The sequence below is a fragment of the Streptopelia decaocto genome (assembly GCF_964273445.1).
Source record: "Streptopelia decaocto genome assembly, chromosome: 24".
Lineage (NCBI taxonomy): Eukaryota > Metazoa > Chordata > Aves > Columbiformes > Columbidae > Streptopelia > Streptopelia decaocto.
In genome coordinates, this window is record NC_138679.1 from 1,325,867 (window position 1) to 1,448,692 (window position 122,826).

Consider the following 122,826-nt stretch of genomic DNA (forward strand, 5'->3'; position numbering starts at 1 on the left):
TTATTTTTATATATATATATAATAAATATACATATATATATATTTTGCACAGAAGTGGCAGAAATGGCTGGCAAGGGCTCTAAGGAATAACAAGTCACAGTGAGCTGGGGTGGCCATCGTAAGGGGTTACCCTGGGATGGTCGGAACCTGGCTCGGCTGTTGGGGCATCTCCATCCCTCCTTCCCTAACACTATTTCTCAATTAAAAAATATAATAAACAAAAATGTTTGTCCCTTTACTGCTACCACAGGGACAGGGAGAAAATTGGGAACGGAGGGGAGGCCGAGGTGGGTAGAGCCAGAGAGCCGAGCGGTGGTGCAGACAAAAGAAAGCATCTTGGCTTGTTTTCCCTTGCCGGGGGGAATCCACGCGGCGGCCACGGGAGGGCGGGGAAAGCGGGAAGGGCAGGAAAATCCCGCTGGAAGAGCTTTCGGAGATTCATCGCCCGCACAGCGCAGCCGCCTGCCCGCCATGGGTGCTGCTCGCGGGACCCCTGGTTAATGAGCTCTGGCCTTCGGGGATGCTCAGGGGGTTGTAGAACTTTGGGTCTTCCCAGTTTGGTGCCACCAGTGTTGTCACCCCCTGTCCCAGCCCGGAGGGGCTGAGCTTTGGTGCCAACCGCAGCCCCGAGCATCCTCGGTGGGTACCGACCCCATGTCTGGGGTGCTCTCCATCCTACCTGCCCATCTCCTACCATATCACCCTGTCCTGACTTGTCTCTCAACCCCCAAAACCTCCTGCCAACACCGTATATCCATATACACCATATCACCATATATGTGTGTATATACAACATATATGTACAATCTCAGCCTTTTTCTTGTTTCCAGTGGAAGCAGCTGCTGGTACAATGAAAAGCTCCACCAGGAACGACCCTGTCGCAGATATTCTGGGGCCGATTTGGTTTTTTTGTTGCTTTTAAGAAGCCGATGCGAGTTCTCAGCGCCTTGCTGAGAAAGCGCCCGGGGGCTTTTCTGATGAGCTCCCGCAGGTATTCCCAATTTCCTCCCTTTGCTTTGCAAGGTGAGTGGGAAGAAAAATAAAAAAGATAAATATTTTCCTTATAAATATAAATATATGTATAAAATATATTCCAGGGGTTTTTTTTCCTCCGTGCAGATCCCTCTTTCCAAGAGTTTCCCAGTCTCTGCACCATCGCCTCACCCAGCGGTTACGGGCCAAGGTGATGAGATGGGTCCTATTAAGTAATGTGGAAATGGCAAAAGCTTTAATTCCTAGTTTAAAAAAACTTCCTTTTCTAGGCACAGATGTTGAAAGCACCTTCAGTTCTTTATTATTTCCTTCCTGTCACAAAATACCTTGGGAGAAATGCCCAAAAGCAGCTTCACCCATCCCTGCGCATCAGGCAAGGGCAGCACCTGGGTGACGCCAGGACGCGGATCCATCACCAAAAATAAGCCAATATCTGGAATGTGAAGGATCAGAGAGGCTTAAAATACAGCCCAGCCTTTGGGGAATTCATTTTAGACCAATTTCTTGCCAAAATCCCACTTCTTTTGGGTGTCGCCCTCATCCCTCTACAAGCATGTGGTTATTTTGGAGGAGGGATAACGGGGGTGAGGACACGGCCGTTGACCAGGACAGACGGGCGGCAGCCCCAGGACGGATGGAATCTGGCGCAGCGAACGGGGTCGCGGTGGCATCGCCCAGACACGGCGTTTCATTAGGATGCAGGAGCGGTGTTTTGGGTGCAAAAAGCGGAGGGGGAAGGGTTAAGGGGCGGCGGGAGAGAGGGGTGAGAAGAAAGCCCCGAAGAAAAGAAGGGAGCTCGTAGCGCCCAGCGGCGGGGTTTGATGGCTTAATTACCATATTCAAATCTAATTAATTCCCCTTTGCATAAAAAGGCCACGGCTGGGCGTGGGACCAGCCTTGCAGATGGCGTCTCATGCTCAGCACCATTTTGGGGCCGCCGGCCATCTTAGAGCAACGAGGAGGAGGAGGAGAGGAGGAGGAGGAGGAAGGCGGCTTTGCCCAGGGCACGGGCGTCTGCTCGGGGCACCCGTCGGGCACAGGGCTGTGCCGGGCACCAGCACCAACAAACCCCATCAACCCGTATTAATATCACTCTGAGGAAGAAGAGGCTGTTTAAAAGGAGGGAAGAAGAAGGAATGAAGCAAAAACGGATGGGAAGGGGGGACTCAAAGTGGTGGAGCATCATAATTTTGGGGGTGTTAATGTGTCCATTCTCCTTGGTTGGGGATCCCTGCTCCATCGCGGTATCTCGACGTCTCCAGGTGGGATGGCACCGGTTTCCATGCGGATGGATGATGCGGGGATCAGCATCCCAGAGCGGGTGGGTAATGGGGAGCAATGGGGGCTCAGGGAGACGTATGTCTCGCTCCCCAAAAAATCAGCATGAACATGGCCATGGGAGCATCCCAGCCCCATCTCTAGAGGATCCTGCATCACCCTTGGAGCGCCGGCCAGCAGGAAAACCAGCAAGAAAACATCCAACCTCAATAAGCAGATACCCAAAACCACTTCTGCACAGGCATTTTTTGGGGGAAAACAGGGGATAATACTCTTTATCTTTATTCCTTATCTCCCCACCGTGCATCTGGGGGTGAACCAGCCCCGAGCCCACGGGCACGGCGGCAGCGCCGGCTGCCAGGCTCACCCTGGGAAATGTGAATGTGATCTTTAAATTGGTGTTGCTAATGTTTCGGACAGCTTCGCTGTCACGTGAAAACTCGGAGCAGCGAGGACCGCGGGGGATGTCGGGTTCTCTTCTCCCTTGACTGACTCCCAAGGATGCGACGCCGCTGCTGCTGTGGGGCTGCGCTCCTCTCCACCCCCTTCCCAGCGCCGCTGGGGGTGGGATCCAACCGCTACCCCAAAACAGGGGGGGAACCGCTGGTGGGGCTAAATCCACCAGGAAAAATGGGATCTGGGGGGGTCTGGATGGGGCAGAGCAGGAGGATCTGGGGGCGGGGGGGGAGGCTGCGCACCCAGCCGGGGGCAAAGCGAGAGGTGGGGGAGGAAGATTCTCCCTTGTGCTGTTTAGTCACAGAGAAGGATGGTTTTGAGTCACGGAGGAAAGATTTTTAGATGGACGTTAAAAAGGAAATAGGGGGAAAATATCAATTATTTGGCAACCAGAAGCTGTTACCAATAGTCTTCCACTAGATTTGAGAGGGCAAACGGAATGTTTGCAAAGAGGAATATAAATAAAACGGGGACAAAAGCTGAGATTTTTTCCCCTGAAAACAACAAGAAAAACCCACCTATTGTGGGTGCCCCCTCCCTGGTGCTGCTCCCCCCAAGCCCCCGCTGGTGAGAGCCCGGGGGGGTTTACAGGGAAAACCCAGCGCTGGGTTTGCAAAAAGAGCGAGGAAAATGAAAAGAAGTCCAAACTTACCCCGTCCGGGAGAGACGAGGGGGTCTCGAGCATCCCTGGGGGAGAACGTCCCTCACCAGCCTCCGCAGGTGTGAAGGGATGTGACCAAATCAGCCCGTCCCCGATGGTCACGTATCACTTTGTCACTGCAAACCCATGCCAGGCAGGTGGGAAAGCCCGTTCCAAGGCACCCACAGGGCTCCTCCAGCCTTTGGTGTCCAGGGCGAGGGTGCTGCGGGGTCTGGGGTCTCCCCACGCTGGCCTGGCTGCTCCCCTGGGCTCTGGATGCTGCGCCCCATCCCCAGCCCGGTGAGAGATGCTGCTGGAGCACATTGATCAAAGCAAAGTGTGGGTTTCTCCTCTGCAAAAAATAAAATGAGTGATACTGTCATATCCAAAACCACAGGGATCTCCTGCAAACACACACGGATCACCTTCTTCAGCCGACATCCTGTATCCCGCATCCTGCATCCCGCACCCTGGATCCCACATCCAGCATCCTGCATCCTCTATCCCTCATCCTGCATCCTGCATCCTGCATCCCGCATCCTGCATCCTCTATCCCTCATCCTGCATCCTGCATCCTGCATCCTCTATCCCTCATCCTGCATCCTGTATCCCGCATCCTGCATCCTCTATCCCTCATCCTGCATCCTGTATCCCGCATCCTGCATCCTCTATCCCTCATCCTGCATCCCGCATCCTGTATCCTGCATCCCAGATCCCACATCCTGCATCCCACATCCCACATCCTTCATCCCGCATCCATTCTGCAGTCTCGCATCCCAAAAACTCTACCCCTCGGGTGTGCAATGGGAAGTGGGGACCCCAAAACCACCAGAGACATGGGGGGGAACTGTCGGTGCTGCCCCAGACGCGCGGTTGGAAATGGAGGCGGGGGGACACCAAGAGGACACCCAAGGGGACGGGGGGGTCAGACACAATGCTGCCATTGAGGGGGCCACGCCGGGGGTCCCGGCCCTTCCTGCCCAGACACAATAGGGGCGGCCCCGCGCGCCACTTGTGCGCATTGTGCGGTGACGAGCCCCCCCCCGGCCCCTCCTTTCTGTCCCCCATCGGATAATGGATCCGCTTTGTGTGCTTGGCTGGACAAGGACTTTGTGACGGAGAAAGAGCCGGTGTTTGTCTGTCAGAAGAGATCGGCCAAGAAAGGGCCGGGGAGGAGCGGTGGCGGGAGCCGGGCAGCGTCCCTCGCCGCAGCATTGGACTTGCACGGTCCCTGTGCCACCGGGAGGGAGGACAAGTCCTTGCTGGGAACTTGGGGACATGCAGCCTGGTGACCACGGTGCTGCCGGACCTGTCGCTCAAACCCCGGCCCCGGTCCTGGCGAGCATCCCGACGAGCATCCCCCCAGACGCCAGCTCCTCTCCCCAAACCCAACCCAAATCTGCGGTGGCAGAGGGTCTGTGTCCCCCTGCCCGGCTCCAGCCCCAACAACCCCCCCCAGCCACCGTTCCTGGGGATGGGATCAGCAAAACCTGTGGGGGATTAATCCTCCGTCCGCCTTGCTCTCACTGTACTAGCGTGCGGGAAGGCGGATGGGATAATCCCCAGCTCCAGCCTAGCCAGAGCTGCAAAGAGCGGGATTAATAAGAACCAGGCTTTAATTTCTGCAGGTCTCTTTTCCTGCAGTGTCCCCAATTCCAGCACATCAGGTAATTAAGGGACATGGGAGCGTTGCCATGTCCTGGCTGCTCTGGGAGGGGACAGCCAGCCCTGGCACCATCGGGCTGGGAAAACTGGCATTTCAGCTGTCGTTGCGTGCGCAGGGACACGTGTGTGCTCACGGGGACACGTGTGTGCTCACGGGGACACGTGTGTGCTCACGGGGACACGCTAACGCCACGCGGCCACGCACGCTCTGCAGGAGCGAGCACGGGGTCCCTCCAGCAGCAAAACCCACACAACGCGCGGCTGAAAACCAGGATTGTTTCCTGTTAAACCGATGGAGGAGACTCTTCACATTTCTCCTGTAGGGTGGGGAAGGTTTCTTAGTTGCTGAAATTCTGGTTTTCATTTTTAAATCAGCTCTGCGCAAGTGCTGGTATTTAATTAAAAATGTAGAGTTTTATTTCCCCAAATTCTAGCCTGGTAATTGGTTTCTTGGTTTGTTGACGGGTCTGTGCTCACTGCCGGGTGCTCGGGGGACATCTGCCAGCCCTGACCCTTCCCAGCGAGGCCACGACGGGGACATAACTTCAGGAGAAACCCAAAGCCCATTGCAGCAGGTGCAGGTTCATTCATCAGTGGCATTACCAGCCCAGGCTCCGCATCCCAGGACACCCCCCGCACGGGTGGCATTTTGAGGTGACAACAACCACGGGGCTGGAGGTGGCATCTCAGCAGCACGTCCCCCTCCCCCAGTATAATTTAGTGCTTGTTTTGGGGGTATCCACATAGGGTGAGCATCTCCGGCAGCGTCACCCCGGGGGACCCTGAACCCACATCCCGGGTGCTGCTTGACGCCCATCAGGGAAAGCGGCTGGAGGGAGGGGGATGATTAGGGTGGCCTGTGGAGTAATTATCTCATTGGGCAAGTAATACCCTTTCAGCAGGAGCGGGGTGGGGAAGTATTGTTCGGGTTTAGGGATTACATCAACCCGGCTGGAGCAGACAATGTGCTCCCCCTGGGAAGAGGCAGCTCAGCCCCGGGGGGAGAGGAGGGAGGCAGGGGCTGGAGCTGTCTCAATTAGCGAGTGTCCCAGCCTGGAAAAGGATGGTGGGGGCTCATGAGGGGTATATGGGGGGGAAAAAAGCATCCTTAACCCTTTGCGTTCCTCCCGGGAGGGAATTGGGTCCTTCACCCCTGCACTAAGCCCTGAAGGGACAAGGAGATGCTGAGAGAGCTGGATGCGTCCCCTCCTCCCCGTGATGCCGGGGAAAGCAAAGCACAGCCCATTTCCTCCTTTTTTTGCCTCTTTTTTAGCTTATGACAACCCAACGCCAGCCCCTTCCAACCTCCCTGCACATCAGTTGGCCACTGCATCCTCATACTGGGGACAGACGGCAATTTGGGACAGTGCTCGGGGTCACTGGAGGGTCCAGGCAGGTGGCGAGGAGAGCACATCCCCACCCCCAACCCCAAAAAGCCATCCCGGGGACCGAGGGGACAACAAACCCATGCACCTACACCCCGCAATCCGCAACAGGGGGCACGGCGGGTCCTTGGCATCCCCCCAAAACACCAGACTTGGGCACGGCCGCCCCGCTCTGCCCGGCGTGGGCTTGGGGTTAGTTTTGGGCCAGATTGGTGGTAAATCAGGCGTGATGCTGGCGAGGCGGCGGCAGCCACGGCGCCAGGTTAGCGGCGGAGCGAGGGGCCGGCTCCACCTGGCCCTCGCCATCCGCGGGGTGATTAAACACGGGGCTCCCAGCTGCCATACATTTTTAAATAAATGAATAATACATAGCGGGGTGATAAATAAATAACGGCCATACATTTGAACTTAGCCTCTGAGAAAATCCTTTTAGTTCAAAAGGACCGGGGCTCTTGGAAAGAGGGAGCCCATGCATTTTGAATGGGCTGCCATCAAGTGTCAGGGCTTGGCAAGGGAGACGAGGAGGGGGAGGGATAAAACCAGCTCTGCCACAAACCAGGGGGACAGGGACAAAGTCCTTGGGCATTGTCAAGGGTGGCTTTGGTGGGAACAGCAGTGATGGCACCAAGGGCTGCAGGAACCCCGATGCTGGGCGCCGAGAGCACCATGTGCCCTGAATCCCTGGGCAGGAGGAGGATGAGGATGGAGGGTGCTGTGCCAAGAGGCGAAGGGCAGGCCCGGAGAATGGCAAGCGGCACATGAAAGGTCCGGTCCTGCTAAGCCCGGCTCTGCTGAGGAGGAGTCCCCGTTTAACAGAGCAAAGGCAGCGCTTACTTAAGCAGTGGCCCCATAAGGAGGTGGGTGGCCCTGGAAGGCGGCCCAGACAAATACAAGGGGATTAGACAAGTGAAAGGTGTGAGCGGAGGGACGGAGGGGAGGAGGATGCTCAGGGAAAACCGTTAGTGGGGGCACAACGAAGCGCCCGAGAGGCAGAGGCGGGTGGGCACTGGATGGGGGAACCGTATTGTCAATTTTAGAGAGGAATCCCTCGTCAGAGGAGCTGGGGGGAGAATGGGATTAGCTTGTGGCTGCTCTGAGTCCCCGAGTGGGGCAGCTGACGATGCACACCTGCCGAAGACGCATCCCTGACACACACAGTCATGCACATGCGTGTTCCAGCCACGCATAAGCACGTTCCCACCATCCACAGCCGTGCACACTTGTGTTTTGGCCATGCACATGCATGTCCCAGTGAAGCACAGCCATGCACACACATGTCCCAGCCACGCACAGGTGTGTTCCAGCCACGCACAGGTGTGTTCCAGCCATGCACAACCATGCACGTACGTGTCTAGGCCATGCACAACCACGCACACATGTGTCCTGGCCATGCACATGCATGTTTCAGTAAAGCACAGCCATGCACATACATGTCCCAGCCATGCACATGTTCTGGCCACGCACACACGTGTTCCAGCCGTGCACACGTGTCCCAGGACACGCTCTGCTGGGACTCACTCCCTCGCCCTTCGTGAAGCCCAAGACCCACGGAGGCAACTTTAATTCTTTGTGCAAACTGCTCCCGCTCGCTTGCATCGCTAAGTGGGTATTGATTTATTAGGCTGTAATTTAAGGCAGAACGTTTTCAAATGAACTCACACACCAAGCCCAGGCACGAGAATAAACAAGACCTGATTTATTTGCTGCCGTCTCTCGGCAGGTGCCTGGCTGGGCCGGCGGCACCGTGCGCCAGGGGGACGGGACCAGCTGCGCTGAACCTGGCCTGGGACAGCCAGGAGGGGACGATCCCCTTCACGTCCCCCGTGTGCAGCCTCTCACGCTTCCTGCACCCCCCAGCAGCCCTGTGCAATGTCCCCCAGAGCCACCACCAGTGCTGGGGTGCAGGGGTTGGGGATGGTGGCAGTGGGGACAACCGGGACCCAGGTTCAGCACCCCAAGGGACAGCAGAGTCCGCCTGGCACCAGGACATCGCCCCTGTGCCCCTGGCTGCCGGGACATTGTGCCAGGACCACCAAGACCCCCCCAGCAGCACCGGATCATTCCCCATTTGGCCTCTGGAAACTGCAGCCTGGGGAGTTTGGACCAAACCCTTTAACTTGTCCCCAGCACAAACCCACAGCCTCATCCTCCCGACACACAGCCAGGCGGCCAAACCTCTGCCAGCATCACCGAATGCACAGAGCCGGGATTGGGGAGGGGGGACCATCACTTCACCCCCCCCCCAACATCTCAGCATCCCCCATCCGCCTCCACCAGCTGAGTCCCCGGTGTCAAACCCCCGCCAGGTCCCATCTGCGGGACCCGGTGGCCGCGGCGCATTCCTGCGAGCCGGCCCCGGCGCAGCAGCTGCCGGCCAGAGCCCATCGCCGCGGCGCGGGCGGCTCGTCTTGACCTTGCCGGTCAGGTGTTGGGAGAAAGAACCGGGGGGGGGAATAAAAAATACAACAAGGCCTCAGTGCCGCCAGCCGTCATCGGGGCACGGGGAGGGTTTAATGCAGCGGGGACCATAATGGGGCCGGCTGGGGGAGCGAGGGCGAGGAGAAATTAGTGTCAATGTGTGTGTGCCTTAAACAAACCTGCGCCGGGGTGACGTGAATGAGGGCACAGCCTTGTGTATATATTAGTGATGGGATCTGACCTCGCTGGGAGGGCTCCTTCCCTCGCTCCGCTCCTCTGGGCGTGGGAAAAAGGCCTGGGCTCTTTTCACAGCTGTTCTCGCTGCTGCACTGAGCTAATGGAGGGGCTGCCCGGCTCCCCCCCCCCCGCCGCCTTTTCAGTCCTTCAGCGAAAAAAAATCCCTTTCACAGTCCCTTAAAAACACACCTCATTGTTCGCCTGCGCTGCATTGAAATGCCACTCGCGCCCCCCGTCTCCCGGAGCAGCCGGCCCCCAACACCGGCTTCGGCTGCGTCGTGCACACGCGTGTGCAAGCCCGGGCGTGCGGGTGTGCCCGGCTAGAAGCTGATATATTGCAGATGGCAGGGGGTTTCATCTCTTTTTGCGTCTCCATTTTACCCAGATGCTTCAATTTTGATATAAGAAATTAGCCAAAAGCTACCAGTGCCCATCTCTTATTTGCAAACCCAGAGGCTCGGCGAGAGGAGGGGACGCGTGGCCGTTCCCCCATTTCCAACCCAGCCGTGCGGACCCCAAAGTCTCCAGCACCACCCTGAGCTCCTCTACCCCTGTTTCACAACCAGCATTTGATGCTCCCGGAGCAAATATTCCACATTAAATCCCCGTCTGCCACACGAAGCGATGGGATTCCCCACGGACGGGGCGGTTGAGGCGCATCACACCTTGACGTCCCCCAACATCCAGTATGTGGCTTTCCCCAAAAAAATCCTCTCCGAGCTCTGTAGAAATCCAAGGTTTCTAGAAAACAATAAACATCCGCGCAAGGATCAGCCCTCGCCTGGTTTCCCAGGGAATTAGGGCAGAGAAAGTCTGGGCTCAGCCTCCTGGGGAGCGCCGGGGCCCCGCTCGCCGCGCAGCCGCTCGACAAGGGGGGGCTGCTCCTTGAAGCCGGTGGCACAGGCACAGCCCCCCCGCCAGCCCCAGCATCTTCCCTTGTCTGCCAGGGCCCAGCCCCAGAATAGCACCGGGATCGTGCTTTTCATTAAAAATAAATAAATACATTTCTGGTGGCGGCGGAGTCAGGCACGAAAACACCATCCGCAAAGGCTGCGGAACCAGAAGACGAAGGCGGCGAAACCCAGAGTTGTTATTTTTTTTGAAGCATCTGGAATTTTTTAAGCTTATCTCCTGCTATCCTTGGGGGCGGGAGGGGGACATCGCTGCCTGGCGTTAGCAGCAGGACAGACGGACAGGACAGCATCCTCGGGGCCCGCTCGTGCCTCCCCGCGTGCTTTTCCCGCTGACCTTTCCCCGCTGCTCTGATAGATACTTTCTGACAAAAGCGGGGACATCACACACCTTCCATCCTCCCTCCGCGCCCGACGCAGGGACATCGCCACTAGCAAGTCCCTGTCACCGGCTATTAGGGGGACAAGGTCTCTGCTGCCACCCTGCTCTTTCCGCATGATCACCAGCCCCAGTGCCAGGCAGGGGGGCCCCCCGACCCTCCCGGTCCATAACGCATATGCCCCACGTTCGCCATTTCGAAACGCAGATCTGTTTAACCGCCACACGCGGGTTTGTTAGCGGCGAGGACGAGCTCCGGCTCTTTGAAGTCAACATATGGATGTGATGCTGCACGTATGTGCGTGACCTACATTCGGGGCTGGAGCAGTTTTTCCCCGGGGTGGGCGATGCCCACGTGTGCCCGTAGTGAGGGGACTCGACAAAACCTCGTCCCCCACCAAAGAACCATCAGTCCCTGGGGGATTTTCCCTGCGCCGGGAGGATTCCGGCTGTGGGGAGAGGAAAAGGCTTCGGCACACGCTGCTGGGTTGGAGCATCCTGAAAAATCGCTCGCCAAGGAGCCTGAGCAAAGGGTTTGGCTTTGGCAGGAGTGACGCGGTGACAAAGGCCACATCTTCAGCACCCTGAGCATCACCAACACGTGGCAGGTCCCCCTGTATCCCTCCCCGGGTCCCCAGTGAGCACCCGCCCCGCTCCTCTTGCTTTCAAATCTTGCCATTTTCCCGGCTGGTTTTGCTTTCTCCACCCAGCGCAGCCATGGAGTTTCCATAGAAACATGAAGATATTAAACCGTAAATTATAATTTCTCCATTAAAAAAAAAAAAAGAGAGAGAGAGAGCAAAGCTCCAGCGCATCGTGTGGGGCTGGAGCAGAGAACAGACCGATGTCTGGGGCAGCTGGGCCTGTGCAGCGTCTCCCTCCGCCACCAGCACCTGGTTTAGCCAGGTCGGAGCCTTTTCCTGACATCTGTACAAACGAGCAGCTAAAGAGCCGGCCGGGCCATCCCCCGCCAGCTTGGGGTGAATAGACGGGAGCTCCGCCGCCGCAGCGACACACACCTGATGGGAAGGAATGGTTATTTACCGTTGCCTGTTCAATGGTTATTCTTAAATGGCCTGAAGTTAAACACACCAGTGTTTTTCATTTTCTCCTGCTCGTGGATGTGTTTTTGTCTGGGGTTTTTACCCTTTCTGTCTGTTTACGTGATACTTTTTATCATAAATGACTTTTTTCTTTCCCTCTCTGGTAGCAAGTTAGAAAATCACCAGCTTGCGGTGGGAGGAAGGGGTCAGCAAAGGGACCCCCCTCACCCGGGGAATTTGGGTGTAACCCCAGCATCCCGCCAGCCACCAGCTCTCTATCCCATCTCCACGGCCGGGACAGGGTTTTGGGGAGCACCCCATTGCCCCCAACTTGCTTTGCCGTGCCAGCACCGGGATGCTCAGCCCAACTCCTCTCCCCATGTCGGGGACAAGGACCAGAGAGCCCCCGACTCGTGCCGGACCCCTCAAACCACCCCCTGTCCCAAAGTAGCTGGGCCGAGCACCCCGGTAGCGCCTGGGATTATCCTCAGCGTAACATCCCCTGGGGGAACAAGATTGCAGCTTAGGGCCTAATGGAAAAGAGGAAAGAGATGGGATTAAAAGGAAAATAATGACTATTTCTTTAGCGAGGCCGGGGAAATGAGATGGGGATTAGTGTCCTCTTTACCAGCAGCCTCCAATCCCGCTGGGCAGTCCCGGATCCAGAGATGCCCACGCTCGGCATCGCTCCCAAGGGTGACACAGGGGCTGGTGGCACCAATCCTGGAGGGACGAGCCCGGCTGTCCCGAGCACGGGGGTGAGTTGCCGCATCCAACCCAAGCACCCGCAGCGTCCCTCTGCCACCGCCCCTGCCCACGAGCCACACGGAACCAAGGCGATTTTGCAAATATTTGCCAACACAGTGGTTTTCCTCTCCCGACACATTTGCCGGGAGAATTTATAAAATATTCTGCAAGGAATAAAACACTGAAAATTAAAACTTCACTTGCAAAGGCACAAGCCCAAGAATAAACCTGAAAGGCTCCTTTCTCTCGCCTTCGGTTGCACACACCGCACGGTGCAATTGGCTGCTTCCCTGGAATAGATTCAGTTGCTATGATACCAAGTTTGCTTTTAACGAACCCCAGAAAATTAATGGTATTCAGCAGATATGTCCTTAAAGTGGAACCTATTTTAAGAAATTCTCACTGAATGGTTTACAAGTAGTCAGGAGGGAGGAGAAGGTTTCCCGAGTGCAGCAGAGGCTGCACCGGTTCCCCCTCCGCTCCCAGCTGGGATTTTGGGGTGCGTGCTGTTGTGTTTTGGGGTATGTGATGCTGACGTGCAGCATCAGCCCCGGGTGCTGTGTGCTCTGCATCCCTCCCACTGCTGCTCGGCCGCCGCTTTGCATCTTCCCGGCTGTCCCCACGCGGCCCCGATGCTGCTCAACCGCTTCTCCCGCCAGCCAGGGGCTCCCACTGATGCTTCAGAAATACAGGGAGGTTGGTGCAAGCAGCCGCTGCCCAAACCCGTACACGAAGCTACAGGATTCGAGGCTGGTCCAGATCTCGAGATGGCCAAAGGGATGGAAGTGGGTCCAGCAGGGAAATCCTGCTCCGACAGAAACCTGCTGGCCCTCGGAGGAGCTCGGGGCAAGTAACGGGGAGCCGGGGAAGGTTTTTCAACTGGCACAACGTCCCATCCGTCCGGCCCCGTGAGCAGAGCGCAGGGTGACATCGGCCATCGGATGGGGCACATTTTCCCCAGGGACCTGTGTCCCCACCAAGGAGACAAGCCCATGGTTCTGAACGCCTCAGCCCCACGTTGTGCTTCAGCAAAAGCTTTTGCCCATCTCAGCACCCGCACCCCTGTTCCCGTCCTCAAGCCAAAGGGCATACGAGGGATCACCTCCTCTTTTTCCCACGCTATATTTTGGGGTGTACAGGGGCTGTCACTGCTTTATCCCACACTATATACAAGGTGTGCATCCTCCCTGTCCAGAAAAAGGCCCAAAGTGGGCAAGTCCAGGGTGTTGGAACAGGCTGTGGGTGCAGAATCAGTGCCAGGGATCAAAGACAACTGGGATGAGAAATCTGCCCCTCTCTTTCCTGAACAAAGCAAGACCTGTTGAGACGGAGGAAAGTGCCCCCCTGCCTCCTGCACCCCAAATTCCTCCTCTGCTGCAGACTCCAGCAATATCAGCTGAAAGAGGAGCCACAACCGCAGGGAGCAGTGAAACCCCGGCCAAGATGAGCGGGGCACAGACAGGCTATTTGGAGCTGATGCTCCCTCCCTTGTCATTTCTCAGCACCAAGCCAGCCAGAGAACTGATGCACTGAAGAACTGAGCAGCAAGGTCGGGAACTGGATGTGCCCCGGTGCTACCGCCCTGCTTGGGCTGAGCCATGCGGGTCCCCACAGGAGACCGGCGGGTGGTCCAGTGTGACCAGGGCCTGATCCTGCAGTGGTGTAAGCACGAGTCCCTCTGTGGAACCTCCCCACTGACCGCTGTTGAATGCCTGAGGGCGGGGGGCTGGTCGCTGCACCCCAAAACACGCACCTGAAAATCCCTTCCCTGCTCTTCCCAGGAAAAAGTGGGGACCGCTCAGCCTTTGGGGTCAGCACTTCCAGCCTCTCCCCTCTTCCAGAATCAACCATCGGGGCTGGATGTGGCCCTCCCCGTCCTGCACGGCCCCCGCAGCCCCCGGGCAGCCCGGGCTCAGCCCCGCATCCCTCGCACCAAAAACGCTCGCCAGGCACCACGAGGACCAAGAGGAGCCGGAGGAAGCAGGAGGGAATTAGGGAGCTGTCTGCAACCAGCACCCCAACCCACGGGCAGCAAAGCGGGAGCACGGGGGGGTCCCGGAGGGACCGTGGGGAGGCCGAGACTGGAGCAGCACCGGCACCCTACGAGTGGTGCTCCCAAATCCTCCTCTCTGAAGAACAAAGCTGCAATCTCTCTGCAGATGCCGAACAACCAACGAGCGACGATGATTTATTTCTCTCCCCCAGAAGATAAACTGGCCTCGGAAACGGGTTTATGCTAAATTACAATTTGCATGTGGTAATATATTTAAGCATCTTTCCTTCTACTTCGTTATAAACAGGGTTTCTCTGGGGGTTATTTCTGAGCTGGCCCCGTTTCCTTTATCTCCGGCACACCCAGCGCAATCGAGCTTAATTGTCAGCGCGGAAATTAAAACCACAGAGGGAAAAAAAATAAAAAATCATAAAATAAAGATTCTGGGTTTGCAGATAGCCTGAGGAACCCCAGGTTGGAAGCAAAATAATCACCCAGGCATAGGCACTAGATCTGGGCCTCAACGATTACAGACAAAACCCCACTGAAATTTCCACCCCACGTTTGGCTTCCAGCCGCTCTCCCCTGAAGGCACCGGGGCCAGCGTTTGGGGGAGGCCGGTGGCCGCCGAGCCCCTCTCCTGCTTTTCTCCCGGAGAACAGCGAGCGGGTTTTTACATTCGGTTCTCTAGCTTTATGATATCACATACACTCATACAGCTAGATAACCAAAGAGAAAAACCAACCCAGGTCTTTATAAAATGGGCCTCGGCTGTGCCGCGCACCCGGGGGTGTTTTGCTCCCACGTTGGAGCCCCCAAGGCAGCCGTGATCTGTGTCCCCGTGTCACCAGTAATGAAGAAACCCCAACTGTTTGGGTGGGAGAGCAGGAACCTGCCTCGGCATATGACACGCGACCCCAGCGCTCCCCAAAGCCCACGCGAGCACCCCAACTTCTGCACCCCAAAGGGGACCCACACCCCAAAGCGGGTTCAGCCCCATGCAACCCCCCCATGGCCTGGGAGCCATCACAGGTCTGGATGCTCCCCCAGGATCAATCCTTGCTGCCTGCGGCCCAGGGAACTGCTGCCTTCCCAGCCCCAAATTCACCCCCAGACCCACTCCGGAGCCCACTCCCACTTTATAATTACTGTAAATTACTGGCACGGAACTGCTGAGTCATGAGAGTGGTCGGAGAAGGGAGAGAGCCAGCCGAAAGGGCCCCCCCGGGGGCTTCCACCGCGCCCCCGCTCTCCTCTGCCTCCTGCCTCCCCTTCCTCCCGCACCCACTCCCTGCAGCCGGGCCCTGCAAACCCGGGAGGGACCTCGCACATTCTGGGGAGTCTGGGCTGTGAATTTCCCGGGGAGAGACACCCTGCACCCCCGGGGGGCCGGTCCTTGCCCGTCGGAACCCCACACCCCGACCAGGAGGCTCCGGGCACCGGTCGGGTCGCGACGGGGGATGCTCCCGGCTGCTTGGAGGGAAACTCGGTGGAGCGGCTGTCCCTGGCAAAGCGGGGCAAAGCTCCCCGGGCAGGGAGGGGGAGGACAGGGGGGACCCCGTGGAGGGGACACGGGGAGAGGACCCGAAGAAGGGTCCTGGGAAAGGGGTACCTGCTCGCCCCGCTGGGGCCGGTGCTGCCCGAGGTGGCCGTCGGCTCCGAGTCACCACATCCTTCCCAGGCTGGCAGGGTGGGGAGGATGCTCAGCCCGGGACGGAGGCTGGATATCTCCACCCGCTGCCGGTGCGGGTCCCGCTCCCTCTCCCCGGAGCCTCCGGGACCTGCCTCTAAAGTTGAGGCAGAGCCGGCGGCGGAGGGATGGCGAGAGGGCGGGGGAGGGCGGGAGGAGGGACGGGGCGGCCGGCGGGGACAAAGCCCGAGCGGCGGGGCTGGGACAGACCGGGCGTGGGGCCGGGGCAGGGGTCACCCCCCCCGGGGGCAGCGCCATTCGCCACGGCCGCCGTTGTCCCCGGGGACTGGCCCGTCTGCTCAGCCCGGGGCCCCCCCGGACCCAGCCTCCCGCAGCAGCCGGCCCGCCCCGTCGGGGAGGCGACGGTGCCCCGGGGGTAACCCCGCTCGGGCAGGTCTGTGGCGGAGCCGTCCCCCCGGCCAAACCTAGGATTAAAGCCGACATGCCCGGGGAGGGGAAGTGACCGGGGCTGCGGGCGCAACCGGACCCTCCCGTCGAGGCTGCGCTCCCGGGCCCCACTTGCAAAAGGGAAAAGGCTGCTCTTGAGTAAAACCGAGCTGTGAAAGGGTCCCTCGACCGCCCCGACCTCGACTCTGCCACCTGGACGGAGAGGGACCACCCCGGGCCCGGGACAAAGCGGGGCCGCAGCTCGGAGGGGCGGCGGGACAGAGCCCGGGGCGCGGTGCCGAGGTCCGGCTCCACGTCCCCCCCGTGCGGCCGCCCGGGGCCGGTCCCGGCCGGCCGTGCCCCGGTGCGAGGGGCCCGCTCCGCTTTCCCGGTACGGCGGCGCAGCCTCGGCAAGGGGCGAGGGGAGCAGCGGCCTTTCCCCGGCACTCCCGCCGCCTCACACCGGGAGCGCATCGGCGGGCACAGCCGTGACCCCCGTGTGCACACACCCACCCAGGAGTGCCCGGGTACCAGTGCACGCACCCGGGAGCACACGCAGGTGCATCCTCCCGCTGCCCATTGCACACCCAGGAGCGCTCACACCGATGCGCGCACACGCCCTGGTGCGCGCTCACTGATGCTCACACTCGTCCCGGTGCACGCCTGGCCCCGCACACGCACCCGTGAACCCCCGTGCACCCCCGCAGGACACCCTGGCCCTCTTCAGCCTCTTCCGTGCCCCTGGCTCCCACAGCCTTGCTCCAGCCCGGCGGGCTCCGCAGCCATCCCGGGGTCGCCTCGTCGCACCTCCCTCCGGTAAAACGGCAGAAAACGAAACTAACCGGCGGCCAGGGCATAGCACCGGCCCCGACCCCGGGTACAGCGCCGTGACGGTGCCCCGGCTCCGGGGAGCCCCGGGAGGGCTCCGCTTCCAGCGGGAACCGGGAGCAGCGGGTCGGGGAGGATGGCGGGGCCCGGTTTCGTCTCACAGCGCTCCCGGTTTCGGAGAGAAGGCACGGATACGTCCTGGTCCCCGCTGTCCTCACCCGCCCTTTTATATATACACACTTATATATCTAAATATAGATTTAACATATATAATATAAAAGAACATCGGTGTTCGAAGGAGCTGGGGGCGATGCACGGCGGCGCTCGCAGAGATGCCAACCCGCAAGCACCGGGGGTTCCCCGGGAGCAGCGGGGCTTTGTGCCCCACACCGGGCACCCTCAGGATGGGGGAGAGCTTGGCAGGAGCCCCATACGCAAGCGGCGGCCGCAGCATCACGGGGAACGGGCGGAAAACGCTCCCGCCGGCACCGGGCACCGGCGACCGGGCACCGGCCCCGGCCCCGCCGCTCTCCGTGGTGCTGAACCGCCGCCGCCGCCGCTTCCCGGGGCCGTGCGGGGTCGTGCCTCCTCCGTCTCTCTCTTTCCAAGCCGCCACTAATTAATTATTGTTATTGCTATTAATTATTATCGTTATCATCCCTGCGGTTCCCGTCGCTCAGGTGCACCGCGGCACGGCCAACCGTTCCCAGCGGGAAGATGGTACCAGCGAGGCAGACGGTTGCCAAATTAACGGATCGTCGCCCCACACACCCCCGATAGCTGCCGCCCGCAGTCCCCTCCGTGGGTCCGCACTGCCCGTGGGCCGAACCCGTGCCGTTACCTCCGCAGCCAGGCTCCGAAATCCTTTTCCTGCCCGGCCCCGGGTGGCGGCGGCCCCGGCGGGCTCGGCCCCGCTGCCGTCCACACCGGCCGGGGCATGGCCGGTCCCGGCCCCGCTCCGCCGCCCTGGTGGGTTCCGCTACCGAACCGCTCGTTCCCCGGGCGGGCCCGGTCGCTGTCCTTCCCCAAAAGGTAAAACCTCAGCAACGACCTCGGCTCCAAACCCACGCCGAAGGAACCAACGAAGGAACGAATGAAGGAACGAACGGGACCGGTGGAGCTTCTCCGCCGCCCCGAGAGCACAATCGGGTCCATGGCCGGCTCAAGGAAGGGCCACTTCGGGCACCGGAGGGGCCGAGGAGCAGCATCCGCGCCGGTACCGTTCCTCCGCCGCCCGCGGGCCCGGTAGCCGCCGCGCAGGGCCCGGGCGGGCCGCAGCAGCCCAGTTCGTGCCCGCCGGTTGCCGATTCCCGCTCCCAACGGCCCCCCTGCCCCCGAGAGGCTTGATAATTCCCGACACAGGAAGGGAGAGCACCCCACGCGTGTCCACGGCGGGGGCTCCACGCGGCCAGCCCGGCCCCATTCCTTCCTAGCACTTACCGAGTCGTCGCCCGCCTGTACCCCTCGCCCCGGCGGCTGCGGGCGCTGGCTCCGGCCCCGGTGCCTCTCGTTCCCGCTTCTTCCCCTCCCCTACACCCTCGTGTGAATCAAATACCTTCACTACAGCAGCCATGTTGGGCTCCGGTGCGAGCACGGCGGTCGCCGCAGGAACCGCCGGCCGCCTCGGCGGGAGGCAGCGCGGCTCGGAACGGCGCAGGGGCCCCGGTTCTCACCGGAGAACCGGATCCCGAGCAGCCCGCCGGGCGCCAGCCCCTGTCTCCCATCGCACCGAGGGATGCCGCGGTGTGCCACTCCACGCCAGCCCGGTAACTTCCCACCGTCAGCGGTAACACCACTAACTGCGGGTCCCGTCATCTGCCCTGCAACCCTCCGGTCGAACCGGCCGCATCCCGGGGCTGCCTTTGGAAAAGAGGTGGGGGGGAAGCCGCGGTTACCTCCGCCTCGCCCGGTGTGCCAGTTTCCGGCGCCGCCGCTCGGCCGAGCCCACCTGGGGAGGGAAAGAGAGAGAAGAGGCGTCAGGAGGAGCCGCCGCCATCGCTCCAACTTGGAGCAACTTTCCCGGCGAGGCTGGCAGCGGGGGCGGGGGGTGGGCGGCGCTGGAGCCCCTGCCCGGCCAGCCGGCGCCGGTCCCACCGGCGGGCAGGGCGTGGGATGCCCTAAAACGGGTCTCTTGCACCCGTGGAGTGGGGACACCCACCCGGAGCCCCGGCCCTGCCCGAGGGGGCCACGTCGGGACACGGCCTCTGCTGCCAGGGAAATACAGGAGACCCCCGCGTAGGGGCAGCCCCACACCCAGCGTCTGTCTGTCTGTCTGTCTTTACCGGGCGGGGGCGGCCCAGTTTCTCCGCGCCGTGGGCAGCGGAGCGTTCCCGGGCACCGGAGCATCGCAACGGGCAGCCGCCGCCGCTCCCCGGGCAGCGGAGCCGCTCGCCCGCCCGGCCCGGTGCCCCTCGAAAGCAGATTTTTCAGCTGTTTTTTTGGAGGGGGTTGGTTTTTTTTTCCCTTTTTCCTCCCACTGAGGTTTTTTCCCCCTTTTTCCTTTCTCCTTTTCCCGCCCCATTTTTATTTTTGTCGTTTGATTCCAACGTTGTCGCTGGAGATTATTTGCATTTAAAATACAACGACTCGTTCCCCTGCACATCGCTTTGCAGCTCAATTCAACCAGCACCGGAGTGGGGGGGACCAACCCCGAGGAAAAGCGGTCCCCAAATCCCCGGCCAAATCCACCCGAATTCCTGCCTGGCTGGAAATATCGATGTGGGCGAAAACGAAAGATTTAACAGGTTTTAATGATATTCTTTCTGCAGCCGCTGTCACCCAAAGGTGGTGTGGCAACAAAGAGCGGGAGGCAATTTGACGCGCATATTTTTGGCCTGTTCCCGTACACAAATATTCCCCTAAAGCCACGAACTCTTTGCAAAGATTGATCTCTCTAAAAACAATCCTATTCTGCCCTGCAAAAGAAAATCTGATTTCATATTTTCCCCCTCCTCGCTGCTAAGCCCGTCGGAGGATCCACACACGCGGCACCCGCTGAAACTGATAGCGAAGAGGGTGACTGGAAATCAAACAGCTACCCCCCCAGTCCAAACTGGGAGCAAACGGTTTCCCCCCGTGCACGGCAAAGATTTCCCCGCTCGGGAAACAACGGCGTGGAAATCCCCGCCGTGCCCGCTCGGGCAGAGCCAGGCGCTTCAGCACAGGAAAAACACCCGCTACTTTTTTAGAGGGCAAAAATAAGAATAAAACAAGCTAATATATATATATTTACATTTCTCCAGAAATGCCGTGTTCAGCCCCAACCCTTTGCGTGGGGAATATTTTTCTGTCCTGATTTTTTCGGTTTTTCGTGGCTGGGATAGAGCCTCGTCCCAGCGCAAGGTGGGGGACGGGAGGGGATGCCCACACAACACACCACCCCGGCACAGCACCCCCAGACTCCCGCGTCCCTGCCCTCCCCCTTTCCCCCCCAAACCTCCCCCCAAAAATAGCTTCACACACCGAAACTTCGCTCCGGCAGCCCCTTACCTCGGGCACCGGGCAGGGCAGGGCTGTCGGTCCGACCGGCCCGGGGCTATAAACCCCGGGGGTGGCTTTTGTGAGTTTGCCGGAGTTTCCCCGGGCTGTCCCCTTTTGTGTCCCATTGCCATCTAGAGGCCCTGATTAATTAATTTCACACCGGAGCTCGAGAGAAAATTTTCCCACAAAACAAGTGGCCGAGGAGATGTGAAACCCCAAAGAAAAGGAGTCAACATCAAGTTCAACAGCATGCGGGGAAAGGGCCTTAATTTCCATCACAATCGCGTCTGAGCGGGGGCCGGGCGGGGGGCGGCGGGCGGCGGCCCCCGCGCCCCCTCCGCGCGTTCCCAGGCTCGGAACAATCGCGCTCTGTTTGCCTCGCACATGCCGGCGTTTGGGCACGGAGGCTGCCTTGGGATAACAGGAATAATGAGGGGAGGGAGGTTTAAGGGAAAGGGGGAGTGTGGGGGAGTGATGGAGGGTTGGGAAAAGCGGGGTGTTGGGGGGGTGTGAGGCGGAGGAGCGCGCACCTGGGGACCGGCCGGTACCGACCTGTTGAGCCCCCCCCGCCCCGGTCGGGAGCAGCCGGTGGAGTTTGCGGCAAGAGTCGAGATGGGCAAGAGGGAACCGTGGGCCTCCGTGGGGCAGGGGGGTCCCCAAAGCCGGGAGGGGACGGAGCCGGACCCCGGGGTTGGGGGGACGACGACTTTTCCCCAAGTTTGGTGCTTCACCTGCCGCTCCTCCCCGCTCCCACCCCTGGCCACTCGTTCTCCCACAGCCCCGGGGGAGCGGGGGGTGCCTGTCCCGGGGGAGCAGGGGGTGCCTGCCCCGGGGGGGCCGGGGGCCGGGGCCCGGGGTGGCCGAGGCGGTGGCGGACGTGTCCTGCAACCCAAGCAGCTCGGCTCCGCCGGGCATTGTCCCCACGGAGCCCGTGGCCATTGTTCCCAGCGCTGCGGGAGCCAGAGGGAGGGCAGCTTTCCACGCCTCGTCCCCCCCCACCTCGCCCCCACCCCAACACTCACACCGGGACCCGCAGCCCTTAATCCGGGGGGGGAGAGAAAAGGCAAAAAACACCCCAACCCACAAAAAATAAAAGGCCCGGGGTGGGAGGGAGGGGAGCACGGGGTCCCCCCTCGCAGACTTCCTCCAAGTTGGGAGAAGCGGGAGAGGGAGCGGGGGGGCTGCCGGTGCCCGCACAGCCCTGCCCCTCCGGCGGGCAGCACCGGCAGCTGCCCCGGCCCGGCCCGGGGAGCTCAGCGCTGGGCAGGGAGAGGGAAAACCAGAGACGAAAAACAGGGGAGTGGGGGGGGGATTATTTACCTCCCTCCGCACATCTGCATCCATTAATGACTTAGCGACAGCGTGAGCCGAGAACCACCGGGACACCGGCAGCCTCCGGGGCGGGGACTGGGGGGGACGCGGCACCGGCCCCGGGCAGGACGCGGAGCCCGGAGCCATCCAGGCGATGCGGAGCGCGGCGGAGCCGGTTGCGGCTCTCGGAGCGGACTGGCAGGAGCAGAAGGGCTGCGGGAAGCGGAGCCCCCCGCGATCACGTTGCCTTTACGTGGGGTTAAACAGATAACGTCTGCCCGGGGCTTTAACGCCGGGAACCTCCGACCGGGCCCGGGCAGCCCCGGCCCGCAGCCACCGGGCCTTCGGGAGGGGCGGGGGGAGCGGATTCCGCCCAAACATCCATTTTGTCCCTTTTGGAAATGGAGAGAGGAGGGAAAAATGCGCTGTCTTTTTTTTTTTTAATCTGCTTTCTCCATATTTTACTACGTAAGGCATGACGTCCTCACGTCGGGAGCGGGATAGGTTAGCCCTGCGCTGGGGGGGCGGGGGGGGTTGGCTCTGGCTGCAGAACCTAAAAATAACGGGGATTTTATTATTTAAAAAAAAATCATCATAATAATTCCGGTGACCCCGCGGATACGGTCCCGCACGGGCAGCGGGAGGAAGGACCGGATCGGATCCCATCCCCCCGGGTACCGCGGGACCGCCAGAGCTCGGGGTGCCCCACGGGGTGCGGAGGGGAAGGTGTGGGGGTGTCCTCCTGCCTCCCGGCCCGGCTGGGGCAGCGGCAGCAGGCGGCGGGCGGGCAGGGTCACCCGGCTCCCCGGCCGGTGCAGGATTATTCCGTGTAAAGAAAGCAGAAATCGACTATTTTTTAATTAAACCAAAAATCCCTCCGCCCCGGCTGTTAATACCTCTAAGCTCCGACGTATCCCGGAATGGACCCCCCCCGCCCCTCTCTCCCCCAGTACCCCGGGATTTTCAGAGCCCGTTACAAAAATCAGTGTCTGCAAAGGCGGCTCAGCGCAGAGCCCGCCGGGGTTTGCACCCCAAATTCGGCCCTGAAGATGGGGGGGCACAAACCCCTGCAGACACCGAGCTGCGGAGCGGGGCTGGCTCAGCCACCGGAGAGATCGGGGTGCACGTCCCCCGCCACGGAGCCGGGACCGGGTCGGTGCCGTGTTCCGCCCCGGGGCCCCCCCAGCCCCGCCCGGCCCCGGTACGGGCAGCCCCCCGGTTCGGCGCTGCCGGGGAGGCCGCCGGCTCCGTGCTCTTCCTTAGTGAGCTCCACTTATGTATTTTCACTTCAACGAATATTTCTACCGGCGGTGCTGGGGGGGAGCTGGGACGCGCTGCCCTGGCCGCCCACCGCCCGTTCCGTCGAACCGGGGCTTCGCGGGGACCCGGCCCGTTCCTCCCGGCTCCGTCCGGTCCAGGAGCAGCAGGAGGCCGGGCCTGCACTTCGGACACCCCAAATCTTGCCGCCGGCCCCGGAATAACCATTCCCGGCGGTGAGCTGCGACCCCCGGGCTGCTCGGCCCCACCGCCGGGGCCACCCCGGGCAAAAGGCCCTCGGGGCCCTGCCCAGCTCGTCCAGCTCCCGGTACCGGTGGGCTCGGTCCCACTCCCCCGAGGGCGGGGGTTTGGATGGGGGCGGCGGCGTATTTTGGCTTCCTGATAACGTTTTGATCAAAAATTCATTAAGAGGCGCTCGGCGCAGTGCCATGAATATTTCAGGGATTTTGCAAAACAACAAAGTGGGTGTTTGGGGGAGGATACACGGGGAGCGGGGGGAAGAAGCGGGGAGACAGCCCCGGGTGACCGGCTCGGCCCCGGTTTGCTGCGGCGGGGCGGTGAGGAGCGACCGAGCACCCCCGGCCCGGGGCTCGTTCCCGCCTCGTTATGAGGCATTGAACGGCCCCGGGTAACCCGGGAGCCGGCGGCCCGTCCCGGACCATCGGTTCGCTGCGGTGACAGGCAGCGCCCAGCCCTGGGGGCCACCGCGACAGCCCCGAGCCGCACCGACCCTGCCCGTCCTCCCGGGGCTGCTCCGCGGTCACGCGTGGCCGTGGCGCTCCGAGGGGCTGCACCTCTCCCGGTTCCCGCAGGCGGGACGGGCCCGGAGCTCTCCCGGCGAAGGAGCCGCCTGGGTGGGGGCAGCGGGGAGGCCCCATCCCCACCCGAGATGTCCCCCCAGTAGTATCACAACCCTGTGGGATACAGACAATCAGCCCACACCCACCCAGGCTGCGATCCGATGACAAGAGGCTGCTCCCCAACTCTGGGGAGGGGATGGTCCCCCAAAAACAACCTGCCTGTTTTTTTCCCAGCAAGGGAGCACCATGGCTGCAACATCCACAGCCCCCCCCAAATCGGGGAGCAGAGCCCCAATGGTAAATCTAAGCCCTGGCAAAGGGGAGGTACCAACACCGACCAGGAGACAAAGCCCCACCGGCTTCGCAGCCCCCCACCCTGCTGGAGCAGCACAGCCCCCTGCCCTCCCAGGCCTACAGGTAACTGGGCTTTACTGGGGCAGCTTCCCCAGCCAGCTGGGAAAGGGACACAAGGACACAGAGGGGGGGAGATGGTCCAGATACCCCCACCATGGACCAGGACCCCATAGGATGGACGGGTGGGGGGCACAGAGCAGGTGCAAATGCTCTGTCTCTTCTCAGTGTCATCCCAAGCACTGTCCCCCCACTGAAGCCGAGTGTCCCTGGGTGCAATGGGGTGTCCCACTGTCTCTGCCGCGCTGCAGGGATGCTCGCTGGGTGGACAGGGGCACGAGGCTGGGGGCAAAGGGCAGAGGGACTTCTCTGCAAGGCCAAAGTGGGACCAGGGACACCCCAGGGCACCCTCCACCCAGGTTTAGGACCTGTCGCAATGGGGTATTACTGGACCTGCAGGCAGCTGGGGGGATGCGCGGCTCCGGTCGGCTCGGGGGTCTCCTACCGCTGCCCTCCGTGTCCCAGCGGCCACTCCCGTGTCCCCGCGATGGGATGCAGCAAGTCACCCCCTGGCAGCCCCAGCCCCTCCCCAGGGCTCACCTCACCCTGACATTTCCTGGCGCTCCTTCCATGACAGCGGGTTGCCATAGCAAATCTAAATCTTACAAACAAAACCAGGAGAAAAGCCTTATTAGCATATATTCAAATGAGCCATGCAATAATGCAAACCATAAATCATGCAGTCATTGCTATTCAATCAGTGTCTCTTACCCCAGCCCCCACACTTTCCCTGGGTGTCTCGCCTCCTCCTTGCTTGCAGAAGCCCCTTCCCAGCCCCAAGGGTGGCCTGGGAGGGGACACACCAGCTGGGGGGACCTGGGCCAAGGCTGGGTCCAGCCCTGGGCTCTCAAGGCTCCATGCAGCCCCTAATCCCAGCTGGTATTTATGTCACTCGTCGGGCTCTGTTAAACAGGGCAAACTCTTCCCAGGATTAATCTGCCACCCATGTTTTAATCTCGAGGCTCGCCCACCGGTATTCCCACCTCCCCCCAATAAAGGGACAAGCTCAGCACTGGCGAGTAGCCGGTGTGGAGAGAATCCCCATCCCCACCAGATCCCAGCCTGTGAGTGCCCAGGTAGTACTGGAGGGAACCCACGGCCCCCCTAAAAACAGAGGATGGATGATGGGCGCTGCAAAACCCTGGTCCCGCCCGCGCCCTGCTCACCTCTCAGCAGCACGGCCGTGGTCACCGCCACACCCAGCACACTGCGGGCCCCACAGATGCTCCCTCGCCCCAGGGAGCAGCAGAACCCCCCCCACCCCAGCCCTGAGCTGTAAGAGACACAGTTAAGAGACACAATTAACCCCCCACTTGCTCCCACCGATTCCGATCTTAAGAGCATAGAAAGGGATTTTCCCCCTCCCGCCTGCTCCCAGTGCCAGGCTGCGGTGCTGAGACCTTCCCAGCAGCTTTTTGGGGTCTCCCAGGGAGCCAAAAAGCGGGGAGCAGCATGGCTGGACCCCAGGGACCCAGCCAAAGCCGGAGGTGACCCAGTTGTCACCCACATCACTGAGTCAGTGACCCTGGAGAGGCAACGCTGAGCCTGGGGGATGTGGGGGACAGCAGCACTGAGCCAAAGGGGGTCAGGGTATGGGCTACTTCTTCCCTTGGGGACACTAATGACCTGCTACCTTCTTAGCCACCCCGAGTCATGCTGCTGACCCCAACAAGCTCACGCCGGACACCCTGACGCTCCCAGCTCTTTATTGGTGAGAAGACAATAAATAGAAAAGAGCCGCTGGGCTGGGGGAGCAGCACCCACCGCCCCCCGCGCCTCCCTCCATCCCTCGCACCATGGGACCCCTGGCCGCCCCCGAGCTGGGGGCAGGATTGGGCCCGCGCTGTGCAGGGCTGGACCCGCCGCTGGTGCTCTCAGTCCTGCTGCCACCGCGTGGCACTTCTCAGGCATTCCCGCCGGCTGGGGACACGCAGGGACAGACGGACGGACTGGGCTGGACAGTGTCCGGCACCGGACATGGGGCCGGGGTTGCGCTCGTTGCTCCGGGGGGGTCCTGGCCTGGCAGGGGCTGCTGGGGTGCAGAGCTGCAGGGAGCGGGGCTGGCGGCGTGTGGGGGGCACCGGCATGGAGAGGGGATTTGCTGGGAGCTGCAGCCCCAGGATGAGGGACCAGAACCCCGCGGGAAGCCCCACGGCACTGCCGCCCCCCCGACAGCATCGCAAAGGGCACAGGGGGGCTCAGGATGGGGGCAAAGCGGGAGGTTCCCCCCACCCTGCACCCCATCGGCCTTGCTATCTCTGCCACGTGTCCATGGCCTGCGCCCGCCGTGCGGGGACGGGGACCCGCTGCTCCTCCGCCAGCGGCCGGGGGGTCCCCATGGGGTAGGGGTACCCCTTGGTGTAGTCATCGCGCTGCTGGAGGTCTCCGGGGCCTCGGGAGGCTTCGCTCAGGGAGACCAGGCTGGTCAGGGGGGGCTGGGGGGTGCCCAGCCCTGGGGACACCCGCTCTGACTTGATGCTGATGGTTTGGTGCTGCGGGGAGGTGCCGGGGGCCAGGGACGGCTCTTCGGTGGGGACGTTCCGGCTGCTGACCCTGGGGTGTGGGGGGGGCAGGAGTGAGGCCGGGTCTCCCTGCACCCCTCGCTGAGGTGCACAGGGTGGGGAGAGGCTGAGCTGACCCCCCTTCTTCTCCCAGGTGGGGCTGAGACCCCCAAACTCACCTCCCACCCCAGCTCTGACCCAGCCGGGCACTGGGCAGCTGCCCACCGGGCTGCTGTGTGACATGGGGGACAATGGGGACAGGTCCCCTGTGAAATGTCGTTTGAAATAGGCTCTGCCAACAGCAGAGGGTGGGAGGGGGCGACTGTGCACCCCGTTTTTGGGGTGAAGCTGGACAGACTCCAGCACAGCCAGTAGCAGGTGGGTGGCACTTTGGGTGACAGTTGTACCCAGGGCTGGGAGGTGGCACCCATGGGTGCTGCAGCTCCTCACGAACAGGCTCATTCCCAGCCCATGCCCCCACTCCTCACGGCTCCCCCCATCCTTACCCCAGCGCTGCCATGTCTCGCGGGTGCTGCCACGCCGTGGGGCCAGGCTGCAGGAATCCGGGGGGCGGCGGGGGCTCGCCAGCCCCAAACTCTGCCAAGCAGGAGGCCAAGAGTGAGCAGGAGCTGGGGGGGATTAATGGTGGGTGGGGGGCTCACGCTGTCCCAGTGCCAAGAGGCCAGAACTTACCTGCTTGTGCTGGGCTGAGGAAGGTGAAGCCGTGGACGCCAGAGCTGCCCGGGGCGAGCACGGGGCTCAGGGTCTGCAGAGTGGGATACAGTGGCCGCTGTGGGAAATTGGGGTGTCCCCCCATCAGGCTCCATGCTGCTGACCTCCCGGGGGGCTTGTTACATTCCCTCCATCCCTTCCCAAAGCCCCGGTGTGGGGCTGAGGAAGGGGAGGTGTGAGTGGACCAGGTGAGCTCCTTGTTGAATTTGGGGAGGGGACATCCGCGTGGCCCAAGGCCAATGAGCTTCCTGCTATCACCGACCCGCATGGGAACCCCGTGGCGAGGGGGTCCCGGGCACCTGGGGCACCTGGGGGACCCTGGGGCAGGGGGCTGCAGAACCGGGGCATTGCCAGCATGCTAGCCCAAGTGGTGGGTGCTACAAGCCCAGTGTCCCCCCCGTGGCACTCACCGCTGCGCTGCCGCTGCTCCGGCCATGGGCTTCGGCACGCCGGCCCTCCGCCCCCAGGTACAGCGGTGGGGGGGTTTTGGTGGCCAGGGCTCGGGTCAGGTTGCCAGCAGGGAAGAGGGGGTAGCCAATACCTGGGTGGGCAGAGGGACGGGAGGATGAACGGAGGGGCCCTGAGGGATGCAGGGGCCCGGGGGCTCTTGTCCTCAGGAGGATCCCCATAGCTGTGGCGGGTGGCCTCGGTGGCCTTGTCACCGCGGGCGGCCATGTGTGCGCGCACAGCGTCACGCTCCGGCAAACCCACATCCTGCACGGGGCCGTCAGCGCACCTGGGCTGCGGTGGCCGCCCCCGGCATTGATGCGGCCACATGCTGCAAGCGGAAACGATGTGCGAAGGCGGTGGCCGGATCTGGCCCCAGGGCCAACCGGCTGCAAACCTCCCCCGCCAGACCCCGCCGTGGGCAGCACCCTCGTCCCAGCTCCCCACGGAGCATCCAGGACCATCCAGGACCTCCTGCAGCAACGTCCAGTGTCCCTGGGGCCACCACACTCTCCCCATCCAAGGAGACAGGGATGCTGCATTGCACACTGGGAATATCGCCCAGCTGTCCCCATGCTACCGAGCACCCATCCACCCGGGGGGTTTGCACCGGGTCAAGCCCCAGCATCATCTTTTTCAGGCCCCTTTTCTGTTGCGTGGCCCTGGAGGCACCCACGTCCCCATTGCCCAGGCTGGTGCCACCCTGCTGGGCAGGATGAGCCCCTTATATCCATCTCCTGCGGGTGCGGGGTGCCAGGGCCAGTTGGGTGCTGGGAGGGTGCAGGATGCAGCTGGAAGGAACAGGGGATGGTGTTGCTACAGCTGCGGCAGCGCTACCTGCCCACGCACCCAGCCCAGCCCCGGTAAGTCCCCAGGAGATGCTGCGAGAGGAGCTTTGCACGTGGTACCCGGCCGGGAAAATCCCCATGGGGCCAGCAAGGATGGGTGCTCATGGCGGGGACAGAGTGCCCATCACGGGGACCTTCTCCGCGCAGCGTCCCCGAGTGACATGTCCAAGCCTACCTGGGGGCAGCGGTCCCGGCGAGCGTCCCGGTGGCTTCGCTGCTGCCGGTTTGAAGGCGGGTGGGCGGCCCTGGCCCTGCGGGGACCCGCTGGTGCTGCCCAGGGACGTGTCGGTGGCCAGCGGGGAGCTGCCGTAGGCGGCCTCGGGCAGCGGCACCGGGCTCTGCGGGCAAAGTGGGGATGAGGGATGGGGCCAGGACCCTTGGGGACCATTGGGGTGGCGGCGACTCACATAAAACCTGGGCCGTGCCACCGACAGGTCCATGCCCTCGCTCAGCCTTCGGCCCTTCTCCCCGGGCTCCGGCCCCTCGTCCAGCTCCAGCTCGTGGCTCTCCAGCCCCAGCCCCTTGCGCTTCAGCGTCTGCGGGAGCCAGGGGGTGAGGAGGGTCCCCCAACCACCCCGAAGCCCCCCTGGCCACCCCCGGCCGCTACCTCGAGGATGTCGGAGTTGGTGCGGCTCTCGTGGGGCTCGCTGTACTCCGTGTACTTGAGCAGCACCTTGTCCATGTCGGTGCTGGCGTACTGGAAGAGCCGGTTGGTGCTGTTGAAGATGATGAGGGCGATCTCGCAGTCGCACAGGACGCTCAGCTCGTACGCCTTCTTCATCAGCCCGAATTTCCGCTTGGTGAAAGTCACCTGCGGAGCAGGGAAACGGGACAGGATGCTGCACCCTGGACCCCTGCATTCAGCCCCAAATTCCCCCCCTGGGTCCCCAAGCCCCCTCCGATTCATCTGAAGGTGGGAGCAGAGTGGCTTTGCCTCCCTCCATGGCCTCATGGGTCCATATCCCCCTTGTCCCCCCCTTGTCCCCAAGCGGCTCCTACCTGTCGGTTCCGCTGATCCAGTATTCGGCTGATCTGTATTTTTTTCCGGCCCATTTTCACCTCTTACACGTGTCGGGGGGCTGGAAAAGAGCACAAAGCCGCTGAGCCCCCTTTGGCCGAGCGAGCAGCCCCCCCAGCGCCGCCCGCGCCTCCTTCAACCACCAAAAATAAGTTTTGCTGAAAAAAAAACGGTTTTTGGAGGAAGTTCCGGCATTTTTTTCTTTTTCTTTTTTTTTTTCAGCAAAGATGGTGGCAAACTGAAAAATTAAAACAAAATTGGGAAATTCTGCTGTGGCAAGAGGGAAAAATCCCCTTCAGCTCTGCGCAAGCTGGTTCCGCCGCCCCAGCTCCATCACCCCAACCCCGGGACCCCAGCACCTGCGTGTCCAGCCGGACAGTGGCGGCGCCACTCAGGGAGCTCAGGATCAGGGATCAGGGAGCTCAGGATCAGCATCGGCATCCCCAGCACCCCCTGAACGCGTGGGGGCTGCTCCCACCCTGCCCCGCGCATGGGTGCTGCTCCCACCCTGCCCCACACACGGGTGCTGCTCCGGGGACGGGAGGGCGGTTATAAGGGAGGCCGGGCTGGCCGCGGGGAGGGTCCAGCGAACCAAAGGGCTGGTTTTAGGTTCAAGTTGTGTTTTTTAGATTGTTTTTAATGCGAACAGACTAAATTTGCCCTCCGCCATTCGCAGGCCAGGAAGTGGCTGCACGAGGAGACAGCAAAGCGAAACCACCCACCTCCGTGGGCCGTGTGAGCCGGCGTGGGGTGCACAAGGGGTCAGGGGACCCCATGTCCCGTCCCGTCGCAGGGTGCCAGCACCCATGGCAGCCTGGCACCGCGCTGGGACACCCCCGTGGTCTCCCCTGTCATCTCAGGGACCCACATCTTGCTCCTCTTGTCATCCCCCAGCACCGCTCACCCCCAAACCCCTCCGGGACGCCCCGGTGCAGAGCCATGGGTGGCACCAAGACACTCCCAACAGGACCCTCACACCCAGGCCCTCCACCCCAATTTGGGTGCAGCGCTCGGTCCCCGCTGTCCCCAAGCCACGGCCATGGGGCAAAAGCCAAACAGGGAGGCTGGTGGGACCCGGAGGTCTGTGCTGGGACTCCCCAGGGATGACAGACACCCCAGGAGCCCCCGAACCCTTCCAGCAGCACCCCCATGGGGGGATGCACCCCAGGGGTGCAGGTTGGGGACTGGCCAACCCTTCGCTCCCCAATGCCCCGGCTTGTCCCGCTTCCCCCTCTCGAGCACGTTGCCATTTACCATCTTGCTCAGCTGCTATATTTAGCTGATCAAAACTAATTTTAATTTATGGAAGGAAATTGCACTGCCGTTCCCACGGCCCCTGCTGCCACCCTGTGTCCCAGAGCCCACGCACGACACCAAGGTACAGGGGGTGCCAAGACCACCCCCCCCCGGAAAAAGTGCACGGTTCCCTGGTGAAAACCAGAGCTTTTCCAACAATTTCTGCTGCTGGTGCAGGGCTGGGCTGCTCCTGATACGTGTGGCACAGCACCGGGCCAGGGCTGGCCGGGGGGGTCAGCTCCTACCTGCCCGCCCCAGCCCATCACCTTGAACCTGGAGTGCAGGAACCAGAACTGTTCCCTGGGGAGCTCTGACTTGCCACTGAGTTTGGGTCGGGGGGATGTTCATCCAGCTGTGAGTCCCCGTGTCCCTGCACAGCGTCACCCCAGCAGGGGGGTTTAAAGGCTCCAGGCTGCTGGGGACAGAAGGACATGTCCCCCTGTCTGCAGCAAGGACATAAAACGCTGCCAAGGGTCCCCTCAGCTGGGGCCACCACTCCCAGCTCCTCAGCACCCTGGTTCCCAGCTGCATGGGAAGCACAGAGGGAGACGGTCCCTGCACTGGGACTGACCCTGCGAAGCCCCGACCTTGCAGTGTCCCCTCTGTGCTGCTCCATGGGAGGGGACAGGGGACAACAGGGTACCAGCATCTGCCCATCTGCCCAGACAGGGTCCTCGAGGAGTGGGATCTGGGGGTATCAGTGCCCATGGCGTGATGCTGCAGGGGTGCCAGGGGGCACCAGCACCCATGGGGTGATGCGACAGGGCCCCCAACACAGAATAGCAGGTGGAGGTGGGAGGCAAGAGGAAGCAGCAGCTGCAGCACCGTGGGGCTGGGGGACGTGGGGACCCACCATGGCCGGACTCACGACATGTTCACCACGGCTGGGGCCGGGGCGGCTCGTCCCAACACCAGGGAAACCATTGGAGGCCTCGTGCAACATGTGGGGCGGTTTCATCAGCCGCCTCCCCGGGCAGCTCATTACGGTTCCGTGACTCCTGGGGCATCGCCTCGGCCGCTCGGCCACCGCCACCACGTGGGACACCCATGGGGACACGCACGGCCCCAGGCCACCGCCACACCAGCACCGCGGCCACGTGCCGGGTCTTGCAGGATGGTGTGGGGTTCAGCGTGGCCACAGGGCAGGGGAGAAATGAACTCCAGGAGCGGGTACAAAGCACCTGGGTCGGTCACCGCAGTGCGGCAGGGCACCGGCGCTCGGGTCCCCCCGGACAAGTATTAAGGGCTGGGAGGGGAAAGGGGGCACTCTTACTCTGGATTTTAATTGCTGCGCCGCTTAATAAGGCGATAAAGCAGCATTAAGGCTGCAGGCGATTATCGCAGCCGGCAGCGACGGGCACAACGGGGTGGCTCTGCCACCTCCATCCCACGGTCCAGCAAGGTGGCATCCTGCAGCCTTGTCCCCATGGCTGGGGACAGCAGCCTGCGTCCCATCAGGAGCCAAGGGCTCACAGCTGGGGACCCCCAAGCAGGAGGGAGCAGGGTTGGGGTGCCAGCCCCACAGGAAACCCCACTGCATGAATCTCCACCAGGACCCACCTGGCACAAACAGCTCCTCATTAGCGTGGCCGTGCCGGGGATTCACACCACGGTGCAGCCGCGGGGATGAAGCACCCGCCACCATCATCATCACAGACAAAACCAAAGCTCTGGAGCCCTCGAAACCTGGCGGAGAGGAGCCGCAGCGGCGGGCAGCGCTGCCTGGCGTCCCGCCGGCCTCCGCTCCCTCCCACGCCAGATTATCTTTAGTCCGGGCTCACTGCTCGCTCGCACGCACCGGGCTCGCTTCCACACCCTCGCCCCCCGTCCCTCTGCCAGCGCCCGCAGCGACGTGCCACCCGACCCCCCGGCCGCAACGACCTTTGTAATTAACTCCCTGGACCCTCTGCATCTTTAGGGGTCATTTGTGTGTAAACTTCCTATCCCAGGTCCTAATTAACGCACTGAGACGAAGCGAACCCCTTGAGAACGACGTGTTTTTCCATGTGCTGCGTTCCCGGCGTGGTGCGGGGCGCTCGTGGCGGTACCGGGGGGGTCCCAGCGCTGCCTTTTACACCTTTACATCCTTCTCCATCCCTGAATGATCCCAGAAATGTTAAATACAATGTCTATTCTAAAGTCAAAGTGGGGGGGTTATTAGAGGGGCACCTGGACCAAAACTCAGGGTCTCCGAGCTCCCCATCCTTCATCCTTCCATCCCCATGGGATGAAGCAGCAGCAATGTAGAAATTGGGGAAAAAAGACCATTTTCACCAAATTATGGGGATTTTGTTGCAAATCTGAAAGCTGGAAGTGGCTGGGTGGAAATGGAGGGGAAAGAGAGCAGCCAGCAAGTACGCGCTGTTGGCGTTTGGCAGCTTCCAAAAAGTGTTTTGTCAGAGAAAAATAAAATGATTAAAGTGGGAGAAAGAGTTTCCATCCCATCTTTTCCGTGGAGAAGAAGCGAGCTTGGCTGGGGAGGGAAAAACCTGAGCCAGTGGTGGTGAAATCCCTGGTGGGGGCAAGTCAGACGCTGTTTTACCAAGGCTGGGAGGGCAATGGGTTTGAAATGGGGCTTTAAGGACCACCCATCACCAACGGACACAAGGTACTGGGGCCACCAAGGGCCACATCCAGCCCTGGCGGGTGCTGCCCAGCTCCCCGCCGGGGACGCGGCCGCGGTTCTCACCGTCCCCGGGGAGCGGCAGCGCTGGGGCCTCGGGCGCGAGCAGCATCCCCGGCCCGGCGCAGGGAGACGTCAGAGCTCACCAGGGTTTCTGCCAGGGGTTCTGCTTTTTATAGGCTGTTTAGACAACTAACCAGTACAAACCAGAGCGGGGCCAGCGGCGCTGGGAGGAGGAAGGAGCCTGCTGGGAAGCAGGGGAAAGGAGAGTCCGGCGGTGCTGTGGGGGCTTGGGGACCACCAGGACACCAAGGGCATGTCAGGCTGCTGGGGATAAGGGGTTTGACTCCACTAAGCACCTTCCCCCATCTCCCAAGTGTCACCCCAGCAAAGTCCCTGGGGGTGATTTAATTGATCTATCCACCCCATGGCATTGCTGTGTGCCTCTCCAGAGCCAAATCCAGCTCTCGGTTGGGCTCGGGGGGACCCGGCCCCCATCCAGCCCCAGCTCCACGCGGGGTGACACAGACCGAAAGTCCCACCAGAACCCGGCACCGCCACAGCGCGGTGCCATCAGGTGACACGCAGTGATGGGTGGAGGCTTTTCGGTTCCAAAATGACTGTGTGGAAGAAGGAAGGATCGAAATGTCCCCAAAAAACGAGGCAGCTCTTTCCCTTGGAAAGACAGACGGACACACGGATCCCCTCTAGGGCCCAGATCACCTTTTTTGCTCAGTGTCAGCATCAGCCAAGGGAAGAAACATGCTGTTCTCGCAGGGCTGGGCCACCCCATGCTGCAGCTGGGCATTCATCTGGGAAATGATGCTGGTTTGCTGCTGGGGGGGTGCTGGGGGCAGCCAGAAGTCGCTGGCCTTAGGGCCACATGGTGTACAAACCTGGTTTACTCCTGACAGTCCTGCTGTAGTTATCACAAAGAGGAGGGAAATCCAATGGTCTTAAATGCACTCAAATTCCCCCTTTTGAGCACCCCCATGGCAGTGCAGCCCCCACCCCGAGCTACGCGGGTCTCCCGCACATGTCACCTGTGTGTGACATGTCCAGCTGGCAGTCAACGACATGGAAAAGGGCCAGGATCCGGCTCCCCAACGGGGTCACCCATGCTCCCGTCCCACTGGTACCCGATGTCCCAAGGGATGCTCAGGGACCAAGAGGACACAGCCCATCGTCCCCCTGGCACAGGTCCCTGACTTCCAGCTCAACCATCAGCTGCCATGTTAATTCATGACCTGTGAAATCCCATCTCCAGGGCCAGGAGCTCTGGGAAACTTTCTCTCATTAGAAGAGTAAAGCCCTGGGGATGAGAACTCGCTGGCAATCGGCTGCAGCGGGTGGAGGATCCGGCAGAGGATCCACCTCGTTGTCCCCATGGGGATTCATGTGCAGCGGGACACGCTGGAGATGCCACATGTTGGTGAGAGCCGTGAATGGGTCACATCCCCACCCAGGAGCGGTGAGGAACCGGGCTGCTTTAAACTGCCAGAGCGGTGTGACACCCCAGAGAAGCTACGGTGACATCAGGCCTTGGCCGTTCGTGGGGCTGTCCCGGTGCTGCGTCACTGGTGGCATTACAACTTACTCCACGCCGAGCCAACAGCCCGGCAGTGCTGTGCCTCAGTTTCCCCTCTGTGCAGCGGGTTCAGCCCCGGCGCCCAAAGGCTTTGGCGAGCCCGGGGTGGCGGGGAGGCGGCTGGCGGGCCCGGGGCAGGACCGCTGCCATCCAGGCTGCACTTTTGGGTTAAACCCGGGCGTTCCTCCCTGCACAGACACGAGTAAAAATAACCGCCCCGAGCGCAGCACAAACCACAGGCTTTTTATAGCCCGCCATCCCTAGACGGCGGGGCGGGGGCCGGGGCTCCGCCGTGCCCAGACCAGCCCGCGGGGCGCCGGACCGGCCGCACCGACACCTCCCCGGGGCTGGTACCGCTTCCCCAGCCCGTGCGCCCCGACGGGGCGGCCGGTGCGATGCGCGGGGCCTCCCGCCGCGGAGAGCAGCCCCGTCGGGGCAGATGGACGGGCCTGGGGTGCGCGGCCGCCACTTTCCTGCTCCCCGGTACCGGCAACACCGGAGCGCGGCCGCGTCCCGGTGCGCCCGGGATCCCGCTCCCCACCCCGGGATACGCACCTGGACAGCGGCTCTTCCTCCTCGGTAACTCCCGCCGGCTCGGCCGCAGGTGCCCGGCGCTGCAGCGGAGCCGGCTCGGCCCTGGTGCGGCTCCGCCGCCGTCCGGTGCGGCTCCCGGTCCCGGTCCTGGTCCTGGTCCCGGTGCTGCCCCCGGAGCAGCGCGCTGCCCGCCGCCTGCCCGAGCCGCGCCGGCAATATTTGCATAACCCCGCCCTCACAGCGCAAATATTTGCATAACCCCGCCCGTCCATCGTTTGATTTGCATAGCCCCACCCATTCCTCCATAAAAAATTGTATATCCCAGTCCCTTTCCACGTGAATATTTACATACCGCTGCCGGAGTAGCTCGCCATTGGTGGACGCTGCGGGGCTGATTTGCATATCTCCGCCTCTGACGGGAAACGGGGCGGGGCGGAGGTGGAGAGGCGGGGCGAGCTGGGGAGACCGGGGCATCCGGGGGTTGGGATGGGAGTGAGGCTGCTGGGGTCCGGGGGGGCTGGAATAGGGGATTTGACAGGGGAGATCGTGGGGGAGCTTGTGGGAACTTGGGGGCTGGGATCACCCCGGAAGTTTAGGGGTTCCCGGGTGTTACTGTGTCCCCGCTGAGGGGTTCAGGCTCGGGCTGAGATGGAGGGTCCTGGGCGCTCTGCCCCGGATCCCCCGAGCCCCCGATCTGCCGGGCAGCCCCGGGTGACCACGCCGGGGGTCTCGCTCCCTCTGGCTGCGGCGTGGATGCTCAGGGAGCTTCTGGGTGTGGGGGTCCCCCGGGAGCACCCGTGTTTACAGCAGCCAGGGGGAACTGATGCAATTCCCAAGCTCCCGTTACGTGAGTGAAGCCGCCCGGGAAGCGGTTGGGAAGGGCTGGAAAACAGCTCCCACACCAGCCCTGCGGTGGGGACACCTCCATCCCGGCCATGCCGGGGGTCCCTTCCCATCCCGGGGAGCTCCGCAATAGGGGCTGGAGAGATGGGGACTCCCTGGATGAGGATTTTGGTGCAGGCTGCGCTGGCAGAAAGGACACGACAGCTTGCTTAGATCTGCTTTTAAAGCTCATGATTTGTAGAGGGCTTCAGAGTGCGATTAGCAGACCGTTAATTAGCCCTGCTCATAATCTTAATTGATCCTGAAGAGGAGGTGGGAGTGAGAACAGAAGTGCGAGAGCACCGCAGAGCAGCACCTTGGCCGCCACTGAGTCGGAGACGACACACCCGGATGGCCTGTGCTGCCTGGGCCGGGCTTTGGGGACACACGGGGTGGCCCTTTGCCTGTCCCGTCCCCCCGCCTTCCCCTGGGGCTGGCGAAGAGCCGCGCAGCAGCCGAACCCCTGCTTTGGGTGCAGGGGCTGCCTGAACCCCCGGCTCTGCCAGGGTGCTCCCTTCAGCATCTTGAAAGCTTTGAGCTCCCTCTTGAGGCCCTCCCTGCCCCAAAATCCTGGGGTTTTGGGGAGCCCGAGCTGCTGGATGTCTCAGATGCACCCCTCTGGACACAGCTGAGCCTTGTCACTCTCTGCACCACGGGGAAAGGACAGAGACACCATCACCAGGGGCTGGTTTGGGGATTTTGAGCCAAGCGCCAGTGACACAGGACCAGGGGCTGACAACCTCCTCAACCAAAAATGCAAGCGAGGCTGGAAATGAGCCGGGAGCCAAACCTGTGCTGCCTGCCAAGGCCAACACACCAGCTTCCAAAATAGCCCGTGTCCCACGCGGCTCCGGCCGGAGCGGAGGGTGCCAGCGGGAACCACCCACGCGGGACGGGAAGGCCGGCAGCGCCGCGCCGGGCAGCGCTCCGCCGCCAGACGGAAAGGTCACCCCGTCCGGATCGCACCGCCAGGCCTGGGCACGCACCCAGGCGCTGATGACACCAGGCTGGAGGAGTCAGCGTCGCAGCCGGTCCCCTGGCCGTGGCCCTGGCAGCGTGCCCGGGACGTGCACGGAAAGGCCCGATCCCCATGTCCCCTTGTCCCATGTGCCAGGGAAGCTGCTGCGCCGGAGAGTCTGGGTTTGAGTAGGGAAACCCTGCCTCAGTTTCCTCACTGCTCCCGAGGCGCAGGGTCTTTCCCAAGGCAACCGATGACCTGTAGAGCGAACTTTCCTGAATTAACCCTCCTCAAATCCTCCCCGGCTCCCAGGGGGAGCCCACTGGCAGGGCAGATCCCGGGGGAAAAGGCGCTTCTGCTTCTCAGGATATTTATAAGACACGGGAAACTTGTGCCGGCCCCAAGGGTGGCTGCCGGCAGGGCCTTGCGGGACTGAGAACGTTCTGGGTGCTCATTCCTGACCCAGCAAGGATGCCCCCCGTCCACCTGTCCCTCTGTCCATCCACCCACCCATCCGTCCATCCCTCTGTCCATCCACCCGAGCCCACACGGGCTCCTCGGCCCCCACCGGTCCTGCGCCTTCCATCACACCCGAGCCCCCACCGGCCCCGAAGAGGCTCCCGGGGCCCCGTCAGGGGGAGGATCCCGGGCGGAGCCGCCTGTGCTGCCCGGGGAGGGGGGGCCCGGCCCGGGGGAGCCGCTCGGCTGCAGCCCCGGCGGCGAGGGGCCGGACCGGGAGGCAGGAGCGACCCGCCCCGGCCGGGCAGCGGCGCGGGGAGGGAGGCGAACTCCCGGCGGGGCCGCAGCTCCGAGCGGCGCTCCCGACCCGGTGCCGGTTCCCGCTTCCCCATCCCGGTCGCACCGGACGGAGACGGGAGCGCACGCAACTTTGTCGGGGCGGAGCAAACCTGCCAGTCCGGTGACCCCCTCGCCTACCGGTGCTCCCCCGGTTGCCGGTACCGGCCCCGCCATGCCCGCCACTTACCGGCAGCGAGCCCTGACGGTGCTGCTGCTGTTCGGCACGTTGGCCGCCGCCATGGCCCTGCTCGCCTCCAGCCTCATCTTCCAGCTGCCGTCGGGGCGGGTCGGTCCAGGTCCCGGTGCCGGTCGAGGGGCTTTACCGGAGCCGGCGGCCGCGGTGCTGCTGCCGGTGTCGGCCGTGCTGGCCGCGCTCTGCCTGGTGCTCAACGTGAGCTGCCTGCTGCTCTGCCTCCTCCACGGCTACTTCAGCACCGAGCTGTGCCGGGGACAGCCCGGGCCCGAGCGGTGAGAGCTGCGGGGCACCGGGATTGGGGGTGCAGGGGGATGTGGGGGGCACCGGGGATTGGGGGTGCAGGGGGATGTGGGGGGCACCGGGGATTGGGGGTGCAAGGGGATGCGTGGGTACCAGGATGCTCTGGAGGTGCAGGGGGCGGCTCAGAGGAGTTTGGGAGGAGGAGGTCTGCAGGTGGGGGGGGTGCAGAAGGGATTGAGGGGTGCAGGAGAGCACCGCTGTGCCTCTCCCTGCGCTGTGGGCTCACACACAGCCCTGCAGACCCCCCCTGCACCCCAAGATCTGGCCTTTGCCAGGGCCCCCCCAGTCCCTGCAAAAGGGGGTTGTGGGGAGCAAACGATGCTGCTGTGAGCACCTGGATATCACAAAATTCACCTCTGCTGTAAATGTGCTGCTTCATTTGGGGCGCTTTGCAGCAGCAGAGCTGAGCTCTCCAGGTCTCTACCGAGGTGGTTGCACAGGCAGCACCAAAATGACCACAGGCCTGGGATCATTAACCATAAACATGTGTTGACTTAATTATTACCAGCACATTTACACTCGCAAAACTGTTTCTGAAGCAATTCCCCTCTCCTCCCTTGGCAGAGACCTGGGCTGGGTCGGTGGCTCCTCTGCCCGCGCTGGCCCAGCAGCAGCTCCTGGGTTAAAACCAACAAACAACTTGTGAATAATGAGATTTAAAAGCATCTTGGTGGTGGAAGCTGGTCTGTATATGGAGGTCCCTCCATGTAGCTCATGCAATGGTCCCCAGGGGACCATTTTGGGACCACTCGGACTTCAGCAAGTCAAAATTCATTTAAAGGAAATCAGAATGTTCCTTTTGTCCCTAATTAGACAAACCCATCAATGCCTCATGCTCTGCACCCCAGCAAGCGGCAGCGTCTCCTCTCAGCGTCTTCCAAGCGAAGCTGATGCTTAGTGAGCTCGTTAGCAAAGGAGAGCAAAAGATTCCTGCAAAACACAGCTCCTGTAGCAAACTTTGCTTTCGGTAGGAGCTCAGTTTCTGCTGGAAAACTCTTACAGCAGAAAAACCCCCATCAGCTGCAAATTTGTCTGAGATCTGGGGTTGATTTGGGATCTAAAATGCTCAATTGCGAAGTTGGGAGGTTCAACTTTGAAAATCCCAAGTGTGACGCAGGAACAGCGCTAATCAGGCAGCCAGATGCAAAGTCACAGGGGCAGCCCGTGCTCAGACAGCAGCGACTTGCTCAAGGACTTACAGGGCAGAGCGACCATCGTCCCGCGGTGCGGTGATTTTAAATGGTATTTCTGTGCCCTGCTCCACGGCCCCAGCAAAGCCAGAGGCTGCGTTTGGCTTTGCTGCGGGCAACGTGAGGCATCGGGAGCCCTGGTCTGGAGTCCCTTTGCCTCGTATCTCAAGGACGTCACTTAGTCTGGTCGTGCCTCAGTTTCCCCAGCTGCCACCTGAAGGTTCCGCTCAGCTTTGGGAGGAAAAGGGCGGGTTCTTGGGATGCAGGGATGCTGTCCCTGGGCAGGAGGTCTCCCCCACGATGTGGGATGCCATTAGTTGCCGTCTCTTCGTGGCCGAGGCGCCGGTTTCATTAGGGGACCCGCTCACGTCCCAGGGACCTTTCCCACGTTGGGCTTGTCACACTGAATTACCGCTCGGCTTCTCAGCGCTGCGCTCAATAGTCTGAGCCAGCTCCAAACAAAGTGCTTCTCCTCCCCGCTAATCCTCCCCCTGGCTCAGGTAATTAATAAAACAAAGCGGCTGCTCTTCCCCAGAGCGAGTCCAGGGTCTATTAACAGCTCCCGGCTGCGGGTGGCAACGGCCAAGAGGCTACAAGAAGCCTGCGATGGGCCAGGCCATGCTGGGGGAGCCTGGGCCAGGGCACAGCATCCCCTGTGCCAAATTCACCCCACGGGTGCAAAGAACTGGGCTTGTCCTGCCCCTCTGGTGGGTCCTTCCCAGCCGGGGCACATTTCCAACCACCTCCCTGGGACTTTTGCAGGTTGTCAGCGGGACCTTGTGCACAGCCGGTTGTTGCAAAGGACCTTTTGCATCTTCTCAGCATCCCTCTGCCATTCCACTCCCCCCGAGTCGCCTGGCACCCGTCTGCCACGCTACGCCGCATCCCCTAATGACCTCTCCCAATTAGCGCAGGCATCCTCTGGTGACAGCAGCCTCCAAATCCCAGCAAGAACTGGGGTTTGCCAGGTCAACCTGGCTCTGGTGATGCCCAGACAGAGTGTGTTCTGGAAAACGGAGGCAGCAGACGCAGGGGTGGGTGCTGGGTGGGAAACAAAGGCTCTGCTGGAATCAAACTGGTCTTTTCATGTGTTTTTTAAGCACAATTCAAGTACCAAGCCCACTCCAGACAAAAGGTTTGCAATCGGAGCTGAGCACAGAAATCCAGCCCCAAGGGTGAAGAGACACCCCGGCCTTGATTCAATGCGCCAGCACTTTTCTTGTCATTCTTTAAGGGCTTGACACACCCCAGTTTTGTTCCTTTCTTGCTCTTCAGGGTTTGCTGAACAGGGGCAAATCACCTGAAACAAAAGCCTCCAGCCGTTTCTCTCTCCCGAGCCCCTGCCCCAGCCGCTTTCTGAACACACCAGGCAGGAGAAGTTGGAAATGTCACAAAAAACACTTTCAGTTTCTCAGCCAGGGCCAGAGCATCAGCTTTTTTTTCTCCTGTGCTGAGAGCGGGGCAAAGGGATGACACAGCCCCATGGGTTTTGTCACCTGTTTTGCAGGGCGGATTGGTTCCTTCTGGACAGCCGGAGGGTTCGCCACGCTGCCATCGGCTTGTTCTGCTGCGGGGTCTCCGTCTACCTCACAGGCAAGTGCCCATTTCTCACCAGTCCAGCCCAGCAGGGAGGAGCATTTCCAGCCCAGTGCACTGGTCGCTGGGTTCCCGTGAGCTTCCGAGTTTCTCCTGCAGCGTCAGGTGTGTTTTGCAGATGGCTTTGCCAGCTCATTCCTATAGTATGAACTTTCTACTCTTGGTGACAAACCTGAAGTTTGCAGGTCAGGCGCATCATTGCTTTAGTGCTTCTGGTTCCTCAAGCTGTTCTGCGCTCTCCTTGCAGCTCTCGCCATCTACATGCTGCTGCTGTTTGAACTGGAGGCCGGGATCGCCAGCGCCTGCATCCTCTCCTCCGGCATCATCGTCCTGCTGATCACGGTGACGCACGCCCTGGTCCGGGCTTCCCAAGTTTCACGCCGCAGCCGCTCCGAGGTCTCTCACACCCTGTACGAGAACGACTCCGCCCAGCACGGCGAATCCTCCACCAGCGATTTGAACAAGAACACAGCTTCACCCCGGCCCCGGCCCGAGATCCACCGGGAATTTTCCTTCCCTCCTTTCCTGGAGCACAAATCGCAGTTGGGATCTGCGGCCAGCAGCAACCTCACCTCCTCGGGCAGCCCCGGGCTTCGCTCCGAGAGCTACAACCCGCCCCGAACGCACCGGACGCTGTCGGCAGAGTCGGGGCTGCTGCAGGCGCAGGGAAAGCCCTGGAACGGCGTGGCGCGGGAGATGAGGGACGTGCTGGCGCGCAAACCCGCAGCCTCGGGCAAGGACTCCACTCTGGTGTGAGCCAAGTGGGAACTTTTCACCCCTGCAGGCACCAGGGCCAAGATTTGAGTTTCTGTTTGGAGCTTAGTTATAGGTCATGTCTCACCAGAGATGAGTAGCAGCTGCTTTTCCACCTTCTGCCTGGGGTCTGTGTGGCCACTGCCCGATGGGAATGAAGAAACTCATTTTTTTGGTTGTTACTGTTGTTTGAAGCACAAGACAGTTTCTTTTTTCACTTGGAAGGCTCCAACTCTGCGTGTCTTTGTTTTATCCGGTGCCCTTTGGAGCACGCAGAGCCGCCAGGCTGCAAGACCCCCGGCCCCAGTGAGCAACAGGGGAAGGGTTTAGACAAAACTTTTTATTATTGTTCTCATTTAAACCAAATTCAGCAACTCCCTGGCACACACATGAAAAACTCTCCTCGCAGAACGCCTCCCATCAAAGCTGAAGTGTGCCTACATTTGCACAGCCATCCACAAAATCCTGAAAGCAAGACCTGCTTTTTATGAGATATTTCTGTGGCCGAGAGGTAGAGAGAAAAATGCCCCATTGGAGTCTAGAAAGGACAAAAGCAGAACCAGCCCGTGTCCCTGTGGAAAGGGACACAAGTGCTCCCTGAAACACCCCCCAAAACGGCAGTCCTGACCCCATCGCAGGATCTGCAGCACCTTGTTCCTGGGAACAGAGGCAGAGGCCTCTGCGCAGGGTCAGAGATTCAGCGGGTGGTTTCTCGCTCCTCCCCGGGGCTGGAGAGGCGGCAGAGGATGGTCAGTCCTGGCCGAAATCACGAACTGGCTGGAGGATTCTTGCTTTGGGGGGCCACGGTGCTGTAGAAAGAAAAGAGAATCATATCCAGCAGACAGGCAGGACGGCAGCAGCCGTAAGAATGTGACGACCTAGGGGTTCCTTCAGATAAAAGCTCCCTGCTTGCAGCACACACCAGCCCCCCCGGGTGACTAGGGCCATCTTTGCAGCCACACCGCTGCAAAAACCACTCAAAATGCTCTGGGCTGCACAGAGCAGGACCCCGACATGCAGGAAACTGGGAACATGTGGAACCTGGAGCAGAACGGTCAAAGGCAGAGTCATTCTGCAGAGCTGGGGCTCTCTGTTCTACCAGGGATGGTATTTGGGAATTTTTCTCACTCCCGCCCAGTCAGACTCCAACACCAACACCGTTCTCAGGAGAGACGCGTACACCAGACTCGGACGATCTGCCAACTGATATTTTAGGAGCTGTGGTTCAACTGCAAACCTACAAAAATGCATCATCCTTCTGCTACCACTTATCTCCGTGGGATTCTGCCCCAAAAGAGCCACAAACACAAGAGAGAGCTGCCCCAAGCGCAGCTCTCACCTCCTCCACCCAGCAGCATCATCTCACTCCAGCCTCCTTTGACACAAAGATTTAATGTATTACACAACCAAACAACCCTTTATAAATAAGGAAATAAATTATTTTCCAGTTATTCTTTTGTTAAAAAAAGATTATTTGTTTGCCAGTAAACAAAGCCAGAAGATCACTGGAAGGCGAGCAGCGTGCTCCTTCAAATAATCATCTAGAACCGTGTGAGTGAGGTATTATAACCGCTGGGTGTATTTGTGTGAGCTGCGTCACATCAGCAAAGCCTCTGCCAGCCAGAACGGTCACTGCACACCCAGGCAGCGTCGCATCCCCACGCTACCTGCGGCCCTGTGCGGCGTTCAGCTGCTCCTTCATGGCGATGGCGTGTTTGAGCAGACTGTCGATGCTCTTGAAGTACACGCTGCTGTCAGTCATGTTCTTGATGGCACTGAAAGGAGAAAACCAGGGGATGGGTTAGTATTTCCAAAAGCATCGCGGTTTTAGAGCAAAGCCTGTAGCGAAAGGACAAGGGGTGATGGTTTTAAATTAAAATGGGAGTTTCAGGCTGGATATGAGGAAGGAATTATTTGCTCTGAGGGTGGTGAGAGCCTGTGCCAGGTTGGCCAGAGAGGTGGTGGATGAACCATCCCTGGAGACATCCCAGGCCAGGCTGGACGGGGTCTGAGCACCCTGAGCTGGTGAAGATGTCCCTGTCATGGCAGGGGGGGCACTGGGGAGCTGGAAGGTCCCTTCAACCCAAACTGTTCTGATTCTATGATTCACACACTGTGCTCACTGTTTACACCAGGGAGGTGTCAGGGAAGCACAAGTGGCTTCTGCTTGGTTTTTAGCACCTCTGCCTGCGAACACAGCCCTCCTGCTCGGGGGAGTCTCATACCTGCAGGCATACTCCACTGTGTAGATGGCTCCTTGGCTTTGCTCCTCCCAGCTCTGCATGTCACTCTGCAAGAGAAGAGAAAGCGGCATCGTTAGGCACAGGCTGCACAGACGCAGTGATCCGCTCTGCACCCTTGTCCTCCCGCCTGCTCTGAAATCCTGGTATCTGACCCTGAGCAGCAGCCAGCACTGAGCCCTTCGGTGCCGGGGAGGCCAAACCTCGAATCCTGGAGGCAGTTTTGGGCCCCTTGTGCCAAGAAAGAGCTTGAGGTGCTGGAGTGAGTTGAGAGAAGGGAATGGAGCTGGGGAAGGGGCTGGAGCACAAGGGTGATGGGAGCGGCTGAGGGACCTGGGGGGTTTAGTGAGGAAACAGCCTCAAGTTGCACCAGGGGAGGTTGAGGTTGGATCTGGGAACAATTTCTTCCCCAAAGGGCTGTGGGGCATTGGAACAGGCTGCCCAGGGCAGTGCTGGAGTCACCATCCCTGGAGGGCTGGACAGACGGACATGAGGTTCTCAGGACATGGGGCAGGGACAGGGGTGGGTTATGGTTGGACTCCATGATCTTGAGGGTCTTTTCCAACCAAAATGATTCTTCTACGATTCCTCTCAGGAGCTGGAAGGAGCCCTGGAAATGTCACCCGCCACATGCAGCCACTCCTGGCTTGGAACAGAATTATACACTGTAGCTCCAAGGAAAAGAAAAAACCAAACAAACACACAAATCACCATGAAAACGCAGCTGAATTCAGAGGTGTAGCTCAATAGATAACTGCTTCCAAAGTCCTTAAGTAGTTCGGGCACTCTTTAAAATGTATTCTCATGGGAGCTAATTTTCCATTCTATTCTGCTGGGTCTTGTTAGGAGCCAGAGGGGATCCAAGGGCCCCTTTCTGTGAGTGAAGGAGGTCGGGCAGGAGCTTGGACCATGTCCAGCGGCACTTCTGCTGCTCAAAGCCTGCCCTCCACCAGGGCGCTCGACCGTGCGGCTTTAAACGACAAAAGAAACAAGCCTCTGCATGCAAGTTCTCTGCAGGAGAGGGTCCTTCGACCCCGGACTCACAACCTCACAGTGATCACGCTCGTCCCGGAGTCCGGTCATGTTTTACACGCCTGTATCTGTTGCTGGGAACACACTTTGAGTGCAGACGCAGCTGCGAAAGACACAGAAACTTCCCCGCAGCTCCCCACCCCGATTTCTCTGAGAGGTGCTGGATGATCTTTAACAACCGTTTAGACCCCGACGTGGCACCGGCTCAGCCATACGCATCACAGCCACTTTTCTGTGGTGCTGATGCTTCCCAGCACCAGCAGATTTAATAATTTCCCCTTATCACAGCCAGGGATGGCTGTTCCCCGTATTCCCACCGCTTCCTGGGATTTTCACGTTGTTAAGTAGGAACAAGAGCCTTTCCCTAGAGCTCCTCCCTTCTTAATCTTTGACTGATGTCCTTTCTTAAAATTCCCAGGACGTACCCCTTGGATACAGTCTAAGAACTAAAGCCAGTGATTAATACAGAATATTATTAGTAAATTAACGAGGAGATGTAAGTTCTCAACGGCCCAGGCGAAATCCAGCACGGATCCTGCGCGGGGCTCAGCAGCACAGCGAGAGCTGGGCTCTTATCAGGGAGGCGCTAAATCTGCTTGGAGACTTGGAGATGGGGAGGAAGGTATTAAGATTATTGTATTATCCAAGTTGCTCGTTGTAAAGCCCTGGAGGTGACCTTCTCTTCGCAGAAACTTTTCTCCCAGCCCCTTCCTGCCCAGTTTTGCCCAGGTTTAATCCCTCTGGGAATTTTAAAGGCTGAATTCTGTTGCTGCACGCGTGAAGGAGAGCTGGAAACCACCAATAAATCCTGTTTCCTTACATTGGGAAATTTAGTCCCACATTGGGACTAAATTAGCTGAGAATGGATCCACACAGAACATTCGTTTTTCTTCTGTTTTGTTCCGAAGAATTCAAGCCACCTCACCTTAATGCTTTTACCTGATTTAGATAAAACCTGACAGCGTTTTGACAGTGTGCAGCCTGGCTGACACCCTCCTGTTCCCATCTCCACCCACAAAGCCGCAGAGCGACCCAAAATATCCAGCCCCGTCTAACTGAACACGCTGCTGAGTGAATCCGTCTCTCCCAGGGTTTAATCCTCCCAGTTCCTCGCAGGGACTGGTTACAGCAGGGAGGAGAAGATGCTCCCAAACACGATGCCGCAGCCTTGGGGAAAAAATGAACTCAAGAGCTGACAAGGCTAGAGGAAAAGTCACTAAGCAGCAGCTCTGGATCTGCAGTTGTTCCAGCAGCCACAAATCGTTCTTTCCACTCTTCTCCCTGCTCTGGCCACAGCAGCGCGGTGTTAAACACAGCCAGGAAGCAGGAAAGGAGTGAAGACGGTGGAAGTGCCCGTGCAGTGGGCAAAAAGGAATCAAAAGAACCTGCTGGGGCAGTTCCCCGGGGCAAAGGGCTTTGTCCTGACATGCAGCATTACCGCAGGGAGCACCGAGCTCTTCCTCATGTACATGAGTGGCCAGGGCAGGAGGGAGGCAGCAAAGTGAACAAAAAGACAGAAAGTATCTGGTGGTTGTGACACAAGGGGACGCAGGGTCCTTGTCTTCGCTGCTGGTGTCCACAGGACAGCAGGAGCTCCTTTTGCACGGGAAGAAAGTGGAAAACAGCAGCAATTTTGGCTATAAAAGAGAATTATCTGGGATGGCTGCAGCTGGGAAATGAACTTCGATGATCAGCGAGGTCACAGGATGCTGCGGATAACTGCGACGAGCACAGCGAGCCAGGAAAATGAGAGAACCAAAGGTTTTCAGAGATCTCACCCAGCACAACCCCCCCGCCGACACCACACTCCGTGTCGCTTCCATCAGCGCATCTGCGCTGTCCCTCGTCCCCATTCCGCACCATTCGGTGACAGGAACTGATCTCTTTCCTCTGCGTGACTTGTCAGACCATTTGCTCCATTTCCTTTTGTTCAGGACACATCCCCTGAAATCAGGACGATCTTCATTAAACGGAAGCGAGTGACAGCTCAGGAGTAATCTTACAGACCTGTCTCCCGCGTGCCAGCGACACAGCGACATCAGCATGTGCTATACACACATATACATCTCTATATCCCTGCATGCAGACACGTATATAAAACGCTAATAAATAATTGAATAATGAAGTGTCACAAGGCAGGTTAATTTGGAAAGCAGGGCTGTAAAGCAAAGGTGAAAAATGGGGCCTGACAGCGCATTAGCATGGCCACGAGGCAGCGAGCGATTCGCGAGACGTCGCTCCTAATGAATCACGACTGGCAGAAGAGGGAGAAGGACAACAAGGCGGCGTTAACGTGTCTGCGCTCCGTGCTCTGGAGGGAAGGAGGAACACAGCTGCCAGACGCAATTCATTATCCCGCTTTGCCTCATGTGGGCTTTTCACACTTGTTTCTTCACGCTCCCCTTTCCCTCCCCCTTATTTTATAGGGGAAATAAAAAAATCTCCCAGCGCAGGCAGAGGTAATAAGATTTAACATCTCCCTCCATTCTTTACGAGACAGACTCCTCATTTTTCTTTGTCTCCATGCACAAATCCAGCCACGTGAACATGAGGTTGGACTCTCAAGCTTTTTCTCCCCCGAGGTAAATTTGCAACACTCCTTCATCTGCAGCTCAGAGTGAGTTGGGGTCCCGCAGCCCCTCCGTGGCTGATTTCCTCTCTCCTTCCCAGGAGGTGACACAGGGACAACGCGCTGAGTCAGGAAAACAGCTTGTGCTGGATTTTGTCGCAGTTTGGGAGCCTGAAGCGAAGCGCCAACTCACCTTGTGCTGCGCGAGCTCCGGGAGGGACCTGCGCACGTGCTCCTGCAGCCGGTACAGAGCCACCGAGGGCTCGTTGGCCAGGACGTACATGCTCTCCGTGAATTTGTCCGTAACTGCAACAAAAAAAACCCACAGCGGTTATGGAAAGTGGGGAACAATGGGGAGAAGAGGGGGTTGGAAAAGGTCTCCTGGTCCTGTCTCCAACACAACTAAGAGATAAGAGAAAAATTTGACATTATTATGTTTATTATATTTGGGTTATGCCCGTCGCTGGGCCCTTTCTGAGCAGTTTGGAGGGGGCAGATGCGTCCCATGGGTCCCCTCCAGATGCCTCTCCCAGGTGACATCCTAAAAATGTCACAGAGAAGACCCTTCCCCTCTTCTATCCCCCCAGTCCCGGCCACAGAAACCCCTTTCCAGCCGGTGATTTTCCCAGCTCTGGTCGCTCCCTCCCTACACCTTTTCCAAGTGAACACCAAGAGCTCCCCAGAACGAAGAGGTACAAACATTAAGAGATCATTCCTTGTTCATGGCTGGGGGGGAGTGAATCAGGGAGGGTTTTCCCCAGGCTGAAGGAAACACCTCTGGGTTTCTGCACAATGTTTTAGGGAAAATGACCTTCTGCTCCTCCCTCCAGGGCTGTTGGTTCAGTGACAAGTGCTCAGGGGCTGTGACACCTGCCTTATGAATAAAAATAAATACTAAACTTTACAGGAATAATGATCCCCAGCCAGGACAGATGCAGGTGCTGTGGGTCTGTCCATCCATCTGTCTGTCCAGCCACCTCTCCTGACAGGTGTCACTCATCGGCCCCTTGCAAAGAGGGGACAAGGCTGGGGAGGGGGACACCGGGGTCCTGCCCTATCACTACATATCGCGACCAACCCCCGGGGCCTTCCCGGGCGCTGCTGTGGCCGCAAAGCGCCGTCTCCACCTGCGCCGCCCGCCACAACGCGGCCTGCCCGGGCGCATCTTCCTCCCTCACGACCCGCAAGGCCCTGCCGAGACTCCTCCCTGGCACTGCGGAACTCTGTCGCGACCCGCGGGGTCCTGTCGCGACCGGCCCAATCAGACCCGCAGAGCGTTGCAGCGACCGGCCCCGCGGCTCCCGGGGGCTCCCGGGGGGTCCCCAGGGTCCCGCTCTCTCCCACCTTTCTTCACCTTCAGCTGCATCTCCGGCTCCTCCATCCCGACGGCCGCCGCTTCCGCTTCCGCCGGCGCCCGCCTTAAATGGCCCCGGCCGGAAACCCCCGCGGCGCCGCCCCCGCTCCACAAACGGCCGCGACGGGAAACACCGACCCAGAACGATCGTTCCGCCTCGTCCCCCCCCCACCCCGAGCGGGTGCTCCCCCCGGACTGTCCTCCCGGCCGCACGGGACCCCCCCGGTGCCCCCCGCTCCCCTCGGGCACCTCCCAGCCCGGCGAGGCCGCCCCAGCCCGGCCGGAGGAAGGGGAAGTGCCGGGGCGGGACGCGGAACTCCCCCGTTCCCGGCTGTGGCGGGGGATGCCGGGGGTGAGCCCGGGCACCGCACCGGGGACCGGCGGCCTGGGACAGCCCGGGGTGACCGGGGACAAGGCGGGGTGTCCGGGGAGAAGGGGGTTCCCTCGGCCCGGGGGCGGCCCCGGTGGCAGCTCCGGTGACCGGAGGTTTTGTCCCCCGGTGACGTGGGGACAAGGGCAGGGGGACCCCAAACAGGCACCCAGGAGCTTGGGGACCGCAGGTTCTTGGTGCTGGGGGACCCAGCAGCCTCCCCCCCCCCCATCCCTGGAGATGTCCCCCCGACTGGTCCCCGTCCTAACGCGTCGTGTCGCGGCAGGTGTCCCATGGAAGGGGAAGAAGCCGCCGCTCGCCTTGCGGAGACCCCCCCGAACAACAGGGACAGCCGGGAGCTCCCCAAGGAGGCTGGAAATGGAGCCGAGGGGGCGGCAGCCGCAGAGGAGCTGGTTGGGGACACGGGGGACAGCGGCGTCCCCACGGGGTGTCCGCGGCTGGAGCGGGATGTGCCACGCGTGGAGCACACGGACGGTGAGTCCTGGGGGTGTTTGGGAGACCCGGGATCCTGCAGCGCCTGTCGCACTATAAACCAGGATCAACGAGCCCAGGGGTCACTTGGGTCTCATTGTGCCACGTCTGGAGCTCAGCCTGGTGCCCAAGGAGCAGAACTGAGGTCCCTAACGGCCACCCTTGTTTTGCAGGTGGAGCAGATGCTCTCCCGAAGCCCTCGGACAGGCAGAGGAGCCCCGAGCTCGCAGCCCTTGACAGTGAGTGTTCCCGGCGCTCGGAGCCGCTCCGGCGCAGCCCTGGTGGTGGGCGGGAATGGGAGAGGTCGTGTGGGTCTCTCAGCCCGCAAAAGCAGCTAGAAAAGAGTCTTTTATTGCTGCCAGTCCCTCCCACAACACGGCAAGACAAAGTTCAAATCCAGACCTTGCAGGGGGAGGCTGCTGCGGTTCCATGACGCGGAACCAGAGGTGGCAAACTCTTTCCATGGACTTCCCTAATTAAACTACAAATCTCTTGTTCGGAAACACATTGAGGTTTCCAAGTGGAGCTCTTCAAGGGTAGGAAATACGAGGATCCCCCTGTGCTGTATCTCGTGTACAATTATGTCATTAATGCTGGATCTCCGTGTCCCACACGGACTCGGCCCGTCCTCAGGAGCCTGTTCGGGCTGTTTCATCTTCTCTGCTCCACTGTTGGTCAAACCTCAGTCTCCAGGCTCTTTACTTGCAAGGGAATAATTCCAGTTTTTGCAGGACTTAAGTTTTTGCCGGGGACAGGAGGGAACAGCTGCAGATAAGGCGCATGAGACCTGAGATTCCACGATGCTCTCAGCCTCAGGTCAGGAGGGGGAGACGCGCCCTGAGTCTCTGCTCTCTCCGAACAGGCTTCCCCCTGAAGCACTCGAACACGCTGACCAACAGGCAACGAGGCAATGAGGTCTCGGCCCTCCCGGCCACGCTGGACAGTGAGTATCACCACGCAGAGCATCTCCGTGATGGACGTCGGGAGCAGAGGGACAGCCGGACAGGAGCTTTGCTCCATCTCCACGCCATCCTGTGGCCACCAGGACGGTCTCAGGCTGCTCCCAGCTCTGGCTGTGGTGGCTGTCCCCAGCGCTGTCCCTTACCCATCAGAATTGTTGGGGTTCAGAAAGGGCCTGTCCAGTCACCACCCCCCCAAATTTGCAGGGACGGTGGGTGCTGAGCTGGGGAAGGTTTGTCCTGACGGGTGAATTCTGTCTGTCCCCAGCGCTGTCCATCCATCAGCTTGCGGCCCAGGGAGAGCTCAGCCAGCTGAAAGAGCACCTGCGGAAAGGTTCGTGCCTCTTCCCTTGGCTTCTTACCCCAGATTGCAGCACACCTTTCCATAACCCCTTCAGTTTAGTTTTGTGGGTTTCCTGGGGGGACAGGGAGCAGACAGGGTTTTACCTTTCCCGTTTATGATGTCTCATCCACATTTGTGCAGGTGAGAACTTGGTCAATAAACCCGACGAGCGAGGTTTCACGCCGCTGATCTGGGCTGCAGCCTTCGGAGAGATCGAGACGGTCCGTCACCTGCTGGAATGGGTAAGGCCACGCTCCCGCAGCACCCCAGCGATAGAACTCCCACCCCCAGCCCCTCTGGCTGCCAAATTGTCCAGCACCGTCCTGGTACCATCCCACAGCACCAAACAGGACACGTTTGCAGTGTTAACGGCTCAGACGCCAGCAGATGCTGCTCCCTGTTGGGCTGTGAGCTAAGTCAGGAGCATGAAGAGCCTTATCTCACCGCCAGCAATAAGTGTTTGTAATTAAATATCTGCTTATTGGTAATTTGAGATCAGGTTTATCACTGGGGCCCCATAATCTGCCAGCGAATGTGCTCGCTGAGGTATCGCTGCAGTTAATGAACTCATTGCCGCGTCGTCCTTGAGCGCTGGGCTCGCGGTTGAGGGGTGAGCAGGACCAGACCCTCCTGCGCCCCGGATTGAGCTGCTCCCCAAAGCTCCGTCCCACATCCACACACATCCAGCGATTAATGAGCACTCATCCCTCATCAGCACTGCCCAAAATCTCTGTTACTGAATTAGCAGCAAAACTGAAATGCATTACCAGAGAGACAAGCAGAAAGCCAAATACACGCAGTGATACATGGATAAAGGGTGTAGTGAGGTCCAGGAGAGGTCTGTGGCTGGCAGGGCATGGAGGACAGGGAGGTTTTCTAGATAAATCGGTAAAAAAAGAGACGGTGGGTGCTGTACGCATCACTAGACGGGGCGGGCAACACTGCCACTAGTGATGGGAAACAGGGCTGAGTAACAGGAGCCATCAGGCTTGTTCCACTGACACTGGAGAAGGGCTTTTCAGTCCTCACCTGGGAGGTTTGATGATGATTAAAATAGGACTTTGGCAAGGAGAGGTCACTGTGACTGCGTGAGCTGTCTCTGCCCCCCTGCTGGGACCATGACCAGCCTCCCCCGGTCTCAGCAGGGTCCCCTTGTCCCCCGGGGACTCACAGCTCTGCCGTCCCCAGGGCGCTGACCCCCACGCGCTGGCCAAGGAGCGGGAGAGCGCCCTGTCCCTGGCCAGCATGGGTGGCTACACCGACATCGTCACCATGCTGCTGGAGCGGAACGTGGACATCAACATCTACGACTGGGTGAGTTGGGGGCTTCACAAAGCTCCTTTTAAAAAGCAGCAGCAAGTTCGTGGCGTTGGGGGCTGAGTTAACGGCAGCGCCATTCCCAGAGCTCACAGCGCTCGTTTGCCTGCTCAGGCGGGTATTTCCAGAAATTAAGCTGGATAATGATTTTAAATGGTTTCCTTGGGTGCTCACACTGGCGATGTTACCGGCCACAAGGAAGCAGCGCTCAGAACTTAAGGTCGTCTTTAAAATGACGCCATTTCAAAGTTATTGTGGTGTACCAAGAATAAAACCTGCACAGAACTGCGCTGAAAGGGAACACGCAGCGAGGAGCTGGGTGAGGGGATCCTGGTGGGTTGGGGACCTGCCCTGCACGAGGCTCACGGTGACACTTTCCGTTTCCCCGCAGAACGGCGGCACTCCCCTGCTCTACGCCGTGCGTGGAAACCACGCCAAGTGTGTCGAGGCCCTTTTAGGTAACGGGGAAAATCCACACTCAGTCCTTGGCCTCGAATCGGCTCGGGGGTAGAACCTGCGCAGCCTGGGGGTGTCACAGGGGGCTGCCCTGCCAGCATGGGCACTTTTTGGGGATCCCCTTGCCCCGGTCCAGACCTGGAGGGCGCCGTGCCCTGATCTCCGCTGCCCGCTTGCAGCTCGCGGCGCCGACCTGACGACGGAGGCGGATTCTGGCTACACCCCCATGGATCTGGCGGTGGCCCTGGGACACAAGAAAGGCAAGTGTCCCCCTGTGCCTGGCAGGAGCCCCCGCCTTCCCTCCTGGAAGAGCCTCCAGGCAATTCCCAGCTTCCAGCCTCACTCAGGGCTGGTTTTGGCCGTCCACTCCAGCTCCCCACTCTGCCAAGCAGAGAAAATGAGCCGGACAAATCAAGATGGGTCCTGTTCCCCTTCCCCCTGCTCCAAACCAGAGCTGTGCTGGGACAGGGGACACGGGGACAGGGGTTTTCCAACCTCCCACTGGAAAACAGCAGCAAAACTGCCCAGTTCCTGCCCGAATGGGCTTGGCTTCCCTGGGTTTCACTTCTTCCCTCCATTAGTCCAACAGGTGATTGAGAATCACATCCTCAAGCTGTTCCAGAACAAGGAGCTGCCGTGACGCAGCAGCACCGGCGCCTCTCCAGCCCCACGCAGGGTTTTCCTCCGGGACCACGCGGCTTCACCTCCCCGTCCCAAAACGGGCAGCGAGACGATGCTCCGAGCAAGGAGCACGTGGAGGATGCCGGGATCTGCCCGTCCCTGCGGATCCGTGTCTGTCCCGAGGGCGGCGCGGCCGCACTCGCACCCGGGGACACCTCATTCCTCAGAGCAGCTGCATTTTCACTCTGTCTGGGCTCGGCTGCTTCATGCGTGTCTGCATTCAGGTGTTTCATTATTAGAAATAAACACTAGGGCAGCTGTGTGGACCCCTGTCCGTTGTCTCATTTTCCAGTCCCCAATCCCAGCACCAGCTACTGGGGAACAGCGAGGGGAACTGGGCCACCCAGCCCTCCGGGTGCACTGGTATTTCTCTCTGGAGCCACCTCTTTGAATAGGGAAACTCCTTCTTAACGCCATAAACTCGCCAAGCCCTCCCTGCACGCAGCACGGCCCTGGGTGACACCGGCACCAAACCAGAGCCCTGCGAGGCCAAAAACAGCCACTCTGAGATATTTGGGGGTGATTAGAGGCAGGCAGAGCCCCCAGGACATGGCAGGAACGTTTCTCCTCTCCTGCTCCAGCCACGCACCTGCACGGCCACGGCAAACCCCGTGGGCTCGGTGCCGGGGTGCCACTTGCCCAAGGAGCAGCGAGGAAGGAGAGGGGATGTTGTTTATTTGGCTGGCGACACAAGCTGTGTCCCGCCAAAGTCCAGCAAATGGATCCGTGCACTAGTGTCCCTCTGTCACTGCCATCCCGAGGGGCTGGGGTCTCCTCTCCACACCTCGGGGTGCAGCTGGAGCTGCTGGCGGGTTCGCTGCCCCTCGTCGCTGCCCTAGAGCCGCTGGCCCAGCACGCCGAGGTGGTACACCACGATCCTCCCGAAGAAATCCGTGCTGTTCTCAAAGGTGATCTTCAGCTTGTCCAGCTCCGTCTCCTCCACCTGGAACCTGTGCAGGGCCCGTCAAGGACCAAAAACAGCCAGGGGGACACCACAACACATGGGTGACAGCTCCGAGGAGTCCCCGTGGGCCTCGCACCCCACTGTATCATACCCGGCCATGTCGCGATTTGCTCCAGCACTGCTGAGTTGTGGTAGCAAAGTGCCAAAAACAGGCACCCACATGTCTGGTGTTTAAATGGCAGCTCTGCTGTCACCCCCTGGCCCCCCCGCAGCCACGGGTGGCTCCGAACGCCCCCCAGCGCCGTCCCACCCGGCCCGCGGCACCACAAAGGATATCTGCATGGCGTTGGTGTCCTCGGGGTACAGGGCGGATATCTTCACCGGTTCTTCACCTGCTCTGCAGCCTGTGGAGGACGAAGGGAGCTGGTGGGAGGCTCAGGAGCTGGGGGAGCCCCCCCCGCTGCCCCCGGCCTCGGCTGCTCCATCCCCTCTGCACCCAAAGCGTCCCAGAGAACCCCAGCTCCTCGCAATTCACCCCCCTCTGCTCCAGCCCGTGGCCTCAGCCCCTCTTGGGTTTCAGGCTAAAGTACCTCTGGGACTCACAATAAACAGCTCTGGGATCCAGGTGTGGGTAAACTGAGGCAGAGGGAACCCCCCCCACATCCCCAAACCCGGCTCCTCACCTTCCAGCGTGCAGAGCCGGCTGGAGAATCCCCCCTGGAACTGGATGTGGAGCTGCGAGATCCTGACGGTGCCGGGGAAATCCAGGGTGACCCACTGGGACGAGCCCTGAGAGCAGGAACGACAGCGGGGTGGTCGCACGGCTCATGTCCCCGCGCGTGGCTCCTGTCCCACCCCTCCGGCTTCCCCTGTCCTTGTTCCCCACCTGGTCCGAGTTCCAGCAGGTCTCCTCGCTCGCATCGAACATGTGCTTCTTCCCGAACTGCTTCACGTCCCGGTTCAGCACAGAGCTCACCCTGTGGGGACACCGTGGGGACATCATCAGCGCTGGCACACGAGTCCCGCGCAGGGACCCGGGACGGACCTGCCCTGGGGGAGTGGTGGCCGCAGCACCCCGCTGTCCCCCCGCTGTCCCCCCGGGGACCGGGACTCACCGTGCGGCCGTGTCGGCGCAGATCAGGGACTCCACGGGCATCGCTGCCTGCGGAGAGAGGGGGGCAAAAATGGGGACAGCCAGCAGCACTGGGGACACCCCGAGCAGTACTGGGGACACCTGAGTGGCACTGGGGACTCCTGGACAGCCCTGGGGACGCCTGAGCGGCACTTGGTACCCCTGGACAGCATTGGGGGCATCCGGACAACGATGGAAACACCCTAGCAGCATTGGGGATCCCCGGACACCATTCGGGAGGGCCGGGCAGCACTGGGGCACCCCGGGGACCCCCCGCACACACCCCCGTCCCCTCCGGCCGCCGCACACTCACCTCCCGCCCAGCGCAGGAAGCGGCGGAGCTACTTCCCCGGGACCCAGGCGTCCGGGAACGCCCTTTCCCCCACCCCCCCGCCGCCGCGCTCCGCCCTCCCCGCCGCGGGGACCCAGGCGTGCGGGAGCGCCCTGCCCCACCTGCAGCCCCCCCTGCAGACCCCCAGCGGGGTTTCAGGCAGCACCCCGGGCCCTGCGCTGGGGGGAGCTGGGGGGTGGGTGCCGTCCTGCGCCAGCTCTGTAGGTGGCACTGGCGGAGCGCGGCTGGGAACGGCGGCGGGGGGGGCCCAGTGCGGGGGGTGCGGGAGCCCTTGTGCATCCCAGCATCCCGCACATCCCAGCATCCTGCACATCCCAGCATCTTGCCCATCCCAGTATCTTGCACATCCCAGCATCCTGCACATCCCAGCACATCCCAGCATCCTGCACATCCCAGGATCCCTTTACATCCCAGCATCCCTGCACATCCCAGTATCCTGCACATCCCAGCATCCCCGCATGCTCCAGCATCCCTGTACTGGATCATCCCCACAAGCTGGAGCACCTTTGTGCTGGAGCATCTCTGCACACCCACAATCCCTACACTGGAGCATCTCCGCATGCTCAGCATCCCTGCACATTCCAGCATCCCTGCACATTCCAGCATCCCTGCCTGTGCCAGCATGCCTACACCCTGGAGCATCTCTGCACGCCCCAGCATCCCCCTGATGCAAAGCACTGGGAAATCCAAGCCCCCTCCGCTTCCCCACCACTGCTGCCCCTCGGCCACCCTGGCCAGGCAGGGCTGAGCTGCCCCCCCAGCCTGTGAGGGAGGCGGGGGGACCCTGGAGCTGTGACAAATTTGCAGGGACAAATCACCCCCCACACACATACAACGTGGCAACTGCTTGAAATAATCCTTCTCAGGCATATGGTGCTGCTGAGCCTGCCCACAACCCGGGTCATTGCAGGTGTGCCCCGGTGCTTGGTGAGGGCACCAAACCTTGACCCCGCCATGGTCCCACATCCCCAGCCGGTCCCCTTGCTGGGGGAGGCAATGCGAAGAAACAGCCCAGCGGTGCAATGCAGCCCCCCCAAAGCTCCCCGGTGCTGCATGAGTCACGGCGGCCGCACTGAGGCTGCCTGTGCTCAACCACAGCAAAAATAAACCAGGCGAGTGCCGCAAAGCCATCACCTCCCCCTCGCAGAGCGGCTCTGGGGGGGCTCAGCCCCCAGCTGGGGCTGCGCACACACGTGTCAACGAGCTCACACGCGTGTGCACACGCGCGTGGTGACACACACCGGTACACGCGTGCTGGGCTCCGTCTTCCTCCTCCTCCCTCCCCGTCTGCCCCCTGCTGAGCTTCGCCTGAGAAATTGGGTCAAAAAACGCAGGAGCCTTAATTGCCCCTGGGCTCATCGCGTCGAGGACGGGTCTGTCATTGGTGCCACTGCTGCCCATGTCACCTCCCTTTGCCTGCCAGCACCATCCTCCATATCGCTCCAGTGACCTCCCCGGCACTGGAATGAACTGGGGGGGCAGCACTGCAGCCCCGAAGCTCTTCAGCCTCAGCATCTTCCTCGCTCTCGAGGAACGGGGCGGGTGGGAAGTGCAGCTGGTTCACACCGGGAGCATCTTGGCGGCGGCGGCTCCCGGCTGCCATCCAGCCCGGCGCTCCGCTGCCCGCCGGGGGGGCCCTTCGCAATTCTTCTCCAAAGGCTGGTGCCAAAGCAGGCGCTGGCACCAACCCAGACCCCCCCGGCTCCCACCAGGAACCGGGTGCTGGTGCCTTTTGTGCGGCGGGTGCCGGCGCGTTGAGTTTTGCTGAGCAACCCCGGTTGGCACCGGGAGCTGCTTCCGAAGAAGAAGAAGAAGAAGAAGAAGGGGGTGTTGTGCCCCTTCGCCATTAATTAATTACTTGTGGCGATTGATTTCCACTTCCGTGTAAAGGCTGGAGATTAGCGGTGAATGCGGCGCAGGCACAGGGCCCTGCCTGTTCTCCAGGATGTGTCTCTGCCTTTATTCCCCTGCCTGCACAGAGGGGCTGGGGGGTCCCGGCGGGGCCGGGAAGGGCAGGATTTGGCACATAATTAATGCTAAATAACAATGTGGTGGCATCTCTGCTGCTCTGCGCAGGGTAGCGACCGGTGCGTCCCTCTGGAAGGGGATGGATACAAGGACATAATTATAATTATCTTATTATAGCCCTGATTTTAAGCCACAAACTGACGTTTCCTCCCAAAGGGGTGAGGGCACCAGGCTTGTGGCCCACGGTGCCGGTGTCTTCCCCACCGGTGTCACTGCACGGGGGGCGCCGGAGCCGTGGGACATCGGCCGTGAGCAGGTGCACGGGTAGGATGTGCCATTAATGAACTTGGCTCTGCTAACCAGAGATGCTGTTCGGGCAGTGCCTGGGGGGTAATTATCGCCCTGGCTAATGAACCAGCTCAGCATCCTGCCGGCTAATTATTGCCGGTGTCAAAGAGGTGCTGAGTGGAGTGTCCCCCCTGCCCTCATCCATCCTGTGCCAGCTGCTCCCCCAAAATCACCCACCGGGGTGCGGGGTTGGGTCCTGCTGCCCGCGGATGCTGCGTTGGTGGCATTGCCACCCAGGAGAGTCCCCGGAGGAGGGGACAGCACCGGGTCACAGCCTGTGTCCCCACTGGAGGGTGGGTGCTGGCAGGGCTGGGTGCTGCGGGAGGGTGACAGAGCAGGTCCGGCTGCCAGAAGGGGGAAGGGAAGGAGGCAGTTGCCATGGAAACAGAAAATAAAATCAATGCATCCTGCTGGTGGGTTTGGAGGGAAGTTGGGCCTGGCCAGGGCAGGGTCCCTGTGTCCCCGGGGGAGATGCTGCAGCCCCCAGCCCAGACCCTCCAGCACAGACCCTGGGTCGGGGTGTCCTGCTCTGCTGCATCCCCAGCTTTGGACCTGCGGCTCGGCCAGGACAGGCACCAGCTGCCACCAAGCGTCCGTCCATCCGTCCGTCCATCCGTCCGCCCTCGCTGTCCCTGTGCCAGTGCCCCGAGCGCTGGCCCCAGCTGCGGTGGCAGAGGCCTCATTAATAAGCCGCTCTGCCGATGAATGTGGCAGCTCTCCTGGAACCAGCTTCATTAGCCACCGGCGGACCTGAGCGGAATAACAAGCGGCTCCACAGGGCGCAGGACGGGGTCCCCCCGCGCACCCCCAGTGATGCGGAGATGGGGACACACAGCCGTGCTCTGGCTGTGGGGACCTGTGGGCCCCCTCGTCATGCAGGGAGGGTCCCTGGCACCTTGGTCCCCCGGTGTTCAGCACCTCTGGGACAGCAGCAACGACACTGCTCAGCACCCCGGTCACGGCGCCTCGGCCCCGGCTGCCAAACTGGGCAGCACCAGCCTCACCACCCCCCAAACTGGCTTTGTCATTGGGGTGACGGGTGTGCTTCGCCACCTGCTCTCACAAAGGCAAGCCCTCCATCCCCTTCAGGACACTGCAGTGTCCCCACGCCTGTCCCCATGCTGCAAGTTGACTGTGTCACCTCTCTATTGTGGCTCTTGATGAGAGCGGGACTTGGCTGAGACCTATTAAACTCGTGTCACATGTGGGTCCTGGCCCCACTGTTGTCCCCTGGGTGGCTAGGGTCAAACCAGGGAGCCACAGGGACCCCCCAGCCGCACATGGGAGCCAGAGCCGGAGCCCCCGTGGGTCTCCCAGTGGGCAGCGGTGGGTCCCGGCCCTTCGCGGTGGGACCCCCTCGCTATCGCCGTCATGCACCCCAGTCTCTGGCAGCCGCTTCTCCTCGTCCCTGTCACAACAAAGGAAAACATCTCTGGATGGAAACTGCAGGAGGGTCGTCACGGCAACACTGCTGCAGGATTTCACCAGAAACCCAGCGTTCCGCCTCAAAAAGACACTCGAGTCCCTGCTCGCCCCAGCAGACACTGGTGCAAAACCCAACGGGGACAGGGCTGAGTTGAGTGGGACCGAGGGACCGAGTCACCCCAACTGGTGCCACCCTGGGGGCTTGGCCCATCCCTGCTGGGGTCAGGGACACGGGGTGCAGTGGGACCTGGTGATGGTGGGTGCTGCTTCATGGGAGCAGCTCAGGATGGAGCCATTGGTGGTTTTGGGGCGATGCTGTGAGGATGGGCTGGATGTGAGGCTAGCGGTGCAGAAGGGTCCCTGAGGCTGGGCAAGGATGGGGACATGGAGATATCCCTCCATGCCAGGCGGAGCTGGCTCTCCAACCCAATGGAGGGATGGGCAAAGTGGGATGTCGGGGCTCCAGGCTGGACTGGGGGCACAGGGATCCCATGAAGTCACCTCCCAGCTGAAGGGGCCAGCCACGGTGACACCGGGGCTCCGAACCACTGCTGGCAGCAGAGCTGGTCCCCACCGCCATCCTGCCACGGTCCCTGGGCGCGGAGCAGCTGCCGGCGCGGGGAGGCGGCGGGGGGAGAGGTGTCTATTAAATCCCCATCCATAAGCCGCGCTGCCTGGTGTCTGTTATGACATTTATCTCCACTCGAGAGAAGAGCTCCGATAACTCACTGCCGGCACCTTCCTCAGCAAGACAAATGGCCGGCTGCGGATCGGCCACGCTGCCCCTGCCGGGGCCCTGTGTCCCCCCCAGGGAGGGTGGATGGGTGCCTGGGCTCCCTCCACTCCCCCCTGCTCCGAACCTGTGGGGAGGTTGGAGTCCCCGAGTGGCATTGGCTCAGTTTGGCCCACAGACCCATCGTGGGTTTGGGTCAAGGCTGGTGAAGCTTCATCACTGTGGCCAGTGCTCGTTAGCCAAGGGTGGCCTGCGGGATGTGGGTACTTAGGGGACCCCCGTCCTGCTGCCGGGCGTGGGAAGGAGCCGGGGACCTGGATGAGCCATTGGATCCCTGACCCGTGTACGATACGTTGTGCAGATCAGGCACTGTAGATGGAGCTGAGGAAGATGAGGAGCGGGAGGAAGGGGTTGGGCTGCTGTGGGTAGCGTGGAGGCAGCAGGCGGGTGCAATGCGGGTCTTGCTGTGGGCGCAGGACCTGGCAGCAGTGAGCATCTTCACCCCAAAGGGTGCCCAAGCCCTTGCATGAGCGGGGTGAGTGTTTTGGAGCTGGTCCTGCCTCCGCCAGGAGCCGCGCTCACCCGCGCATGGAAACAGTGCAGCACCCTCCTTCCATCCACCCCCCCAGCACCCATGGGTGCGCTTTCCAAAGCAGGACAGTGGGATGGAGACCCATAGGGTGGCAGCACCAGTTGCCTGGATCTTCTCGGGGCAGGAAGTAGCCAGGACATTGGGGTGCTGGCAAATCCCCTGGGACCTTCTCCCCAGTCCTGCTTGGCAAACACCACGGGGACATTAACCCCTGTTGCTGTCCCCCCATGCTCAGGCACCTCCGTGGGGACGGGGACGGCAGCTGCAGCCACATAAAGCAGGGGAACAGAAGAGCTCTGTGCGCTGGCAACGCCGGGGTTGTGCCGGGGGGGTTCACAAAAGGCAGGAAACGCCACGAAAAAGTCAGGCACAATGGAGTCGGAAATGAGAACTTTGCTCTCGGGTTTCCACGGACTCATCGTATGGCGAAAATGAGGGAGGGGGGAATCTTTTATCACCGGTTGTTGCCAAGTCGTGGGAGGCAGGGTGACATCTCTCTCTGGGAAGGTGACCCCCCCGCCGCAATGGTTTTCCCCCCATATCGGGGTTCGTTTCTCATATTGCAGCTCCCTGGAGTGTCTCACCCATTTTGGGGCGTTGTTTGGGCTTTTTCAAGCCTTTATCCATCCTCAGCAACTTCCAGCCCCCACTTCCATGCGGGGCCGTATGGAGGTGCAGGGGGGCTGGAAGATGCTGCTGGATGCAGCCTGTATGGCTTGAAAGGGATTTTGGGGTGCAGAGGGGCTGAAAGATGCTTGGAGACACCCCAACATCTCACTGGGTGCCAGGGCAGCGACGCCGAGGGGTGCAGCGCATGGTGGGGGGGGACAACACGATAAGTCCCACTTTGGCTTGGGCGGGGGGCTGCAGAAGGGCTGAAAGATGCTCCCCGCTTTTGGACATCCCCTGCCAGAGCAGGGAAAGAGAGGGGACCCACAGTGACTTGGCGGGGGGGGCCTACAGAGGGGATGGAGGGTGCCCTCCCTTTTGGGAGACGCTGCTTGGATGCAGCCGGCTCTTAGTGCGGGGATGCGGGGGGGTGCGGTACATGCGGAGGGGCTGGAAAGGACCCGATGGGGATGCGGAGGGGCTGGAAAGGACCCCCCCCCCCCATCATAGGGACGCTCCCCCCAATTCTAGGTACCCAACCCCGGCTGTGGGGGGTGCGATGCCTGCGGCTCCTCCACTCAATGGGGAGGGGGCGGCCCCACCGGGGGGGGCGGCTCTGGTTTTGGGGGGGGGCGGCGCATGCGCGGCCGCCCCTCGCCCTGCGCCGGGCAGCGCGGCGGGGCGCGGAGCGGGCGCGGGTTCGCCGCCGCTGCGGGCAGGTGCGGGCGGCACCGGCGGCACCGGGCGGGGGGGCAGCGCCTGCCGCCAGCCGCGATTGGCCCGGCCCGGCCCGGCTCGGCCCCCTCCCGGGGAGGCCCGGCCCGCTGCCCCCCTCCCGCACCCCGCTTTTAAGCTCCCCGGTGCCGGCAGGGTGCTCGGCTCCACCGGCGGCGATGAGCCCCTGCGCGCCGTGAGAACGGCCCCAGGTACGTGCGGCACCGGCTCCGGTACCGGCATCGGCATCAGCACGGGCTCCGCTACCAGCACCGGTACCGGCATCAGCACCGGTACCGGCATCAGCACCGGTACCGGCATCGGCGCCGGTACCGGCTCCGCCCGCGCCGCGCCCCCGCTGCGGTGCCCGGTACCGGCGGGAGCGCACGGGGGTGGGACGGGGACATTGGCACCGCTACGGCAGGAGCGGGACGGATCCCGGCTGGGGGACACGGTGGTGACAACGGGGCTGTCAGCGCTGGGGACGCGGTGGTGACAACGGGGCTGGGGGATGCGGGAGCTGGGGGGGGACACAATAGAGTCGGGGTGGAGGGACACTGTGGGGACCGGGATGGGCAGGGATGAGGGGCGCTGGTCCTGGGGTTGGGGAGATGCTGTGACTGAGGACTGGGGACACGGAGGGGACTGGGGCTCTCAGGGGCAGGGATGCTGAGGTCAGGGCTGGGGACACTGGGGCAGGTGTACAATTGAGCTGGCCCACGGAGGTTATGGAGACACCAGGACATGAGGGACACTGGGAACAGAAGAACAGGGGGACACTGTGGGGATCAGGGCTGGGGACACTAGGACTGGGGCTGAGAGATGTTGGGGAGCTGGTACAGGGACAGTCTGGGGGACACTGTCACCAAGGCCAGTGGGACGGGCAGCGCTGAGGGACACTGGCAGGGCAGGGAGTGAGCCAGGAAGTTTTGCATCCCGGCTGTGGCATCCTGGGGTGCTATTGGGGTGCAGGCAGTGCAGGGGTTGCTCAGCACCACGGGCAGGATGAACCCCAGCCCGCGTGTCCCAGCGTGGGGACATTGGTGAGGCCGGACTGGATGGACGGACAGCTGCTGGGATGCACGGACGGGGGCATGGGTACCGGTGAGGGGTTTGTGGCTGCTTGGGGCCCCCCACACCCGCGTGGGGGCTCGGCAAACCTGGCGCTGTGCCAGGCCCGCTGGCCCGGTGTTGTGCCCGATTCCGGTGCTGGGCACCGGTGTTGCTTTTGGAGTCGCCGGCGTGCGGCTGAGCCATCCGCAGGGATGGGGCTGGGGGTTTGTCACGATGCTGCGCCAGCGTTGGGGCTCCCGTGGTGCTTTCGGCTTCCCGGGGAGAGACAAAAACCGGGGGAAAAGAATTATAATAATAATGAGAAAAAATTACAAAGCAGAGCAAATTCTAAAATAAAGGCTGCAGACTGTCTGCCTAATAAAAATCGCACCCAGCAAAGGGCCCATATTGGATGGTATCACAGTTTTCCGAGGTGCTAATTTATTCTTGCGGGCTGGGGGGGAGCGGGAAGCATCACGTTGCCTGTGAGATGTGACGGCAGCGAGGTTTGCAGAATTCCTTTGTTGTGGGCAGAGAGGAGGGGACGCGGAGCCGGCCCCGTCACCGGGCTCCCGCCACAGCCGTGCAGCGCCGGGGGGGCCCTCGGCGGACACCCCCTCCCCATTGGGGTGGCGGGGGCATCGTGGTGCTGGGAGGGAGGTGGATGCTGCGGGGGGGGGGCTCCGGTGGGGTTGCGTGCAGGGGGGCGCAGGATCAGGCCCGCGCTGGGGGGGACATGCTGGGTGGGTGGGCTGCGTGTGCTCTGGGGGAGCAGAGTGACCTGTGGGGACAGCAGAGGTCACAGGGTCTGTGCCATGGCTGGGGGGCAGCTGGGGGCACCCCCAGGGTGGGGGTACCCCTGTCCAGGCTGCCTGGGTGGGTGGGCAGTGCCCCCCCTCCTCTCCCACTCATCCCAAGCCTGTGTCCCCCACATTGTCCCACATGTCCCCTCTGCTCCATGGGGCCCCTGGGGTGCGCAGCCGCACCTGTCCCAGCCCATGGCTTGGGGAAGTTGGGGTGACAGGAGACCCCAAAACTGGCCGGGTCATCCCGGCGCCCAATGACCTGGGAGGAATTAAGCTCCGTTTCAGCTGGAGCTAATCACCAGCCCCGGCTTTGCATATTCATGAGGCAGATGAATTATTCATGAGGTGACAGCTAGTGACAGATGTGACAATGTTCGCCTGGTTCGGGCGGGGGGTGCAGCTTTGCACTGGTGTTATTTTGAATTTCTCTCGTCTGCCGTTCCCCCGGCTGGGGCTGGGCTGTTTGGGGGGACGGGGACATGCACCTTGTCCCCAAGGGCATCCAGCCGCATGGCACCAGGGACATCCCTGTGCCCTGAGCCTGTAGCATCGCCCTGACTGCAGAGAGAGACCCCCCCCGTGAAATTCAGCCGCTCAAGCTCATGGCAGCGTGGTTGGTGATGGCTCCTCGTGCCACCCTCCTCGCCCTGCTGTCACCGCTGGGGACAGCATGGTGATGTCCTGATGTCCCTGGCTGAGCCCACAGCCCCCTTCCATGGGGACCCTGGCTGGATCCTGCTCCAGAGGGATGGGGCTGGTGCTGCTCCCCTCTTGGCACAGGGGCTGGTGGTGCTGGTGGGAGCCAGGATGTGGCTGGGGCTGGTCCTGGTGATGCCACGGGGTTGGGGACATGGCCGTGCCAGCTCCAGGCTGCCAGAGCTGGAGTGTGGGTCAGTGGATCACAAGGAGGTGGGAGGGACCCGGTCTCAATAATTAACAAGGTGCCCAGGCTGAGGAGACACTGCCTGGGCTTCACCAGCCCCATGGCGTGGGTGTTCTCACGCTGGGGACACCGCGTGTGGTGGCACCGGCGTGGATGGAGGCAGCTGTGCCGCTCGCCCTGACCTTGGCAGAAAGTTTTGCTGGCTCGGCGTGGGGCCAGGCTTGGTGACAGGGACAGCTGGGGAACAGCCAGGGGTCTGCTGACGGGCTGGGGGGACCTTCTTTGTCCCCATAGCAGGAGCTGCGGTGCCACTGGGGACACGGTCTCCACGTGCTTTGAGGTCTGGGCTGCCAGCTGGGTGTCCCCAAGGGAGCCGCAGGCTGGGCTGTGTGTCCTGTCCCCGGGGTGGGGGGAGCCCAGAGCCCCCCGCCCATGGTCCTGTGTCCCCAAGGAGCAGCGGGTGCTGCTGGTGGGTCCGGCCCTTCCCGCCGCGGCACCGTCCCTGCTGCGAAAGCAAAACCTGCAGAAATGCTGATGTCGGGGAAGGTGACAACCGCAGCGAGAGCCACACAGCCCTGCAGCCCCCAGCAACCTGGGTGCCACCAACCTGGGGTGTCCCGGGTGCGGCTGGGGACCACGGTCCCATCCATCTGCTCATCCATCTGTCCATCCATCCGTCCCGGTACGGCGAGCACCCGGTTTTGGGGTAGTTGATGCAAATCCAAAGAGCAACTTTTTCCATTTAACATTTAAATAAACCCCGGGCTGTTTACCCAGCAGCGCTGCCCGGCGTTTGCTCGCCGAGGACCCGTCTCCAGAACCGCGGCGCTGGGTAAACAGCCCAGAGCTCCCAGGAGAGTTTATTTATCCGCTGGCATGTTAACGCAGCTCGTCGGGGTTTCTCAGGTCCCTTCGGCTCCTGCTCCATCCCACCCACTGCGGCTCTGGGCCAGGACCCTCCAGTTTGGGTGTTTGTGGCTGGGAATGGGGCTGCCCTGCTGGGAGCTGGGGCCACGGGCCAGCGAGGAGGAGGATGGAGAAGGGGAAGGTCTCAGGGATGCTGTGGAAAAATGTCGGGGAGCAAGACCTGGTCGCTGTTGTCCCACGTGGGAAATTGTCTTGTTTGCTCTTTGATGGGCAAAGCTGCCTGGGAGCTGCAGGAGAGAGCGTTGAGGGATGAGAGAGAGAAAATGGGTGAAAAGACCAAAAAAAAAGGGACTATGCGTGATTTGAAGCTCTGGCGCGAGTATGAGTGCAGCCCAGGGTACCTTCCTTCCCCAGTGCTGGGTGTCTTGGACGTCACCCCCATCCCACACCCACCATCCCCAACCCACACCCCAGTGCTGATGGTTTGTGCTGGGAGAGCTCCCGACACCCTAGAAAATCACAATTAACACTTTGACGGGGAGGAGCTGGAGCCTCCCCAGCCCACCCATGCTGAGCCGTTTATTTTTTCCCCCCATAGTGGAAAAACAGGGAAAATTTGTGAGATTTCCTTCCTGGAGCATCTCAGAGTGGGGAAGAAGATGCTGTTGGGCTGTGGGTGCTGTGGGGCAGCCCTGGGGGTGCTCGGGGGTTGTTACTCTCCCCGGGGACATTTCTGGGTGAAGGTGCCATGAGCTGCTGCCCCATCCCCACTCCGCACCCCAGGAATTTCCCTCTGGAGCCGGGATCAGGTCATCTCCTCACCCTTTATCTGCAGGGGGTTGGAGGCGGAAAGCCCTGTGGAGCTGCTGTGGGAGGGAAGGGGCTGCAAATGCTTTCTTCTTTAGAAAAGAGAAGATAAAACCCAGTTTTGCACCCCCGAAAAGGCCCATTTCCAGCACTGAGCACGGGGAGTCTCCTTTTTTTCTCATCATTTTGCTGTTTCTTTCTATTTTCGTCCCATAAAAGCAGAAGGGACAGAATGAGAAATCAAGGGCTGGAAAATGGAGCATCAGGGATGCGGGAACCTGTGGGCTGAGCTGAAGCCTCAGCTATGGGCAGCTGGGACGGGGGTGCTGGTGTCCCCCCAGAATCTGGGTGCTCCCCAGCTCCCCGTCCTGGCCAGGGGACTCAATGGGTGTGGTGGGTGCCGGTGATGGGTGTGGTGGGTGCAGCAGGTGCTGGTGATGGGTGCGGTGGGTGTGGTGGGTGCTGGTGATGGGTGCTGGTGATGGGTGCGGTGGGTGCTGGTGATGGGTGCGGTGGGTGCTGGTTATGTGTGTGGTGGGTGTGGTGGGTGCTGGTGATGGGTGCGGTGGGAGCTGGTGATGGGTGCGGTGGGTGCTGGTTATGTGTGTGGTGGGTGTGGTGGGTGCTGGTGATGGGTGCGGTGGGTGCTGGTTATGTGTGTGGTGGGTGTGGTGGGTGCTGGTGATGGGTGCGGTGGGTGCTGGTTATGTGTGTGGTGGGTGTGGTGGGAGCTGGTGATGGGTGTGGTGGGAGCTGGTGATGGGTGCGGTGGGTGTGGTGGGTGCTGGTGATGGTTGCGCCTGTGCTGGACAGTTGGACAGTTGGACAATCTATCTGACCCTGAGCCCAGAGATCAGGGCAGTGGTGGAGTCACCATCCCTGGGTTGAACAGACAGGGAGATGAGGTTCTTAGGGCCATGGGTTAATGCCAGGGGTGGGTAATGGTTGGACTCTATGAGCTCAAGGGGCTTTTCCAACCAAAACAATTCTATGATTTAAAAACCCCTTATTGTGGCTGGTGGCAGGTGACACATTGGGATGTGCTGGGGGATCAGTGGCTCAATGGGTGGCACAGTGTCCTCCATCCCAACCCCACACTGAGGGTGACACCAAAGTCCCTCCAGGCTGGTGGCATTTTGGGGCTAATCCTGCTCTCCCCGTGGTGATTTATGGCCCGAGGGTGTCACCAGGAGTGGAAAGCAGCAGCGTCCCACCCCCCTGCTCCCATTGCAGGTCAAGCATGGTCCATGTGATGGGGGATGCCGGCTTCTGGCTCCTGCTCGGGCTCTCCCTCCTCCCCATCGCCGTCCTGGGTAAGTGCCGCCGGAGCTAATTAGTCCATAACAGTAAACAGCAGCAAATAATGAACTATATCAGCCATAATAAATAGTCAGGGTGAATAATAAGCAGCCGCCCCGCCCCCCCATCCCTCCCTGCCCTGGGCTGTGGGGGATTAGTGAGGGAGAAGCCCCCTGGGCAACCATGGACATCCCCCCCGTGCTGGGATCCCCGCTGACCATAAATCCTTAATCCCACTGGGTCCCCTCCCCACCGCAGAGCTGAGCCTCCCGGGGATTTGCCGTGTCCCTGAGCGGGAGAGCCCTTGTCCCCCCCATCCCTCAGGGTGGGGACATTGTGCTGTCCCACTGCACGGGGGGGTTTGCGTGTCCAAAGGGCTTGGGGTGCGATGCTGGGGGGAGATGGTGCCAGGCGGGGATTAGTGGCCATCCCCAGAGTTCCCGAGAGCTGGGGGATTTGCGGAGCTGGGGGGCTGGGACTGGATTAGTGTGGGAGGAGGAGGAGAAGGTCACAATTGCTGTCCCAGTGTGGGGCTGGATTTCCCACTGGTGTCACTGCTGTTGGGTGGGACTGAGGCGCTAGCTGAGGGTCCAGCTCTGCGGGTGGGGAGGGGGGTTCTGGTGTCCCCATGGGTGCAGAGCAGTGACTGCAGCCCAGTAGCATCCTGGGGGGGTCGGGGACTCCAGGGATTCAGCCCTGGAGGCGCAGATTTCACCAGTCAAGTCGCTCTCCAGCCACTGGCTGGGGAAGCTGCACATTGTCCTGCTTCATAGTCTTCCTTGGGGGGGCTCAGGGGTGCTCTGTCCAGAGCCCCCAAACCCCTGTGATGCCCCCAGCCATCCCGCCGCCCATCCCCGTGGTATCTGGGCGCCTCTCCCTGCAGGCTCCCAGGACGATGGGAAGGTGATCCACATCAACCGGGTGCAGCACCGCGCTGTGCGCGTGGGGCTGGGGGAGCCCGTGGCCCTCCCCTGCCTCTTCCTGCTCCAGCCCTCCGCCTCGCTGGGGCCCAACGAGCCCCCCGACCCTCCCCGCGTCAAATGGAGCAAAGTGCGCTCGGCCACCGGCCAGAGGGAGGACATCCCCATCCTGGTGGCCAAGGACAACGTGGTGAAGGTGGTGAAAGCCTATGAGGGGCGGGTGTTGCTGCCCGGTTACCCCCGCGACCGCGCCAATGCCACGCTGCTGCTGCGCAGCGCCCGTGCCAGCGACGGCGGGCTGTACCGCTGCGAGGTGGTGGCCGGCATCGACGACGAGCAGGACCTGCTGCCGCTGGAGGTGACGGGTGAGCCGGGCGGGGGGCAAGGCTAGGATTGCTGCGGGGGTGTCGCGGGTATGGCAGTGGAGTGCCCTTGGGGGTGTGCGCCTTGTCCATGCTGGGCGCCCTGTGCAAGGTGTGCACCCTATGCATCTTGTACAGCCTATACAAGCTGTGCACCCCATGCAACTTGTGCAGCCTGTGCAAGGTGTGCACCCCATGCACCTTGTGCAGCCTGTACAAGCCACGTGAGCTGCATACCCTGTGCTCCTTGTGCACCCCGTGCAAGCCATACACCCCGTGTACTTCATGCACTCTGTGCACCTTATACACTCCATGCACCCCACATATCTTGTGCACCCTATAGAAGCTGTGCACACAGTGTGAGCCATGCACCCCATGCGGGCTGCACACCCCACGCACTTCATGCGCCCCATGCAAGCCCTGCACCCCCTAGACCCCGTGCAAGCCCCGCACCTTCTTCAAGCTGTGCAGCCCCTGTGCCAGCCGTGCCATCTGCTGCCCTTCCAGGCGTTGTCTTCCACTACCGCCCGGCCGGCGAGCGCTACGCGCTGACCTTCCCCGCTGCCCGCCGCGCCTGCCTGGACAACTCTGCCGTCATCGCTTCACCCCAGCACCTCCAGGCCGCCTTCGAGGACGGCTACGACAACTGCGACGCTGGCTGGCTGGCCGACCAGAGCGTGCGGTGGGTGTGCGGCACGGGCTGCCGGCCGGGCACGGCTCAGCGCGGTGCTGAGAGCCCCCCGTGCCCCTCTCCGCAGGTACCCCATCACGCTCTCCCGGCCCGGCTGCTACGGAGACCGCAACAGCCTCCCCGGCGTCCGCAGCTATGGCCGAAGGGAGCCCGGGGAACAGTACGATGTTTACTGCTACGCCCGGGAGCTGCGAGGCAAGCGGTGCCGCGATGGCTGGGTGCGCGCCGGGCCGGGCGGGTGGGCGCAGGGGACATCGGTGGGCGCAGGGGACATCGCTCCAAGGAGGTGGCTGTGGTTGGGAGCGTGGGCAGCTCCACTCACACCAAAGAAGAGCTTGAGGTGCTGGAGCGAGTTGAGAGGAGGGAACGGAGCTGGCGAGGGGCTGGAGCACAAGGGTGATGGGAGCGGCTGAGGGATCTGGGGGTTCAGCTGGAGAACAGGAGCTGAGGGGAGACCTTCTGATCTCTGAACTGCCTGAAAGGAGCTTGGAGCCGGGGGGGTCGGGCTCTGCTCCCCAGGAACAAGCACCAGGACTGTCTCAGCTTCCCATCCCCAACGGGCTCTGCTGTCTTGCAGGGACGGTGTTCTATGCCGCGGTGCCGGGACGGTTCACCTGGCAGGGGGCCCGGCGGCACTGCCGGAGCCAGGGGGCTTCGTTAGCCACCACGGGGCAGCTCTACCTGGCGTGGCGCGATGGCCTGGACCAGTGTGACCCGGGCTGGCTGGCCGACGGCAGCGTCCGCTACCCCATCAGGCTCCCGCGCAGGAAATGTGGCGGTGAAGCCTCTGGTGTCAGGACCCTCTACCAGTTCCCCAACCGCACCGGTTTCCCCTCCGCCGCCTCCAAATTCGACGCCTACTGCTACAAAGGTAAGGGACCGGCTGTGGTGCCGGTGCCGTGTCCCACCCCAGATCCCCCACCAGCCCCTGGCCCTTCTTCCCTTGGGAATCGGTGGGCACGGCCAGGAAAATTGCTGCAGATGAATATTTAATTGGGGAATTAATGAGATAAATGAGGAGAGGGTGCGTTGGGAGGGGGCCGAGCTCCATGCATCACCCCGGCACCGTGCGAGCCTGGGGAATGTGGTGCTGGGTACTGAGCTCCAAGAGGAAATGTGGGTCCCTATTTGTGCCCCAAGTCCCTGTCCTGTCCCTTGGTCCCACGGCCGCCAGCACGGCTGATGCTCGTGGTGTCGCCGCAGCACACGTGGCCACAGGGCAGCGGGAGCCAGAGGAGCCGGTGCCACCCGCACCCGACCCGCTGGGCAGTGACAACGTGCTGGTGGAGCACGGCGAGGACCCAGGCGCGTCGGGGGACACCCAGCGGGACCGCTCCGGCCTCCTGCCGCAACCCGGGCGCCCGGGGCTGGGCGAGGATGAGGATGAGCAGCTGCGGCCGGCGAGCAGCAGCCCCACGGCACAGCGCGGTGACCTCCCTGGCACTGCGCCGGCGCGCGTGCCGGTGGGTGGCGGCACGTCCCTGTCCCTCCCCACGGGCTCCTCACCAGCGTGGCCCCGCGAGGATGAAGCTCTCAATGCGGTGGACCAGGTGCCACTGAGCTCCTGGCAGGATCCATCCAGTGCCAGCCCAGCACCAACGGGGCGAGAAGACCCCGAGGAGCCCCCGGCAGTGCCGCAATCCCAAAGCCCAGCCCAAGAGCGTGTCACCGCCTCAGCGGGGCTGGGGACAGTCCCTGGCATGGCAGCAGGGACCCCCAGCACCCCGTCAGCCAGCACCCGCACCCCGAGGCGCAGCAGCTATGCCGGGCTGAATGGACGCTACTTCCAGCTGCAGAAGCAGAGCTGGGACCCCGCGGTGACAGCTGGGGACCCCACGGTGGCAACTGGGGACCCCATGGTGATGACTGGGGACCCCATGGTGGCTGAGGACCCCACAGTGGCAGCTGTGGACCCCATGGTGACTGCGGACCCCACGGTGGCAGCTGGGGACCCCACAGTGATGACTGGGGACCCCATGGTGGCTGAGGACCCGCTGGGGACAGTCACCCAGGCCCCCGTCCTGGCGCTGGAGGTGACAGGGGCTGCAGCCAACGTGGTGGAGACATGGAGCATCCCCAGCACCGAGAGCCCCTGGCCGGGGGGAGCCCACCTGCCCTCCAATGCGGTGGAGGAGGAGATCGGCCTTGGTAAGTGATGCCCAAAAGTGGTTTGGGGGATTCTAGGGGGGGGTGAGGTGGCTTGGGGACCCCTTGACTGTGCCCTCTCTTGCAGAGCTGATGGCACCGGCCACTGCCCTGGTGTTGCCGTCACCACAGAAGGATTCACCGCGGTGGAGCCCCCGCACAGCCCCCCGCCATCCTGGGGGGCCCCCACAGACACCCCCTCTGCTGTCCCCATCCCCCCCTGCCCCCGCGGCTCTCGGCCACCGGGATGTCACCACAGCTGGGGCTCAGCCCCATGTCCCCAGCGCCCGCGGGGACTCCCCCCGGCCACCCACCGATGCCATTGAGGACTTCTCCGGGGACACCCCCTCCCAGGAGGATGGTGGCTCCGTCCCTGCACGGCCCCCCCTGCCCCCGGCCCCGCTGGTGGCTGAGGGCCCCATGATGTCCCTGCAGCCCCGCGGTGACGGTGGTGGCAGCAGCGGGGCCCCGGGCAATGGCTCATTGGAGAGGCAGAGGAAAGCGGTGACATTTTTCCACCCGCCTGTCACCTCCGTGGGGCTCCCCACCTCCCCCAGCCCCACGGGGGCAGCTGCTCCCCAGCCCCAGACGGGGCTGAACCCCACAGCCCCCCATGAGCCCAGCCGCGAGCAGCTGCCCGGGGACCGGGGTGCCAGGAGGGGCTCAGCCATGTCCCCCCCAGCACGAGATGTCCCCTCGCCTTCGCCTCCCCACACAGCTGGTGAGGTGCCCCCCCAGGCTGTCACCGAGCAGCCAGTGGAGATGCTGGAGCCGGTGGCTGAGGAGGGGTCCACAGGCTTCACTCCCGTGGCCCCCCAGCCCCCCAGCCACTCTACACCGGAGCTGGGGGGAGCAGAACATCTCCTGGCCCCCCCCAGCCCACCGCATGTCCCCAGCCATACACCCACAGCCCCCGGGGACGAGGATGATGGTGTGTCTGGGGAGATGAAGGCAGAAGAGCCCCCCACTCCCGCCAGCTCGGCCACCCGCAGCCCCTGGCTGTCACCCACTGCCCCCCACCCATGGGTGCTGGAGACCCCTGAGTCCCCGAGTGCGGGGCCACTCTTTGAGCCCTCTATGGTGGTGGAGCTGGGGGGGCCAGGGGGGTCCCCGCTGCTGGATGTGGACAGCGGGAGCGGCGAGGAGCTGCTGGCGTGGGGGGGCCCCAAGAACGGCAGCCGGCACGGTGAGCACGGTGCGGGGGGTCGGGGTGCTGGGGGCACCCAGAGCTGGTGGGTGCGGGGGGACAGGGTTATGGGGCAGCGGGGACACTGGGGACGGGGCTGGGGGGCTGGAGGACTTGGAGGTTGACCCCCCGAGGGGGTCCTGGCCAGGGGAAAAGGCCTCGCGGTTAACGTGCGGCAGCACCGGGCAGGGCCAGGCGCTGGGTCCCGGTGGGGATGGGGGTGGGTGTCCCCTGTGCTCCCCCAACCCCATCTCAGGGCTCCTGTGGCCCCCATAGACCCCGCCGACCCCTGCCAGACCAACCCGTGCCTGCACGGCGGGACCTCCCGTGCCAACGGCACCGTCTGCGGCTGCAGCTGCGTCCCGGGCTTCACCGGGGAGAACTGCGAGATCGGTGAGTGCCCGGAGCCCCCCCATGCTGGGACACCCCCCGTGCCAGGGCAGGATCGGGCCCTGAGCATCCCCACCCCTGGCACAGAGGGAATGGGGCTGTGGGTCTAAATCTTGCTCCATCCCCCCACCCTTGCTCACTGTGGAGGGGATGGTGGGCTGGGGGGTGGAGGTGGTGGCGGAGGGGTCCCCGCACCCCCGCAGCTCCCGGCGTGTCCCCCGCAGACATCGACGACTGTCTGTCCAGCCCCTGCCAGAACGGCGGCACCTGCATCGACGAGGTCAACGCCTTCGTGTGCCTCTGCCTGCCCAGCTACGGCGGCAGCCGCTGCGAGAAAGGTGGGGAACACAGACCCCGATGTCCCCCCGTCCGCGGCTGAGACCCCCGTGGGGACACCGCCCAGCTGCTGTCCCTTTGGGGACAACCTGGGGAGGGGACACAGGAGCCGCGGGCGCTGGGGACCCCTCAGCGTCCCCACATCCCCGCAGACACCGAGGGCTGCGACCACAACTGGCACAAGTTCCAAGGTCACTGTTACCGCTACTTTGCCCGCCGGCGCTCCTGGGAGGACGCGGAGCGGGATTGCCGGCGCCGCGCCGGCCACCTCACCAGCATCCACTCGCCGGAGGAGCACGGCTTCATCAACGGTGCGGCCGCGACTCCCCGTCCCCCCGGCTCCCCAAGCATCAGCACCCTTGGGTGCTCCTCGCCTTCGCCGTGCGAGCCGTGGGTGCTTCTCTCCATAGGTTTTGGGCATGAAAACACCTGGATTGGGCTCAATGACCGGATCGTGGAGCAGGATTTCCAGTGGACCGACAACACTGGCTTGGTGAGAGCCTTGGGGGTACAGTGGGCTCGGGGTGTGGGGGGGGCGCACAGGGGGTCTCACCCCGTCATGTCCCACCAGCAATACGAGAACTGGCGGGAGAACCAGCCCGACAACTTCTTTGCGGGCGGCGAGGACTGTGTGGTGCTGGTGTCCCACGAGATCGGCAAGTGGAACGACGTGCCCTGCAACTACAACCTGCCCTACATCTGCAAGAAGGGCACAGGTACCACCTGCCCCCACGTCCCCATCCCGCAGCCCCCGCGACCCCCATCCTGCATCCCCCAGCATCCCCATCCCACAGCTCCCCGTGTCCCCATCCCCATCCCTCATCCTCAGGCGCCTCCTCATCCTCAGAACCCTCTCCCAGCCCCTCATCCCGCAAATCTCCACCAGTTGCCCTTAATCTCCATTTCTCCCTTTTTGTTTTCCTCCCACAATCAATTCTTCCCTCTCCACTTTAATTTGTTTAATTTGCCACCATTAAAACTATTAAGTTCTCATTCCTTATCTTGAAAGTTAGATTAACCTCCAGCTGCTCGTTGCGCGCAGCCCTCACCCGCCTCCTGCATCTTAACGATGCGCTCGCCCCGATAAGGCCATTAATTAACGAAGTAAATCCTGGGGAACACCTCACCGCTGGAGGAGCCCCTTGTCAAGTCAACCGCCACCGCTCTGCTGGCATTGGCAGGGTGTCCCCGTGCCCTTGTCCCCTCTCAGTGCCTGGCGGGGGGTGACAGGGGTTTGTCCCCCTCCCCAGTGCTGTGCGGGCCCCCCCCGGAGGTGACAAACGCTTTCGTGGTGGGGAAGAAGAAGGAGAAGTACAGCATCCACTCCAGCGTGCGCTACCAGTGCCACGAGGGCTTCACCCAGCGCCACATCCCCACCATCAAGTGCCACGTCACCGGCAAGTGGGACCGGCCCAAAATCCTCTGCACAAAACGTTAGTGGGAACGGGGGTTATTGTGGGAAGCGGGGGGGTCAAGGCTTCGTCTAAGGGGCCACAGTCGCTGACCCCGCTCTGGGTGCCCTCCCTTGCCCCCCCGTTAGCCAGGCGGTCGCACCGAGCGCGGCGTCACCATCGCCACCGTCACAGCCACCCCCACGGTCACCACCACCACCACAAACCCCGCAAGGAGCGGCGAAAACACCGCCCGCACCTGCGCCTGCACGGCATGGACGAGGGCCACTACTTCTAGAGCCGGGGGACGAGGAAGCACAAGGGTCCCCGACGGGATGCGGTGACATTTCCCACCCCTTTCCCACCCACCCACCCTTCTCTTTTATAACCCCCCTTTGGCTTTCGCCCCGTAGGGAATAGGATCCGGCGGGGGCGGCTGCGTGTGCGTCCCCAGCCCTCCCCGCATGCCCCACGCTCAGCCCCCCTGCCCTGGGGCCGAGCCCCCCAACCCCACACAGGGACCCCCCATCCCTGCGCGAGGGCTGTTCCTGGGCTGGGCTCTGGCCCCCTCCCCAAATTTGGGGGTGAATCTGCCAGCCCCCCTCATCTCCCACCTCGGCCGGCGTGTCTCGTTGGCTCGGGGTGCCTCTGGTTTTTTAGCAGCCTCCTCCATCCCCCTGCCCCAGTGTCCTTGCAGTCGGCACAGGGATCCTGCCCGGCGTGGGGGGGGACGATGCCACTGGGGCCGATGTCCCCCCTTGCCGCCCGGTTTTGGGTTGGTTTATTTCTTCCCCCTTCCCGTTCATTGTTGGGTCCCCGTCGGAGTTGGCGTGTGTGTGTGTGTGTGCGTACGGCGCTTTCTGATCTCTGCTGTTTGCGACGTGACCGCCGTGTCCCGACCCCCTCCCTGTCCCCCCCCTCCCTGTGCCATTTCTGACTCTGCCTTTCTGTACTGCTGGACATTTTAATAAATTTTTTTAACAGTTGAGCAGCCCCGACCCTGCGCTTTCCTGGGGACAGGGGACACGGGGAGCCTGGGGACCCCTGTGCTTTCCTGGGGACAGGGGACACGGGGAGCCTGGGGACCCCTGTGCTTGGGGGACACGGTGAGCCTGGGGACCCCTGTGCTTGGGGGACACGGGGAGCCTGGGGAGGGTCCCTTGGCTGGGGACCACTGTTCATCAGCCTGTGACAGCCACCGCCTGGGGCTCTGCTGGCAACCGTGGTCCCCACAGCCACCCCCCAAGTGCTGTCACATCCCAGCAGCTGGTTATTATCATCAGTAAAGGTGACGGATGGACTGTGCTCAGCTGCACCGGGCACGGAGGAAGCCCTGACCCCCCTTTGGAGTGGGGAACGCTGGGGTCCCCAACCGTGTCCTGCTGTCCCCGTGGTGGTTCGCGGTTACTGCCAGCACCGAGGTGGTTCTGCTGATGCTGCAGCCCTGGATCTGGTCCCGATAACCCCGCAGGGATGCTGGTGGATGCTGCAGCTGGGATGCTCCAAACGTGCCCAGCTCCAGGCACAGGGACCCCAGGGCTTGGAATGGGGGGGCACAGAAGAGCTGCAGGGGGGCAGCACACGGTGCAGGGCAGCCCGGGGTCCCCTTGCACCCAAAATGCCCCTCGAGGGTGGCACCAGTGAAGGAGACACGAGAGCCCGGCTCAGCTCTCAAAAAGCAGCCGAAGCTTTTATTTCATCTACGTCCAGCGAGCGCCAGGGCTGCACGAAGCCTCGAGCCGAGGGGGGAGCGCAGGGGACGGTGCCCCCCCAGCACCTCCCTGCTCCCAGCACCGGCTGCTTCTGCACCAAGCCAAGCGCCGAGGAGCTGCCGCAGCCCCGGGATCGCGGCAAGAGGCCACCCGGTTCACCCGGCAGCAAATGGGTACATGCGGGTGCTGGAGGAGCTGCGGGTGCCCCCCTGGCTGCCCATGTTGCACAAAGCCAAGCCTGATGCCCCCAGTCCTTGCCCAGCACCAAGGTGGGGTTTTGGGGACAAGGAGGGAGCCCATGGCAGGTCCCATGATGCCGGTTGCTTGTGGCATCTCCCGGGGGGGTTCAGTGCTGCGTGTGGCCCCAGGGACGGCGCGGAGCTGGGGACCCCGGGCAGGAGGGTGAGGACACAGGGGGCTCAAGCCAGCTTTGCTCTGGGGGGGCTGTTAGCACATGCAATATGCTGGTTGATAAGCGATAACAGCAACAAGCTGGGGAGCCAGCCCTGGACCCGGGCGCGGGCCCCCAGCCGGGCTACTGAGGTCCTTCCCTTCCCGCTGCCTCAGTTTCCCCAAGCGGCACCGGGCTCTGCCCGCAGCTGCCGGCGTGGGCACCTCTCCCAGTCCAACGCAGGGGCTGCCCGCAGCTCCCCACGCTGCCGCATCCCCAAAGGCAGCGACACTGGGGAACCCCACACCTAAAGCGGGAATCCCCAGCCAAATCTGGGGGCGCTCCCAGCGTGGAGGGAGCCTCACACCCGATTGGCGTTCCCCCCACCCAGCGCCTTCTCCGGAGTAGCCTCACCGGCTTTTTTAAAGCAATAAACCCCAAAAAGCTTATACTTCTTGTCGGGGAAGCCCAGGTTGCGCACGCCGGGCTCGCGGCCCCCGCAGCGGGCGCGGGGGTTGACGATGGGGTAGCGGATGCTGCCGTCCTCCAGCCAGCCGGCCTCGCAGCGGTCCAGCAGCTGGATCTTCCAGGCGGCGTAGAGCTGCCCCACCTTGGCCACGGCCGCCCCGTTGTTCTTGCAGGCCTGCACCGCCTCGGCGTAGCTCAGCTTGCGGTACGTCTTCAAGAAGTAGACTTTGCCTTGGGGGGCACAAAGCGAGGGTGATTGGAGAGCCGGGTGCAGCATCCTGGACCCCCTGTAGCATCCTGCATCCCGCATGGCACCGGTACCCGGCGGGTGGGATGGGGCAGAGATGGGGCTGAGCAGTGCAAACCCCACATATCTCCCCACCTTTACGTTTTTTGGGAGGTGCTGGAGGACACAACTGGGTGGGCTCTGAGGAGCCACCGCAGTGGCGCAGGCAGATTTATGGGGGCTGCACGGTGGTGATGGCTCCTCGTGGTGATTATACCCGCTATTTATCCTGCCTGCCACCATTAAATAAACATCGGCAGAGCCCCCCCGCGCCGCCCTGCCAGCCGGGAGGAATTTACAGAGCCCGGGAGCCCTCCCTGGCTCCCATCTGTCTTGTGTGGCCCCGGCCTCATCCATCACCTGGGCCCTTCGCTGCTGCAATTACCTCCTGCCCAAACCGGGTAAAACCGGGTCATGGGGCCAGATCCTGGTCCCCAGCACCAAATCCCCTCTTGATGTGTCCAGGGAAGGCACAAGAAACCACATCCTGCCCTTCCCAGACCACTGTTGGAAACCCCCCCACACCCCGCCCAGCCAAAACGGGGAGCTGCGTGCTCCGTGCCTCAGTTTCCCCCAAACCGTTACCGTTGAGGTTGGAGGTGAAGCAGAAGGCGTCGTAGTGCTCGCTCTCCTTGTGCCGGTAGCCGTAGTTGCGGACGCCCACCGGGGTGTCCTTGCGGCCGCACTCCTCGCGCGGGCGGGAGATGGGGTACTGCACCGAGCCGTCCTGCAGCCAGCCCGCGTTGCACCAGTCCATCCCCTCCAGCCAGGCCTGGTGCAGCTGGTCGTGCGAGGCCAGGATGCCGTCCTGCTCCAGGCACGCCTGCTGCGCCTCGTGGAAGTTCAGCGTGTAGCGACCCAGGCGGGGGTGGTAGGGGAAGATCACGCCTGGGAGGGGATGGAGAGGAAGGTTGGGGTGTGCGAAGGGGTCTCCCCCACCTTATTTTGCAGCTGCACCCAACAGATGTTGTGGGTGCATAGGGGAATGGGGGCAGCTGCAGAGCACAGTGGGGATGAGCCGCTGGCAGCTCAGCTCCAGGAGTTTGGGTGCTCCAGGCTTTGCTCAGGAATCTCAAAGTCCCCCCACCCTGTGGCTGTGGGGACCCCCGTGGTACCCCCAGGCTCCAGGAGCTGCTGCTCTGGGCCGTGGGGACATCAGTGGTGCCCACGTGGGGCTCTCAGTGAGCACCGGTGTTGCCAGAGCGATCCTGTCCCAGTGCTGCTGTGCCCCCTGAACCCCCCAAAAAAGGGTTTCCCCCTTTTCCCCCTTTCCCAGCATGGCCAGCCGCAGCAGCCCGGCCCGGCGGGTTTGGAGCTGCGTGTGGCACCAGCACCGCTGCCGCGTCCCGGTCCCCCTGGTGGTTTACGAGGCCGTCCTGCTATCTATCTCCAGCGTTTATTAGCTGCCAGCCCGTAAACCTGGAGCAACAATAAAAGCCAATAACAGCGGCAATAAACCACGGCACACGCCAGGAAAAACAACTGGCCGTAAAAATGGGACCGAGCCCAGCTCAGGGACGTGGCACCGGGAACCGCGTCCTGGCCGTCCCACGTGGGACACGGGGACACCCAGGGTTGTTCCCTGTCCCCATCCTTCTGCATCACTACCTTCGAGGTCCAGCTTGACCATGCCGGTGTCATCCTCCAGCTCGTTGGTGACCTCGCACTCGTAGCGGCCGTAGTCTTGCAGGGTGACGTTGCGGATGATGAGCGAGGCGTCGCCGACGCCGTCCTCCTGCAGCGCCGTGCGGCCGCGGTAGCTGCCGAACGCCCGCCGCGCCTTCCCCAGCGCCACGAACACGTCCACGAAGGCCATCGGCTCCGTCACCTTGGTCCACTTGAGGCGGATCTCAGCCGGGTCGTGGGCGGACACATCATAGTGGTAGCGGCAGGGCAGGATGATGGTGCCGCCGCGGTGCGTCACCACCTTCCCCGGGGCCGTTTGCACCACCACGGCCCCGCTGTCACCCTCTGCAAGGGACATGAAGCTCACGGGGGTCCCTGTCCTCTGCCTCCAGCCCAGGCAGAGCTGGCACGTGGGCAGGACACGCAGCAGGGACAAGGCGGGCTGGGGAGATGACTTTTGGGAGGAATTTCCTTCTTGTGGGGCTTTGCAAACCCCCAGGAGGGTTGGGCAGCTCCTTGCCGGGACAGGGGGGACACAATGGATACCCCAAAGACACTAACCATGCATTAGTGGATATTAAAGCCAACAGCCCAATGGCTGTGGGACATCCCGACCCAGGGATCCAGCTCAGCCCCCCATCACGGACCCCCGTCCCCACTCACCCATGACATGCACCACTTTCTTGTGTCCCCGGGAGCTGAGCAGCGCGTCAGCGGCGAGGACAGCGAGGAGCAGCAGAGCTGCCGAGCCGGCGGCCCAGGGGCCTTGGGGACGCATCTGAGGGGACAGCACAGACACTCATTGTCTCCCCACACTGAGCAGCCCCCGCCCGCTGGGACCCCCGGCCAGCGCTGAACTCGGCTTCACCCGCTCGGTTACAGCCGGGATGAATATTTCATGGCAGCCGCGCAGGATCTCGTGAGTTATTTATGGCAACGCTGGCACATCTGGAAACTGAACTGATGGCGCGGGAGGGGGCTGTGCCGGCTGGAGCCCCCTGGAGCCCCCCGGTCTTGTTCCCCCTTCCTGGGGACATCCAAGAGGAACGTGTCCCAGAGCCCCCCAGCTCCCTGGGGAGCTGTGATCCCCCCCACCGCGGGCTGGGGCTGAGCCCCGTGTTCTCGGGGATGCCCCGGAGCCCAGGCCGGGCAGACCGGGTGTGTGTGCCCCCCGCAGTGGGAATGAACCCCCCGTGGGGCTGGGGAAGGGGAGCCGGGGCTCAGCTGTGGGGCAGGGGGAGCGGAGCAGCCCCCGCGGGGATCCCAGTGCCCGGTTGGAGGGCGGGAAGCCCCCCCGGGGGTCCCGGTGCCCGGTTCGGGGGGAGGAGAGTAGGGCAGCCCCCCTGGGTGTCCCGGTAACCGGTGCTGGGAAAGAGAAGGGGGCAGCATCCCCGGGGGTCCCGATGCCCGGTCGGAGGACGGGAAGCCCCCCCTAGGGTCCCGGTTGCCGGTGGTGGGGCAGGGGGAGCAGAGCAGCCCCCCCGGGTGTCCCGGTGCCGGGTCGGAGGGCGGGAAGCCCCCCCAGGAGTCCCGGTACCCGCTCGGGGCAGGGGGAGCGGGGCCGGTGCGGTGTTGCAGTGCGGGACACTGCGGCGGCAGCCCCGGGGCTGCGGGACTCCGGTGCCCGGGAACGGGCGGCGCAGCGCGGGGAGGGGGGAACCGGCCCGGCCACCACCGTCCCCCTCCCGCCCCACCGGGAGCAGCCCCCGCCCGGGCTGCCAGTACCGGGGGTCCCGTCCGGGCTCCCCTTGGCCGCACCGCAGCGAGCGGAGCCGCCGCCGCATCGCTCCGCACTCACCGTGTCTCCGCGGGCGCCGGTACCTGCCGGCGGGTGGGGGTCCGGCCGCAGGAGCGCTCCCGGTGCCGCCGGTGCTGCCGGTGCGGCTCCGCGCAGGGGGCGGCACCGGGAGCTCGGCCCGGCCCTGCCCCGGCTCCCGGCGCTGCGCAGGGCCGCCGGTTTGCCAAGGTCACCGGCCCGCCCGGTACCGGCCCCCGGTACCCACGGTACCCTGCCCGGGCTGTGGGCGGGGAACCCGCGGCGTAAAAGGAGTTTTATCCGGTAAACCCCCCTGCCAGCCCCGAACCTCCACCAGCACCCCCACACCCATGTGCATCCCCACCCGTGTGCACCCCAATCTGTGGGCACCCCAGCCCACGCAGGGTCACCCCCGCCCGGGCCCCCTCCTCCCTGCCCGTCCCAGGCAGCAGGCGCCCCCGCATCCCCCACACCCCGGTGGGTGATGATGATGGGGCCGGCGTGGGGCTCCATCTCCTGGCATGGGGTGACATCCCCGGCCAGAGCGTGGACACGGGTTCAGAAGCCGTAACCTCTGTCCTTTATTTTGTAAACACTATTTCCCCGGCGCGGTCCCCGCTCCTGCTCCTTCCGGCGTGAGAGGGAGCACTGGGGTGGGACAGGTTCCCCACAGCCCCCAGGGACCAGCCGGGAGGGGGATCTGGGTTCCCACAGCCCCTGCCAGTGAGACCCCCCGAGCGTGGGCTGCGGCGATGCCCCCACAGAGCACCCCGTGGTCCCCCTAGTGCACCCCGTGGTGGGGACCAGAGCATCCCTGGGGACATCTCCAGGTCCCTCCTCCGGCTGTTGCTGCAGAGGGGGACAGGCAGCAGCCCCCGGGGACGGGCGGGACACGTCACTGGCGTTTCTTGCGCAGGCTGGCAGGAGTGGCGGGCAGGAAGAACGCCGGGCAGCGCAGGCAGCGCAGGGCCAGCAGCTGGGGACCCAGCGCGTAGAGGACGTTGGTGAGGAGGAAGCTCCACCAGACATCTTCAGGGGTCTGGTAGGGGAAGGGCGTGCGGGAATGCAGCGAGGAGCCCAGGTGGGAGAACTGCGCCTGGGGGGACACAGGGCAGGGGGTGACATGGTGGGATCGGGTGGTGATGGGCTGGCCCAATGCAGCCCACCCGGCACCAAAGGGTGTTTGGCAGGAGCACACCCGGCGCATCCATCCTATCTATAGACCTCGCTCCAGCCTATTTCTGTCAAATTCATCCCCGGCTCCATTAAGATCCACTGAGGCCAAAGTAATTATCGGGCAGCAGCGGTGGGAACTGCTCCACATGCAGCTGCGGGCGCGGATCCGTTCTCCCAGCCCTGGTCCCCCGCTTGGGACAGAAACCCAGCACCGGGGTCCCAGCGTGTCCCCCGCAGCCAGGGCAGGACGGTGGGGCAGCTCTCACCTGCGCCACGGCACCGGCAAACACCAGGCTCCAGTCGGGCAGCCAGGAGCAGCCGGGCAGCACCAGCCCGTAGATGCAGAAGAAGAAGAAGGGGAGGACGTAGAACATGTAGATCAGCATCTGTGGGGGACACGGAGAGGGTCACCCTCTCCCCAGCAGCACAGGGGGCATCAGCCCCCCTCGACCCCACTCACCTGCACTTTGGGGTAGGCGACAGGGTCACGCAGGTACGGCTCGTGCTGGTAGATGTAATTGAAGCAGGAATCGGCAGGACAGTCCAAAACCACCTGGGGATGCAGAGAGCGGAGGGGAGGGGGGCACGGGGCAGATGCACCCTCCCCAGGACCCCCGCAGCCCCTCTGGGACCATCCTGTGGGGACCCAGCACTCACCATCCCCCTGAAGAAGGTGAAGGCGGCGGTGAGGAGCAGGACCAGGACCAGCCCCACGTCCTGGGGCCGCTGGTACAGGCGCTTGCGTTGCTCCTCTGCAACCTGGGAGAGAGAAAACACCACCTTTTCGTCTCCGCACCATCTGGTCCAGCCCGGGGATGGAGATCAGAGCCCCTGGCCCAGCTCACCTTGTCGGGGCTGAGGCTCGGCAGGACCCGGGGCTGCTGGAACAGCCGCAGCCCAGCCCAGCCGGGGATGAGGATGTAGGGCAGGTTGAGCAGGAGGGACGGGCTGAGCTCGGAGCTGTATTTCCCTGGGGAAGGAGAAGATGGGGTTGGCACAGAGCAAACCCACCGGAGGGATCAGGATGTGCAGCCCTCCTCGGCACCCCCGTACCGATCAGGTTCCCAAGCAGGAAGACAACGATGCTCATCATCAGCGAGCCCAGCCAGAAGAGACCCAGGTTCCTGTAGCTCTTTCTGCAGAGACATCGGGATCAGACACTTCCGCCAGGCTCCGAGCTCCCCTCCACACAAAATTCGGGACCATTACACCCCCACAAAACCCTCTGAGCAGTCCCCACCGCCATCCCCACTCACCTCTGCCCGATGGCTGCGATCATGGCGAGGTAGAGCCCGTAGTGGACGATGCCGTCCCAGTAACAGATCATGATGCCGTGAGCCGTGCGCAGGTAGGGCTCGCCCTGCCCGCCCAGAGGACGGAGGATCATTTGGGGTGGGGGCAATTGCTTTCCCACACCCCCTCCCCAGAGGATGCCCCGGGAGCTGGGGCTGCCCCGTGCACGGTCCCTCTGCAGCAGGAGCAGCTTTGGTGCTTGACCCCGGTGTGCGGTGCTGCCGGTTGCATGGCCGGGGTGTGCGGGAGCCCGGGGGGGTGAGATGGTACCTCTCGGACGTAGATCTCCATGAAGCCAGAAATGAAGCCATCCTCCTCCAGCGAGATGATCAAGTCGGCGATGGAGGTGAAGGAGAACACCACGAACACTGCGGCAGAGCGAGCCGGCTCGGACAGGGTCCCATGGCTCCCCCCCAAATCCCAGCTCTCCACTCCCTGCCCCAGCCCGGGATCAATCCCACACCTCGGGGGGGACTCACCACAGAAAAGGGGGTCCTGGAAGTGGTTCCCTCCACTTAAGAAGATGATGATGGAGCAGAGACCGATGAGCAGCAGCACCCCTGTCAGCATCAGCGCCAGCGGGCTGCTGTGGGACAGCAGGACAGGCTCAAACACCCCAGGTACAGCTGGAGGGTGAACCCCCATTTCCCCTGATCCAGGTAAAACAGCCTTTGCCCCCAATGACTTTGACAGGTCTCCACCAAAGGAAAGGGAATGGCCAAGAGCTGTGGCCCAGAGTTACATCCCAACCCCAGAGCCGTGTCCCAATGTCAGAGCCGTGTCCCAGCCCCATGTTCCAACCTCAGAGCTGTGTCCCAGAGCCGTGTCCCAAACCAAGCCCCATGTCCCAACCCAAGCCCCATGTCCCAACGTCAGAGCCGTGTCCCAGCCCCATGTCCCAACCCCAGAGCTGTGTCCCAGAGCCATGTCCCAACCCAAGCCCCATGTCCCAACCCCAGAGCTGTGTCCCAGAGCCGTGTCCCAACACCAGAGCCGTGTTCCAACCCCAGAGCCGTGTCCCAGCCCCAGATCCCGTCCCCAAACTCACTCTGCCAGGGCGGTCGCACCATTGATGCCGAAGGCCACAGGGATGGCGAGGAGGGAAGGGGCGAGGGCGCCCGGCACGGCCGGGAGCTGCATCCCCGGCCCCGCACCGGAGCCCGTGGACTTTGGCCCCACTGCCGGTGAACGGGCAGCGCCCTTAAAGCGCCAGAACCGCCCAGCAGGGAGCTGGGGGGTCCAGGGAGCAGCCGAACATTGTCTGCATACAAGGGGCTGCGCTGGTCTCTGCACTCAAGGGCTGCGATGAGCAACAGCACTAAGAGCCACAGGGAAGGATAAAACCACTCCAGAAGAGGTTTGGAAAGCTCAGGGACTGGGTTATTTTTATATTTTCTCTTTAAATTCGTTCTGGAAACCTTAAGTAGTTAGAAGAGCCGAGAGGATACACCTCTTCAGATCTGCGAGGGGAAGAGAGAAGGAGCAAAGCACATGAAAGCCAGCGCTTCATCCCTGCCTTTAATAACGAATCGAACAGCGTGGAGAACAGGAGCTCTGAGGTCTCCGCACCCAGCTGGGAGCCCAGCTTACCCGGATCTCCTCCTCTCACCCGCTTTGCTCAAACACGAACGTTTTCCTCCCCACCAGCCCACACAGAGACCAGCCTCGGTGATCCAGGTCTTAAAGGTCTTTTCCAACCTAAACGATTCGATGATTCGACTGCGCAGCCCCCCAACCTTTCCCTTCCTCGCGAGCCGTCACAAACATGCCACTGTGTCACTCTTTTGCCCTCTTGCTTCAGAGTCCGGGGGCTGAATTGGCCGCCCTGCACTTTGCCCCGGATGACGGAGCCTGTCTGCATGGGAACAGCGCACATCAGCGGCACCATAAAACCAGAGCACAGCACCGGGTGACCGAGAGTCGGCAAGAGAACGGGCTCAGGAAGACCAAGGCCTGTGTTGAAATAAAGGAATAAACCAACTCTTGGGCCAGATGAGCTTGAAAAACCCAACCAGCAACAGCACAAACCGCAGTTGTCACAGTGACCTCAACCACTCGGTCCTGCTGAACACCTGCCAGGTTTTATTATCTTTCTTTCCCAATTTTCCACCATTCCACCCCAAGCGCAAGAGCCCCCGGTACACGCTGCACTGGGTGTACACCCAGCGGGGCGAGACCGCGCGCTCCCCGGCTCATCCTCTGAATGAATCCCTACCGACTCCACCGGTTTAAATGTTTTTATTGAAAGCCAAGTGCTTGACTCCGCGTTAAGAAAAGTTAACAAAAGAGAATCACACGTCAAGTATTCAGACCGAGGGGAAACCAATGCAAAAGGAACCAAATCAACCCACCTCGCTTTGTTTTTGTTAAGATGCTTGGAAGGGAAGAGATGTAGAGCAATCTCACAGAATACAAAAACACACATAAGACTCTTCCCCCCAAAAAATCAGTGATTAAACGTAAGGAACAAATGAGTTTTATTTACAGACTGAATGAATTTGTATTTGTAGCGGAGTTTCTTACGACAACAGAATCCCAATCCCTTTGCTCAGCTGTGGTTAAGGCTCAGTTCTTCATTGCCCGACTCCACAGAAACATCCGCAAGTCTCTGTTTTTTCTGGGAAGCTCGGGGGGATCTTAGTGTTCAAGAAACCACAAGGTTGTCGCCTCTGAAGTGAACTTGCCCAGCGCCCCCAGCGCCGATCTGCGCGTCCTCCTAAACTCACCAGGCACCGGGTTTGCAATGTCAGCTGAAGGTCGGACTAAACTTCTGGCTTTGTGACGGCATCAGGACCCAGTTCTTCAGGGAACAAGAGCCTGACTCAACAATGGCCCCGGGTGAGAGATAGTCCTTTGTTGTGGTTGAAATTACAAAGAAAAAGAACAAAACCCCTCCCCAAAGCAGCGCAAGCTGCGTATCTGTACACCAGAGGATCTGGTAAAAACGCATTCCTGGTGACGTGGCACTGAGCTAAACACGAACAGAGCCCCTGAACTACTCCTAGTGGTATCTTTGGTGTTATCCTTCCGCTGGCCGCAGGGCAGGCTGTGAAATCTCGTCCTCACCTGCTCTGCTCTCCCCAAACGCCACCCAGACCTTGGTACGACACGGGTGTCACGACACGGGTGTCACGACAGCCAAGTGGGCTCGCGGGCCCGGCCGCTGGGTGAGCGACGGCACCGCGACCTCCGCAAGCTCGACAACATCAGCAAATAAGAGAATGATAATGCAGTTTCATAACATTTCACAGTAAAATTACAATTGTTTTGAAAATACGTTGTCCCAAAAGCATCCTCAGTAGTAAGGTCGTCGTGGATTGTTCTGTGGGGAATAATGAGAGAAAATTAATCACAATTGCTATCTTCACAGAACAATGAGCATCTGAGCTTAATTATCTGAGGAAGCCACTGAAATGTGACATTTCTGACAGTGAAACCTGAGGTTTCCCATCAAAAATTACAACTGTAGCTTTTTCTAGGTGTGCTGGCATGCTGAATGTAACAGGCAAATGCAACCAGGAAAGCAATTATTCAAAATACACCACGGATTCACAGACAATCCTTTGTGTGCAGAGTTTATACTTCATATGTACCAGATAAAATGAAAACCAGGGGCTTTTGTATTAAATAAAGATCACAGCAAGGAAAACTGTGCATCCATGGGTGTTTTGGTAGTGATAATTTGATTTGGCACGAGAAGAGAAGCAAAGGGGAACTCGGACAGCGTTTGCTGTCTCGGCTCAGCGCTGGAAACGCTCCTGGCCTGACGAGATACGTGCGGCAGCCGCCACGGATTTGGCAGCGTGTCCGCGCTGGTGTCGGTCCCAGCCTTACCAGGGGGTTTGGCCGGAAGCGGTAGGCGAGCATCATCCGCTTGCGGAACGCCTCGTACTCATCATCCTCCTTGGTGAGCTCGGCGGGACGGTCGATGCCGAATCCGGCTCCGTCCACCGCGGTCGTGCCCCTGTTTGGAAAGAGGGAACAAAGTCTCCGAAATCCGCAGATGTCACCAGACGCTCACAAGTGTTGTTATAGACAAAGCGTGATCAAATCAGAAAATTTCCGTACAAATGAGTGACAACACGGCAGTCACACGGTCACACACAATGTGTGATCTGGACTGAAACAGTTTCAAAACACAGGTCTGGCAGCAGCAAATATTGGTAATTGCCTTTCATCCCCAGGGCACCAGGGACTCGCCAGCAGGCACCAACCACTTCCAAGGCAAAATGCATGTTCTTTAATACTTATATAAATTTATGGCTTTAAAGCCATGACTTAATCCTCACATGCCCTGGGAGAGCCGAGGTGCAGGCAAGTGTTGTCTTTATTTTATAGGAGAAGCTGTGGAGAAGGCACCTCCCAGAAGAAGGCACCGAGGAGACTCTGATTCGAAACAAAATACTCTTGGCTGGGATCAGACCTCCTGTGTGAGATAAAGCAACAAGCGCAGACCTTGGGGGGAGGGAACCCCAAAGAAATCAGAAAGAATTTCTCTCCTTTGCTGTGAGAATTCCATGTTCTGTTCAAGTGATGAATTACTGCTACATTCACTGCAGCTGCTTCCAGTCGGCCAGGGCAGGAGCATCAATTACCAGCCCAAGAGGAAAGGAGTAAATCAATAGTAGAACTCTCCTTACTTGCTCACAGGGTTTTTAATCCCCTGTCCATCTGAGCCAAGTCCCTCGCCTTCCTTCCAGCCCATCTTCATTAGCATTTGATAACCGATATTTTCCACAGTCAGTTTGAACTCTTTGTATTCAGAATAATCTGGCTCACGTCCTTCCTGCAGAGACACGAAAGGCAGCGTTGGTTATTCTTCATACACACCTATCTTTGTGGGTAAAAGGAGTGGAAAACCAGCTTCGGCTACTCCAAGTTAGGGTGGTTCTGGGAAACAATAACTAACTAGCACCATTTCTTGGGATTCCATTTCGGCAACACCACTGAGAAGCAAATGGGTAAATGATAAAGCATTGCACGGACCTATAACATAATCTGCAAGAAGCAGGGAATGCTACTGCAAGATTACACTGAGAAACATTCAGCTCCTGAATGTAAAGTTGCTCATTGGGTCAAGGTTCAGATGCAGCTTTAAGCCAGGAACTCCAGGGAACATCAGACCCCAGGTTCCTTCCACGAAAACGTTATGAGGGATGCGCCGGCACCAAGAAGTCCGACAGTTTGGGAAGAATTGGCAGGTACTGAAGTGCTTTGCATAAGCTTTTTGTAGGCTTTATATTTTCACTTTACTGCAATTGTCTGGATAAATATTCAAATTTTCCTTGCTTGGCATCAGCAATCACTTCCATCAAACAGGAACAACCAGTGGGTTGTCTGAGAAGCTTGTCTGTAATTCCAGCTAACCCCCAAACGCAGCCCCAACAGTCTCTTTTCTAATTTGCTACAGTTGTTTCTCTGCAAAAAGCAAAAAAGCGAACCCCTTGTTTCCTCCAGAAGTCCCAGAGCACCCCCAGGCTGCAAGGCAGCCGAACGCTGGGACAAGGGCCGAGTGTGCCCGAGATCTCTCCCTCGCTGCTACGGGAGCAGGCGGAGGCATCGCCACCACCCCACCAAGTCTCTGCTATTTTCACCTTCAATGCCTTGAACGTCTCCATGAATTTCTCCAGCTCGTCAGGTGGAAGAAAGTCTCCGATGAAATGTTTTCCTCTGCCCATCTGGGTCAGCTGCTCAGCCCACTCTGCCCAAGACACACAGGAGAGAAAACAGCAATAACGCGGCGTTCTTTGACTTTGAATTTCAGCGGGTTTGTGAAGCATAAAGCTCACAGCAACAGAGGGTTATTATCTCTGCCCAACAGGCAGGGAAGCCGCAGCACGGCCCAGTGACAAGTGCCCCAAACCAACACCGTGATCTCAACATCTCCCTCCAGAGACCTTTATGCGAGCGCAGAGCGAGACGTCTGCGCGGCAGCTCCCCACGCACCTCGCGTCTTGTCCATCTCCATGCGGCGAAGCTGGTGCTCCCACGTTCCCAGCTCGCTGTCCACCTCCTCGTCGCTGTCGTAGCCGTGTTGGTGCTGCTGGATCGCCTTTTCCCACATCATCTGCATCTCCTGCATGGCTTGCTTGTGCTTCATGATCATATCGTACATCTGCTGCATCTAAGGGAAGAAATGCGACGGCACGGTCAATAAGACAACGCGTTCACAGGCAGCAGCGTGACACAGACACAGAATTCTGCAGCAGAGCCCGCACAGAACACGGGTTCTGATGACAAATCCCAAAGGGCTGCGGCTTGATCTGATCCGCTCGCTCCTCAGATCAAACAGGAGCATTATGTGCTGGTTCCTCTGACAGAGGCACCTGGGTATTAGTGCTGAGGGCTGCTGCCACCTGATCGTCCCCACAGAGTTCAAACATCGCCCTCGCGTTCCAGCAAAAGCCAATTCTGCTCTTATTCCCCCAAAGCTTGCGAGGAGCCGCTCAGCTCCCCACTGCTGAAGCAAAACGCAACCAGCTGCAGATGTGACGCAACAGACCTTATAGATTTGGGGTTTTACTTTGGTAGGACAGCAACTGGCTGGTTGAATTCGTATTCCCCAAAGGCCTCTGCTATTTCTGCTGACTGCAGCATCACACAGTTCTTTAGGCATTCAGCACAAATCCTACAGATTTATCTGTGGGTCGCTCGGGAAGCTTCTTTGCTACCCCCACCTCCATTTTCCCGCCTCGCCAGCCACACTGCAACGCAACACACCGGTAGACAAATGAACTTGGAAATCATTTCAGGGCATTACCTCCTGCTGCTCCTTCAGCTGTTTCTTCTGGGCTTCGGAGAGCTCCGTCACACCCACCAAACCAACTGGTTTCCCTTTGTCATAACCAAGACCCTTGAGGTCCTGAACTGTAACAAGCACACGTTAAAAGACTTTCAGAAATCTGAGGCAGCTGTTGAGACCAGTGAAACCATCACTCAGGATCCCCACGCGAAGTTTTACACTCATTTCACGGTTGCAGCATTGACACACTTCACTGAAGAACAACCACCCGGTTGGATTTAGGACCGAGGGGTGGGAAGGCAGGGGATGGCACATCCCTCACCAGCTCTGCGCGGTCCCTCACCCGCTCCAAGGCTCTGCCCACGTTTGCAGATATTCCCCATCCTCGGGGGTCACGCTGCGTGGCAATGCTTTAAAAATCATTCCTTCTTAAGATTAATTCTCCTCATAATGCTTTCTCATGTAGCCCAGCCATTGCAAAGAGCGACGCTTAATTATTCAGAGTTGAGTCACAGGCAGATCAGAGCCTGTCAGCATATTGTCCAATCTGCGCACGTAAGTGGCTGCTGATGACTATGTAAACAGCAACTTCATTCCAAATGAAAAGCAAATGACCACATTAGAATAAAGACACGAGCATTATGCTGCTTTTGGAAGTCGCTGCTCCCCAGGGAGACTTTAGTTTCTAATCTCCAGGCTCAAGAGCAGCATTGCCAGCGATAGTGCCCCTGCTTTCGAAGAGGGGGCATTTGAACTCCCCGCTTGACAATCCCATCGATGAATCCTCCTGTTCCCGCAGCATCCCCTTTTGGAAGCTCCTCCTTTGGAATGATTTTGGCTGTTGCATCAGATAAGCCCTAAAATTAGATATTAACATTATCTGGGCAGGGTACCTACTGATGTAAAATGACCATACAGCACCCTGAGTCCAAAGGGCAAGGGAACGGAAAGAGAGAAGGGGGGGGAAAAGGAAGCCTATTTGTAATTGCTGCACCATGGAAGAGTAATAGAAACACTGCTGGGGCTGCGAAAAAGAGATTTACAATGGAAATAGCCTTGCAAACTTGGTTCTTATACATCTAAGAGGGCTGGCAGCTCCCCTCTAAAGCACCTCAGAGCCAAGCGCCCAACAGTTAAATATTTAAGGGATTAAAAGAAGACACAAAACCGCACTTGAAAGCGCGTTGCATTTTTCAATACGAGGAAAAGGATTTCTTCCTAATGACTGCAAAAACCTCCATTGGAACGTAAGCCCGGAGTACAGTTAAATGATGCTTCATTAATTATTCATTATCTATTAATTATGAAGCCCGATAATAATGGGATCATTGTTCATGACACCAAATGTCTACACAGGATGCTAATTAGGCCCCAGGGGTTGTCATCTCCCTTTCCTGATCCGCACTCGGGGCAATTGATCTGCGCGCTCTGCTCTCCCCTCCTTTCCACGTGTTCTGGCCGAGCTGGCGGGATTGGGAAGCAGCTTCCACAGCTCCAGCCCCCCGAGGAGAAGAGAAAGCAGCACATCCACCCCCCCATGCAGCTCCAGGAGTCAACTCCGCAGGCATTATGTAAAACACTGCAAGGGGCTTGCAACGAGGAGGGAGGTGAGAAGCGAAGCCTGGTGCTGGGATATGTAAAAGATAAGAGCAAATAGAAAAACAAACCTATTTATTGCTGATAAACAGCCTAATTTCTGTCTTGGAGAGCACAGAGATTTGGAAACAAGTTTAATGAACATACTACACCTATTGCATGTAAAGAAGAATCTGGCCCCAAATGTTACATGAGACGGGGGCGCTTGAGCATCAGCCCTGGTCGAGGATTCACCTCCTGTCTCGGGGCATGGGAAACCTTCCTCTGAAAGCACCAAGGAAGACTCTGCCCTTCACGGAGGTCGGCGGCTCTTTGGCTTAGTTGGGAATTGCATAAAGACTCAGGCTAAGAGCCAGGAGCGGCTCCAGAGGCCCCGCGAGCTGGTGACTTGCCAGCGTATATAACCCCCGTAAAGGAGAAAGGTGAGACCGCAGCATCTTCTTTTACTCCCCAGAAAGCATCTGCCGCCGCTCCTCCTTGCGCTAAAACTGCATCTGTTTTTGTCGGACTGCACCGGTCCCTCGCTGGCTTTCTGCTGAGAGCTGCTGAAAATCGCTGCGGAAACTCAGCTTTGGGAGATATTTCTGTGGGATTGGCCCAAAGTATCAAAATACGGGTGAAGTTGACAGGAAAAGCAAAGCTCCACCCCAAGTCTGCTTCGGAAGAGAGAAGATTCTATTCTTAAATAAGATCAGTCAACAAATTTGCATAAAAATAGATAAGATTTCTAAGTTCCTTACACCGGTCTAGCACGAGACGAACGCTGTGCAGAAGATGAGTTGCTTTTCAGTCTCACGTTCAGTAAGCTTGGGAAAAAGTACATGTTTTCCCTTGAATGACATCAGCGTTGCCTCCAGGGTGAGTGGTGCAGTCTGTCTGCAGCATTGGCAGAGGAACACCTGCCGGCTCAGCCCTTCCCCACATCCCGAAGAGCAGCTCGTTACCAGAGAAGCCAACGGCCTTTAAGAAATCCCGATACAGACCTGCTTGGGTTCTTTTGGTTCATAGTCTGAAGATCTCACTCAATTAAAACTAATTAGCTCCAAACCAATCCAACTCGAGGTTTCAGAAAATTCTAATGACAGCCTGTAATTTCCCATTAGTCCACAGAGTTCACTAATCACAATATCTCTGTTCTGTTCAGCTTTTCAGATGTGTGAGTCCCTGCAGTACACACACAGTTAAATGCTTCGATATCAATACGTTTAAGAGGAGCTTTGTTTCTGTCCAAAAGGGCGACACTTTCTCCTCTCCACGACACTGATTTATTTCTAAGAGTAGACAGGAAAAGAACCAGAACACTCCTCCACTAATTCCAAACCAATTGCTAAGGATAAAGGACTAAGACGTTGATATTTAGGTAGCAAATCATACTGTGCAACTCGAACATTCCCCAGGACCAGGGGTATAATTCAGAAATCTCTTCACCTGTCAGGTTGAAGATGTTAATTCTACAAAGGGATTAGTCCATCTGAACCGATTAAAAAGAGAAAAAAGGAATCCTTCCCCCTGCAGAGCATTAACAGCGCATTAACGGTTGATTTGTTATGCCTGGCAAATTGTTTGCTGTCCTTTTCTTCTGCTTGACACACAGCCCTGCAGAAAGTGAGTGTGAACGCAGGGAGCGCGTCCCCGTCTCATTAAGGGGAGGCTAAACGAGCCAGGGGAGGTTTCAGCAGGAAACATGCTGGAATGAGCACACGAGCCCCTCGCAGCCGCCCCACCGCAGCGGGAGGCGCTCAGACGGAATCTGCCGCTCGTTTTGATGGCGCCTGCCCAGCTTCATCATCGAAGCTTCATTACTGGCTGCAAGAAGAAAAATATGACTCTAGAGGTACCAAATCTGGACTTTAGCATCTGATTTCTGCCTTACTCTGAGCAGCAATTCAAGGTCAAAGGAATAAGCCATCCAGGTTGGTATCTTGTCCTGGATAGCCAAGGCTCCTGTGATCCAAAGACAGAATTACACAGGAACTTCTCTACATCTACATTTGAAGTGCTGGATTAGGAGATAAGAGTCTTTCCTTCCTTTCTTCCCAGCCTCTGCAGAACCAACAGACACATACAGCCAACCTACATCTTAGCCAAACCTAACAATCAAAGCTATTAATTAATGGCTGAGCAATTATCTCCTCTAAAACCCAGCCAAAGCAGAAGACTCACGGATTTGCTGGAGCCATGAACTGTACGAGCTGTGTTGAGAATTAGCTGTGGCCCCACCCTGCAGCTCAGAAAACGACGGCTTGTTTTCTATGACTCGTGCCACTCCATCTCTTCTGCCACTGGCTTTTGAAAAAGGTCCTTATTGAGACAGGTATTTATCACTTTTCCCGTGACTCCAGCCTCATACTATTAATTCTCTTAGTTTGCCAACACCGACTGCCTTATCTTGTGTCTTCTCTTCCTCCTTTCCACATCCTTTCCCACTTGAACTGCACCCCAGGGTGAACATGGCAGGTGAAGTAATAGGAACATGAGGACAAGGACTGTGAACCCTGACTGTAATCAAATGAACCGAAATGGGTATAAATTGGAACTGGAAGTTTTAATTCCAGCGCTTGGGGAACAGCTATTCCCATTTAGCCTTCTGATCGGTTAGTGAGATGGAAGTGCTGCCCAGGGATTTATCCCACCATGAGGAATAAGCACAGTTCAGCCTTTGATATTTGTTTTCTGACAGACTCTCTTCCTGAAGTGAAATAGCCCTAAAGAGTGTAGAGGCTGAGGCTGTAATGAGCTATAGCACAGCAGGGTTTTACAGAGAGCTGCAGAACGATAAGATCCAATCCCTGGTGTCAGGGAGATAAAGTGGTTTATCTGGGTTTCCACACAGGGGAGAGTTCGCTGCGGGATCCAACTGGAAGATGGGGGCTGGCAACCAAGGTGATTACAACCAGAGATAAGACCTACTGGGTTTTCTGTTTACAAGGCTGGCTGTGCAAAGGCAGAACGCACCCCCCAGGAAAAAAACCCAAGTTATTCAACATAATATACAGACCCACTAACCTGAAAGAGGGGAGGGAGAATCCAGCTGTTGGATGAGCTGTGGGAGAGGTAATTCAACCTTGTCCTCCTCCGGTCCCCACCTGCTCTTCCGCTTCTTTTTAGTAGTGCCCGGAGCAGCCGCCGTGGTGGTTGTGGAAGCTGTGGTTGTAGCTGCCTGGTCGGGTGGAGTCGTAGAGGACGATGGGGACGGGGAGGGCAGGGGCGAGGGGACAGGCAAGGGGACAGGCAGGGGCAAGGGCGAGGGAATGGGCAAGGGCAGGGGCGAGGGGACGGGCAGGGGCAGAGCGGAGGGAATGGGCAGGGGCAGGGGCAGAGGCAGAGGTGAGGGCAGGGGCAGAGGCAGAGGCGGTAAACGCAGAGGTGTCGGTGCCGCCTCGGGACTGGTCTTCCTCTTCAGACTGGGCTCTACAGGCACCGGGGCACACACGGTGCTGCTTTTGGCCTTGCGGAACTCCTCCAGTTTGTGCCGGTAATACTTGTAGCCTTTGCTGCTTGGCTCATACAAAAACCTATAAGGAAAACAATAAAGAAAGAAAAGGTTTAGCTGTAGCGGTGACACACAGGGGTTGGATACAGCACAGGTTGGTCAGGGCTGTTCCGTCCCGCCATGCTTTTGCGCAAAACCCCTTCCCAGGCACTGCCCTGCTCTCCAGCACCATCCCGTGTGTACGAGCACACAACGCAAGGCTCTGCGTGCTCCTGCAAGGGAGTTTGGCATCAGCAAGCGTATTTTGCCCATTCATGAGCAAACCACAGCTATTTTTGGTGCCAAATAAACACACGGTACTAAGGAGGATCATGTTACTTTTGTAGAAACGCAAGGTCCTCCCCCAGAATTCACCTGCCTTCCAAAACCACAAGGGCTGCACAACATGTCAGGGTTCAGCTCGCAGAAGAAAACAAAGACTCAGGTCTCACCACGGGGAAGGCCAAACCGCCGCCTAAAGAAACTGCTCCCAAGCTCTCTATTCAAACTAGAAGCACTGACATTACCAGTTTGCTTAATTACGCCATGACTCCCTCCTTCTGTTCCCCCATACACAAAAAAACATCACTGTATTTGCTACCACTTCCACAAAAAGGCATCTCTAAATAAAACAAAACTCTCTATGGCAAACCCGATGAAATCCTAACAGAGGAGACAGTGTTTAACTCGACCATGCCCAGGTGGGAGCACAGCGGGGTTTTAAAGTAAATAACAAAGCAGCTCAGGTATTAGCACATGTTTAATGTACTTCAAAACACAAGGGGAGCACCCCAGAAGGCAGCAAATAAAATAGCAAAATACCAGCAGCAAAATAAGGCTTGTGGAGCCACCACTTCACTTCCAGAGAACACACCGAATTGTTTGTAAGAGCAGAAAAACGTAACACGGATGAGACCAAAGGGAGGCATTAAACAGCTGTCAGTGAGCAGCGAAAAGAACAATTCACATCTAAAAGGCTGAAAAAGGTATTCGAAAGGGAGACCTAATGGTGCGGGAGTGCTACCTGCACGTTACTGAGGATGCTGCGTAAAGAGCAACCCGGGAAATTAATTAGACAGCAGTGGTGTGAGTGGAGGATGGGGACCCACAGCAGAACGCAGCTCTAGGGAGAAGTCTAAAGGCTGGAATTCTACCAGTGCCTTGTGACGGAGAGCAGGTGAGGGCTGGAAATCACCAATTGATTTTGGGCGAAGGAAATCGATCCCTCTCTCTCTCTGTGCCTTGCTTTGAACCATGAAGCTCAAGAATATAAAAGTCTCGGTGCTATATAAACACACCATCCTTGTAACTTCAGACTTGGCACAAGCTTGGCTATTATTTCCCCTTTAAAAAAAACCCCCAAAAGACCCATCAGAGCCCCCCTACATCCCAGCCCGCAGCAGGTTTGTGCCTTACCTGAAAGCGGGGTTCTCGCGGTTGTTGTGCATGGCAATCGCTTCCACCTCGGGACCCCCGTCCGCTATGAACCTGGCCAGCGCCTCAGCTGAGCTCTTTGTCTCTTCGTCGTCTGGGGGTGAAACTTTAAGCAGGCTGTCAGTACTGGGCCCAACTCACCCAAGCAACAGTCAAAGCCTATCTGTTCTAAGAACCCCAAGAGCAGAATAAGGGCAAAAGGTCGAGTTTAATTTTTAGAAATATCACACAGAAACAGTCATAAGAGTTTATATCACAAAAAAAAAAAATCACTATATCATGTAAGGTTGTACAACAGTTTTGTAAGCAGAGGAGCGGCCGTTCGCACATCAGCTTCCTCTGGGCCAGGAGTGAGATGAGAGCAGATTAACAGACAAACCAGCTTTTGTATGCAAAGAGGGACGCTCGTTTCTCTCTACTGTTTCTTCTCCATGTCAGGTGCTTTTTCATTGGGTTATACCTCAGCACTCGCAATTATCTGTGGTTAAAGACTTTGCCACTGAAGCCCCCGGGAGTGACGGGAAAGCCTCAGAAAAAGTGGCAAATTAATAACGCACCAAAATCCCATTTGTAGCTACTGCCACTACACATCTCCCGGGCGTTTTGGGGGAGGGATGGACAGAGGAAATTCTCTGGGGAACAGTCCCAATCCTCACCTGGAAGAGGTGGCTTTAGATCAAAGGCACAGACAAGGCTCTGATCATTAATATTTCAACACTTGATGTTTATAAGGAGCCAGGCAAATACATTATTTAGCCACGACAGCCTTATATGCCATTTGCTACCTGCACAGTACCAGTGCCAGTACTCCAGCGTGCTGGCACAGGACCAGGAGGCAGAAGACATGATTTTTTTAAGCCACGGACAAGTCATAACCTTTCCTTGCTTCAGTATTCCACACCTGTAAAGTATGGATAACGCTGCTTAGCTTCCACACTGTTGTATCAGTCGGTTGACATTGGTGATGAGCTCTTTCAGCCTACAATCTATTAAACCACGATTTGTTTGAGCTCTTAACTCCATCAGCATGATGGGTAAATTGCATTAAGACTTTTCCACAGCAAAGGAAGGTGACACAGGGAGGCTGATGGATGTGCCAGGGCCATAGGGCTCTGAGATAGAGCCTGGTCCACACATTGCGCTTCACCCACGCGCTAATTTCTGTCTCTTAACGCAGTTAACGAGATTCCACAGCCCACAACACCCGTCTGGGGGCAGATGACCCACTTCTGCTGTCTTCCCACCTGAAAACACAGTCCCTGATTTGCGAGGATTTACGTCCCAAGTGGAAAAGAAAACCTTCAGGTAGGGAAACGGCAGCAGAAACAGGCATCGTGTTCAATGAAAAACCCAACCGTTTGAATTGACAACAAAAACTTTCAGTGCGTTTTCAGGGCTGAAACACTTTGCAGAACATACACAATGGAAAATCATTCGAGTTCGCTTTAAGGATTTTGGAGAAACACAAGGAAAATCTCTTTTAAGAGCCTTTCAGGGTACAGCTCGCTGTGGGCTTGGGAAGCAAGCATTTTGGCACAAGAGTTTGATGCCATCATGGTGATGTTTGATCACCATCTCCTTCCATTTTGAAATGTTATTTACGGCCACCAGATTAACAGCCAAATATCCATTCCAGCTGCATCCAGAACAGGCCTAACAAGCTGTTATAGACAGTGAAGAAACCAAATCTAATTTAGGCAATTCATATTCTCCAGATCTCAGTCTTAATTACCTTTCTGAGTAGAGGATGCCTGAGAATTCTGATTCTCTTTCCTTATCTCTGCCACTTTCTTTCTGTAGTAAAGGAATTCTCTGCTGTTCTTATCATGCAAAAACCTAGGGTGGAGATGGAGGGAAAAAGGGCAGAAGATATGCATCAGCAACAACCATACACAAACATTGATACTTCGGGATAGAAACAGCACAAACAAAAAAATATAAACCAGACAGGTTACTCAGAATACACTTAAAATGTGGATTACAAAGCCCTCAGCGTGTATAAACACACAGAGCTTTAATCTAAGGACGTGCATGCAGGTTTTTTGTGTCAGTTGAAGGGAAATAAATGAGTTCCTTGTGATATGGGAGGGAATCCTCTGTCCACGGCAGAGGAGACGGAACCAGTCCCAAAATCCAGACCAGAAGCTGGACAGGCAGCCAGACCTCCCAGGCTGCATTTCCCACCTCAGAATCCCCAACTATAGACCAACAACTCACAACAAAGCTCAAACGATAACGAAACCAAAACCGATATACACAAATCTGACGGTTTTCTCCTACAAAGAGACACCGTTCGGCTTTGGAGGACAAGAATTATCGCCGCACTTACGAAAAAGCAGGGTTATCCTTGTAGTCTTCCATAGCGACCTTCTCTAACTCGGGTCCCCCTTCCGCCACGAACCTAGCCAGCTTTTCCACCACCTGCCGGGTCTCCGCATCCTCTGGGGGTAAAACTTTAAGCAGGCTGTCAGTACTGGGGTTCAACTCACACACCAAACAGGCAACAGGCACATTACTTCTAAGAATCACGGTGGCAGACAAAAGTAGAAGGGGAATGGGAAGAGAAAGGATGAAATGGGGGATCTGGTTGGACACAGCTGTACAAATCACAACCCCTAGTTCAGCCTCTGTGCTCCCCTAGCAGGAAATTAATGTTTTATCTCGATTTTTCCCCCAAGGACAAGCCAAAGGTTTGGATCACTACAGTTTAGGGTGCACCTTCCATTTGCTTCTGAGAATTCTACTCCATACAAAACCCATGATGGGGAAGAACAGGAATTTGGGTTTCACAACCACATTGCTCACTAAACGTTACAGACTGCAGCACCCAGAGCATTTCGTCCTCCCCACCAGCATGTGCCCATGTCCCAGCCCTCGCTTGCATTTGTCTAGACAAGAATATTTTGGGTCTGCACCCAGGAGCAGAGCTGCCCACACTGATCCAGACCAGGTTTGAACTCACCATCTGCAAACAGAGGGGCCATATTTTATTTAAACTAAAGGTCTTTGCTCTCTGGAGCTATCTCTCACATTCCCGCGGCGCATTTCCCCCTTAAGTTCAGACGGGCTAAGATTATGCTTGTCTAAATCCCACCAGAAATAGCTAGACATGGTTTAATAAACATATAATGAAAAAAATTATGACACAAAGCTTAGTGTGACTTATTTAGCAACTCAAATCTAATTTTGTACTTGATTAAAATGCACGCATGAAATTCAGATTACGAGGCATATCTGCCTTCTGGCTTCCTCGCCCAGGTCATCCCCAGAAACTTGGTTCTCTAAGTGCTGCAATATTCTTTGTTGGTTTTCTATCCCACTTGAAGCAGTCAAGGCCTAGAGCTGAGACTCTCTAATGAAAATTTAATTTTACCTGATCATAGTTCCATACCTGACATATCATCTTATTTATTAACGCATACAATTTTTCCCCCTACACAGCCACTCCCAAACTAGGGATTTTTCATTTTCTATCATTTAAACACAGGCATTATATCTATTTTCTAAAGAACTCAGCACTGAGCATAAGACATTTCAATAGTACAAAAGCAGAATTCTTATGACTGACAAACAGTCGAGCTCCATGAAGAGCAGAACATGCTGCATCTCTACAGATTATCTTCCAGAGAGATTTATCAAGCGCTCGCCTTGATAACTCATAGAAAACAAATCGCCCCAGGCACAAACCAGACCTGGTTTAACTATGGTGAGCAACTCATCCCATATCTAACAGGATTCGGGTCTCGGCTTTTCTGCTGAAGCCGGACTTGGATCCACCAGCATTGACCGGTGTCATTTATATTTCATAACGCACAAGTTCGCACACAGGAGCTGTGCTCAGAATAGCAATTTGCAGCGTAGGAATAAAAAAACCAACCCTCCACTGGGGAAAAGCATTAAAAGAATCCTGATCCTACACTCATCTCTTATCAACAGGGCGGGTGAATTTGCACCCCAAACCAAACCATGCAGCACAAGGCGTCACTTACCTTTAATTTCCAACCACTGCTCATAATCTTCCTCCTCATCTTCGTCTGGCGACTGAAACACGCTGAGGCGGTTAACGACTGGGCTCTGTTTGGAATGGGAGTAGTTCTTCGCTTGGTGCAACATGCTGCTCAGGACCTGCCCGGGCCGCTTCCCAAACAGCAGCGGTTTCTTCCCAACGTGCGGCGTAGAAGCGTTTGCCGAGTTATTAGTAGAAGTTGGGGGAGTTTCTTAGGAAAGAACGAGGGGAAAATAATTCCTGTGCATCCATACTGTTTTTAATTTCAGCAGGTTAATAGCAACTCAGGCAGAAATGCAGCTGCAACGGGCTGTTATTTTCAGCGTAAGTTTAAGATGCTGACTGGTAAAAGCTACATAATAAAGTGGAAGTTGTGATGGTTTTTTTACAATGTAAGATTCAAGCTAGAAGAGAGATGCTTGTCTTTACAGCACCTATAGAGGGAAAGAAGGCAAACATCCCTACCGCACCTCAAGGAAAGACTTTAAACCAAATTTAAATGGGTCATTGCTGCTTTAGAACTTACTGGCACCGGTCACAGCTCATAGCAGGGTTTCTACAGCGAACACACGCGGAGGCAGCTCACACAAAGCTGGTACCGCCAGGAGAAGGAAGGGCCTCCTGTGGCTCACAAGTTGACCTACCAGCACTCGACTTTTCCTTCTGCAGCTTGAGAAACTGCTGCAGGAAACTGCCATCGTTAACAAACTTGTTGGAAACACAGGCTTCGCCATCAGTACCGTCATCTCTGGACAGAAAAAGAAAAGCAGGTGATGGCACTCCTCATCCCCCCCCAGCACCCCCCACATGCTTTTATTTTGAACAGAAAACCAGACAAATGCTAACGGCTACTCATTTCGCTCACCTCGTGTTGAGAACACACATTTCCAAAGCACAAGAATCATTCAGTTTGCTGCTAACAGCCTTTACCCACACTCTGCACCCGGCTCCTTTACTCCCTGCTTCCAAGAACCCCAGGTAAGCATTTAACTGGAGAATTCTGTTAACTCTTAGGAGTCACGATTATAAAAAAAGATAACAAACAGGAATCAGAAAGTGTAATAATACCCTGTTAAAAACACGATTGCGTTACCACGCATCTGTTCTAGCGTCTGACAAAACTGCCTAGACCGATTAAAGCACAAGTATCCTATTCTAACCTTACAAAATTATCAATTTGAACTTTCTCAGCATTTGCCTCTAAGCACAAGAGCTTTGCAGAACTCTTCAGCTTTATTCAACAAACATTCCCGCTTTCTGTCAGTGAAGCTCCCACCTAAAAGCCCCACAATTCACACGTACTCTCCAAACAGAGGCAGCTGCTGTATGCCCAGGTAATTCTGCTTCGCTTGCTGCTCCAGACGGGCCTCGATTTCTCTTTTTTTCTGCGCTATCAGCTCCTCCTGGTGCAGAATATTCACATTGGTCTTGGCCGACTTCGACTGTGCCACCCCGAACCACCGGCTCACCTTCCCTGAGGGGGGAAACGGGGGATGGAAATCAACGCTGGGGGCTCCCCGGGGACCAGCGCCACAAGCCCTGCCCGGTGCACGCACAGCCCCGGCCCGCCGGGCCCGCCGTCACCCCCGCAGGGCAGCCGGTCGCCGGGCCGCAGGACCCGGGGCGGGCCGGGGAGGGGCGGCGGGGCCGGGGGAAGCGGGAGGGACCCGGGGAGCGGCGGGACCGGCCGTACCTGGCGCATCCCTGGGGTTGTCCATTTTGGAGCTCCCGTCCCACAATGCACCGCGGCGGGCGGGGCGGGCGGGGCGAGGCCGTGCTGCCGCAAAGGCCTCTGGGAGATGTAGTCCCGTGAAGGATTCCGCCTCCCTTTCCGCTCCTCCCGCCGCAGCGAGGCGGGACGGAGGGGCCAACCGGCTCTCTGCGGGGACCGCTGGAGCCGCCGCGCTCCTTCCCCGCCGCACCCGGGCACATCCCGGCGGTAGCGACCGGTCGGACTACAACTCCCATGAGGCCGCGCGCGTCCCGCCATTTCCCATCAGCGCCTCCGCCGCCTCCCAGCGGCCCGCGCCGGGGCGGACTCCATATCCCGTCGGCCCCCGCGCGCCGCCTCTCTCTCCCCCCTCCGCCCCGCCCGCCCGTGTTGTCGCGGCGGCCCTGAGATGGCGGCGGTGGCGGCGGGCGCGTCGGGCGCGGCGGCCGGCGCGGCCCCTCAGCAGCAACCGCCGCCTCAGCAGCAGCCGCAGCCGGCGGCGGGCGGCGCAGCGGGTTCCGGGGAGGCGGCTGGCGGAGGCGGCGGGGGAGCCGGCGGCGGAGGAGGCGGCGGCGGCGGTGGCGCTGGGCCCGCGCCGGGGTCGGGGTCGGGTGGAGGCGGCGCGGCCGGGGGGGAGTCGTGGTACCTGGCGCTGCTGGGGCTGGCCGAGCACTTCCGCACGTCCAGCCCGCCCAAGGTGCGGCTGTGCGTGCACTGCCTGCAGGCCGTGCTGCCCCGCAAGCCCCCGGCCCGCATGGAGGCCCGGACGCACCTCCAGCTCGGCTCCGTCCTCTACCACCACACCCGCAACGGCGACCAGGCCCGCGGGCACCTGGAGAAGGCGGTGAGCGCGGGGGCCGGGTGTGGGGGGAGCTGGGGGGGCCCTGCCAGCGGGGCCGGGTGTGGGTGGGAATTGGGGGCCCCCACCAGCGGGGCCGGTTGTGGGTGGGAATTGGGGGCCCCCATCAGCGGGGCTGGTCGTGGGGTGGGAATTGGGGGCCCTGTCAGTGAGGCTGTTTCCTGTGGGGGTTGCAGACTAACCTGCTGTTTTCTCTTGCAGTGGTTGATATCGCAGCAAGTATCCTTTTCCCGCAGCAAAACCCCTCTGTGGAGAGAGACTGGCTGTGGGGCTGGGGGATTAGCCGGTGTTTTTAATCTAATTCTGTGGTTGTGGGCTGCTTTTCTTTTTTTTTTTTTTTGTTTTGAGGGTGGTGAGAGCCTGGCCCAGGTTGCCCAGAGAGCTGGTGGATGAACCATCCCTGGAGACATCCCAGGCCAGGCTGGACGGGGTCTGAGCACCCTGAGCTGGTGACGATGTCCCTGTCATGGCAGGGGGGGCACTGGATGAGCTTTGAAGATCCTTTCCAACCCAAACCATTCTATGACTCTCTTTGTTAACATATACGTTCTGTTAAGGGTTTTTGGACGCTGGGTTGTTGCCGTTTCCCAGGCACTGTTTAATATTTCCTTAAGTGGTGCCGCTAGATCCCCCAGTTCGAAGATGTGAAGTTCGAGGCCGCCAGCCTGCTGTCCGAGCTCTACTGTCAGGAGGTGAGTGCGCTGAGGCTGCTTTGGAACCCGGCACCTCTCCTAGGCCTGCGTTTCATTGGAGCGTCTTTGCTCTCCGAGTGGCGTATTGCTATTAACAACAAGATTTATGCATTTTTTAGAGGCCAGCTGCGATGTAAATATAGAGCACTGAAGCACAAACCTGAAAGACTTTTGGTCTTACTGTGAAAGTCGCTGCTGGGATTGCGATGCAGGTCTTCCCGGGCACAGGAAGTTTACTTGGCCAAAGTATTTCTTTAGCCCTCATTTAAACAAAGACAAACTAATTTAGGGGGGAAGTAAATGGTTTTCCTTAAGCCTTTGTTGTGTTCCTGGGCTATTTTTATTCTTTTTCTCTAGAAAAGCCATAATTAGTCTTTCTCTAAAGCACGTGTTTTCTTTTTCTCCTACGTGCAGGAGAAAAGTGTGTATTGGAATAGTGACCAAAAGAGTTACAGAGCTGATACTTCTGAACAGACTTTCAGTGTCATGTAGATATATGGGCCTGCTCTTAAGTCCTTGGGTTTGTTGCTTTTTATGTGTCTAGAAAGTTTGTTTTAAGGTTTCTGCCCCTTGAGACTTTAAAGGGGGATCAGCATAGAATACAACCAGCTTAGAAGTTATTTGTGTTAACGACGAAGTTCCCGGTATCGCGTTTTTTTTGCTGACCGTGGTGCGCGTTTCTGTTTCAGAATTCGGTGGATACAGCAAAACCTCTGTTACGCAAAGCCATCCAGATCTCGCAGCAGACTCCATACTGGCACTGTAGATTGCTTTTTCAACTTGCAGTAAGTGATTTCTGTTGATAACCATGTTGTACTGTAGCACTGTGATTGGGGAAAAATAGCTAGAAAGTATCTGTGTTCTTAAAAAGAGTACACAACTTCAGAAACAGAGCACAATCAAAGGCATTATGGTCAGCAGTGAGGGCAGACGTTCTCCTAAAGCCCCCTGCAGTTGGAGCTTCCCCACCTGAAGTGTGCGTTTGATTATTTTCAACCTAATTAGTACACAGAGCAGAACTGGGATGGGAAAAGCAGCTGGTGCAAAGGCCTCCGAGTGACGTTGCTCCTGGTCTGTGTGATGCTCAGTGTGGCTTCAGCCGCACGGGTCGGTCCTTTGCCTCTAGGAATAAACTGGCGCAGTTGGGGTTTGAAAAGTTGAATGTGTTTTACAGTCTTTAGCCGCGTAACTGCTCTTCAAGTGCTGATTTTCCTGAGTGTGGCCAGAAAGTTGACTGATAGTGGGAAGAGCAGATTATTGAAGAAGAAGTCCCGCGTTTTTTCCAGGTTACACTTGTTCTCTGCTCCTGAAGAGCCTCGAGGTGTTTTAACGCGAGAGTTGAGGGAGTTAATTGCTCTTTAGCAGCAGAGAGCTGGTTAGGGAGCAATTTTATCCTTGAAGACTGTCTTTAATAGTCACCTGTACGTGTCTTTTCCCCCTTCCTGACGAGCTTAAACAAGCAGAGCGGCTTTCAAAGGAACTGCCGAGCTCCTTTGTGTAGTTTAGGAGCGGTGAGTTGTGGAGAGCTTGACTTTCCCATCGATTAAAGGGCAAATGTTTACTTTAATGCCTCAGTACTCACAAGCAGCTTAAGCGTTTTCCTCAGTTCCTTCCTCCAAGCTCGACATTCTTTCCTGATTTCTCTTCCATGTGGTGTTTCCTTTCTGGCTTTTGCTTGACCACAGAGGCCTGTGTGTCTCATGGCCTCGCTGCCTGTTCTTCTACAACCATGTGGCTTTTTACCTGAGTTTGGAGAAGGTACAAAAGTTGGTATGTGGGAGAGATGCCCTGGAAGCTGCATCGGCCGCTCCCCATCACCTCGGCTGCTCTTCTTGCTGGAAAACACACTCTCTTGTTCCAGTTACTCCAGTGTAACAGTCCGAGGTTACTCTGGGATCTGATCTGCACGTGGTCGTAATGAATTTTCACAGCTTTGCGTGGTACAAAACTGGGCTGAGAAACTGTCGTTGAAATGTTCCGGACTTTATTTTGGAGAAGGCCAGGAAAACGAGCCTGAAATCAGATGGTGCATTGAACAAGTACCAGTTTAGCACTTGTCATGTGTAAAGCACAGGAGGAATGACGTTTTAAAAAATGGCTAGTTCAGTTCACAAAGAAAATTCCCATCTCTTATGGCCTTTTATTTTTGAAATTTCAGCAACTACATACACTTGAAAAAGATTTAGTATCTGCGTGCGACCTGCTGGGAGTTGGAGCAGAGTATGCGCGGGTGGTGGGGTCAGAGTACACCAGGTGAGTTCCCTGTGGGTTTCTCCCTTGCCACAGAAAATGTTTTTGCTTTCTCTGCTTTTTATTTAGATATATTCTGGTTTTATTTAGAAATGCGTTTGCTGCCCGGCTTTTAAAGGCAACCCCATACTCCTGAGTGTTCTCTTAGACCTGAGTGTTTGCCAGCTCTTCACTTTTTCTGTTAAAACCAATCATGTCCCCATAGACACTGGAGACTCTTCTTTTTCAAATTGAACTTTATTTATTGAGTTTATCACAGAAGTTTTCCCACTAGCCAGGTTTGGCCTTAGAAACCACTGCACCTGGAACTGTCCGGAGCTCGGATGTGAACTGGAGAGACTGTTCCATCCAGCTTTGCCATGTGCTCTCTCGCAGGGTCCTTCCTCCTGTTCCGACTGTTGCCTTGGAGGGGGAGAATGGCAGATGTTTTATTTTTATGGGGTTTTTCTATACAGTTGTGGTTGGAGTAACTTCTTTATATGAAGTCTAACATAATTCTGTTTCATTTCAGAGCACTGTTTCTGCTAAGCAAGGGGATGGTAAGTTGGATGTACTTTTAAAATGAACTAGTTCCTTGTTTAACGTGTATAACGCAAGGTACAGAGCAATAGAATGTAACTTGCCTGAACATAAATTACTTGTTTTAAGGTATTTCCATGCTTATCTGTGCTTTATATCTTCTGTTATATTCACATGAGGAAACACAGTGGTAAAATATATCTGGGATAAGCCTTAAGCCTGCAGGATTCTTGTGAATAGGTTGGACTTTATTTCTCCTTTATTAATGATAAATAACTTTCTGGAAGGAAAAGGGATAACTACAGATTGTCACCGGAACCTTTGTAATTAGGGATGAAAAATCTGGCCATGAGCAATAAGATGTCTTGGAGTTTTAGTTTCAAATAGATGGATGTACCCAGGGCTCTCTGCGGTTCTCTGAGTATTTAAACTGGTTTAGGACCAAATATAACAGATTTTTATTGAAAATTCTAGCTCCTTCTGATGGAACGGAAGCTGCAGGAGGTGCACCCGCTCCTCACGCTCTGCGGGCAGATAGTGGAGAACTGGCAAGGAAACCCCATCCAGAAAGAGTCGTTACGCGTCTTCTTCCTGGTCCTGCAGGTCACGCATTACCTGGACGCGGGGCAGGTACGCGCGAGCCGCGCCGCTTCTCGTTTTGGGGCAAAAACGGGAAAGAGCTGCCGCAAAAATCAATCGTTATTACGCTGGGGTCATTTTGGGGGATTTTTTAAGCTACGCCACGTTTTTGTTAATGAAACTTAATCTCTATGGGTTTTAATCACAAGTGAAATGAGGAATGAAGAAGTTAGATTCATTTCTTCTTCCCCAAGGCAAAGTTGACTGTGATGTGCTTACAACCACGGCAGCCACTCTTGCTTCCACATAACGCTGGGGAAGAGAACAGGTTTTGTGTATAATTTTGACAAGCGTTTTGAGCGTTTTTGTTTTTATACCCAAATATGAAGGGCTGATTGTTGTTAATACCGGAACGGGCTGCTGTTCCATCACACTGATGTTGCGATTTATGCATGAACCAATTTTCTGAATGTGGGATTATCTATCGCCTGGCAAGTTTTCCCCACCAAGCACAAGTTGAGGCGGCTGTGGGGGCTGATGCGAGCGCTTTTCCGCAGGTGAAGAGCGTGAAGCCGTGTCTGAAGCAGCTCCAGCAGTGCATCCAGACCATCTCCACCCTGCACGACGACGAAATCCTGCCCAGCAACCCCGCCGACCTCTTCCACTGGCTGCCCAAGGAGCACATGTGTGTGCTCGTCTACTTGGTGAGAAGCTCTTTTTTATTTTATACTTGGTGGCTAATTCCCGAGGAATTGGTTCGAAGCTGCTCGGTACATTCTGCAGCCCATGCGCTGCTTTAGGTGACGCTGACAGTTGAATTCTGCCACAGCATCTGTTGCTTTTGGTGTTGTCAGTGTTTTAAGAGTCTGGAAATTGGGACGTAACTTTGTTAATATCCAAACCAAATAAAATTGGATTAACTTGTACAAAGTAGAGCTACGTTGGCTTATTTTTACCAACACAGTGACAACCTTGACTTCAAATTCTTGAATCCAGTTGCCGCACTTTTTGAATATGATTGTACTCCTGAATTATGCTAAAATTTAGTTTAAAAAGCTGGTAGCTGAGGAATTGTGTGAACTCCCAGGCTTCTCTTTTTTTGCAAAGACAATTATTTAATGATCTTTCCTGTATTTTCCGGCAGGTGACAGTGATGCATTCCATGCAAGCAGGGTACCTGGAGAAGGCTCAGAAGTACACAGACAAAGCACTCATGCAGCTAGAAAAGCTCAAAAGTAAGCATGAGGGTTATAATTCAGCTGATGCTACAAGATTCCAGTACTTGTTGCTAATTTAAATTAAACCAAAACCAAAGCAGAGCAGCCTTGTTGAGCTGACTGGGCCAGGCTGTGCTCAGGCTGTTTCTGTGGCATCTGAGGACTTGGCTCTGGTTTAAAACCTCACGGTTACTTTGAAAACCAATCAAGTTTTGGGGATTTGTGTTGTAACTCAGTCAGTTGGGTTGCGAATACACGTTTTCATGCTGCTTTTATGATCGTCCTTGGTTTTGGTTCTCCCAAGCTTTTGATTCTCTGCAATGTGTTCCCAAGGAGTTTTTCCTGAACCGGTGCTCAGACTCCCACTCCTGGCGGTTCAGGTGTCACTGTTTTGGTGGGGTTTGGGGGTTCTTATTTGGTTTGAACCTGTACCATCCTCCCCATGCCTATGGTTGAGGAGCTGGGCAGCATGTGCTGGCTCTTGTAGCACCAAGCGCTCCAGCCAAAAACATCCCACTCCAGATTTCCACCAAGGAGTCTTTGTGTTGAAGTTTTGCTGAACCACCTGCAGTGGAGGAAGCTGGCGAGGTGTGGGGGAGGCCACGTGGTTAAGATGTTAATATATTGTCTCAAATTCACTTACAGAATTACTTGTGTTCCCTTTTCAGTGTTGGACTGCAGTCCTATCTTGTCATCGTTCCAAGTTATTTTGTTGGAACACATTATCATGTGCCGGCTGGTCACGGGACACAAAGCCACAGCGTTGCAGGAGGTAAAAAGGGGATTTCATCGTTTCCCTGGTTGGGGTGTGTGCAGCGACAGCTTTAAAGCACGGGAATTTCAGGTTTAAGGAAGATACTTAGTGTTCCCATGTTGGCCAAGTATGTATTAGTTTTTGGGGTTCCCTGCCTTTCTGACCTTTCCTCCTCTCTCATAGTTTGGGGGGAAGGAAGAGAGGGACAGTGTTATTTAATGCAAGGAAGAACTGTGCTTATTTTTTTCCATTCTTGGTCATTTTGAAGTCTTGTTCATCCCTTATTTATAGGACCTAAGTGCTGTATCACGTCAGCCTTCTCATTAGTGTTCTCGGGAGTTGGGGGGAAATTGAGCCTGCTGAAAAAGCAGTTCTTGGTTCTGGCTCATAGAGCTCGTCACAAGCACAGATCCCGTGGAAGATTTTGATTCCAGTTACTCCGGTTTGCGCCAACTCAAAATTCTGAGCGTGTCCGATCCCTGACTTGCTTTGCAAGTGGTGCCACCGTATGGCGGAGCTGCTGCAAAGCAAATAACTGCAAAGCAGTTTGATGGGAGCAGAGTGTGGAGCGTGTCCCTCCGCTCCACGCGCCTCCAGCCTCTGGTTCGCCCAGGAGCGCAGCTTCAGCTTCTCCAACCGACCCCTGAAACGGACGGAGCGGCCCGTGGGATGCGAGGAGATGGATTCAGAGCCTGAAAACGACACAGAAAATGCATCTTAAAATATTCTTTGTTTTTCCTCGCAGATTTCGCAGGTGTGCCAGCTGTGCCAGCAGTCCCCCCGGCTCTTCTCCAACCACGCAGCCCAGCTGCACACGCTCTTAGTAAGTGTCTGGGGCGAGCAGGGAACTTTCTGGAAGCCTGTGCCCAAACTCAGGCTCATCGGTAACTAATGAGGACGTAACGAGGCAGACGTTGAGATTTCCTGCTGCGTTGCCCATTGCCAGCCCCGCTGTGGGGACTCACACCCTGTGTTCTTAAGTCTGTCCAAAAGCTTAAACCCCTTTTTGAAGTAAGTGATAGTGTGCAAAGGAAATACACGCGAGTTACTCTGGGCTTGCTCAGGACAGTGTGTTGTGGAACCTGTTTAAGGAGAAGAATTTAAGTAGCATTGCTGTTTGAGTATTAGAATAAATTTAAAACCCCTTTTTAAGATAAAAGGGACATTTTTTACTGGTGCACACTATTCTGAAGTATGGACATTGCTTTTTCCCAGAACCAAGCAAACCGAAGACTTGATGATTGACCTTTTTTGCTGCTGATATCTTGAGGTTTCTGGGGTTCTGTCTCTGCCTTTCTTTGCATCCTGGCCTTGCTAGAATTGCATTATGTCTTACCTTAAAATATCATCTTTCCTACAGGGCCTCTACTGCATTTCTGTGAACTGCATGGACAATGCAGAAGCACAATTTACTACAGCACTGAGGGTAAGATTATTTTTCCCCCCTAACTCTATTTCCTGTGGCTGTTCCATGTGGAAACGCACTTGGTTGTGATTGTCGTGTGGGTCTTTGGAAGGGAAATCTGGCGATTCAGGTCAGGAGGATTTATTACCAGCAAAATACCAGGCGCCAAAGCTGTGATTTACATACAGGGGGAGCAAACTCCGGTTTAGTGTTTGACTGCACTGCTGGTGTTTTGTTTCTTTCAGCTCACTACGCATCAAGAGCTGTGGGCGTTCATCGTGACCAACTTGGCCAGCGTGTACATCAGGGAGGGCAACCGGCACCAAGAGGTGAGCGGGTTTCCCACTCCTTCTAAAATCACAACTTCCTTGCAGAGAAAACCGCTGCTGTACTTGGGTTATGCTGGTTTTCTGAGCGTTTTTGCAAAGCGGTGCCTTGTCTGGCAGATACAACAGCAAGAAGTTTTCCGAGGAAATATTAACATTGTACGCAAAGTTCTATAAAGTCTGAGAAGGGACATTTTTGTATAAAACTTGATGTTTAGGATCAAAATGGACATGAAAACTCCTGTTGTTAGAACGTTTGTGCTATGATTGAACCTGGACAAGTAAATTTGAGTGTGTCTGTGGTGATTTGCACCGTTTTGATTTGATGTGCGTTTCCTATAAACCCACTTGCTGTCAGTACTACTGTGTATGTCAGAAATGCTGATGATCTGTGTATGTCAGAAATGCTGATCATCTGTCTTTTCCCTTCCCGCTCATAGCTTTACAGCTTATTGGAAAGGATAAATCCAGACCATAATTTCCCCGTGAGGTGAGAATTCTAGAAGCTGTCTCCGCGTCGATGTTGCGTTGGTGCTGGTAACACTGATTTTGTACAGGCTTTTTTTTTAAGAAAAGAAAACAAAATACCAAACTTTATTTCAAGGCGGCAGTTCTGACCGCGCATAGAACACAATGTTTTGTTTGGAGAGCTGATTATTAGAAATCTGTCTGTAATAAGTGAAGTTGCTGCCCAGTTCCTGGCTCTCACTGCGTTGTTTTGTCCGTAGCTCCCACTGTCTTCGAGCAGCAGCTTTTTACATCCGAGGTCTCTTCTCCTTCTTTCAAGGAAGATACAACGAGGCCAAGTGAGTACAAACCGGTGCGCTTGGAAGGTGGGGGGAGCAAAGGAGAAAGGAAACGGAGCTTTTTAAGATAAAACTGAAAACCCTGAGGCTTTGCTTTGAAACCTGCTGCATCTGCTCCCTCTGGGTTTAGTCAACCTTCTGCTTTTACCTTGGGGGGAAAAACCAAGCGGCTGTTTGGTTTAGATCTCTTTAGTTCTGAATTCTAATAACAATACTTGTGCGGTGTTCTGGAACAAAAGCTTTTCGTATCACCGTCATTTTTGCTAAATTGAAACGTGAAGCTTGGGAATTAAGTGCTTTGTTTAAGGTCACCTGCAGCGCACGGTTATTTCGAAGTGCTCATATAAACCACTTCATTTTTGCTCTCTTTCCGTAGACGATTTCTGCGAGAGACGCTGAAAATGTCAAACGCTGAAGACTTGAATCGATTAACAGCGTGTTCTCTCGTACTCCTGGGTCACATATTCTACGTGTTAGGGAATCACAGGGTAGGCGCTCACCATCGCCAGTATGGCCGTGTAAATGTTTGACTTGTCATTTGCCAAAGAAAATTGGGACATTTGTGAAATTAATCTTATTTTAAGAACGCTTGTTTATTGGTATCCCACTAAAAGCTGTAATTTGAAATAACACTTCGACAAAGTATCACAGGATCCCAGAATGTGAGGGGTTGAAGGGCCCTGGAAAGCTCATCCAGTGCAATCCCCCCATGGAGCAGGAACACCCAGATGAGGTTACACAGGAAGGTGTCCAGGCGGGTTGGAATGTCTGCACAGAAGGAGACTCCACAACCCCCCTGGGCAGCCTGGGCCAGGCTCTGCCACCCTCACCAGGAAGAAGTTTCTTCTCATATTGAAGTGGAACCTCCTGTGTTCCAGTTTGCACCCATTGCCCCTTGTCCTGTCACTGGTTGTCACCAGAAGAGCCTGGCTCCATCCTCCTGACACTCCCCCTTTCCATATTGATCCCCATGAATGAGTCCCCCCTCAGTCTCCTCTTGTCCAGCTCCAGAGCCCCAGCTCCCTCAGCCTTTCCTCACACGGGAGATGCTCCACTCCCTCCAGCATCTTGGTGGCTGCGCTGGACTCTCTCCAGCAGTTCCCTGTCCTGCTGGAACTGAGGGGCCACAACTGGACACAAGATTCCAGGTGTGGTCTCCCCAGGGCAGAGCAGAGGGGCAGGAGAACCTCTCTGACCTACTGACCACCCCCTTCTAACCCACCCCAGGTCCCATTGGCTTCCTGGCCACAAGGGCCCAGTGCTGGCTCATGGTACAAGCTCCTTAATTCTCACCATATACCAGAATGCATGACATGTTTCTATTATCTCACACAACACAGACACCGTAATTCCTAGGACAGCAAAATTCCAGGCAGCTTTAGATGATGTGTTGGGGTTACTGTCCCATTAAGCGCTGCCACTTGTTAGTAGGTAACTTTTTTGTCACTAATTTCCCATCTCCATGTAATGTGTTATTTGCAAGCGGGGGGGAAAAACCCCTCTCTTTTATTTTTCTATCTGCTTTTCACCAGGAAAGTAATAATATGGTAGTACCGGCCATGCAGCTTGCGAGCAAGATACCAGACATGTCGGTGCAGCTGTGGTCGTCAGCGCTGCTGAGAGGTGAGTTTGGAATGACTTCAACAGGGTCCTGTGGGCTGCAGCATCCCTGTGGCACTAACTGGGGACCCTGCTGGTAACTGGTGACTGTTTAGAAAGGGCTCCAGTTCTCCCCCGTGTAGCATCTCTTCTGCCATGGCTCTGCTTTTCCTTGCAGTTCCAATTGTAGTAAACATTTGATTAAGTTTCACTTAGGCTTTGCTTCTGTGTACGGGCTTTACTAAATATAAGAGACTATTATATCACTTCATACATAAATATTGTTTAATCTGACTTACACAAGCCCTGGGATGCTTTGTTCAAATATTGACTGGCTTCTTGGCAGACTGTCAGCATGAATGCTGCAATTGATTTGCTCTCCCTAGAAAATAAAGCAGTAACTCCCCTTTTTCCGAGAACTTACCCCGCAGCTTCCATTATATTAAATGGTGGTGTTCGCTCTGAGCGCGGTGCTCTCGTGGAGCGCTGCGGGCCAGGCTCGTGTTCCGTGGCGCTGTCGCCTTTGCTACAAAACCACTTCCAGGCAATCAAAATACTTTTCTTACTCGTTTCCAAGTGGTAGTTGTGTTATAAAACATGCCAACGGTACAACAAACCCGCTGGAGATGAACCCGTGTTCCCTCGCTGTACCCACTGCCTGGGAACATCGTTTCCCTTCTGCTTTTAAGTTTTTTTTCTTAAGTATTTCCTCTACAGAACTAACCAGCTGCTCTTGAGGAAAAGCGCTTGATGAGGAATAACGAAACACAAGCACGCGGTGGGAGCTGTGGTGGCTCAGCCCCCAACACATAGCGCTGCTTGGAGTTTTAGCTGAAATTGTGTGTTTCTTAGTAGGTTACCAGCCTTAAATCCCATGGAGCTGTTGCCTGTGAGTAAAACTGACAGAAACCAGGCACTGGGATCAGCTCACAGCGCTGGTGAAGCAACAGGCTTCTGTAGCCCCCAAACATGAGGACAAGTGTCGCTTGACCTTGGGAATCCGTGGAGCTGCAGCGAGGAACCGCTTTGCTCTTCCCACTAGATGGTGCTGGGAACTAAAAACGCGAACACAAACTGCACAGGAGCTTTTATTGCAGCGAGGAGTTTGCTTCCTCCTTTTAGCGCTACTGTAATGTTATTTTTAGTAGGTGGAAGCTAAAATAACACTAAATCCTGCAATGTGCGCAGTCAATACTCTTGGAAAAGAGGCTTCAGGTTCCTGCTGCTCTTCTAAAGTTTTCACGCAGCGATAAGACTTTGGTGTATTGGCTGTTCAGATGATCCAGTCATGGAATACAGGGGTTCACCAAACACCAGGAGTAGTCTTTGCAGATAAGAGAGCTGCTCAGGTGAAAATACAGACAGACGGTGTTTCTGGGTGATGAGCGCGTGATGCTCTTGTCTTGCAGACCTGAACAAAGCCTGCGGCAACGCCATGGACGCGCACGAGGCGGCACAGATGCACCAGAACTTCTCGCAGCAGCTCCTCCAGGACCACATCGAAGCCTGCAGTCTTCCGGAACACAACCTCATCACGGTGAGCGCGCGGCCGCACGTGGGCAGCAGCACTTCGGAGGCAAAGCAACGCGCTTTGCTCTCCTCTCCCATTCCTTTCTTCTCAGTAGGCTGCCAAAACTCAGTCTGCTTCCTAGTATTTAAACTGGACTGATAACAGGAAGCATGACAATTAATTCCCTTCATAAAGGTTATTGGGTGGGTAAGGTCTGTCTTAGAAGTGTTTTCTTGGTACACCAGAACCTACATGTTTTAATGGCTTTTGTAGGAGGCAGCCACTTTATTTTGATGACAAGTGATGCTTTTGAATGCAACTACGTTCTTGGCTTTAATTTTAATGTGCAGGTCATCCCGTCTGTTCTGGGGAATGCTTTGCTCTACGCTGCTGGAAGTAGTTTCTATTGATACTTCAGCATTCCTAAGATATTTTTTCCCCGTTTGCCTATAAATCTGAATTTCCAATTAACAGACCATTTGATGTCTGAGCAGCCATTGCCTTAAGGGGCAACTTTCTTTGGACTTCAAACATTGATGTTGCTCCTGCCAGAAACATTTTTAACAGTGTTTTAAAAATACAGAATAGTTTCTTAAGCCACAATTCAACGACGGCACAAGGTAATTTCATGTTCTGACTCAATGTCCAAATGGGAATGTGAGGTGCAAGGAACTTGACATCTTTTTTTGCTCAACATTCCCTTTTGGGGAGAAGGGGGAAAAGGCCAAAAGGAGGATGCTGTTTGCTGGTTTTGCTTGCAAAGGGATTCTGAGTATTTGGAGGGTCAGAAGTTTACCTGGGAGAGCAGGAAATGCTTTCGCTGCATTGCCACTGAGCCTGAATTGGGCACGGGAGTCAGGCAGGTTTGGAATGACGGGCATGTGGAGTGACTCAAAAAACCCACCGGTCGAGGGACGGGAGCTCCACGTGTGTAAAACAAAGTCAAACCTGCTACGCAACTTCTGGTGATGAAATCTTTAATTATCTCCAAATAGTGAATGTGTGTGTGGTGGCAGCTCCTTCCTCTGGCGGCTCCTCCCTCCCCAGGCAGCGGCTGGAGGGTTTTCACGCTGTTTGTTGTCTTTCAGTGGACAGACGGACCACCTCCCGTACAGTTCCAGGCACAGAACGGACCCACCACCAGCCTGGCCAGTCTCCTGTGAAACAGAATCACTATCAGGACAGTGTGTTTAACAAGAAAACAACAACAAAACAAAAAAAAGCCAAAAAAAAAAGGAGAAAAAATTCATGCTAAATCTTTTCTTCAAAGAAAAGGCAGCGAATTCCTCTTCTAGCGAGGGCCTTGTAGGAAAACAGGTTGCAGAAAGAGAACGTACATTTCATAGACTTGCAAAGTGAGAAGGGCATTTTAAGCTGCTTTTACATATGTGTGTGAATATACAGCTAGTGTGTATATACCTACTGGTTTTAATCTGCTTTCTTCTTACTGAGAATTAAGGTTTAGTCCAAAGGACACTTGTTCTTTAAATTGTTAGATACCTACTTTTTAAAAATTGTCACAGGAAATGAAGAGGACTCGGAGTTTTCAATTTTCTCACCCTCTGCATGCCGGTTTAATGTTTTCTGCGCCCTTCCGCTCCTGGGAATAATTGGATTTAAATCATGATTGATTGTAGGGTGCCCTAAAGTTCTGAATGGAGTTTCAGAGGTAATTATTCTTCCCTTCTCCTCGTCCGCAAGCCGCTGCCCGCGCTGTTTGGGGCCTTGCGGTGAAGGGGAGGACGAGGCCGGCGGGATGCGAGTTCCGAGGGCGCGTTGGCGGCTCCAGGCCGAGCCCAGACTTGTGCTGTTGTCAGAGGTAGCAGGTTCTGTGTCCCAGAGCGTGTGACAACGTCACCCTGTGTTGCTCTCTGGTCCCGCACGGGGTGAGGCAGAACCGCAGCTCAGAGGAGGAAAGTTCTTGTCCTCCCGGCTCGTCCCTGTGCAGCCCAAGCAGCCGGGAACCAGCGTTTTGCACCTTCCCTGCAGCCTCACCAAGGGAAGGCAACGCCTGTGCCTTAATTTTTACAAACAATTGAAGACAGAGTTTAAACTAGGTGGTTAAAACCCAGATCTGATACAAGCCGGAGAGTTGTGGTCATAACTAGAGCCTTCCCCTTGGCAAAAAACCTGAGTTTTCCAACTTTTCTGTGTTAGCTTTCCTGGTTTATCGCAGGTTTTTGAGCCGTTCGGCTGTGAGTTCTCACTGCGTTCGCCTGCGCGTTGCAGCTGCCTCGAAACAGGAGACACGGCCCGAGTTTGTTCTGCAGAAAAGCGTGAGAGTTGTTAATTCCATGGAGCATCAGCAGCTTTAGAGCGAGGATCCGTGCTGTGTAAAGCTTGCGAGGTTCATGGGGTGAATAAAGGTGTTTTTCTCTCCCGGTAGCTCTGCATATTTATCTCCCAGCTTAAAAAGGGGAGGGAAGAAGAATGTGCCAGATCAATGACTTGTGTAGGGATTGCTGTGCTTGCTGCTGCTTCTGAGGGAGGAGAATATTTTAGAGGAAATATTTGACCTCCTCATAGCTCTAGAATGTTCCTGTGAAATGTGTCTGGAATCGTAGAATAGTTTGGGTTGGAAAGGACCTTAAAGATCATGTTGTCCAACCCCCGAAAGTCTTGTCCCCTGTCCCAACAGCTCACAGTGACACTTGCGCCCTCAGTTCTTACCACTGCATGGTATTAGGGGGACAAGTGGTTGTCCCATTACAAAATGAGGATTTTTGTTTCCTCCACTGGATATCGGGCACTGATTTAGATCCTGTTGCGATATTTGCAGGAGCCCTGTGTATTTTAGGCCTCGCTGAACCTCCATCAGGGAAAAATCGGCCTCAATATTGCTATAGGGAGAGAGTCTTACTGCTGGGTGTGCAAGAAATCGATCAGTGCTGTTTAAAAGTCACCCTTAGAACTCAAAAAATAGGAAAGCAAGCTGTGAGTTAGTATTCACAACTGCTGTGCATCGCTGGCTTGTTGAGATAGCGTTCGTGTCCGAAATCCTGCTCGTTTTGAAGTCTTCTCCTTTTCGTGTGTGTGGATGGGAAGCAGTTTCTCTCTGGCTGTTCTCTCTGTGAGTCGCTGGGTTGCAGGAGCCTGGTCTCTGTTTTTACACACCCAGGCGCAATGTTGTTTTCTTGGCAGCGCTTTCCGCACCGAGGAATGACCAGTACCTGCAAACACCGGACTTTTAAACCTGCTGGAGTCCCTGCAGGTGATCCCCGCACTCCCTTTTTTGTCATCTAACGTGAGGCTGTTACTTAACCGATTACACACCCACGGCAACTATAATAAATTGCTTTAAATGTTGGCCAAGCCCCTGCAGCTTCTATACGGCAACACTTAAAAACATCCCAACTCTAGAGAGCCGTAGTTGGGGCTGAGTCGAAGGCCGAAGCGTTTTGCAGCGGGCGGGATGTCCAGCATCTCCTGACCTTCCCGGGCCGCTCGGGGCCCACGGAGCTGCGGGTTCTGTTTGGAGAGCGATTCGCTGCGGCAGTTTTCTGGTTGTTGGTATTTGCGTGTGAACTCGGCCGCTCTGTAGGTGAAATCCGCGTTGTGGGGAGGGAAGGAAGCGCTCGAGGGCCAGGCGGCCGATGGGCGCGTGATGGGGTCGGAGCCGTTTGCTAAACGAGCTGAACTTGCCCTGGCAGGAGGGACAATGCGGGGTGGCCCCGGTTGACAAGGCGCCATCCCCTGGGCTTTGCTTGGTGGGCTTTTCCCCCCATGGTGTGCAGAACTCCGCTCCACTTGAGTCCTCTTCCCATCACAGAATTTAAAGAAATCATGTAAATTTGAAAATAACTCGGTGATTTTTCTATCTCTAAAATCCAATGTACATCTGTTACAATGTACAGTGCTTTTTAACTACACTTGTATATTAAATTATTTAATAGTTTTTGCTTTTCAGTATCTTTTGTATGTAGCAGAGATTAAAACAAGGACCTCATAACTGAAGTTCTTCCTAATTTTTGAACGCGTATGTAAAGTCGAACAGAAAACTAGAAGTTTACAGTTTACAGATAACGTTCTGTTAAGTGCTTGGTCTGTTTAACTTGATTTGAACAACGTATTTCTAACCTTTCTTGTCCAATCATTTAATTCTCTATAGAAACAAACACGAAGTCTTTTATGAACTTCTAAAAAAAATTATTCTTCTAAAGATGTAATTTAGAGAACTGTACAGTTTTTTTCTCTAGTATTTTTAAATGAGTAGCGAGAACTTACACAGAAGCATCTAATCACTGTTTTGTAGATAGTGTAAAAACTTATGTATGTATAGAGAATGCAGTCCGGAGAAGCGTTTGCCTGTTGTATTTCATTTCCTACAGAAGCAACATCAGAAAGGCCAACGTACACAGGAAAACTAGACTGGGCAGCTGGGGAATTTTAGAAAAATAAAGTGAAAATAGTGAATTTATCACTGTAACTTGTGTGCGCTCGCGGTGACACCGCGAGCAAAAATCGGCATTGATCCAATGCTGGGGCCTTAAGTTGCTGCGCTGCCCGTGGAGCTCAGCACAACGTATTCCCTGTTCCTTCACCGCGTTAATTTTGTTCAGTCTAAATTCTCCAGGAAGTAAAATAATGATAGAAAAGGGGTTCAGTAATGTCCCGTTTTACTCTAGAGATGACTGACCTCTCCAAATCACGCTGAATAAACCCGTTTGCGTAACGCGTGGCTGTTGGTGCCGCGGTGGTGAGGGGCGAGAAGGAAAAGGTGTTGGTAATTCAGGCTGTACAGAACCCGGGATGAATTAACACCTGTCTGTGCTCTTCTACTGTCTGTCCTAGCAAGTGTATTTAATTGTGTCCTGCAGTGAACCTTTCAACATTACGTCAGGTTGTACAATGTGTTGTTAAGTGTTTGTAGTCCCACAAGTCGCGTGTACCGTCCGTTCCTTCCCAAAGCTGTAAAAACCGGGGGATGTTACTTTGCCTTTCTTTCCTCTCGTTTTCTATATTAGAAGAATTTTTAAATAAAGTTTAATTTTACTTCTTCTAGCACTTTGTAGAACACTAATTCCTTTAGTTATCCGCAGGTGCTTTGCGTGGCAGCGGTGACTTACCCCATGGCCCAGCCTGGCGGTAGAAGGTGTTTCGGTCCCCCCGGCCATGGGATGTGGGACAGGAGAGGACAGACCGTGGGACGGGAGGGACAGACCTGCGGCTCCTGCCTGCAACAAGAACCAGAATTTCCTGCTTAAAAATGTCTCCCTGAGGGGGCTGTGAACCTGGCTGGGGTGAACCAAGACTCCAGGGCTTGGTCAGACACCGGGGATTTTGCTTAGTTGGCCTGGCACAGGAACTATTTTTCACTGCAGTTGTGCAGTCAAGGATGCCCACTAGATTTCATCTTCACAAATGGGATCTGGCCTCATGGAAGTGGCTTTTTTGTCTTTTATCCCCAAATTTGAACAGTTCTGGCAGGTCTCTTTGCATTTTGAGCTTCAAATTGAAGAAGAAAACTGCTGAATGAATTTGCCTGCACGTGAAACTTTGGAGAAACTAAAAATGCTCAAACTTACTGCAGACACACGATTTTTCGTTTTTGCTTCTCAGAAGCAGCTCACTTGCAGGTGTCTAAAAGGGCTGAATAAGAACTCCTGAGGCTAATGTCAGAGACGGGAAGGTAGTTGCAAACCGGCAGCCCAGAAGACGTTTTTGCGCGAATACGGCTGTTCCGAGAATCTCACCGGGGAGGTCCATTAATTAATTCCTTTGTTCCCGTTTCTAAGCGTTGCTTTGCCCAGGTGGGTTCAGCTAATCGCACCGCGGGGGCACCGAGCCCCGTGTAAACCCCGCAGCCCACGGGTTAACAGCGGGGAGCGATCGCATCGGCGCCCGGAGAGGCGCGGCCGCTGCCCGCGCACCCCTGACCCACATCGGCGGGGGAAGCGGCGATGAGTCACCCCCGCCCGGCCTGCCGGGACCTGCCGGCCGCCCCCTCCCGCCCCACCGGGCTCGGGGACCGCGAGGGACCTTCCTCAGGCTGCGGAGCCGCCGCCTTCACCTTCCCCTTCCCTTTCCCCTTCCGCCCCTCCGCCTCAGGGAGCGAGCGACCCCGCCGGCCCCTATCGGAGGCCCCAGGCCGGCCTGCGCGGGCGGATAAGGGCCGGCGGGGCCTCTGAGCGCGGCTCCGGCCCCTCCCTGCGGGCAGCGCGTCACCTCAGTCGGCCTCGGCGCGGTGCCGGGCGGAGGAGACCCCCCCCGGCCCGGCCCGCCGCGGTGCCCCGGGTCGCGAAGGGGCGACCGAGCCCTGCGCCTCACAGCCCCGGCCCGGCCGCGGGACACGCCCCCTCTCCTCATTGGCTTCCGTTCCCCCACC

General features: G+C 58.2%; 10 protein-coding genes and 1 long non-coding RNA gene across 15 annotated transcripts; 4 read left to right on the plus strand and 7 right to left on the minus strand.

The window, feature by feature from the left end:
- Window positions 1-26,019: 26,019 nt before the first annotated feature.
- Window positions 26,020-36,074, minus strand: MEF2B (myocyte enhancer factor 2B). The gene is made up of 9 exons (XM_082071872.1): window positions 35,939-36,074; window positions 29,858-29,936; window positions 29,466-29,669; window positions 29,266-29,394; window positions 29,034-29,196; window positions 27,974-28,104; window positions 27,525-27,621; window positions 27,338-27,428; window positions 26,020-26,883 (listed from the first exon to the last, which is right to left on the minus strand). The coding sequence occupies exons 2-9, from the start codon at window positions 29,909-29,911 to the stop codon at window positions 26,583-26,585; spliced, it is 1,170 nt and encodes a 389-aa protein (XP_081927998.1). The 5' UTR covers window positions 29,912-29,936; window positions 35,939-36,074; the 3' UTR covers window positions 26,020-26,582.
- Window positions 36,075-38,727: 2,653 nt separating this feature from the next.
- TMEM221 (transmembrane protein 221) lies at window positions 38,728-42,775 on the plus strand (the record flags this gene model as incomplete). Its single annotated transcript, XM_082072346.1, has 3 exons — window positions 38,728-39,023; window positions 41,749-41,834; window positions 42,085-42,775. The coding sequence occupies 3 exons, from the start codon at window positions 38,728-38,730 to the stop codon at window positions 42,591-42,593; spliced, it is 891 nt and encodes a 296-aa protein (XP_081928472.1). The 3' UTR covers window positions 42,594-42,775.
- A 135-nt stretch (window positions 42,776-42,910) lies between these two features.
- BORCS8 (BLOC-1 related complex subunit 8) lies at window positions 42,911-49,886 on the minus strand. The gene is made up of 5 exons (XM_082072353.1): window positions 49,776-49,886; window positions 48,625-48,737; window positions 44,816-44,880; window positions 44,258-44,365; window positions 42,911-43,399 (listed from the first exon to the last, which is right to left on the minus strand). The coding sequence occupies exons 1-5, from the start codon at window positions 49,810-49,812 to the stop codon at window positions 43,357-43,359; spliced, it is 366 nt and encodes a 121-aa protein (XP_081928479.1). The 5' UTR covers window positions 49,813-49,886; the 3' UTR covers window positions 42,911-43,356.
- Window positions 49,887-49,928: 42 nt separating this feature from the next.
- On the plus strand, window positions 49,929-54,669 carry RFXANK (regulatory factor X associated ankyrin containing protein). Of its 2 annotated transcripts, none has more exons than XM_082072347.1 (10): window positions 49,929-50,137; window positions 50,442-50,650; window positions 50,821-50,886; window positions 51,510-51,590; window positions 51,875-51,940; window positions 52,091-52,191; window positions 53,138-53,263; window positions 53,658-53,724; window positions 53,902-53,982; window positions 54,304-54,669. In XM_082072347.1, exons 2-10 carry the CDS (start codon window positions 50,449-50,451, stop codon window positions 54,360-54,362), a joined length of 849 nt encoding a protein of 282 aa, XP_081928473.1. In that variant the 5' UTR covers window positions 49,929-50,137; window positions 50,442-50,448; the 3' UTR covers window positions 54,363-54,669. The 2 variants fall into 2 exon arrangements, with proteins under 2 accessions (XP_081928473.1, XP_081928474.1); XM_082072348.1 differs by having other exon boundaries at window positions 54,312-54,669.
- A 392-nt stretch (window positions 54,670-55,061) lies between these two features.
- Window positions 55,062-56,801, minus strand: NR2C2AP (nuclear receptor 2C2 associated protein). 3 transcript variants are annotated; one of them, XM_082072352.1, is made up of 6 exons: window positions 56,753-56,801; window positions 56,423-56,469; window positions 56,194-56,284; window positions 55,991-56,096; window positions 55,635-55,711; window positions 55,062-55,346 (listed from the first exon to the last, which is right to left on the minus strand). In XM_082072352.1, exons 2-6 carry the CDS (start codon window positions 56,461-56,463, stop codon window positions 55,239-55,241), a joined length of 423 nt encoding a protein of 140 aa, XP_081928478.1. In that variant the 5' UTR covers window positions 56,464-56,469; window positions 56,753-56,801; the 3' UTR covers window positions 55,062-55,238. The 3 variants fall into 3 exon arrangements, with proteins under 3 accessions (XP_081928478.1, XP_081928477.1, XP_081928476.1); XM_082072351.1 differs by lacking the exon at window positions 56,753-56,801 and having other exon boundaries at window positions 55,062-55,354; window positions 55,643-55,711; window positions 56,423-56,745; XM_082072350.1 differs by lacking the exon at window positions 56,753-56,801 and having other exon boundaries at window positions 56,423-56,745.
- Window positions 56,802-68,836: 12,035 nt separating this feature from the next.
- NCAN (neurocan) lies at window positions 68,837-76,660 on the plus strand (the record flags this gene model as incomplete). The annotated part of the gene is made up of 15 exons (XM_082072025.1): window positions 68,837-68,909; window positions 69,779-70,180; window positions 70,685-70,859; window positions 70,936-71,063; window positions 71,446-71,739; window positions 72,072-72,715; window positions 72,857-73,016; window positions 73,102-74,199; window positions 74,476-74,592; window positions 74,814-74,927; window positions 75,078-75,236; window positions 75,336-75,418; window positions 75,497-75,641; window positions 76,176-76,358; window positions 76,470-76,660. The coding sequence occupies 15 exons, from the start codon at window positions 68,837-68,839 to the stop codon at window positions 76,658-76,660; spliced, it is 3,966 nt and encodes a 1,321-aa protein (XP_081928151.1).
- A 2,120-nt stretch (window positions 76,661-78,780) lies between these two features.
- On the minus strand, window positions 78,781-81,577 carry HAPLN4 (hyaluronan and proteoglycan link protein 4; the record flags this gene model as incomplete). Its single annotated transcript, XM_082072038.1, has 4 exons — window positions 78,781-79,118; window positions 79,759-80,061; window positions 80,782-81,144; window positions 81,463-81,577. 4 exons carry the CDS (start codon window positions 81,575-81,577, stop codon window positions 78,781-78,783), a joined length of 1,119 nt encoding a protein of 372 aa, XP_081928164.1.
- Window positions 81,578-83,450: 1,873 nt separating this feature from the next.
- TM6SF2 (transmembrane 6 superfamily member 2) lies at window positions 83,451-86,164 on the minus strand (the record flags this gene model as incomplete). The annotated part of the gene is made up of 10 exons (XM_082071883.1): window positions 83,451-83,651; window positions 83,998-84,117; window positions 84,192-84,284; window positions 84,389-84,490; window positions 84,577-84,701; window positions 84,785-84,867; window positions 84,988-85,091; window positions 85,295-85,392; window positions 85,504-85,610; window positions 86,073-86,164. 10 exons carry the CDS (start codon window positions 86,162-86,164, stop codon window positions 83,451-83,453), a joined length of 1,125 nt encoding a protein of 374 aa, XP_081928009.1.
- Window positions 86,165-87,245: 1,081 nt separating this feature from the next.
- SUGP1 (SURP and G-patch domain containing 1) lies at window positions 87,246-104,005 on the minus strand. Its single transcript, XM_082071806.1, has 14 exons — window positions 103,968-104,005; window positions 103,577-103,748; window positions 102,919-103,022; window positions 102,258-102,485; window positions 100,598-100,721; window positions 100,001-100,104; window positions 98,251-98,374; window positions 96,369-96,877; window positions 91,785-91,891; window positions 90,971-91,148; window positions 90,619-90,725; window positions 89,665-89,810; window positions 88,859-88,988; window positions 87,246-88,346 (listed from the first exon to the last, which is right to left on the minus strand). The coding sequence occupies exons 1-14, from the start codon at window positions 103,990-103,992 to the stop codon at window positions 88,320-88,322; spliced, it is 2,085 nt and encodes a 694-aa protein (XP_081927932.1). The 5' UTR covers window positions 103,993-104,005; the 3' UTR covers window positions 87,246-88,319.
- A 389-nt stretch (window positions 104,006-104,394) lies between these two features.
- MAU2 (MAU2 sister chromatid cohesion factor) lies at window positions 104,395-121,502 on the plus strand (the record flags this gene model as incomplete). Its single annotated transcript, XM_082071931.1, has 19 exons — window positions 104,395-104,829; window positions 105,046-105,063; window positions 105,471-105,536; window positions 106,226-106,321; window positions 107,695-107,789; window positions 108,298-108,325; window positions 108,780-108,935; window positions 109,442-109,588; window positions 110,029-110,119; window positions 110,770-110,873; window positions 111,601-111,678; window positions 112,216-112,281; window positions 112,506-112,589; window positions 113,027-113,076; window positions 113,315-113,392; window positions 113,769-113,880; window positions 114,925-115,015; window positions 116,401-116,528; window positions 117,590-121,502. 19 exons carry the CDS (start codon window positions 104,395-104,397, stop codon window positions 117,662-117,664), a joined length of 1,998 nt encoding a protein of 665 aa, XP_081928057.1. The 3' UTR covers window positions 117,665-121,502.
- LOC309449657 lies at window positions 116,536-122,803 on the minus strand. 2 transcript variants are annotated; one of them, XR_014185981.1, is made up of 3 exons: window positions 122,667-122,803; window positions 121,568-121,675; window positions 116,536-117,658 (listed from the first exon to the last, which is right to left on the minus strand). It is a non-coding gene; the product is annotated as an uncharacterized lncRNA (long non-coding RNA). The 2 variants fall into 2 exon arrangements; XR_014185982.1 differs by lacking the exon at window positions 122,667-122,803 and adding an exon at window positions 122,027-122,550.
- Between the last annotated feature and the right edge of the window lie 23 nt (window positions 122,804-122,826).

Excerpts from the sequence above, each read along its gene's own strand:
- SUGP1 (XM_082071806.1), bottom strand. The coding sequence starts at position 103,992 with ATGGACAACCCCAGGGATGCGCCAG. Across the intron at positions 103,749-103,967 it reads CAACCCCAGGGATGCGCCAG|GGAAGGTGAGCCGGTGGTTC; the intron begins GTACGGCCGGTC and ends TTCCCCCCTCAG. Across the intron at positions 88,347-88,858 it reads GCTTCCGGCCAAACCCCCTG|AACAATCCACGACGACCTTA; the intron begins GTAAGGCTGGGA and ends TATTCCCCACAG.
- RFXANK (XM_082072347.1), top strand. The coding sequence starts at position 50,449 with ATGGAAGGGGAAGAAGCCGCCGCTCGCCTTGCGGAGACCCCCCCGAAC. Across the intron at positions 50,651-50,820 it reads ACGCGTGGAGCACACGGACG|GTGGAGCAGATGCTCTCCCG; the intron begins GTGAGTCCTGGG and ends CTTGTTTTGCAG. Across the intron at positions 51,941-52,090 it reads GAAAGAGCACCTGCGGAAAG|GTGAGAACTTGGTCAATAAA; the intron begins GTTCGTGCCTCT and ends ACATTTGTGCAG.
- NR2C2AP (XM_082072351.1), bottom strand. The coding sequence starts at position 56,652 with ATGCTGCTAGGGTGTTTCCATCGTTGTCCGGATGCCCCCAATGCTGTC. Across the intron at positions 56,285-56,422 it reads TGCGCCGACACGGCCGCACG|GGTGAGCTCTGTGCTGAACC; the intron begins GTGAGTCCCGGT and ends GTGTCCCCACAG. Across the intron at positions 55,355-55,642 it reads GGACACCAACGCCATGCAGA|GGTTCCAGGTGGAGGAGACG; the intron begins TATCCTTTGTGG and ends GGGCCCTGCACA.
- BORCS8 (XM_082072353.1), bottom strand. The coding sequence starts at position 49,812 with ATGGAGGAGCCGGAGATGCAGCTGAAGGTGAAGAAAG. Across the intron at positions 48,738-49,775 it reads GCAGCTGAAGGTGAAGAAAG|TTACGGACAAATTCACGGAG; the intron begins GTGGGAGAGAGC and ends TTTTTGTTGCAG. Across the intron at positions 43,400-44,257 it reads AACGCCGCACAGGGCCGCAG|CACCGTGGCCCCCCAAAGCA; the intron begins GTAGCGTGGGGA and ends TTCTTTCTACAG.
- MEF2B (XM_082071872.1), bottom strand. The coding sequence starts at position 29,911 with ATGGGCCGGAAAAAAATACAGATCAGCCGAATACTGGATCAGCGGAAC. Across the intron at positions 29,395-29,465 it reads CCAACTCCGACATCCTCGAG|ACGCTGAAGCGCAAGGGGCT; the intron begins GTAGCGGCCGGG and ends TGGCTCCCGCAG. Across the intron at positions 28,105-29,033 it reads GCCGGGACCGCTGCCCCCAG|GTATTGGCTACCCCCTCTTC; the intron begins GTAGGCTTGGAC and ends CTGCCCACCCAG.